Source organism: Hyperolius riggenbachi, chromosome 10, assembly GCF_040937935.1.
Source record: "Hyperolius riggenbachi isolate aHypRig1 chromosome 10, aHypRig1.pri, whole genome shotgun sequence".
Lineage (NCBI taxonomy): Eukaryota > Metazoa > Chordata > Amphibia > Anura > Hyperoliidae > Hyperolius > Hyperolius riggenbachi.
Genome location: NC_090655.1, coordinates 217,828,625 through 217,972,803, shown reverse-complemented (window position 1 = coordinate 217,972,803; position 144,179 = coordinate 217,828,625). Strand labels below are relative to the sequence as shown.

The 144,179-nt window shown below is 45.8% G+C and overlaps 2 protein-coding genes across 3 annotated transcripts in view; both read left to right on the top strand.

The window, feature by feature from the left end:
* Positions 1–13,965, top strand: part of LOC137534473 (zinc finger protein ZFP2-like) — a 16,876-nt gene extending 2,911 nt beyond the window's left edge. Inside the window, exons 2-3 of one of the 2 annotated variants that reach the window (XM_068255981.1) lie at positions 5,853–6,786; positions 11,351–13,965. In XM_068255981.1, coding sequence (XP_068112082.1) covers positions 5,901–6,786; positions 11,351–12,381 — 1,917 coding nt within the window. In that variant the 5' untranslated portion in view covers positions 5,853–5,900 and the 3' untranslated portion in view covers positions 12,382–13,965. Of the gene's footprint in view, positions 1–5,852; positions 6,787–11,323 lie in introns of both variants that reach the window. The other variant, XM_068255980.1, reaches the window with a different exon arrangement.
* Positions 13,966–32,837: 18,872 nt separating this feature from the next.
* Positions 32,838–122,213, top strand: LOC137536814 (uncharacterized). The gene is made up of 6 exons (XM_068259011.1): positions 32,838–32,873; positions 41,085–41,858; positions 46,195–48,538; positions 76,402–76,869; positions 93,541–95,081; positions 119,738–122,213. Exons 2-6 carry the CDS (start codon positions 41,132–41,134, stop codon positions 121,516–121,518), a joined length of 6,861 nt encoding a protein of 2,286 aa, XP_068115112.1. The 5' UTR covers positions 32,838–32,873; positions 41,085–41,131; the 3' UTR covers positions 121,519–122,213.
* The last annotated feature ends 21,966 nt before the right edge of the window (positions 122,214–144,179 follow it).

Below are 144,179 nucleotides of genomic sequence, written 5' to 3'. Positions count from 1 at the left end.
TCCTAGAGAAAGGGTACATAAGATAAACATTCAATAAGATATGTATATAGCTAGTAACAATAAAGAAACATGCCAAAGATCGAAAGCTAGATTAAATATAAGTCAGGCAACACCATCAAAGAAAAGGTTGCATATCATAATCTCTATTTAACCCCCTTGGTTCTAATGTGTCTAATCTGCGAATCCAGACAGCCTCTCTATATAGAAGTTTTGTTAACCTGTTGCCCCCCCCTTCTAGAGACCGGTATCTGTTCCAATATTTGGAACCTTAACTGACTCACCGTATGTCCTGCTTGTGTAAAATGTAAGTGGCTGGATAGTGTAATGGTTAAGGGCTCTGCCTCTGATGTAGGAGTCCTGGGTTCAAATCCTGGCTCTTCCGACTCGGTAAGCCAGCACCTATTCAGTAAGGAGTTCATTGGGCAAGTCTCCCTAATACTGCTACTGCCTACTGAGTGCGCTCTAGTGGCTGCCTCGCAAGCGCTTTGAGTCCGACAGGAGAAAGGCGCTATACAAAAAAAAGGAATTAAAAGGAATTATTAAAATGTGCTGATACTGCTAGCTCACTATTTTTATTCCTAATAGAACTTCTATGGGATGCTAATCTAGCTTTTAAAGGTTGTGTAGTTTGACCAATATATAGAAGTCCGCAAGGACATTTTAGTGCATACACCACAAATCTTGAGTTACAGTCGTAGTGGCCAAAAATTTTATAGGTGGTACCTGAACGGGGGTGTCTAATGACTGAACCTCTGATAACACTATTACAGTTCACACAATTTAAGCAAGGGTAAGTGCCAAAGGGGCGACTAGAGGTATTGTATAGTGATCGACTTGGGCCAGAATCAGCCCTAACAAGCTTATCTCTGAGTGTAGGGGCACGTTTATATGACATTAATTGAAAACTTTGAAACTCAGCTACATTGGGTAGACCCTCTTTTAAAATGTTCCAGTTGCGGCGAATAATTTCCGCAATCCTGGAACTGTGAATGTTAAATTGTGAAACAAATGGAATCCTTTTATTGTGTCCCTTCCTTCGATTGGTGTTGTCCGATCTACCTTCCTCCAATCTGTGTCTAGCTCTGCTCAGCAAGTGCTGGGGATATTTTCTCTGGATAAATCTATTCTCAATCTCATCCTGTATGGTAGCAAGATTATTAATTGCCTAAGTGTAAAAAGCAGTCACTTGTGTGGTGATGCTCAATCGCAGCATCTGTGTCATAAATACAAGGACTTTAAACATATCTTGAGGATCCAATGTCATCAGAGAACCAGATGTCCGATCGCAACATAGAAATCACCAGAGTAGATATACAGATAATGTCCAAACTGACTTAAATCCAAAGTGATGGCAAATGATGAGAAATAATGAATAGAAAAACCAGTGTATAGCTACCAAGTCTTCAGTACAGGCCTGTACTTGAAAGTCTCCCAGCTTGAGCCAAATTTGTGTTGGTACTCCAGTGTCCAGGAAGAGAACAAAGCGGACTGGGATCAATGGGGCCGTGTGATCGATAGGCTGACCGGTTTTGCCGGGTTACCCGGCTCTTCAGGGCACAGGACCGTGTGAGATCTGCCGTAGGGGATAGTGGTGATCCCTGACGCCATAAATGGCGTCCACGCGGAAGTGCGTCAGCCCCGCCCATAGCGAGGCGCGGTCTGTGCACTCCACGCAGCCTGGACCGAAGCGGAGGTGATGCAGGCCGTGCATGCCCAATGCCAGGCCCCAGTCTTCCACATTCAGTAAGCGCCGACAGCAAACATAGGGGGGCGGATCCCGGAGCGCTAAGTGCGCCTAACCAAGCCGCCCCCTTCGTCGGCGCTCATACATGGCTGCTCCCTGCCAGCACACACTATGCATGGCAAGGAAAGAAGGGGGAAGGGAAATGAGTGGGATATAGGAGGGGAATGGAAAGGGGAAATCTGCATAGCTGAGCCGGACGGAGAGCTGCCATATAACCAGGCTTAAAGGAGAACACCACTAATATTATCTAAATCTACAAAATGAATTTATTTTAACATATTATTACAATATTAGTAATCACGAATATCTAAAACTGCCAATTTGATACATTAGTCACAACAATAAATACAATATATAAATAGACACCGAATGGGTGGGTGCAGCAGACACTAACATGAAAAAAGGTTGTGTCTTACTGTATTGGCATCTCTAGAAAGAAAGTCGGGGCAGAACAGAAAAGTCCACCCAAGGGGCGGGGGAGGGAGGAAAAAAAAAAACCACCACGAATACAAAGTTTCTAATCAACATCCTACCTATAAAAAAGGGTGAACATTTTAATTCATCATTTAGACCAGGGGGAGTAGTAGCTTTGAGCTCGTAAATCCAACGACTCTCGCGTTGTAATAGTAATCTATCCAGGTTCCCACCCCTTGGGTTAGGGTGTATGCAGTCTACTGCACTGAAAAAAAACCTATTATGTGGATTTAATTTGCATGCAACTACATGTCTGGCTATTGGGGAACGTAGGTTATGACCAGCAATATTTTGTGTGTGTTCAGAGATCCGCCTCCGGAAATTTCACACCCTAAGCCTTCCAGGTTTTGAAATTGGCAAATTGGACCATGTCTGATGGGAATTTTATACTGAAGTAATAGATGAATGTTTATTGATGTGAAGGTTGTGAGCAGGAATCCTGGTGTGTACATCTTTGTACATCTTTGAGAAAAGAACTTACAGGGAGTAGTGGAATGTTGCTTTTAGGGTAATTGATGTTTAGTCCAGAGAACAATTGAAAGTATATGAATTAAAAACTGCTTAAAGTTCAAATATCAAAGCAAGTAGTTTTCTGGGAACACTATTAATAAAGTACAATTTTTTTAAAATAAAATTCAGTGATGGTAACAGTTATTCTTTTGTATCGTTACCTCCAAAGTATACCTTATCCATTTATTTCCGCTACTTCTTATGCTATAAAGGTCACAGAATCATTATGCTGTCCAGCAGGTGCTTCCATGGTTTTGCCCTGCAATATGGACTGTTCAGTGATCCTGTCCAGTGAAGCTGTGGTCGCAGAGTCTTATGCTTCACCCAGTACTTTGGATACTTCAAACCCTCTAGCAGAGGAGTCTGAGGCACTGCTTACCTCAGTTGGGGTTGCAGTAATATTCACTTGTCTAGCAGCTGTTTTGGAATTACAGTCTGCTCTAATAAAACTTGATGAATTTCTGCCCAGCAAAGCAGAAGCCATTGAAATATTGTCCTCGTCAGCAAGTGTGTTAGATACCTTGCCCTGTACACAGTCTGATTTAACCAATGTTGTTGAGTCCCTCTCCAGTGTTGTAACAGCCGAGGAACTCCAGCCCTGTCCTCTGAATGTTTCAGAAGTCTTGCCCTGTAACATGGATAATTCTGATTCTCTGGTCAAAATAATAGAAATCTCAGAATTTCAGTCCGGTCTGATGAGTGTTCCTGAAACCCAGCCCTGTATCCTGAAAGATTCTGGTTCTCTGGCCGCTGTGGCAGAGGTTCCAGAGTCCCCTTCCTGTCCAGGGAATTCCTCAGTTTTGCCTAGTCCAGTGGGGGCTGCTGCAATACTGACTTGTTCTGCAGCACCTCATGAGCTCCAATCCAGTGTATTAGATGAGTCTCTGTCCAGTCCAGAGGTAGTTGTGGAGTCCCTATCTGGTTCAGTGCATACATCAGAAGATTTGTCCTGTCTTGTTAGTGCCCCTGAATCTGATTTGTTACTGACTTTGCTGGAATCAGCGACATCTAAGTCTGATCCTGCATTCTCGTGTAAAAGTCCAGTAGTTGCGAAGTCTAGTCATGATGATTTTTTTTTGGCCAGTCCTGGTTTTGGTCCTGTCTTGGCTGACCCTGAGGCTCACAGTTCCTTGACATGCCCAGAGGTTTCTCTTGTGCCAGTGTGCCCAGATGTTCTTTGTGTGCCAGAATGCCCAAGTGTGTCTAAGGTGTTAGCGTGCTCTGATGCTTCCTTAGTGGGAACATGTTCTGATGTTGCCAGTCTGCCTGCATGCCCAGAGATGGTTCTGGTCCCTGAAAGCTCTGATCTTGATGTTTGTCCTTGTGGCCCTGACTCGGGAATTGCCCTAGGTTCCATAGGGGTTCTTGATAGTTCTCCATGTGAGCCTAAGGGGCGTTCTGACCTATGGGGATCTCTTTGGAGCTTCAAGGTGTTCTGGGAGGTCTCTGAGAAAACTTGTCCTGGTGCCTTGGACTGGTTCAACAGTGGGTTTTGTGTTGGTAAAGACAGTCCCGGTGGGCATTGCAAAGGCTTTGGCGTTTTTGAACGGTTCCTGGAAGGCGGTGGGTATCGCTCAGGGAGTTTCGGAGGGCTTTCTTCTGGAAATCATGGTTCTGATGGGTGTCACACTGGGGCTTGTAGTACTGATGGGCATGGTTCTGTAGGTTCTGGTTCTGATGGGTCCAGTCTTGTGGGGACTGATTCTGGAATTCGGTCTTGCCGGGCTGTCCCGGTCATCATGAATTATCAGTCAGACTGTTTTGTTGGGAATTTCAGTTTTGAAAAGCGTCTGGAATCCGCTTTTAAGGGCGGGGGTACTGTCATGATCGCTGCTGCAGCAGGTATTGCTGGAAGTAGTAGTGCTGCAGCTCAGGCAGTTCTGATCTCTTTCCATGCAAGCTGCATAGCTTTGTCTGCCTTTCCCTGCTGTCAGCTTGTGACTGATTATCATTCACCTGTGTGGGAATCTGCATGTCTGCTCCCATTGGATGACCTCAGTATAAAGATCTGCTTCCTGCAGGACTCCTCGGGTTTTCATAGCTTCAGTTTAAGCCTGTCTTGCTGTCGCTTCAGCCCCCGATCGTGTTTCTTGTTCTAAAGATACTTTGCTGGTTTTGCATCATATATTGGTTCATTGCCCATATATATGCATACCAGCACGTTTATTATTTTCCTTGTATTCGTGTTACGTTGATACATCAGTGACGCTGATATATACGTACACGAACTGTTTATATCCTGTGTTCAGTTAGTCAGTTCTCGCACGTTGATCACCCGTGCTGAACTAGTTATCCTGTTCCTGGTCCTGTTTGTGGATTGCGTTCATCTCTGCGAGGAGATAACGAATCCTTCTGAATCCTGTCCTGTTACCGTTTGTGGATTGCGTTCATCTCTGCGAAGAGATAGCGAATCCTTCTGAGTCCTGTTCCCTGTATTACTCCAGTCCTAGTCAGCGTTCCTGCTTATGTCATATATCGGTTCATTGCCGATATATACATATGTTAGTCAGACGTTACAAATAGTTTCATTGATAGCTGTAATTGTAATACGCTAGGAAAACATACTTATTGTATATTTGTCTGTGTTATGTTCATCTATCTTGATCCTGCTATTTCCTGACTATCCTGTCCTGTCTTTGTGAGGCACGCCATCGCTGCAACGCATTGGCTGCCTCATTCCAGTCTGTCTTGTTTTGGACGCTTGCTGTCACTAAGTAGCGGCTAGCTAGCAAGCGTTCATTCTGTCTACCTGTCCTGATCTCCTCAGTTCTGGTTTGTGCGCTCAGCGCTACTTTGCGCTGAGACGTTATAACGAAAGTATTGTTTGTGGCTGTCAGATCTGCACCGGCTCTGTGCGCCACAATCTCCTTTTGGAGTCAGTCCTCCCCTCCACTATACTAGGGATAGCCTGTTTCCTTGTGCTAGTGTGTGTACCTCCTCCACGTCAGCTCATGCGTTGCATGCTGACTGTGGAGAATACACCACCAAGCCTTACACTGTGGTACTGAATGTGCATCAGACCACAGCTTATGGGATATTATCAATCCCTAGCAAATTATGTTTTTTACTGTGCTCTGTTTAATAATAGTAATATTTTACAGATATAATTTGTTATCCTTTTCAGAGCTAAAGACCTGAGCTCAAAGACCAGCAGTCTATGTAAAAGGGTGACATGATGAGGACAAATAAAGAAGAAGAAAGAGAGACCGAAGAAAGAGAGACCTATGTGAGGAGTGATCAGCGGTCTGTGGGGGAAGGTGACATGATGCGGACAAATAAAGAGGAAAAAGAGACATATGTAAGGAATAATCAGCTGTCTATGGAGAACGGTGACATAATGAGGCCAATTAAAGAGGAAGAAGAAGAGACACGTGTAAAGAATTATCAACTGTCTATGGAGAAGGGTTACATAATGAGGACAATTAAAGAGGAGAAAGAAGGGATCTATGTGAGGAATGTTCAGCAATCTATGGAGCAGGATGACATCATGGGGACAAATAAAGAGGAAGAAGCAGAGACGTATGTGTATGGGAGGAGTGATCAGGAGTCTATGAAGCAGGGTGACATGATGAGGAAAAATAAAGAAGAAGAAAGAGAGACCTATGTGACTGGTGATCAGCATTCTGCGGGGAAAGGCGAAATGATGGGGACAAATAAAGAGGAAGAAGAGACGTATATAAGGAATAATCAGCTGTCTATGGAGAAGGGTGACACAATGAGGACAATTAAAGAGGAAGAAGAAGAGATGTATGTGAGTGGTGATCAGCATTTTACAGAGTTGGGCAACATGATAGGGACAATTAAAGAGGAAGAAGAAGAAAAGACATGTGTTAGGGCTGATCAGCATTCTACGGAGGAGGGTGACATGATGAGGACAATTAAAGAGGAAGAAGAAGAGATGAATATGAGGAGTGATCAGCAGTCTGCAGATGAGGGGGACATGATGAGGACAATTAAAGAAGAAAAGACGCATGTGATGAATGCTCAGCTGTCTGCGGAGGAGGGTGACATGATGGCTACAGCTGTAGAGGAGGACTCTCTTACGAAGGCCAGAACAGGTGAGCACCATATTTTTCAGACTTTTTCAGAAGATGCTCCGGACCATAAGGCACACCTAGGTTTAGCAAATTCAAAATAAACTTCTGCACACTCATGCAAATCCTCATGCGAATCCATTCATAAAAATCATGCAGCAATCAATGCTGTCCCCACAGGTAAGTTAAAAGCTGGGATCTTCGTTACAAGAATAAAGTCTCTTGCGAAGCCACATACACCGCGTAGAGGTAGCCCAGTGTTGTATGTGTCCTAACTCTGGCCCTGTAACATGCATAGCACAAACATGCACGCATTCAGTGCATCAAAACCTATCTAAGGAATAGGAGCACATATCCTTTCCGTTTTCCCTGGGACAGATAGTGCATCTAACTAATCCTGCAAGGGAGCTGCCAGTACCTACATATGTACCATGCGAACACACCAGCTGTGTGTGTTAAGATCACTTATAGAGGAAGAGGCAGGGCACTAGATAAAATCCTAGCCACAAAGGATCAAATACTATTTATAAAAACACAAAATCCAGGCTCCTCACCTCGAGCTTGGACATTTAAACACTTGCGGATTTAATGGGGAGGTGCTGGAAGGGGTGTGGCAAGCATAACAACACACAGGTTTAGAGGACAAAAATCAGGCTGAGAAATCACTAAACCTAGGTGCTGCCATGGTGTAAGGGCATCTTGTGGACCTTCTGTATCTAAGCTACACTGCCCAGCTACACTAACCCCTGCACCCCCACTAGCTACACTATCCCCTGCTGTCTCAACAGCTACACTAACCCCTGCTGCCTCATTAGCTACACTGCACCACACTAACCTTTCACTAACACACTAACGCCTCACTAACCACATGCAACACAGTGGCAGTTATGGGACAAAAACAGGCTGAGTCAGTTATGAATTATTTAGGTCCAGTACCTCCAGATAAATCAGCAGCAGAATTGAGTACCATAGGAGGCTCTGTAGGTGTTTCTGGGATGAGTTTTCAGGGTTGCATGGACGTCCGGACCAATCCAGCAAAGTGCGGCCTAGTCGGGCTGCTGAAGCTGCAGCCTCGTGTGACTTCATTGGCTGGGGAAGAGGTGAGGCTGGCACAGTAATCCTCTCAATGTGCTGCGATCAGCATCAAAGTATGGGGAGATAAAGCAGCTGTGTGGGAAGCTGGTAATGTCCCCTCACAGTCCATTAGCACGTCCCCAACTTTTTATGTGCAATATGCTACTGCTGATCACATTAATTACGATAGTGATCCTTTTTAACTAGTGCCGATGTTCCGGGGTAGGACCACAGCATTATTATTGGAGTCAATCACGCCCACTGTAACATGGGCCCTGCTGCCTCCATTTATCATGATGATCAAATAGTGCCTGGTGGCTATCTTTCACTCACACAGATGGGCAAGCATGTGCATGGTGGCATTCCATCTAGTGCATAGTCTATGTGGCAGTAGCCTCGGTTGGCACTGGAGTGCAGCACTGGCATTGGAAAGTGTTGGAAATAGCTGCAGATGGGGCGAATCTGCCTTAGTAAGTCCTATCACCCTTGGTACATTAGAAGGAACTTCTGCACCACCAGGTTCAGTACATGCGCAAAGCAGGGTATGTGTTCTCATCCAGATTCAGTGGGGCCTGAAGTTTGGCCCCATTGTCCCAAACCACATTTCCTGTTGTGAGTCGGGAGGGCATCAGCGAAGCGTCAACCTCTTTCTGTAGAGCAGACAAGTTCTCTGGCCATGTGCCTCTTCTCCCCCAGGACACCAGTTTCAGCACTGCCTGGCAATGCATGTGCTTGAGGGGGTGGTAATGACATGCCCGCTTCACCACATTCTCTCCCGTGGCTGGCCTTTCAGGAGGAGTGTTAGAAAGTGAGGTGGTGCCAGTAGATGGAATATAGGAGTAGTAAGAGAGAGAGGAATGGGGTGGCCCATGCTTTCCCACCACACCTTTCAGTGGGGGTATCAGGTGCATCAATGCCTCTTGCAAATGCAAACTACTGCCCACTGAGTGATGCTAGGTCACCCATTGTGCAGTGAAGGACATGTAGTATGCCACTCCACGCCTGGTTGTCCAACTGTCCATGGTGATGTGGACCTAGGTGGACATCAAGAATGATAATGCCTGGGACAGAAGCTCTATAACATGTTCAAGGAGGAAGAGCATAGCAGTGCGGACAAAATAATGCCTGCTGGGTACTTTTCACTTCACCTCGGCAAAGGCTATCAGGTCATGAAAGAGATCTGAGTCGACTATGCTGTAGGGCAGTAGCTACAAGGCGAGTAATTTGGCAACATGAGGAGCCATCAGGTTAATTACTCTCTTGTTGGTTGGTGTCATGGTTGGAAACATTTTCCAGACCTCCAGTAATATTGGGCTGATAGGAGTTGGAGCTATGGGAGCTGAAGAGGTCAATAGAGTACCCCACTTGCTTGGACAAACATTGTCTGATGCCACTATACCTGCAGCCACTGCCTGGGACTTCCTCACCACTGGAAGTGTGGCTTGCACTGATCTTCTGAGATGCAGTACAATTGGATTTGGTGGTGAATGAGTCAGTGGAGGTGTAGGAAGAGACAATGATGTGGTGGTTGCACCACCTCTTACAGATTGCAAACACTGTTCCCACTTTAATTTGTTGTTTAAACAAATGTGGAAAAGCAGGAATGTGGTATCCAAATGTGAGTGTGCATAGCCTCTACATATCTGCCTTCAGAAAAGAAGGCAAATTGTTAGAAAAGGCCCACACGTGTGTGCAACCACTCTGCTGCTCTTTTTACGAGCCTGCACCTGCTGGGTGATCCATTACAACCCTCTGCTGCTTCAACACCACCCAACAGGTCCTGTCCACACACTTCAAGGCTCTCCAAGTCTGCTTCCTGCTCCATGCATTTCATTGACTGACCTTCAGGCTCTTCCTTATACAGACTGGGAGAATCTTCGAGAATCTTTCAGATGCTCTGCTGTTGCCTCCAACCCTTTGCAGATTATCCTGCCATACTGTGGTGTAGTCCTGGGAAATATGCCCTCTGCAATATGCAAAGGGGTAGGGATAGATGAACTAGGTCACCAACGAACAGTTCCTGGTGAATAATGACCATTGGCCGTACATTTTTACTGTGAATTTTCACTTTGAGGAAATGGGGAAGGGGTACAAAAGTACCCATATACACAATTCACCTGGGGAGGTTGCTGGTATCTTGGGGTCCAGGGCCGGTTCAAGGGGCCCTGTGAATCTGGGGCAAGCTTCAGCGTTGCTCCCCCCCCCCACCCCCACATTACCCCTCTGCTCCCTGGGGCACTGCTGCAAGTATATTAGCAGCCATAATCACCTTATTCCTGTCAGTTTAGCGGGCGGGCAGCGGCTGCACTCTGAGACACACTGTCTCCCTCCAACTCTATGACCCGTCGCATCATGTCCGACTGCAGTCGCTGCCTGCCCGCTCACCCCCCGGGAATAAGGTAATTATGGCTGCTAATATACTTGCAGCAGGGCCCCGGGGAGCAGTGCGAGGGGGGGGGGGCAGAAAATATAGCAGGGTCGGCACGGCTGGGGCCTCAGCAGAGGTCGGGGCCCCGGGGCAAATGCCCTCTTTGCCTCTATGATCCATTCTAAAAGCATCCATACACCGGCATCCATCTTAAAGGCCAGCATCCATTTTTGTCTAATCATATCTGTGTCTCATTAATCTGTATTAAGTGCTTGAAGGTCATATATCCACTTCTGTTATTTGGGGAATTCTGTTCCCCACAGCTGTAACCCCAAGGCTTGCCGATACTGAGAATAGGCAAATAGCTAATCTGGGCATATGGGATAACATCTGTTCCATCGCAATAACATGTTTTTAACATGTGTGGGAATGGCACAGGAATGAGGAAGTCCCTCTCTCCGCCCCTCTATTTATTTGCCTGGGTTGGGATCTCTTGGCTCTTGCAGTGCATCCTGGAAGCCAATTATTTGCTTCTGCAAATGTCATACGCTTTCTGCTAAAACATGGCCTCATTACTACCCCTAGGTGAAAAAGAGGGCCTTTCTCTCAAATCCGAACAAGAAAATCCCAATTCACTGCAAGATCAAACATACAATTCTCGCTCTGTTATCCCTTGTCACTATATCTTTGTTTGCACAATTAGAAACAATTTAGAGACAACGGTACATTTACAAGGAGGATATGGGTGACCAGAGTATACAATAATAATAAGAATGTGTAAATGAAACTAAATGAATCTACACACATAACACGGATGTCGTGCTATAAGTACATACAGGTCTGTTGTCACAAGAGTAAAACATTGTTTTCATTGTCTCATCAGGCCATACAATTTACTGCTATTGTATGTGTGGCCAATGTTTTAGGCATAGGGATAGTCAGTGGCATGCAAATAACTCTGAGATGGTGCAAAATGCATGATAACTATATGCCAAGCCATGTAGCTGCTGCATCTGGTCCATTTCTAAGCTATATAAAGTTTGCATTAACTTGGAAGTAGCAGCAGCTCACTGACCATCCCTAAAGATTGTTCTTTCTCCCCTCTGAATTCTCTAACAGGAAGTGATGATGTTTCTCTATTTCCAGCACCTAGTCATGGCATCAGGAACCTCTCAGAGACTCGTCTTGTATCCACAGACTGTACAACCAATGTTGTCATTGGGCAAGTGTTTCCTGCACCTATCCTGGTTATCCTGAATATTCCCCAAGGCTCCTCTCACCTGTCTAACCCTGGGGGGCTTAATATCCAGCTCAACTCTCCCCCTGCTGGAAGATCTTACTCATGCTCCACGTGTGGGAAATGTTTTAGAAAGAAGTCAAATCTTGTTGTACATGAGAGAATTCACACTGGTGAGAAACCATATTCATGTGTTGAGTGTGGGAAACGTTTTGTACAGAAATCACAACTTGTCTTACATAAGAGATCTCACACTGGCGAGAAACCATATTCATGTTCTAAGTGTAGGAAATGCTTTATACAGAAATCAGGTCTTGTTGCACATGAGAGAGCTCACACTCGTAAGAAACCCCATTCATGTGCTGAGTGTGGGAAATGTTTTATGCTGAAATCAGAACTTAGCTTACATAAGAGTTCTCACACTGTTCAGAAACCCTATTCATGTTCTAAGTGTGTGAAATGCTTTATACAGAGATCACAGCTTGAGGCACATGAGCTATCTCACACTCGTAAGAAACCCCATGCATGTGCTGAGTGTGGGAAATCTTTTGCACAGATATCGTACCTTGTCTTGCATGAGAGATCTCACACTGGTGAGAAACCTCATTCATGTGCTGAGTGTGGGAAATCTTTTGATTGGAAATCACAACTTGTCAGCCATGAGAGATCTCACACTGGTGAGAAGCCATATTCATGTGTTGAGTGTGGGAAATGTTTTAGAGAAAAAAGAACTCTTGCCGTACATGAGAGATATCACACTGGTGAAAAGCCCTATACATGTACTGTGTGTGGGAAATGTTTTGTACAAAAATCAGACTTAGTCATGCATGAGACATCTCACACTGGCGAGAAGCCCTATTCATGTAGTAAATGTGAGAAATGTTTTAGACATAAAAGAAGCCTTGTTATACATGAAAGATCTCACGCTGGTGATAAGTAATAAGTAAAGCATAGCTTCACCTTCAGAAAACCTGCACTGGCCACAGCATACTGCTCTCCAGCTACCTGACATAGCCAGAAGTAGGGAAGAAAAAGAGAGCAGTGGTGAGAAGCTCTTATTGCACTGGGTGAAGGAAATGTTTTGGTCATATTATTTCCCTTTTTTTTTGTTAGATACACATGGTAGTAAATTTACACAGATTCCTGAGGACTCTTTCATGCTACTCAGTGCATTGGTTTGTAAAGCATTAAAGTCCCGGAACTGAGGTGGCATGATGAGATTAATATTGGCACATATAGTACTAAGTCTAATTAAAACTTGCCTGTGATCCCTTTTTATATTTTTCATTGCAAGCGTTAATAAACAAGTAGCTGTATCTACACAAGTGGGGCAGGATCTGCAGCTGCATGCAGCCATGGTTACCTCTGTGCCTCTCTATCTCTTCCTTTCCCCCTGTACCTCTCTATCTCCCCCTTTCCCTCTGTTCCTCTCTATCTCCACCTTTCCCTCTGTACCTCTCTATCTCCACCTTTCCCTCTGTACCTCTCTATCTCCACCTTTCCCTCTGTACCTTTCTATCTTACCCTTTCCCTCTGTACCTCTCTATCTCCCCTTTCCCTCTGTACCTCTCTATCTCCACCTTTCCGTCTGTACCTTTCTATCTTACCCTTTCCCTCTGTACCTCTCTATCTCCACATTTCCCTCTGTACCTCTCTATCTCCCCCTTTCCCTCTGTACCTTTCTATCTCCCCCTTTCCCTCTGTTCCTCTCTATCTCCCCCTTTCCCTCTGTTCCTCTCTATCTCCACCTTTCCCTCTGTACCTCTTTATCCCCCTTTGTACCTCTTTATATCCCTCTTTCCCTTTGTCACACATGTTTTCCCATTCAATTTCTCACTGCAAATATTATTAATTTACTGATGGTACACAATGATATCACCAACTGTACCTCAGAGGAGCTTAAAGTGCCCATTATTGGTACAATTCCAGAGCCAATCATTTCCAATTGCCACAATAATTGATCAGGCATGTTTAAAAGTGCCCATTAACGTCCGATTTCCTGTTTGCCATTGTGATTAGTTCAATGTAATCGAACCGTTTTTTAGGCTTATTTCCATCAATCTGATTGAATTTCCTAGTGGGAATTAGGCCGTTCATGGACATGGCTGATCGGAAATGATTGATCAGCCACTAAATTGTACTGTTAATGGGCACCTTTAAAGTCTAATCCCTACTGTAGTCATTGTCTTATATCCTACCATATTATATTTTTATATAGCACTGACATATTCTGCAGCACTTTACAGAGTGGGGGTGTCCTAGGCCAGTAAACAGTACAAATCCAGCCCTTGATACAGGTATTTTGGTATAAGAGGTACAATACAGGAATTCTGGGGAGAAGAGGGGAGCAGCTTGCTGTATTTTTACTTGTCACAATCAAATGCTATAGATAAATGTGGGAAGCTGTTGCTGGAAACGATTCTGTGTTATGTAACAAAATAAATCCTATTACAAGGGAAATCTGATGCGTCTCCAAGTATCTCTCCTGTGATGAAATCTGCTAATAAAGTTATAATGTGCCCAATATCAGCTGTATGTTTTTTCCACAGTGTGAAGTGTTTTGTTCCTCTGCATGTAATGTAAGACGTACTGTACTATTAAAGTAGACCTGAACTCTTGCACAGCACAGAAGGGAAACAGAGAGAAACGCATCCTATATGTACTTGTGGAGAGTTTAGCCTGTCTATTCTCCCCCCCATCAATGACTAATCACAGCTGTAACTTGATCTCTCAGCTGTGTCAGCCGGCTGCCTCGGCAGAGCAGCTTATTTGTGAACAAAGGATGTTAACCCTTTGTCTGCTTTCATGTCCAAATACCAAAAGCCATTACCAACCTTAACATGACAAACACTGGTTCACATGACAGCTGGGGCCCCGAACCCTCTCACTGGCTGGGGACCCCAAACCACCATGCGATACCTAGAAGGAAGTGCGGGTGGGTCTATCACATGGTGGTATCACATGGGAGAGTCTGGGCCCCCCAGCTTTCGTGTGAACCAGTGTTTGTGGTTTTAAATTAATTTTTTGCAGCTTCCAGGATGCGGGTGACAGGTGAGTGGTTAGGGAGGGACCCCTGTGGAAGGGATGCCTGCACGGGGGCGGCCCTGCTAGTGACATAATCTATGATTACGTCCAACCGAAGCCTCCCACCTGAATGCTGCCTAATTTATGCAATTCCTGCTAGATTTAGTATGGCAGACAAAGGGTGTATAACTGCACCTGATTGGCTAACAGGCTCCTGCTGACCAGGTAAAGGTAGGAAATTGCTAGAGCTGGGAGTAAGCAATTGTGTGTGTTGCAACCTAAACACAACCCAGACTGCAAAGCTGAATCACAAGAACCAGAAGCAGCAGGGAGCAGTGATAGCCTTCAGTATGGCCACCCTGTGATGGACGACACCGCAGGGGGATGAGATGCTGCCCTGGTGTAGGTATAGAGCACAAACACACTTCTCAAAGTCCCTTGTGTGATCTGATATGACCCAGGCTGCACCTCCAGTTTCTGATGCTGAAATCACGCAGCCACTAATCCACACATTTGTGTGCAGCCTTCCCCATCATCTGATAACTATATAAGTATAAACTGGCTGCTGGTGGGGAGCAAGGGTCACACTGGGTGCTGGAGAGGAAGGGGAAAAGGTGGGTCACACTTTCTGGTAGTGAGGGGGTTTTACACTGGGAGGAAGGATCACACTGGGTGTTACTTTGTGCTAGTGGGGAGGGAAGGAAGGCCACATTGGGTGCCGGTAGGGAGGGTGGGTCACATTAAACGCTGGTAGGGAGGGTGGGTCACACTGGGTGCCGGTAGGGAGGGTGGGTCACACTGGGTGCCGGTAGGGAGGGTGGGTCACACTGGGTGCCGGTAGGGAGGGTGAGTAACACTGGGTGCCGGTAGGGAGGGTGGGTCACACTGGGTGCTGGTATGGAGGGTGAGTCACACTGGGTGCCAGTATGGAGGGTGGGTCACTGGGTGCCGGTAGGGAGGGTGGGTCACACTGGGTGCCGGTAGGGAGGGTGAGTCACACTGGGTGCCGGTAGGGAGGGTGAGTCACACTGGGTGCCGGTAGGGAGGGTGGGTCACCCTGGGTGCCGTTAGCGAGGGTGGGTCACACTGGGTGCCGGTAAGGAGGGTGGGTCACACTGGGTGCCGGTATGGAGGGTGAGTCACACTGGGTGCCGGTATGGAGGGTGGGTCACTGGGTGCCGGTAGGGAGGGTGAGTCACACTGGGTGCTGGTAGGGAGGGTGGGTCACACTGGGTGCCGGTAGGGAGGGTGGGTCACACTGGGTGCCGGTAGGGAGGGTGGGTCACACTGGGTGCCGGTAGGGAGGGTGAGTCACACTGGGTGTCGTAGGGAAGGTGGGTCACACCGGGTGCCGGTAGGGAGGGTGAGTCACACCGGGTGCCGGTAGGGAGGGTGAGTCACACCGGGTGCCGGTAGGGAGGGTGAGTCACACCGGGTGCCGGTAGGGAGGGTGAGTCACACTGGGTGCCGGTAGGGAGGGTGGGTCACACTGGGTGCCGGTAGGGAGTGTGAGTTACACGGTGCCGGTAGGGAGGGTGGGTCACACTGGGTGCCGGTAGGGAGGGTGACTCACAATGGGTGCCGGTATGGAGGGTGGGTCACACTGGGTGCCGGTAGGGAGGGTGAGTCACACTGGGTGCCGGTAGGGAGGGTGGGTCACACTGGACGCCGGTAGGGAGGGTGGGTCACACTGGGTGCTGGTAGGGAGGGTGAGTCACACTGGGTGCCGGTAGGGAGGGTGGGCTGGTAGGGAGGGTGGGTCACACTGGGTGCCGGTAGGGAGGGTGAGTCACACTGGGTGCCGGTATGGAGGGTGGGTCACACTGGACACCGGTAGGGAGGGTGGGTCACACTGGGTGCTGGTAGGGAGGGTGAGTCACACTGGGTGCTGGTAGGGAGGGTGAGTCACACTGGGTGCCGGTAGGGAGGGTGCGTCACACTGGGTGCCGGTAGGGAGGGTGGGTCACAATGGGTGCCGGTAGGGAGGGTGGGTCACACTGGGTGCCGGTAGGGAGGGTGAGTCACACTGGGGGCCGGTAGGGAGGGTGGGTCACACTGGGTGTCGGTAAGGAGGGTGAGTCACACTGGGGGCCGGTAGGGAGGGTGAGTCACACTGGGGGCCGGTAGGGAGGGTGGGTCACACTGGGTGCCGGTAGGGAGGGTGGGTCACACTGGGTGCCGGTAGGGAGGGTGGGTCACACTGGGTGCCGGTAGGGAGGGTGGGTCACACTGGGTGCCGGAAGGGAGGGTGAGTCACACTGGGGGCTGGTAGGGAGGGTGGGTCACACTGGGTGTCGGTAAGGAGGGTGAGTCACACTGGGGGCCGGTAGGGAGGGTGAGTCACACTGGATGCCGGTAGGGAGGGTGGGTCACACTGGACGCCGGTAGGGAGGGTGGGTCACACTGGGTGCTGGTAGGGAGGGTGAGTCACACTGGGTGCCGGTAGGGAGGGTGGGCTGGTAGGGAGGGTGGGTCACACTGGGTGCCGGTAGGGAGGGTGAGTCACACTGGGTGCCGGTATGGAGGGTGGGTCACACTGGACACCGGTAGGGAGGGTGGGTCACACTGGGTGCCGGTAGGGAGGGTGAGTCACACTGGGTGCCGGTAGGGAGGGTGAGTCTCACTGGGTGCCGGTAGGGAGGGTGAGTCACACTGGGTGCCGGTAGGGAGGGTGCGTCACACTGGGTGCCGGTAGGGAGGGTGGGTCACACTGGGTGCCGGTAGGGAGGGTGGGTCACAATGGGTGCCGGTAGGGAGGGTGGGTCACAATGGGTGCCGGTAGGGAGGGTGGGTCACACTGGGTGCCGGTAGGGAGGGTGAGTCACACTGGGGGCCGGTAGGGAGGGTGGGTCACACTGGGTGTCGGTAAGGAGGGTGAGTCACACTGGGGGCCGGTAGGGAGGGTGAGTCACACTGGGGGCCGGTAGGGAGGGTGGGTCACACTGGGTGCCGGTAGGGAGGGTGGGTCACACTGGGTGCCGGTAGGGAGGGTGGGTCACACTGGGTGCCGGTAGGGAGGGTGGGTCACACTGGGTGCCGGTAGGGAGGGTGAGTCACACTGGGTGCCGGTAGGGAGGGTGGGTCACACTAGGTGCCGGTAGGGAGGGTGAGTCACACCTGGTGCCGGTAGGGAGGGTGAGTCACACCTGGTGCCGGTAGGGAGGGTGAGTCACACCGGGTGCCGGTAGGGAGGGTGGGTCACACTGGGTGCCGGTAGGGAGGGTGGGTCACACTGGGTGCCGGTAGAGAGGGTGGGTCACACTGGGTGCCGGTAGGGAGGGTGGGTCACACTGGACGCCGGTAGGGAGGGTGGGTCACACTGGACGCCGGTAGGGAGGGTGGGTCACACTGGGTGCTGGTAGGGAGGGTGAGTCACACTGGGTGCCGGTAGGGAGGGTGGGCTTGCAGGGAAGGTGAGTCACACTGGGTGCCGGTAGGGAGGGTGGGTCACACTGGGTGCCAGTAGGGAGGGTGGGTCACACTGGGTGCCGGTAGGGAGGGTAGGTCACACTGGGTGCCGGTAGGGAGGGTGGGTCACACTGGGTGCCGGTAGGGAGGGTGAGTCACACTGGGGGCCAGTAGGGAGGGTGGGTCACACTGGGGGTCGGTAAGGAGGGTGAGTCACACTGGGGGCCGGTAGGGAGGGTGAGTCACACTGGGTGCCGGTAGGGAGGGTGAGTCACACTGGGTGCCGGTAGGGAGGGTGAGTCACACTGGGTGCCGGTAGGGAGGGTGAGTCACACTGGGTGCCGGTAGGGAGGGTGGGTCACACTAGGTGCCGGTAGGGAGGGTGAGTCACACCTGGTGCCGGTAGGGAGGGTGAGTCACACTGGGTGCCGGTAGGGAGGGTGGGTCACACTGGGTGCCGGTAGGGAGGGTGGGTCACACTGGGTGCCGGTAGAGAGGGTGAGTCACACTGGGTGCCGGTAGGGAGGGTGGGTCACACTGGACGCCGGTAGGGAGGGTGGACTGGCAGGGAAGGTGAGTCACACTGGGTGCCGGTAGGGAGGGTGGGTCACACTGGGTGCCGGTAGGGAGGGTGGGTCACACTGGGTGCCGGTAGGGAGGGTGAGTCACACTGGGGGCTAGTAGGGAGGGTGGGTCACACTGGGTGTCGGTAAGGAGGGTGAGTCACACTGGGGGCCGGTAGGGAGGGTGAGTCACACTGGGTGCCGGTAGGGAGGGTGAGTCACACTGGAGGCCGGTAGGGAGGGTGAGTCACACTGGGTGCCGGTAGGGAGGGTGAGTCACACTGGGTGCCGGTAGGGAGGGTGGGTCACACTGGGTGCCGGTAGGGAGGGTGGGTCACACTGGGTGCCTGTAAGGAGGGTGAGTCACACTGGGTGCCGGTAGGGAGGGTGGGTCACACCTGGTGCCGGTAGGGAGGGTGGGTCACACTGGGTGCCGGTAGGGAGGGTGGGTCACACTGGGTGCCGGTAGGGAGGGTGGGTCACACTGGGTGCCGGTAGGGAGGGTGGGTCACACTGGGTGCCGGTAGGGAGGGTGGGTCACACTGGGTGCCTGTAAGGAGGGTGAGTCACACTGGGTGCCGGTAGGGAGGGTGGGTCACACCTGGTGCCGGTAGGGAGGGTGGGTCACACTGGGTGCCGGTAGGGAGGGTGGGTCACACTGGGTGCCGGTAGGGAGGGTGGGTCACACTGGGTGCCGGTAGGGAGGGTGGGTCACACTGGGTGCCGGTAGGGAGGGTGGGTCACACTGAGTGCCGGTAGGGAGGGTGGGTCACACTGGGTGCCGGTAGGGAGGGTGGGTCACACTGGGTGCCGGTAATGAGGGTGAGTCACACTGGGTGCCGGTAGGGAGGGTGGGTCACACTAGGTGCCGGTAGGGAGGGTGAGTCACACCGGGTGCCGGTAGGGAGTGTGAGTCACACCTGGTGCCGGTAGGGAGGGTGAGTCACACTGGGTGGCGGTGGGGAGGGTGGGTCACACTGGGTGCCGGTAGGGAGGGTGAGTCACACCGGGTGCCGGTAGGGAGTGTGAGTCACACCTGGTGCCGGTAGGGAGGGTGAGTCACACTGGGTGGCGGTGGGGAGGGTGGGTCACACTGGGTGCCGGTAGGGAGGGTGGGTCACACTGGGTGCCGGTAGGGAGGGTGGGTCGCACTGGGTGCCGGTAGGGAGGGTGGGTCTCACTGGGTGCCGGTAGGGAGGGTGGGTCACACTGGGTGCCGGTAAGGAGTGTGAGTCACACTGGGTGACGGTAGGGAGGGTGGGTCACACTGGGTGCCGGTAGGGAGGGTGGGTCACACTGGGTGCCGGTAGGGAGGGTGGGTCACACTGGGTGCCGGTAGGGAGGGTGGGTCACACTGGGTGCCGGTAGGGAGGGTGGGTCACACTGAGTGCCGGTAGGGAGGGTGGGTCACACTGGGTGCCGGTAGGGAGGGTGGGTCACACTGGGTGCCGGTAATGAGGGTGAGTCACACTGGGTGCCGGTAGGGAGGGTGGGTCACACTAGGTGCCGGTAGGGAGGGTGAGTCACACCGGGTGCCGGTAAGGAGTGTGAGTCACACTGGGTGCCGGTAGGGAGTGTGAGTCACACTGGGTGCCGGTAGGGAGTGTGAGTCACACTGGGTGCCGGTATGGAGGGTGGGTCACACTGGGTGCCGGTAGGGAGGGTGGGTCACACTGGGTGACGGTAGGGAGGGTGGGTCACACTGGGTGCCGGTAGGGAGTGTGAGTCACACTGGGCGCCGGTATGGCGGGTGGGTCACACTGGGCGCTGGTATGGAGGGTGGGTCACACTGGGCGCCGGTATGGAGGGTGGGTCACACTGGGCGCCGGTAGGGAGGGTGGGTCACACTGGGCGCCGGAAGGGAGGGTTGGTCACACTGGGTGCCGGTAGGGAGGGTGGGTCACACAATGGGTGCCGGTAGGGAGGGTGGGTCACAATGGGTGCCGGTAGGGAGGGTGAGCCACACTGGCTGCCGGTAGGAAGGGTGAGTCACACTGGGTGCCAGTAGGAAGGGTGGGTCACACTGGGTGCCGGTAGGGAGTGTGGGTCACACTGGGTGCCGGTAGGGAGGGTGAGTCACACTGAGTGCCGGTAGGGAGGGTGAGTCACACCGAGTGCCGGTAGGGAGGGTGAGTCACACCGAGTGCCGGTAGGGAGGGTGAGTCACACCGGGTGCCGGTAGGGAGGGTGGGTCCCACTGGGTGCCGGTAGGGAGGGTGGGTCACACTGGGTGCCGGTAGGGAGGGTGGGTCTCACTGGGTGCCGGTAATGAGGGTGGGTCCCACTGGGTGCCGGTAGGGAGGGTGAGTCACACTGGGTGCCGGTAGGGAGGGTGGGTCTCACTGGGTGCCGGTAGGGAGGGTGAGTCACACTGAGTACCGGTAGGGAGGGTGAGTCACACTGGGTGCCGGGAGGGAGGGTGGGTCACACTGGGTGCCGGTAGGGAGGGTGGGTCACACTGGGTGCCGGTAGGGAGGGTGAGTCACAATGGGTGCCGGTAGGGAGGGTGGGTCACACTGGGTGGCGGTAGGAAGGGTGGGTCACACTGGGTGCCGGTAGGGAGGGTGAGTCACACTGGGTGCCGGTAGGGAGGGTGAGTCACACTGAGTGCCGGTAGGGAGGGTGAGTCACACTGGGTGCCGGTAGGGAGGGTGGGTCACACTGGGTGTCGGTAGGGAGGGTGAGTCACACTGGGTGCCGGTAGGGAGGGTGGGTCACACTGGGTGCTGGTACAGAGAACGGGTCACAATGAGTGCTGATGAGGAAGAATGTAAGTTGGGTTATTCAGGGTGCTGGTGGGAATGGAGGGTGGGTCACACTGGGTGCTGTTGGGTAGGTAAGGTGGGTCACATTGGATGCTGGTGGGGATGAACAGAAGGGAGGGTCAAATTGGCTACTCGTTGGGCATCCCCTGAGGTGGGCTTTCCCCTCCCTTCCCAGCAGTTGGTGGGTTGGCTTCCCCCTCCCCATTTCAGCTTTCCTGGGAGAAGGCTTTTACCCCCTTCCTCCCCAATTCAGCTTTCCTCATGGTGGGCCCACCACCTCAACAGCTTCCCTGGTAGGGGACTTCCCTCTCTCCCTCCCCACCAGCTTACCCGGTGGTGGTGGTTGGCTCCTCCCTCCCCAATAGCTTCCCTAGTGGTGGAGTTTGCCCCTGTCCTGTGCTCCCCCACCCAGCGGTATAAATGCAGAGTATTGTGTAGTAGAATCCTTGCATCTCTCACATCTCCAGCACTGTGAATCCTCCGGTCACCACTCCCCCTAGTGTCTGGCATCTCCATCTACTTACGTCATCAAGCAATGCAGGAGGAGACGCCGGGCACTAATGGTGACATGAAGATTTACAGCAATGGAGAGGTGAGAGATGCATAGCTCCATACTCTGCATATACTGCTGGGTGAGGGGAGCATAGGACGGGGCAGGTTCTGGGAAACGGGACCATACCTCCCAACCCGGGGCAGACCAAACAAAATTGGGATGGTTGGTTGGTATGCAAATAGCCTGGCACTATGGACACTTCAAGTTCAGTAGGGAACTTGTTCCTGTAGTGGTCTGGGCTTAGCCTGCGGTGGGGGTACATACCTTGTATGTTCTACCTCCTCATCACGCCTACCAGAACCATCATAACAAAGAAAGTGTAAAAGAGATAAACAGATACTGTACATTGTAGCAAAAAGTTAGTATTAGTGTCGTAGGTCCAAAAAATTGATGTAAATCCAACTTATGGGCTACGACACACCGGTAAAATTGTCTGTAGATGGAGCGTTTTTAGCATTCCACCTAAACATGTAAATAGTGGCCTATTGGGGAACGAAATAGCCACATGCCCATTTCAGCATTAAACACAATAAAATGAAATGGCTGTTGAATGCTGGGAAACATGCTGAGAGGGACCATTCTTAAGGGTATCCCCTGGGATATAAAAAAAAAGTCAGTAAGTGATCTGCCAAATCACTTGGTACTGCATATAATGGGAGGGAAAAACAAGGTGGGAGGAAGATAAACTGAGACTAGAGACAGGATGTAGCATGGAGGCTGTAGGTGCATGGAGGCTGGGGGATTGATGTTATAACTCCACCCCTCATGTCCATGTGATCTAATCTAGGCAGGCAAACAGACATCTGAAATAAGAATTAGAGGAAACAGACTTGATAAGACAGGCTGCAGCAGCTTACCTGTGTCTTCTCTCTCTTGTCTGGTGGTTTTGCCGATATAAAATAAATTAAAGGCACACATGACTGTATATATAAAAAAATAGTCCTGCATGCAATTAGGGATCTCACTCGCCACATTACACCACAGGTCTAATATTGCAACATTTTAGCATCTGCCTTTATGTTGAACAATGGCTTCAATTTATCCATCCATGTGGGGAAAGAAGACTCTTGAACTTACCATGGACTAGCATATCTGCTAAGGTCAGTGCCCTCCTGAAAGTAATTTGGAGAGGGGTAGGTAGTTCCCAGAGATGGGTCTCCTCTCCTGTAGTAAAGGGCCATTTTTCTGAAGCAATAGTTGTTTAATTTTAGAAGACATTGATGTAAAGTGAAAGGAGAAAGTTAGAGCCTGAGGTCCTTCTCCCTCCTCATCTTAACCACCATGTGCCGATCTCTGCTGAAGGTTGTGGTGATCCCTACTTCTGGAATTTTTTTTGGCTATCCTCAAAAGCCTAGCACCATAACCTCTCTTGAATAGTCTATTAGACAAAGCATTGGCTTGACCCTCATAGGTATCCGATTGGCTAGTATTGCATCTGAAATGCAAAGATTGTCTGTATGGCATAGCATTCTTCATGTGTTCTGGGTGGAAGCTGGACTTACACAGAATGGAGTCCCCGGCATTCAGTTTTCTGTAGACCTTGCAAATCATGAATACATTCTTATCCTTACATATATTAAAATATTAAAAGCCCATGATGATCTCCAGTGGGCCACTTCCTGGTCTCTGGAAAGAGGGGGGAGATGATGTCATAAGGGTGTGGTAGGAGAGAGGGGAGTTTTAAGTTCAAACTATCCTGGGTGTGGCTGAAACAGAAAGAGCCGTGACATGGAAGTCATCTCCACCCACTCCATCCACACAAGGGCTTCAAATCATCCCCACACCAAGCACCCCCAAACATGAACTCACTTTCAGACCTGTTCAACAGCCACCGGCTATGTGTGAGAAAAAAAATAAAACCTCCCCCACTTTTAGTCGGACCCAACACACCTACATGCATTACATCACAAAGCCACCATAGTGACACAGACAGTAATAAAAACCGCTAACAGTTCCAGCTACATGCGCACTTCATCTGATAAGACACCCACATGCATTCCGGGTTTGAAGGAGGAAGTATCAGAGTAAAGGAACGTGATGTGGAACACAACGGCCAGAGGTGGCACCAAGGATGAGTCTGTGGAAAACGGTCATGCTTTTCTGCGGACAATTCTTTGTGTTTTCTGCACACAACAGCAAGGTGGCAGCATTTGAGGGTTGGCAATAGGAATTGAACATGAAATGTGGAAAAACATTAACAAAGCTGGTATTTTTTTTCCTCTGCTTGTGGGAAAACGCACATTTTAAAGCTTGATCGCAAATGGTCATAGGAAAGCATTACTTTCACAAGAAACAAAAACATGGGATTCCCCCAAGTGTGATCCCAGCCTGAACATTTCATGTGCAATACACACAATTTATACATTTATTACACAATAATAAGGGTCTGAGCAAATATGTGCCTTGGTCTGCTACACAATTAGCCAGGGGCATTGCTAGCCCCAAAGATCAGTGGCACGTGCCCCAGATCTATTCTGGGGTGCCCCGGATGTTCCCCAGGCAGAGTCAGCTTTGGTGCCTCAATGGTGGGCATGCTGTGATCTGTGGTGCATCGGGGGTATACTGGGGGGCTGTGGTGCCTCTATGTGGACATACTGGGTGCTGTGATGCCTTTATAGGGGCATGCAGGGAACTGTGGTTCTTCTATGGGGGCAGCATGCTGGGAGTTGTGGTGCCTCTATGGGAGGCCCATGGGAGAGAGTCCACTAGAAGGTTAGGGAATGCTATGGGGGAACTGCCAGATAACCTGGTGGCAGGCCAGCCCACCCTGCAGAAAGCCAGAGTGGCCAGCATCACAGAAGCCAGGTAACTCTGCCTAGTTATGTTTTAGTGGCACTGCCTATTTATGTGATATGTTACATTTTTTTTTTGTATTAATGGAGAGGGGGCTTCATCCAACATTTTTCTGGGCAGGCCTACTTAGACTGTTGTTAAATTCATGTAAATTTGGCTCCACCCACGAGCACATCCACATGCTGGTGCGTTGCAACACCCATTTTCCGACTGCAGTGCCCACAAGTGTCCCGGAACTCTGAGGATCCTAGCAACGCCCCTGCAATTAGCCATGTGGTTTACAAAACACCACCCCAGTGTACACCCTTCTTGGAGACTCAGGCAGGCAGCAAACTTGTCCTCATGATTTTGCAGGGTTTATGGCACTCTGTGATCGAATTTACCTCATTTGTTTGGATGCAGTGAAATACTGTACACTGGAATCGGGAATGTGCATATTGTGCAGAAAAAAAGCAGAAAGCTGTCTGATTTAAATGCATGGAAATGGCATGCAATTTCTGAGTGGGCCATTGACTACAATGGCCAGTACGGCAGTGCCTGTTTTTTGTGTGGCAAAATGCGCACAATGAAAGTAAGTGTGCTTCCTGCCTCAAGGTGGCCATATACACGTGTGCAGCATGGTGGTGTAGTGGTTATTACTCTTGCCTTGCAGTGCTGGGTCCATGGTTCGAATCTCAGAAAGGACACTTCTCTTCCAGTATCTATGTGAGTTTTCTCCAACACAGGATTCCTCCAACATTCCGAAAACATACAGATAAGTTAATTGGCTTCCCCCTAAAGCTGGCCCTAGACTATGATACATACACTACATGGTATAGACATAGGACTATGGTAGGGATTATATTGTGAGCCCTTCTGAGGGACAGTTAAGTGACAAAACAATATACTCTGTACAACAGCACTGTGGAAGATGATGGCTCTATGTAAATAATAATAATTCTGATATTTTAAATTCTATTAATTTTCTTTTTTCACTTTAAAGCTTTATTGATAACCAGGAAAAAAAGGAACCACATATAGTAGACAGATGATGAAAAATACAAAATAAGCAAGAGAATACATCTATGAATGAGACCAGAACATTCAGGCTGTGTGCACACATAACAGTGTGAAAGGTCGCGTTTTCTGTCTTGAGCAGGGTTTCTTTGTGCGTTTTTAGTGCGTTTTTTGCGCGTTCGTGTTTTTTCCGCATATGCATTTTTCTAGAGTTTTGCATGAGTTTTTAAGCATTTGCGGTTTGCATATACAAAACGCATATGCGTTTTGCATGTGTTTTCCATGCGTTTTTCAATTGTGTTTTATGTAAATCACTAGTAGGAACACAACAGGAAGTGGAAATACGTCAGAAAACAATTTAAAAAAAGCATATAAAAACGCATGAAAAACGCAATACATTGCATTCCCTTTGACTTTCATTATGTGCGTTTTTGATGCATTTTTGAATACTATGCAACAAACCAGCGTTTTTAAAAACGCATGTTTCAAAACACATACAAAATAATTGTTTTTTCATGCAGCCCATAGACTTCCATTAGCAGCAAAAATGCAGCGTTTTCCACAACGCTAGTGTTTTGTTTTTGTTTTTTGCTAAGTGTGCAACTAGCCTAAAGGAAACCAGAGACCTTAGAATAGAAAGAATCGATACTTACCCGAGGTTGGAGAAAAACGCAGCATTTTCCACAACACTAGTGTTTCTGTTAAGTGTGCACCTAGCCTAAAGTATACCAGATTAGAAAGAATCAATACTTGCCCGGGGCTTCTTCTTCCAGCCCCATAAGCATGTCTGAGTTCCTTGTCGCCCTCCTGTGGTCTGTTGTTCAGCTAATTAGCCCCGGTAACTGGCTCAGTTGCTTCATTCGGGGTCTTCTGCGCATGTGCGGACCTCCCGGGCATACGCAGAAGACCACGACTGACACAACTGAACCAGTTACCGGGGCTAATCAGCTGAACTGCAGACCGCAGTAGGATGTTGAGAGACTCAGACATGCTTATGGGGCTGGGAGAAGCCTCGGGTAAGTATTGATTCTTTCTATTCTGGTATACTTTAGGCTAGGTGCACACTTAGCAGAAACACTAGTGTTGCGGAAAATGCTGCGTTTCTTTCCAGCCTCGGGTAAGTATCGATTCTTTCTATTCTAAGGTTTCTGGTACACTTTAATACTTCTTTTAACAGTCAAAGTGCATTCTAAAGGAAATATTAACAACTAAGATTCCAAATCTAGATCTTTCAACATTTTATAATAAAGAGAAAGGAGTATCGGTAGTTGAAGATCTATAGGTTCCATACGCATATAAATTTCTAGTATTAAATATAACAACCCATTCAGATATGCAGTCAGTCTTTCTATTATATGCAGTTCTGTATGTCTTGACTCTTGAGAAGAAACGTTACATTTTGAATGCTTGCAATAAACCATGTACAGTTAGTCATTAAGGTATTACCTGAATCAATGTTTGAAGGTTTGATGTCTGCATTTCTGCTCCATGGCCCATATGTAATTCACTTTTTCACCTGACTTTTCTCCTAGGAGATACATTTTTAATAACTTTTCAGCACTCTGCAATGGAAAAAGTAGCAAAAAGTAGGTGGAAAAGTACTATCAAAATTATTTTGAGTATTTGTTTCCTTGCTGGTGGTTGAAAATGCATTTTATTTAGCAGTTGTGAAAATATCACCTGTGAGAAAATTCAGGTGAAAAAGTGAATTGCATATGGCCCCATGACTAACGCCGGACCATACTTCCCTTTCTTTCTATCTTTGTTTCCTTCGCCCTGTCTCCACTTCCGAACCAAAGAAAACAGGTCAGCTTGAGAAAAATTAGAGGAAAGCGAGAGGCAAACTAAAAAACAAACAAAAAAGGGTGGAAGGGGCAAAGCAGAAACTAGCAGAGAAAGGGATACACGTGCCAAAATAATCCTCAGATTCTTGCCTACACAGACTGGTACGTGGTAGTGGTCACACAGTGAGGCACAGACTGGTACGTGGTAGTGGACACACAGTGAGGCACAGTCTGGTAAGTGGTAGTGGACACACAGTGAGGCACAGTCTAATATGTGGTAGTGGACACACAGTGAGGCACAGACTGGTATGTGGTAGTGGACACACAGTGAGGCACAGACTGATATGTGGCAGTGGTCACACAGTGAGGCACAGTCTGGTACGTGGTAGTGGACACATAGTGAGGCACAGTCTGGTACGTGGTAGTGGACACATAGTGAGGCACAGACTGGTAAGTGGTAGCGGACACGCAGTCAGGGAGACAGGGTCAAGTACAAGATATTTGATGTGGCTCCAAAGTGATTAATGCTGCAACCATTTCCCACATTCAGTTCTCACAGAGCCGGGACAAGGTCCTCCAGCACCCAAGACTGACACACCAAAATGCACCCCACCCATTCCTCCCACCCCAGCAGTCACACTGGTTGCTATCAGACTTGGAGGCACCCCAGGGCCCCCAACACTTTAATCCCTAGTTATCTGGCTTGCAGTCACTGCCATGTATCCCATTTTCTTATTCTCTGTTTCAAATACAAAAGGGGAATGATAGCTGAGTGAGTTGTGTGCCCCCCTCCTACACTGCGCCCTAAGGCTGGAGCCTCTCTTGCCTCTGCCTCGAGCCGGCCCTTCTCATATGTACTGCTCTTTCTCCCAACCCAAGTGTCTCTCACCAAAGCTCTGCATGGGCTGCCCCAAAGACAAAATGTCATAAATATAACTTTAATAGAATAATAGAAACCCTGCTCAATCATATTACAGTGTAGTTAATTTCAAAATATAAGGTTAGTTACAAAGAAAAAAAAAAGATCACAACAATACATCACCAGATTTTGCATTATCTGCTTCTCTTCTTTATCTCAGGGAAACCCGAGTCTTCAATCCCCAGCTAGCAGAGAATCTGAAAAGTCACTGGTGATCACGGGTCTGATTGTGGTTGAATTCCCCAGAATCAGTTTCCCAGTTTGCTCATATATGACCCTTAAAGTGTACCTGAGACAAAGGATAATAAAAGTTTTACACATACCTGGGGCTTCCTCTAGCGTCCTTCATGCTGATCTGTCTCTCCCCTCCTCATTCCTCCGCAATCTGGCCTGGTAATTCAGCCAGTCGTCGCAGACACAGTGCGGCCACGTACGCTTCCCCGTCGCACTCCTGCGGGTGCAGACAAATAAATCTTCCGGTAATGAGAGCATGAAGGGGCACATGCACGTGCCCTCGCTGCACATGCACAGTAAGCCCCGACTCCCAAAGTTACTGGGGCAGATTGCAGAGGAACGAGGCAGTGGAGGACTGCGGTGAGGGACAGATCAGCGTGAAGGGGGCTAGAGGAAGTCCCAGGTATGTATAAAACTTTTATTAACCTTCCTCTCAGATTTGCTTTAAAGGAATCTCAAGGTGGGGAAAAAAGTTTACTTTTACTTATGTAGGTTTTTGCAGCCCCCGTAGTCTTTGAAGTCCCTCAGGGTCCTCCAGGTCCCCTCTGCTGTGTCTGTAGCCCCCTCAAGATCTCTGACTAGTCTAGTTACTGGCTAGATAATGAATTGTATGTCTTGTGACCACTGTATATAGGACTTTTCTCAATTTCTACATTCTTATTTTCACTTTAATGTGCCAGACCTAGTTCACAGTGGTCAGTTGTCAGTTTTGCATGAGAACAAACTGCCCATACAATTCTATGGGCCTGTTCACAGTACTGTGTTGTTAAGGCTTGCGCTACTCTAACTCACTGCATGCAGGCTTTGCATTAAAGTCTATGTCCAGTCTCCATTGCGGTTCACACACATTTTAATGCATGCATTTTGCAACTGTCCACTGTGAACCTAGCCTTAAATTTTGACTTTTAATTGTGCACAGCAGTCATATCAGTGTGAAATAAAATGTGTTTTGTTTAACTCACAGCAAACACAAATAATTAGCTTTTCAACCCACTCATTATCAGGAGTGTGTTGTTCAGCCAGATAAAAGTGTTTGTGTTGAAGAAAAGGAAAGAGCTCGCAATAAGTGAGTACCATTAGTGACATATTTCAATATAAATGTAATACTTTATTTTGATTACGGTATGTTCACAAAGCACATAAAACAGTTTAATAATTGCTCAAAATACTAACACAAATGGAGAGTCAGGACAGCATAATTAATAGTACAAGCTGCAATACATTGTATTGAAATATAGAAAGGGGAAATCAATTACATATGCAGCAAAGTGTCCTGTGATTAAACCCTGAGGACCTTTTCACACTAGGGTGTTTTCATTGTGTTATGTTACCCTGCGGTAACGATAAGGCAATGAAAGTCTATGGGGCCTTTCACACTCGTACAGTGCTATGCGATGTGTCATAAGTCACATTTTTCGCCACACTGCCGACGCAAGGGAAACAGCGCGTTGGAAGCCCGATGTGAGTCGGACCTGAAGTCATGTAAGTCTATGGGGACGCAGACTTTTAAAAAATGTTTACGCGTACAGCGCGCATGAGCAGAAGTGTATTTTTTCAGTACACTTATGTGCTTTTCTTATCTTTGCCACAGGAAGTGAGCACTACAGAGCCTCACTTCCTGCTTGGCTAACAGCCAGAAAGGGGATTACCGAGTATTCGGAAATCCCCAAAAAGCCTTTTTATAGCATTGCGGTGTGATGCATATGATGCACTCAGATGCAATCACCAGCAACACAGGTTGGCAGTGTGAAACCGGTCTTAAGGATAATTCATAAGGGTCCTTTCAAGCAATATTTTCACTACACACACACACACACACACACACACACACACACACACACACACACACACACACACACACACACACACACTATACATATATATATATATATATATATATATATATATATATATATATATATATATATATATATATATATATATATATATATATATACAATAAAACTGTGCCAACCAATAGCTCAATGTCCAATTAATTACTGTAAATTATGAAAGTCAATGTCCGTTGTGTAATCGCTATCAAATGTTCCAGGAAAAATCACAAGTATAGTAGTATGATAGCACTCCTCCACTTGTATATTCAGATGCCTATAAGAAAATGCTCCTCATAGTGCATTACTATTATAGCAGTTACAATTACAGCACACCACCAGTGAGACATGATCCACAAGTGTCAGGAGGAGGGTCTAGAATATGCCCAGAGGTGTCTGCTCTGCTATTACGGTCAGGTGTTCCCTCACCATACAGATTACACCATGCGGGTTCCCTCAAATGATCCAACACCGGCTGGCTCCGTGAAGCCAGGTGCACCTGATGTCATCCAGAGGCAGCAGATACCAGCCAGTTGGATCCTTTGAGGGAACCCGAGTAGCATATTCTGTATGGTGAGGTGACGCCTGACCCATAAAAGCAGAGCGGACGCCACTGGGCATATTCTGATAGGCACTTTGAGTCTTCTATCCATGTGAGTGTGCTGATGAATGCAGGGAGCTTGTTGGTACTTTGCTTCCCCGCTCATTGCCAGCTCTACATTTAGCGATCATAGCTGGAGGGGGGGAGCGGATGGAGGGGCCCCGCTCTGCATGCTTCTCCCCCTTTCTGGCTGCTACCCCCCCCCCATGCTACCTATGGGGGGGGGGGAGAGGAAGGGGAGGCGACATCCTCACAAGTTTGCATCAGGCGGCAAAAAGTCTAGAACCGGCCCTGATGCCACTGTCGCGATTGGGGTGAAATAGGAGAGTCCTGTTAGACCATTTCCCCACACAGTGTCCACACCGCCTTGCTGAGCCAGCCAACATATTGGGCAGTGAGCAGTAATGGATGACTCCCTGACACTTGAGGTGAGAAGGGACAGTGAATGATGTGTGCCATTGCCAATATATTGAAAGTGACAGCACCAACGGTTTTATGATTGTTCACTAGTTTTCCCATCTGTTAGGGGCGGAGCCTGCTGCTAATTGAGCTTAATGATTTAATTGCTGTGGCTATATATTGTACAGTTTGCACAGTTTTGGTGTACAGTACATGTTTGTCTGCCCCATGCCTTGACAAACGGGACCTTATTGGTCTTAAACCGATCGTCGGTTATACCGTCAGTTGAATTACGTGTGTGTGATGGGACCAAAAAAGTTACTTGAAGTTCCAGCAAGTCTGTTTGTGGATCCCTCCTTTAGATTGTGGATTTACTATTGCCTAGGAATCCAGCACTATCAACCACCCTCTACAGGTGTGCAGTTCTTTCGAATGAACATTACCATAGTAACGGTCACACTACTATAGTACTGCGCCAGTTACTTTCCACCAATTAAATATAGTTGGGTGTCATCAGCATAGCAATGACGTCACAAATTATTCGATCGGTTGGATATTTGGGGGAATAGATTATTGGCAGATTTAATTAGAGTAATCAAATCTTCTGGAAATGGCAGGGGAAAAGTGATGCATGTATTGCAATCAATTCTTTCTTCGGTTGAGAAAAATGATTGAATTTCCCTGAATTGATTTATTACTTCATCTATTGATGTGGTGAGCGTTTCAATTTGTTTTTGTTAATGAATAGTGTAGGATTGTAAAGGCCTTCTTTGGGGCTTCTTTATAGCATAAGGATTTGGGTAATATAATGTTACAGTGGGTTTCCCTGCTGTATTCAAACTTATCTGCTAAAGTTAAGGCGAATGGCTTGCTTTCACAGCCTTTTGATTTGGCTATTGGTACTCGGCTGGGATCCCCACTTTCCCATTTAATTTGTATTGCGGTTCTGGAACTGTTTTTGGATTGGTACGCTCAGAACAGGACATACAGGGTGTCAGAATGGGAGGTGTAGAGCATAAGGTCTCAGTATTTGCTGACAACCTTTTATTTATTTTTGTACAAATCCCACTGTTGCACTCTCCATTTTAATGGAAACGATGGCCTACTATAGCTTTCTTTCTATTTACAAGATCAATTTCTCTGAATCCTGTGCTTTGAATGTGTTTTTGGTGTCTCATCTAATATTACATCTACAAGCCTCCTTCTCACTTCAGTGGCACGCAGGTCCATACATTATCTGGGAATTCAGCTGCCAGTTACTTTCTCACTGGGTAATTAGAGAAATATCTTGGCATATTTGGATACGATGCCCCTCATACTCTAAATCTCTTCTTTTATCAGGTAGTCTTTAAGACACAATATCACATCTCTAAAGGTGAGGATTATGTGCAGTGGTAAAAATAATAATAGTATTTGATGGCTGAGTGCAGGTGATTCCACAAAAAAAAAAGCTGCAGTTAGCCTGCTCACCACGAGATGGCGAGCTTACCTCTACAGGAAGTGATGTAATACTGTAGGAAAACAAGTTGCAGGAAGCGGAGAAAACACGTTTTTGGAAGAGGTAATTGAGTGTTTATTGTTCTATATTGTTGTTCTATATTGAGCAGAATAGGAGGTCGGGTGGATATACTTTGGTACAGAGGAGATCATAGTACTCTTGTCACTATCCTGATCATTCCACCCTCAGTTATTGTCATACCCTGCAGTCAGGGGCATAGCTAGAAATCTAGGAGTCCCATAGCAACATTTTGTTTAACACGGCGCCCCCCCCCTCCCCCCCCCGGGAAAAAAAAACATTAATAAGGTGCTTTTATGCCCAAGGTGCCACCTCTTCCTCCACCCCCGTATAGGGAGCTAGAGATACCCCCGCCCCAGCATTAGTAGTACAAGTAAAGGTAGCTTGATGTAGGTATGTATGGGTAACCAGATGTGCTTCCCCAGTGTAGGTAGTCTGAAGTCCAGAGCTGGGACAAGGTCCTCCAGCACCCAAGGCTGAGACACCAAAATGCACCCCTCCATCCCTCCCAACCCAGCCATCACACACTGATTGCTATTAGACTAAGAGGGTCACAGGGTCCACAACCTCCCCAACACCTTATTCTCTAGTTATCTGGCTTGCAGTCACTGCTATGTATCCCCTTTTCTTATTTCTTTCTGCTTCAAACACAATTAGGAATGACAGCTGAATGAATTGTGCGCCCCCTCCTACACTGCGCCCTGAGGCTGGAGCCTCTCCAGCCTATGCCTCGGCCCGGCCCTGCTGAAGTCCCCCCTCCCCCCATCCCATCCCCTGTATAGGTTTCAAATAAGTCCAAATAGGTAGCCATAAGTTTAAATAGGTAGCCATATTACCCCCCTGTATAGTTAGCAAGAAGGGCCCCTAATATAATGCGGCTGCATTAGCCTCCCAGTATAGTTATACCCCAGTATGGATAAACAGATTACACCTCCTAAGTATAGGTAGTCCAATTGCCCCTCTCCCCCCCCAATATAGGTAGCCAGACTAGCCCCCAAAATATAGGTAGCCAGGTTATTTCCCCCCTCCCCCAAGTATACATAGCAAAATTTGCCCCAAAAGTATAGATAGCCAGATAACACCCCCCCCCCCCCCCCCCTTGTGTATAGGTTGCCAGAGCGGCCCCCAAATATAGGTAGTCAGTCAGATTAGCCCCCCAAATATATGTATCTCCTCTCCCCATTTGCAAAGTAAGTGAGTGAAGGAAAAGACCTTTCTGGGAGTCCACTCATGATCTTCTTTCTTCCTAGCATTGGAGTCTCTTAACATTAAAGCTTCCTCTCTCGTCATATAATCCACATGATGAGAGTGAGTGCTGTAATCATAGACTCTCTGATCTGCGTCCGAGTTCACCAGGCCCCTCCATGGCTACAGGTCCCATAGCATTACATCATATGCCTGCAGTGTAGCCAGATGCCCTCCACAATAGTTACCTCACCCCTGGTAATGCAGCACCCTTCTGAAGTCTTGGGTTGTTGTCATCTTTTCCCCCTCCAGAATAGCTTAAAGTGTCCACTAATGGTCCAATTTCTGGCACAAAAATCGTTCGAGGGATTAGAAATTCTGATCGGAAGAAAAATCGTTCACTACACCATCAACGAACCAATCTTTGCTTCCTATCTATCACAACCATCATCAAGAAAATCCAAATTTTGGTTTGATAAAAATCCAGTTGGATGATTTTTTTTTATAATCGTTCATAATCGACTGTGCCCATCAACTGAGATTATTTTTAACCAATCCGATCAGAATTTCGGATCGCTCAAACGATTTTTTGCTAGAAATTGGACCGTTAGAGGCCACCTTAAGGGGTTTGAGATGTGATTGATTTCTTTGTGTTTAATAATACTGCAAGGGACTGAAGTGGGTAAAGGGGAAGGGTTAAAGATAACACTATATACATCAGGAGGGTGAGTACACACATCCAATTTTGATTTGTCAGTATTAGCACTTCCATGTAGTATGAGAGCTTGCCTACACATTCTATTTATAGTATTCAGCATTTATTGGCCCTCATACTACTTGGAAGTCAGCAGTGTACTCTCCAGAGCCATTTAGTTGGGCGCTCCGCCCACCTGATCCATGTGGCCGTCCGGCTGATATTCATAGCCTCCTTCCAAGGCTGAAACTCCTCTGCACATCACATCGGCTGTATCAATGCATTCAGCCACTTTGGCTGTATCAATGCAGTCGGCTGCTGTAACTCAGTCATTATCTCCGCCCTCCTCCTCGGCTCTTTTCTATTAGTGACGTGGGGGGGCGTGGAAAGCAAGTAAGAGATGAGCCTAGCTGCGTGATCTATGAAGGGAAGGAGCTGGAGGCTGTGCACAGAAGCAGAGAGGAGGCACAGCTCTATACCTTCTGGTGATTCGCTGATCTCCTGGGCGCTCTACTTCTTCTCCCCTCTCCGTTAGTAAAGCAGAACAAAGCCCCCTTCCCCCGGTCTTTCCTCTCACAACACAGAAAGAGATAACTGTCCTCAGAGATGCAGGTTTATAGCCGGCTGTAACATGAACCTGTGTGGAGCAGGGGAGGACTGGGATCTTTAGGCCTGAGGGGAAAACACAACCTAGAGGCCCTTTCACTGCAGCCTGAGCCCAAATCAATATCTTTTTTGTGAGCAAATGTATATAGTGTAACATAGCATTACATGCAATTACATAGATTACCCCCCTAGTGACCAAAGCTTGGGGTAAAAAAAGATGCTATTAGCAGTAATGGGTTATGGCAGAAAGCGCAGCAGGGCTGGATTTATAACTTAGTCTTCTGAAGCTGCGTACTCACTGCCCGACGGCTCCTGCAACGTCCCCTTGACGATGGTCGTCAGCAATGCCTCTTCCTATTGGCGGGTTAAAGGGAAGGTCCAGGATCATTAAAAATTAAAAATCTACTTACCTGGGGTTTCCTCCAGCCCCTGGCAGCCGTCCTGTGCCCTCGCCACAGCTCCGTTGGCTCCCGGTCCCCTCCGGTGCAGATGCCAATCTTAACAGCACTGTATAAATTCATAATAATAATATGGTAGGACATTAGACTGTGATTATGGTAGGATTCGATTGTGAGCTCCTCTATGGAAAGTCAGCGACATAGCTATGTACTCTGTAAAGTGCTGCAGACGATGTCAGTGCTATATACAGTGGCTTGCAAAAGTGTTCGGCCCCCTTGAAGTTTTCCACATTTTGTCACATTACTGCCACAAACATAAATCAATTTCATTGGAATTCCACGTGGAAGACCAATACAAAGTGGTGTACACGTGAGAAGTGGAACGAAAATCATACATGATACCAAACATTTTTTACAAATAAATAACTGCAAAGTGGCATGTGCGTAATTATTCAGCCCCCTGAGTCAATACTTTGTAGAACCACCTTTTGCTGCAATTACAGCTGCCAATCTTTTAGGGTATGTCTCTACCAGCTTTGCCTTCTAGAAACTGAAATCCTTGCCCATTCTTCTTTGCAAAACAGCTCCAGCTCAGTCAGATTAAATGGAAAGCGTTTGTGAACAGCAGTTTTCAGATCTTGCCACAGATTCTCGATTGGATTTAGATGTGGACTTTGACTGGGTCATTCTAAAGGCTCATACACACATCAGACCATAGTCTTTTGAAAATGAAAGATCACAGACCAATTTTACCCCCTTCTATGTAGTATGAGAGCCATACCTTCACAGTCTATTTTATGGAGCTGAACTCCCCATCAGACAGAAATCTTTGCAAGATGCTGTAGACATTCAAAAGATCAGTATCTGCAAAAGATATGTTCCTGCAAAATGCATTCATAGTCTATGATGTCTGCAGATCATCATACACACCTTGTTTAACTGACATTCATCTGCAGATCAGATCTACCAGGATGGATTTTCAGATATGCAGATAATTGTCTGATCTGCAGATGAATGTCAGTTAAACAAGGTGTGTATGATGATCTGCAGATCTCATAGACTATGAATGCAATTTGCAGGAACGGATCTTTGGCAGGAACAGATCTTTTGCAAATACTGATCTTTTGTGTCTGTACAGCATCTGTGTGTGCAGCATCTTGCAAAGATTTCTGTCTGATGGGGAGTTCAGCTCCATAGAAAAGACTGTGAAGGTATGGCTCTCATACTACATGAAGGGTGGTAAGATTGGTGTGTGATCTTTCATTTTCCAAAGACTATGGTCTGATGTGTGTATGTGGCCTATCACAGGGATTTTGTTCTAAACCATTCCATTGTTGCCCTTGCTTTATGTTTAGGGTTGTTGTCCTGCTGGAAGGTGAACCTCCGCCCCAGTCTCAAGTGTATTGTAGACTCCAAGAGGTTTTCTTCCAAGATTGCCCGGTATTTGGCTCCATCCATCTTTCCATCAACTCTGACCAGCTTCCCTGTCCCTGCTGAAGAGAAGCACCCCCAGAGCATGATGCTGCCACCACCATATTTGACAGTGGGGATGGTGTGTTCAGAGTGATGTGCAGTGTTAGTTTTCCGCCACACATAGTGTTTTGCATTTTGGCCAAAAAGTTCCATTTTGGTCTCATCTGACTAGAGCACCTTCTTCTACATGGTTGCTGTTTTCCCCACACGGCTTGTGGAAAACTGCAAACTGGACTTCTTATGCTTTCTGTTAACAATGCCTTTCTTCTTGCCATTCTTCCATAAAGGCCAACTTTGTACAGTGCACGACTAATAGTTGTCCTATGGACAGATTCTCCCACCTGACCTGTAGATCTCTGCAGCTCGTCCAGAGTCACCATCGGCCTCTTGACTGCATTTCTGATCAGCGGTCTCCTTGTTCGGCCTGTGAGTTTAGGTGGACGGCATTGTCTTGTTAGGTTTACAGTTGTGCCATACTCCTTTCATTTCTGAATGATCGCTTGAACAGTGCTCCGTGAGATGTTCAAGGCTTTGGAAATCTTTTTGTAGCCTAAGCCTGCTTTAAATTTCTCAATAACTTTATCCCTGACCTGTCTGGTGTGTTCTTTGGACTTCATGGTGTTGTTGCTCCCAATATTCTCTTAGACAACCTCCGAGGCCCTCACAGAGCGCTCTATTTAGTCATTAGCACTCATCAGGCAATGTCTATGGGCAACTGACTGCACTCAGACCAAAGGGGGCTGAATAATTACGCACACCCCACTTTGCAGTTATTTATTTGTAGAAAAATGTTTGGAATCATGTATGATTTTCGTTCCACTTCTCACATGTACACCACTTTGTACTGGTCTTTCATGTGGAATTCCAATAAAATTGATTCATGTTTGTGGCAGTAATATGACAAAATGTGGAGAACTTCAAGGGGGCCGAACACTTTTGCAAGCCACTGTAAATACATAATAATAATATGGTAGGACATTAGACTATGACTATGGTAGAATTAGATTGTGAGCTCCTCTGAGGACAGCCAGTGGCATGACTATGTACTCTGTAAAGTGCTGCAGAAGATGCCAGAGGTCAGAGAGAAAATTAATAAACAGTAGGAACTTTGTGGGAGAGGGACAGATGCATGAAAGTGAGACAAGAGTGAGTGTAATGTGCGTAGGAGAAATGGGGGATATAAGAAAGATGGGGAAACAGGGAAGGGAGTGGAGATTAAGAGTAGAAGCACAAGACATGGGGAGCGGAGAAACAGCAGAGAGATCACACCAGGACTGCTGGCTTCTTCTATCCAGTTTGGCAGGGACATGCTAATCAGGAAGCCACTACATTTGGGAGAGAGGCGATAGTGGGGGAGGAGGACCTGGGAAGAGATGCACATGCTGGAAGAACAAGAGATAAGAAAGCACCGCTGGCAATAAAGCTAATCTTTATCTCTTACAGAGTGAAAGCAGTAGTCCGTGTCCCATTAAAAGTTCCCAGGCTGTGCAGCACTTTTTTCTCTGCTCACCCTTCGCAAATTCACTCACGCTGTCACACAGCATGCTGCCTGCAGTGCAAGCAGCCACGCGCCAGTGCACACCACGGCCGCCTCAGCCCCTGATTGGATAATTGATTTAGAAGGAGAAGATGGAGGCAGACCAGCCAGCAGGGCGCGTGCATCTTCATTCATCAGCCTCCGTCCGGCCCGTAAAGTAAGTCTGACTCTGTTACAGGGGGCGGACCAGGCACGAGGCCGGTTTAGTGGCTTTTGAAGTAAGCGGCCACGGCAAACATCGTGCGAGGCTGTGCGCGCACAGCTCTCTGTTTTACTCACTGCGGACCTGCGGTCTGCACAACTGTCCTGCCTGGACACCGGACCTAATTACTTAGGATTCGCGCAAGCCCCCCCCCCCCCCCCATCCCCCTGGGTCAGTCCACGCCTGGTGTGGAGCATTCCCTCTGCCTCCTGATTACTACACACACACTTGCTTACTGGCTTATCTCCCTGCACTCAATCAATAGCTGCCAAATGTCTCACTAGCTGAAATTAACCCCTGATTCTTCAGTGAAATCTGTGCAAGCTTTTAGTCCTCACTCTTCTCCTGCTCCTAGTGTACATCCAGCAGCAGGAGTCACGTACATTGCATGCAGGGAGCAATGAACAGTGTCTGGTCATATATGGGATGATGGGGTTATGGCATTAAGGCCCCATTCACATTGAGCTGCATCTTAGGGGTTTTCCAGACCTTTTCTGATTGCGCTACGACAATGTTATGCTGTGGAAATATTCATACTACAGTTGCAATTTGTATAAAATCGCAAACATGCTGCATGAATTTTGGGAGCGTTCGCAATGCGATTCCATACCAAGTATCACCCAGTGTTGCCCTCCCTCTTTCCCCAATGTGACCTACTTCCCCACCCGGCTACTTTTTCATGCCACCCGACTGAAAAATATTTCTGGGGAGAACACTGAAGTGTTATATTGGTCAGTGATTATCCAATCAAAACTAGATTTGTGTATGCACCCTAAGCCTTACAGGTGTTGAAATTGGCAAATTGGACCATCCCTTGAGCTCCATCACTGACTGACACTTATCACTGACTGGAGTGAAACAGTTTATGTGGTTGGGAGATGTCTGATGGGAATTTTATACCGAGGTAATGGTTGAATTTGAGTAAAGTAAAGGTTGCGAGCAGGAATCCTGGTGTGTACATCTTCAAGGAAAGAACTTTTAGGGTAGTTAGTGTTTAGTCCTGAGAACAATTGAAAGCATGTGAGTTCAAACTGCTTAAAGTACAACTATAGAGGAAGTCATTTTCTGGGAACACTATTAATAAAGTTCAATTTTTAATAAAAGCCAGATATGCTAACTTTTTTGTGTGTTGTTACCTCCAAAGTATACCTTATTTCTTTGTTTCCCTCACTTCTTATGCTATATAAATCATGCATGTAAATAAGCCTGTTCTCATTTGTGTTTTGTGCTGCAACAAGAGATTTTTTTTTTAGGTTTATCCCAGCTGTATCTCTTCCCCGTGAAGGAGGACATTTTCCCTGATCGCTTTTGCCAACAGCAGGTCATAGCAACAGTCATTAATGTGAGCAGCCAATAATACATTGTACAATGAAGTTGTTGCGGATCAGTGGAGTCTTCTGGGAGCGAGGCTATGAAGGAGCAGGATCTGCCCATTGTGTCCATTTTCATCAGATCAGATAATGCTGCCAATTTACCGTATCCATTCTATCTCTGATAGGAAGAAGCCAATGCAGGGTCAGGAGCCACTGGTGTTAGGTAGTCCCACAGTGGGAGAGGTTGGAGTCTGCACAAAGATGATGGCTGGTGGGTCACAGCTCGGGGGTGGAACCAGGTAACAAGGGGCATGACTGGTGGGACAGGCAGAGAGGATGAAGGCTGCAGCTTGAGAGTGGTTGGGTGGCCTCTGCTGCTTTGGGCCTGGTATTGGCACAGTCCCAGCTGGGAAGGTTGTTGCTGTGTTAATTGGAGGGTTTGGGGTTCGTAGATGATGGACAAGTGGGCTCATGTATGGTCAGGATATGGAGCTGCAGTCCCATCTGCCCAGTTCATCAGGTTCTAGAACTATAAGTAATTATAATTTATCACTAATTAGCTGCAGGCCTCTGCTCCTATCTTCCTCTGTCTCCATCTGTTCTCTCTTCACATCCTCATCATTCTACTGCTGCCTGCACTGCTGTAGCCTTCCAGGAATGTGTGCATGGAGAGGAGGAGAGACGCACCAGATGATGAGCAAGGCACACTGGAAGAGAGGACTGTGGTACTGAATGTGCAGGATACCACAACTTATGGGATATTATCAGCCCCTAGCAAATTATGTACTTTTCTGTGCTCTGTTTAATAATGGTAATATTTTACAGATATAATTTTTTATCATTTTCAGAGCTAAGATCTGAGCTCAAAGACCAGCTGTCTGTAGAGAAGGGTGACATGATGAGGACAAATAAAGAAGAAGAAAGAGAGACCTATGTGAGCGATGAACAGCGGTCTGCGGGGGAAGGTGACATGATGAGGACACATAAAGAGGAAGAGCAAGAGACATATGTAAGGAATGATCAGCTGTCTCTGAAGAAGGGTGACGTAATGAGGACAATTAAAGAAGAAGAAGAAGAGACACATGTGAAGAGTGATCAGCAATCTATGGAGAATAGTATCATGATGAGGACAGTTAAAGAGGAAGAAGAGGAGACAGATGTGAGGAGTGATCAGCAGTCTATGGAGGAGGGTGAAATGATGGGGACAATTAAAGAGGAAGAAGAAGAGACCTGTGTGAGTGATGATCAGCAGTCTATTGGTGAGAGTAACTTGATAAAGACAATTAAGTATAAAGAAGAAAAGACATATGTGAGTGCTGATCAACATTCTATGGCGGAAGGTGACATGATGGTGACAGTTAAAGAGGAGGAAGAAGAAGAGACTTATGTGAGGAGTGATCAGCGGTCTATGGAGGAGGGTTTAATAATAAGAGTAATTAAAGAGGAAGAAGAGATGTATGTGAGGAGTAATCAGAATTCTGCGGAGGAGGGGAACATGATGAATGCAATTAAAGAGGAAGAAGAAAAAGAGAGGCATATGATGAGTGCTCAGCTGTCTGCGGAGGAGGGTGACATGTTGGGGACAAACATAGAGGAGGATCCTCTTACAGATGCCAGAACAGGTGGGTACCATATTTTTCAGACTTGAAGATGCTCCGGACCACAAGACACACCTATGTTTAGAGGACACAAATGAGGCTGAAAAATTACTAAACCTGGGTGCGTCATAGTGCAGGGGCATCTTGTGGACCTTCTCCCCCGAACTGTCTCCGTGTAAGCTACACTGCCCAGCTACACTATCCCCTGCTGCCCCACTAGCTACACTATCCCCTGCTGCCCCACTAGCTACACTAACCCCTGCTCCCTCAACAGCTACACCAACTACGCTACATTAACCCCTGCTGCCCCACTAGCTACACTAACTACCCTACACTAACCCCTGCTGCCTCAACAGCTACACTAAGTACTCTACACTAACCCTTGCTGCCTCAACAGCTACACTAACTATCCTACACTAACCCTTCTTGCTTCAACAGCTCCACTAACTACTCTACACTAACCCCTGCTCCCTCAAAAGCAACACTAACTACCCTACACTAACCCCTGGTGCCCCATCAGCTACACTGCACTACACTAACCTTTTACTAACACACTAGCCACTCACTAACCCCTAACCGTATGCAACACAGTGGCAGTAATGGGACAACAACAGGATGAGGCAGTTATGTATTATTTAGGTCCAGTCCCACTATATAGGTCAGCAGCATAATTGAGTACCATAGGAGGCTCTGCAGATGTCCCTGGGATGACTTTGCAGGGGGTTGCATGGACGTCCGTACCAATCCAGTAAAGTGCGGCCTAGTCAGGCTGCTGAAGCTGCAGCCTCGCGTGATTTCATGGGCCGGGGAATAGGTGAGGCTGGCACAGTTACCCTCTAAAAGTGCTGCAATCAGCATGAAAGGGTATGGGGAAATAAAGCAGTTGTGTGGGAAGCTGCTAATGTCCCCTCATAGTCCATTAGCATGTCCCCAACTTCTTATGTGCCAGCAAAATACTACTGCTGGTCACATTAATTACGATAGTAATCCTTTTTAACTGATGCTGATGGTTTTGTGCAGAACCACTGCACTGTCATTGGGGCCAATCATGCTCACTGACATCTGATAGGTTACTGCTATTGACAAGTGCAGGGCTTGGCTCCAATGACAGTGCCATGGACCCGCCCACAAAACCATAGGCACCAGTTACAAAGGGGAGCTATAGGTGGCCTTGATTGGAAGTTCAGATACAAGCAGACTGCTGCAGCAGGTACTTGTGGGGGACACCTGGTGTCTGTCCAAATTGTATTATTGGGACTATAAGATGCACTGACCTTTTCCCTACACTTTTGTGGGAGAAAAATTGCATCTTATAGTTGGAAAAATATGGTAATTAACAATAAATATTGAATATGTTTTAGTTATGTGTCACTGCTCACAGACTGGCCTGATTCATCATCTAAAATTATCATTCTTGATTGTGTTTGGTGACAGCTTACTGACAGTACAGACACCCTGATGGCTCTGGGGTATGTTCTGTTTTGTGGAGAGCGGGAGGTGATGGATTATTGAGAAGTAGATAGAGGCGCTCTGGCTATATACTGACCTGAATGTGTGTTCTCCTTGTTATATTGCCTGATGAAGCGGGATGTTTGCCCATGAAACGCATTGCATCACTATTGGAGAATTGTTTTAATAAACATATTTATAGATCTTACGGCTATATCAGCCTGGTCATTTGTGTATCTGGGGGAGGTGAATCCACCCATTTCCCTCCTTTTGGACGGGTTTTAACTCTATTATCCTTGTTATCCGATTATTGAGAAGTATCCAGCTAAACACCAGTAGAAAAACACTGCTGATCAGGCAAGGACTTTCCAATTCTGAGAGTCACTCACTAAATTCTATTTATAGCTTATTACAGGCAAACTGTGCAGTCACATTATACATCACACCCCTATTACTTCTCACATCCCCTGTGTACATAGTGTTTTCATAACTCATTACAGGCATACAGTGCAGTCACATTACACACATCACACCCCTATTACTTCTCACATTCCCTGTGTACATAGTATGTTTATACCTCATTATAGGCACACTGTACAGTCATATTACACACATCACACCCCTATTACTTCTCACATTCCCTGTGTACATAGTGTGTTTATGCCTCATTACAGGCACACTGTGCAGTCACATTACACGCATCACATCCCCATTACTTCTCACATTCCCTGTGTACATAGTGTGTTTATACCTCATTACAGGCACACTGTGCAGTCATATTACACACATCACACCCCTATTACTTCTCACATTACCTGTGTACATAGTGTGTTTACTCCTCATTGCAGGCATACTGTGCAGGCACATTACACACATCACAACCCCTATTACTTCTCACATTCCCTCTGTACATAGTGTGTTTATACCTCATTACAGGCATACTGTACAGTCACATTACACATCACACCCTTATTACTTCTCACATTTCCTGTGTAGATAGTGTGTTTATACCTCATTACAGGCATATTGTGCAGTCAGATTACACACATCACACCCATATTACTTCTCACATTCCCTGTGTACATAGTGTGTTTATACCTCATTACAGGCATACTGTGCAGTCACATTACACACATCACTCCCCTTTTACTCCTCATATTCCCTGTGTACATAGTGTGTTTATACCTCATTACAGGCAAACTGTGCAGTCACAGTACACACAATGTTACAGTGCAAGTCCGCTGGATGGATAGTATAGCTTGTGTCACAGTACACACAATGTTACAGTGCAAGTCCGCTGGATGGATAGTATAGCCTGTGTCACAGTACACACAGTGTTACAGTGCAAGTCTGCTGGATGGATAGTATAGCCTGTGTCACAGTGCACACAATGTTACAGTGCAAGGCTGCTGGATGGATAGTATAGCCTGTGTCACAGTACACACAATGTTACAGTGCAAGTCTGCTGGATGGATAGTATAGCCTGTGTCACAGTACACACAATGTTACAGTGCAAGTCTGCTGGATGGATAGTATAGCCTGTGTCGCAGTACACACAATGTTACAGTGCAAGTCTGCTGGATGGATAGTATAGCCTGTGTCACAGTATACACAATGTTACAGTGCAAGTCTGCTGGATGGATAGTATAGCCTGTGCCACAGTACACACAATGTTACAGTGCAAGTCTGCTGGATGGATAGTATAGCCTGTGCCACAGTGCACACAATGTCATAGTGCAAGTCTGCTGGATGGATAGTATAGCCTGTGTCACAGTGCACACAATGTTGCAGTGCAAGTCTGCTGGATGGATAGTATAGCCTGTGTCACAGTACACACAATGTTACAGCGCAAGTCTGCTGGATGGGTAGTATAGCCAGTGTCACAGTACACATAGTGTCACAGTGCAAGTCTGCTGGATGGATAGTATAGCCTGTGTCACAGTACAGTGCACACAGTGTACGTGACTGTGTAAGTGTGCTGAATGAATAGGCACACTCTGTCACAGACAGTATGTAACATAAGAGCAAATGTGCTGGAGGCTGTAATAAACCCTCTCACACACAGTCACAGACTAGTACACAGGCCTACAGCATTCCTACACTGTCCCTGAATCTATACCTGAATCATACTCCGCTATCTCCCTAAGCTCTCACTAGCTCTGACTATCATGGGAATGGCACAGGAATGAGGAAGTCCCCCTCTCTGCCCCTCTGTTTATTTGCCTGGGGTGAGATCTCCTGGCTCTTGCAGTGCATCCTGGAAGCCAATGATTTGCTCTGCTTTCTGCCAAAATATGGCCTCATTACTACCCCATATGTTTGTCTGTGAACGTTCAACCGCAAGGCGAAAAAGGGGGCCTTTCTCACGAAAATTTGTGCCGAGCAAGAAAATCCCAATTCACTGTAAGATCAAACGTATGATTCTCGCTCTTTCAACCCTTGTCACTATATCTTTATTTGCACAATTAGAAACAAGAGGGAGACAATGGTACATTTACAAGGGGTATAATATGAGTGACACTAATATACAATGGTAATAAGAATGTATGAAACCACATGAATCTACACACATAACACAGATGTCTTGCTATAAGTACATATAGGTCTGTTGTCACAAGAGTAAAACATTGCTTCCATTGTCTCATCAAGCTGTACAATTTACTGTTATTCTATGTATGGCCAATGCTTTAGGCATAAGGATAGTCAGTGGCATGCAAATAACTCTGAGATGGTGCAGAATGCATGATAACTATATGCCAAGCCATGAAGCTGCTGCATCTGGTCCATTTCTAATCTACATAACGTTTGCATCAACTTGTAATTATCAGCAGTTCACTGACCATCTCTACATTTAATTGTTCCTCTCCTTGGAATTCTCTAACAGGAAGTGTTGATGTTTCTTTATTTGCAGCGTGGAGTCTTGGCATCAGGAACCTCTCAGAGACTCGTCTCTCTGTATCCACAGACTGTACAGCGAATGGTGTTGTCATTGGACAAGTGTTTCCTGCACCTATCCTGGTTATACAGAAATCACAGCTTGTCGCACATGAGATCTTTCACACTGGTGAGAAACCCCATTCATGTGCTGAATGTGGGAAATTTTTTAGGCAGAAATCAGAGCTTGTCAGACATGAGCTATCTCACCCTGGTAAGAAGGCTTATTCATGTGCTGAATGTGGGAAATGTTTTACACATAGATCAAGGCTTGTCAGTCATGAGAGATCTCACTATGGTGAGAAACCATATTCATGTGCTGAGTGTGGGAAATGTTTTAGAGATAAAGGAACGCTTGCAAAACATGATAAATCTCACACAGGCGAGAAGCCATATTCATGCAGTGAGTGTGGGAAATGTTTTGGAGCTAAAGGAAGCCTTGTTACACATGAAAGGCTTCACACAGGTGAGAAACCATTTGTATGTTCTGAGTGTGGGAAAAGCTTTATACAGAAAATACAGCTGGTCACTCATGAATTGTCTCACACTGGTGAGAGGCCTTATTCATGTGCTGAGTGTGGGAAATGTTTTACTCGTAAATATCATCTTGTTGAACATGAGAGATCTCACACTGGCGAGAAGCCCTATTCATGTGCTGAGTGTGGGAAATGTTTTGGAAAGAAATCAAGTCTTGTCGTACATGAAACAGTACACACTGGTGAGAAACCTTATTCATGTGCTGAGTGTGGGAAATGTTTTGCACATAAATCATACCTTGTCAAGCATGAGATATCGCACACTGGTAAGATGCCTTATTCATGTGCTGAGTGTGGGAATTGTTTTGCATATAAATCACAGCTTTCCAGTCATAAGACATCTCATACTGCGAAGAAGCCCTATTCATGTGCTGAGTGTGGGAAGTGCTTTGCACAGAGATCAAGGCTTATTAGTCATGAGAGATCTCACAATGGTGAGAAATCGTATTCATGTGCCGAGTGTGGGAAATGTTTTGTACTGAAATCACAGCTTGCCACACATGAGAGATATCACACTGGTGAGAAGCCCTATTCATGTGCTAAATGTGGGAAATGTTTTAAACAGAAATCAAATCTTGTCATACATGAGAGAGTACACACGGGTGAGAAGCCATATTCATGTGCTCAGTGTGGCAAATGTTTTAGAGATAAAGCAACACTTGGCAAACATGATAAATCTCACACAGGTGAAAAGCCATATTCATGCAGTGAGTGTGGGAAATGTTTTGTGCATAAGGGAAGCCTTATTACACATGAAAGGCTTCACACTGGTGAGAAGCCATTTGTATGTTCCAGGTGTGGGAAAAGCTTTATACAGAAAACACAGCTTGTCGCACATGAATTGTCTCACACTGGCGAGAGGCCTTATTCATGTGCTGAGTGTGGGAAATGTTTTACACGTAAATATAATCTTGTTGAACATGAGAGATATCACACTGGTGAGAAGCCCTATTCATGTGCTGAGTGTGGGAAATGTTTTAGAAAGAAAATAAGTCTTGTCGAACATGAGACAGTACACACTGGTGAGAAACTATATTCATGTGCTGAGTGTGGGAAATGTTTTACACATAAATCTTACCTTGTCAAGCATGAGATATCTCACACTGGTAAGATGCCGTATTCATGTGCCGAGTGTGGGAATTGTTTTACTCATAAATCACAGCTTTCCATTCATAAGATGTCTCATACTGTGCAGGAGCCATATTCATGTGCTGAGTGTGGGAAATGTTTTGCACATAGATCAAAGCTTACCAGTCATGAGAGATCTCACTGCAGTGAGAAACCATATTCATGTGCTGAGTGTGGGAAATGTTTTCGACTGAAATCAGGTCTTATCGTACATGAGAGAGTTCACACTGGTGAAAAGCCATATTCATGTACTGAGTGTGGGAAATGTTTTAGAGATAAAGGAACACTTGGCAAACATGATAAATCTCACTCAGGGGAGAAGCCATATTCATGCAGTGAGTGTGGGAAATGTTTTGGACATAAAGGAAGCCTTGTTACACATGAAAGGCTTCACACTGGTGAGAAGCCATTTGTATGTTCTAAGTGTGGGAAAAGCTTTATACAGAAAACACAGCTTGACACTCATGAATTGTCTCACACTGGTGAGAGGCCTTATTCATGTGCTGAGTGTGGGAAATGTTATACACGTAAATCACATCTTGACGATCATAAGAAAACTCACACTGGTGAGAAGCCCTATTCATGTGCAGAGTGTGGGAAATGTTTTAGTCTTAAAAGAAGCCTGGTTAGACATGAGACATCTCACACTGATGATAAGTAACGATAAGCAAAATATATCTTCACCTTTTAGAGAACCTGAACTGGCCATGGCATACTGCTCTCCAGTTACCTGACATAGCCAGAAGAAGGGAGGATGGGGAGCAGTGCGGAGTACAGCAGCCAATAACATCCCGGATCAGTTTCCCTTATCCCTCTCTCATCACTGGTGAGAAGCTCTATTATTGCACTGGGTATGGGGAATGTTCTGGTCAGAAGTGTTATTTACCATTTTTTGTTAGTTGCACATGGTAGCATATTTACACAAATCAGCATTGGTTTGTAAAGCATTGAAGTCTCTGAGCTGAGTTGACATGATCAGATTAATATTGGTACATATAGTACTAAGCCTAATTCTGCGCTGCATGTGTCTCCATAATGCTGCGGGATGCAGCCAAACATGTCGATCTCTACACTGCGACTGACCCGCTATATCTTCGGCTGACTCTGAGCCCGACCTTGCCCCTTGCTACATGGGCTCCCATCTATTTCATTGATCCAGCCTGCTGCAGTCTATAACTACTGGATTACAAGCTCATGAACACTATTGGTGAGACCTAATACTTGTTATACTGTCTATATTGGACTTTCTTCTGCAATACTTATTGGATGGTTTACTACGCATATTGTGCTCTAGCACTGCGACTGAGTGTAGTATTGCTCCGGACTGAGTTCCCATGATTCTCTGCGATTGTGTGACTGATATGGAAAACAAGACATGGCCTCTACACTTATGGAAACTGCACTAAGCAAGTGTTAACCATTTCCAAGGATTTGCAATGTCAGTTGACAAGTACTCCTTTCTTTGAAATTGTCTCATTCAGTTGTTGAGCATTTGCACCTTTTGGGATATCCTGAAAGGACAACTAAGGTGAGAGGAATATGGAGGCAGCCCTATTTATTTCCTTTTAAACAATGCCAGTTGCCTGGCATCCTTCCTGATCTATTTGGCTGCAGTAGTGTCTGAAGAACACCAGAAACAAGCATGCTGCTAATCTTGTCAGCTCTGACAATAATGTCAGAAACACCTGATCTGCTGCATGCTTGTTCAGGGGCTATGGCTACAAGTATTAGAGGCAGAGGATCAGCAGGACAGCCAGGCAACTGATATAACTTAAAAGGAAATAAAAATGGCAGCCTTCATATCCCTCACATTACAGTTGTCCTTTAAGCCTTACAATATTCCTGTTGCATATGATCCATTTCAATGATAGACTGTAATTTATGATGGGGCCCTTGGGAGAGCTCTGTCCTACTTCACAAGTTGAGTCAGCCTTATAGCAGTTATAGTGTATATATTTATGTACTTCTCTTTCACACATAATGTGCATTTTTTCATGACTCTTTACTTATTCTTACTAATAAATGCATATTTAGTATTTATGCAAATGTTGGTATATGTCCATTTTTAGATATAGTCCCATTTATACTTTGTTGTTTCTGCTAATTACAACTTGCCTGTAATCCTTTTCCTATTTTTCATTGTAAGGTTTAAAGGATACCTGAGGTGACATGTGACATGATGAGATAGACATGTGTATGTACAGTGCCTAGCACACAGATAACTAGGCTGTGTTCCTTTTTTTTCTTTCTCTACCTGAAAACGTTAAACATCAGGAATGCAAGCGTCAGTTTCTGTTGTCCAGGTCGGACTGGATTAGACTATAGCATAGCCCTCACTGATAAGTAATTATAGCCATAAAACACTTTCCTGTCAGTAAATGGCTAGTGAGAGCAGGAAAGAGATTAAAAGGGTCAATAATTCATAGATTTGAGCTCCAGCATACTTCAATTAAGGTGTCATTGAGCAGAGACAATGAAACAGTAAAAAATTTTAAAACTAGATTTAAATCTAAAAATTAAAACTGTGGGATATCTAAAAAAAAAAAAGTAATTTTTATGAGAATGCGGAATGATACAATTGTTTTTCTCATCAGTTTATTTTCACCTTGGATGTCCTTTAATAAACCAGTAGCTTTATCTACACAAAGGTTGCAGGACCTGCAGCTGTATGCAGCCACGGTGCTCCTGAAGGGAAAAAGCCACAACACTTATATCTGGCTCAACAACATACATGTAAAAAGGATGCCTGGATAAAGGGTGCCAGATGTAGCTGATAAATGTGATTTTGGTTATAAAAGGATGCCGGATATAGCTGATGAACTTGATTTCTTTACAATAAGATGCTGGATGTAGCCAAGAAACTTGATTTTATTTATAAAGGGTTACAGATGTAGCCGATAAATGTGATTTCATGTATAAAAGGCGCCAGATGTAACTGATAAACTCTTTGTATAAACTAAATAAAATCATGTTTATTGCGTAATAAACATAACATGGGATAACTATGAGAAGCAGTAAAGACGGTGATTTTAAACACAGTGTAAGAGATAGCTATAAAAGTCATCAATTATACAATAGAAAATAATTCCTTACCATATCACATAAAATATACAATAACTGATAAACCGATAGTCTGCCAATGTCACATCAGGAGAACAATAACCAAGTTATCATGCCATTGAAAACAATAAAGCCAGAACAACAAACAACACAAAGCATCAATGATATTTATAAGCTCCCTGAACTACCCATACATCGGAGCAAACCTGATATTAAACCCCTGAGGGGGAGTGTCTATAGTCCAACCATTCTTGCCAATCAAATTGAAATGTAGAAACTGTCCCTGAGATACTATGATCCAACCTATCTGCTCCCATGATGGTGTCTACTCTATTCTCAAATTATGGTATAGATAAGGAGGGAGATTTCCAATTTATAGCAGTGGACCGCATAGTGGCTAATTCAAATGCAACGTAAATCCTTCTGAAAGCCTGAGGCACCTCTCGATTTGGGGACAGAAGTAAAGACTGTAACGCTGATGTGGTAGTAACTTGTTTAGTGTCTGTCTTAAAAATACCCCAAATCGCTTTCCAGAACCCCTGGACTGTAGTACAGCGCCAAATCTTGTGGACTATTATTTATTATTATTATTTAGTATTTATATAGCGCCGACATATTACGCAGCGCTGTACAATGTATATATATATATCTTGTCACTAACTGTCCCTCAAAGGAGCTCACAATCTAATCCCTACCATTGCCATATGTCTATATTATGTAGTGTACGTACTGTAGTCTAGGGCCAATTTTTAGGGGGAGCCAATTAACGTATCCGTATGTTTTTGGAATGTGGGAGGAAACCGGAGTGCCCGGAGGAAACCCACGCAGACACGGAGAGAACATACAAACTCCTTGCAGATAGTGCCCTGGCTGGGATTCGAACCAGGGACCCAGCGCTGCAAGGCGAGAGAGCTAACCACTACGCCACCGTGCTGCCCAACTAGACTAGACTAGATCACCATTGGACTCACAGTTACGAAAACAGCCAGGCGACTGGGAGGGATACATTGTATGGAGCTTACCAGCGCTAAAATAACTTCACTGGGGTTTCTAAACGTGATTTTATTTATAAAAAGCGGTGGATGAAGCGATTAAACGTGATTTCTTTTATAAAATTGGTGGCATATACAGCCAATAAACGCAATTTTGTTTATAAAACGGTGGCTGTTTTTAGCCAATGAGTGTGATTCTGTTTACAAAAGGCATCGGATGTAGCCACTATTCAAATATAACCCTTATTTTAACCATTACCTTAACCCCCCTGATGCCTAACCTTAACCGCGGTATTTGGTAAGTTCCTTAAAGCTGCAGTTTTTGAAGGATATAAGCGGTATTTGTCGTGATCATTGTAGCCACAGTTTATGTCAAAGATTTAAACAGTATTCACAGTGATCTTTGTAGGTGCAACATTAGGAATTTATAACCGGTAAAGATATAACCGGTATTTGGCTTGATTAAAGTAACTGATATTTTGTGTGGATTGTAGTAGCCACAAATAAAATGATACAAATAGTGAAGACAAAATGTAGTTGTAAAAATATAGCCGTTATTAAATTAAGGATATAGTGTAAGCGTAATTAAAATCAGGTCCGTTATTGTAACAGCAAACCTTTCCATGGTATAAAATAACGGGTGCACATTTCACCGCTTATAGGCACTAATCGCTGCAAAAATCATTGCAGTCGATGGCGGCGCTCTTTTTACACAGGCAGCTCTGGCGCCCTTTCCAACTGATTCCGGCTAAGCAAACGCCCCGATAATAAGAGAGCGGTGAAAAGATAAGCTGAATCCTGATGAGCTGAATGTCCCAGATTTTGTCAAACTGACATGGCTGCTGTATACAATTCACAGTGACAATTTAACCCCACAAGTGAAAATAAGAATGTGAGACTCCAAGAATGGTCTATGTAGCACTGTTACTACACATACAATTCATTAGCTGTTTAGCTTTTTTCTTAACTTCAAATTAGCTGTAAAATTGGAAGCTGTTCCTGCAAAATGTGTGCATCAGAGTAATATATGTGAAAGAAGTGTTTCCCAGGGTCTAAATCAGAAGGCTCAACCTATTGCAATGCATTATGATCTAAAGCAGATGGCTCGACCTATTGCAATGCATTATGTTCTGAATCAGAAGGCTCGGCCTATTGCAATGCATTATGGTCTGGATCAGAAGGCTTGATCTATTGCAATGCATTATGGTCTGAATCCGAAGGCTCGACCTATTGCAATGCATTATGGTCTGAATCATAAGGCTTGGCCTATTGCAGTGCATTATGGTCTAAATAAGAATGCTCGGCCTACCACAAGGTGTAAAAATACTGTAAAGATTCAGCTTATGAAGGTGGATGATGCATCTGTGATGGTATTTCTGTATAACTGCATGGCTGAGAATCACAGGCTTGGTAAGATTAGATGAGGGCTGGCTTGCTGTCTGATGACCAATTCTATGTTATATTTTACTTTGAAATGTTGCTAGAGGTATTGCAATCATATCAGTGACTGCTTATTATGTGTATATATTCTGTATATAATGAGGAGAATACATTATTGTTATATGTACAGACTGGCATCAGTATCTTTACTTTATAGAGTAATATCATCAGTTGAATTCTTGTCTGTTGATGAGGCCAGTGTCACGGTAGCCAAGATCCAGACGCCTGGAGGGAGGTAGACTTTCACATAACATAAATGTGATAGCAGCAAATGATAAGGTATTAGATATCAGATGTATTCCCAGGTCATATAATACTCCAGCACAAATAATGCAGATATACCCAATGCCTCAGTGCTGTACCCTGAATGTAAATTAGAAGGATATGATTGGATACAGGCATGGCAGCATTACTGCACAGGCCACAAAGGCCAATGCCTAGGGTGCTAGAAGTGCTGAGGCGACTGGCTCCTAATACTGTAATCCCTGAGTAACATTAGCGGGTGATCTGCAGCTGCCACCCGCACAAGACTTATCTGCTGCAGGATAGCCGTATGTAGGATCACAGCAGGGCTGCTCGGCTTTCAGTTTCCAGTGCCCAGCAGGTGGCCACGTGGTTTTTAGCCCTGCCGCCATCACTCCTTTCCGTCCCTCAGCAGGCAGACAGTGAAGGAAATAGATGCAGCCATGCAGGAGAGGAACAGTGACAGGTAAGCTTATGCTCACAGACACAGAGCTGCACTCTCCCGGGATACAGATCTCAGCTATCATTATTATGTATCTGCACTGCCTGCTGGGACACCCGGCTGCCTTGCATTATTAATTGATTATTCTGGCCAGTGTGAATGCTGATCAGAATAATTAATAGTGCATGCAGTCCAGTGTTGCAGCAGAGGTCAGTGACAGATAATAATGCTGATAGCTGATGTCTGTAGTTATGGAGAAGGGAGAAGCCGCTCCGTGAAAGTTAGATAAGTTTATTACTTGCAGGCTGTGTACCTCCTGGTCTCCCCCTCCCAGCATGTGCTCTCCTCTTTCTGCCCTCTATCTCCTCCACACTGCAGTATATTAGTGGTGTGTTTACCATGTAACTGGCAAATGGGACTGGCAAAGACTAAACTCCCAGTGAGATATTGCCTCTTGCCACATTTACCCCCAGTATGTCTCTCCTGTTTCTTTACCTCTTTATCTCCCCCTTTCCCTCTGCTCCTCTCTATCCCCCTCTTTCCCTCTCTAGCTCCCCTTTCCCTCTATACTTCTTTATCTCCACTCTACCTCTGCACCTCTCTATCTCCCCGTTTCCCTCTGTACTTTCTTTACCTCCCCCCTTTCCCTCTGTACCTCTCTATCTCCCCCTTTCCCCTTGTACCTCTCTATCTCCCCCTTTCCCTCTATACCTCTCTATCTCCCCGTTTCCCTCTATACCTCTCTATCTCCCCGTTTCCCTCTGTACCTCTCTATCTCCCCATTTCCCCTCTGTACCTCTCTATCTCCCCGTTTCCCTCTGTACCTCTCTATCTCCTCGTTTCCCCTCTGTACCTCTCTTTCTCCCCGTTTCCCCTCTGTACCTCTCTATCTCCCCGTTTCCCCTCTGTACCTCTCTATCTCCCCGTTTCCCTCTGTACCTCTCTATCTCCCCGTTTCCCCTCTGTACCTCTCTATCTCCCCGTTTCCCCTCTGTACCTCTCTATCTCCCCGTTTCCCCTCTGTACCTCTCTATCTCCCCATTTCCCCTCTGTACCTCTCTATCTCCCCGTTTCCCCTCTGTAACTCTCTATCTCCCCGTTTCCCCTCTGTAACTCTCTATCTCCCCTTTCCCTCTGTACCTCTCTATCTTCCCCTTTCCCTCTGTACCTCTCTATCTCCCCCTTTCCCTCTGTACCTCTCTATCTCCCCCTTTCCCTCTGTACCTCTCTATCTCCCCCTTTCCCTCTGTACCTCTCTATCTCCCCATTTCCCCCTGTACCTCTCTATCTCCCCTTTCCCTCTGTACCTCTCTATCTCCCCGTTTCCCTCTGTACCTCTCTATCTCCCCGTTTCCCTCTGTACCTCTCTATCTCCCCGTTTCCCTCTGTACCTCTCTATCTCCCCGTTTCCCTCTGTACCTCTCTATCTCCCCGTTTCGCTCTGGTCCTCTCTATCTCCCCTTTCCCTCTGTACCTCTCTTATCTCCCCGTTTCCCTCAGTACCTCTCTTATCTCCCCTTTCCCTCTGTACCTCTCTATCTCCCCCTTTCCCTCTGTACCTCTCTATCTTCCCCTTTCCCTCTGTACCTCTCTATCTCCCCCTTTCCCTCTGTACCTCTCTATCTCCCCCTTTCCCTCTGTACCTCTCTATCTCCCCTTTTCCCTCTATACCTCTCTATCTCCCCCTTTTCCTCTGTCTCTAATGTTTTCCCCTTCTTTTTCTCATGGCACATATTAATTTACTGATAGCTCCCCCAGTGCTTTACATGGTATACAATTATATCACCAACTGTACCTAATAGGATCTTAAGGTGTCCATTAATGGTACAATTCCATAGCCAATCATTTCCACCACGAGAATTGATGAGAAACGATCAATCACGCCTATTAATGGCCGATCTGTTAGGCAATTTGATCAGATCAATGGAATCAAATTTGTTTTGGGGGGGATTGATTACTTTAATCTGATAGAATTGGTTACTGGGAATTTGGCCATTCCTACTGCAGTGATCGTAACTGATTAATCGGTTGGGGAATTCTACTGTTAATGGGCGCCTTTACAGTCTAATCGCTACCATAGTCATTGCCTGATATACTATCATATGATGTTTTTATATAGCACTGACAGCTGGCCTAGGGCAGTAAACAGTACAAATCCAGCCCTGGGTACAGGTTATTGTTATGTGTATTACAATCATATGCTACAGACAAATGTGTGAAACTGTTGCTGGAAACAATTCTGTGTTATGTGACAAAATAAATCCTATTACAATGGAAATTTAATGCGTTTATCGAGTTTATCAGCTATAGTGAGTGCAGGGCTTGTGGTATGGGGGTGTATCCGCTATAGTGAGCGCAGGGCTTGTGGTATGGGAGTGTATCAGCTATAGTGAGTGCAGGGCTTGTGGTATGTGAGTGTATCAGCTATAGTGAGCGCAAGGCTTGTGGTATAGGGGTGTATCCGCTATAGTGAATGCAGGGCTTGTGGTATGGGGGTGTATCAGCTATAGTGAGTGCAGGGCTTGTGGTATGGGGGTGTATCCACTATAGTGAGCGCAGGGCTTGTGGTATGGGGGTGTATCCGCTATAGTGAGCGCAGAGCTTGAGGTATGGGAGTGTATCAGCTATAGTGAGTGCAGGGCTTGTGGTATGTGAGTGTATCAGCTATAGTGAGCGCAAGGCTTGTGGTATAGGGGTGTATCCGCTATAGTGAGTGCAGAGCTTGTGGTATGGGGGTGTATCAGCTATAGTGAGTGCAGGGCTTGTGGTATGGGGGTGTATCAGCTATAGTGAGTGCAGGGCTTGTGGTATGGGGGTGTATCAGCTATAGTGAGTGCAGGGCTTGTGGTATGGGAGTGTATTAGCTATAGTGAGTGCGGGGCTTGTGGTATGGGAGTGTATCAGCTATAGTGAGTGCAGGACTTGTGGTATGGGGGTTGCTCAGCTATAGCGAGTGCAGGGCTTGTGGTATGGGTGTGTATCAGCTATAGTGTGTGCAGGGCTTGTGGTATGGGTTTTCTCAGCTATAGTGAGTGCGGGGCTTGTGGTATGGGAGTGTATCAGCTATAGTAAGTGCGGGGCTTGTGGTATGGGGGTTTATCAGCTATAGTTAGTACAGGGCTTGTGGTATGGGGGTGTATCAGCTATAGTGAGTGCGGGGCTTGTGGTATGGGAGTGTATCAGCTATAGTTAGTACAGGGCTTGTGGTATGGGGGTTTATCAGCTATAGTTAGTACATGGCTTGTGGTATGGGGGTGTATCAGCTATAGTGAGTGCGGGGCTTGTGGTATGGGAGTGTATCAGCTATAGTGAATGCAGGGCTTGTGGTATGGGTGTGTATCAGCTATAGTGAGTGCGGGGCTTGTGGTATGGGGGTTTATCAGCTATAGTTAGTGCATGGCTTGTGGTATGGGGGTGTATCAGCTATAGTGAGTGCGGGGTTTGTGGTATGGGGGTTTATCAGCTATAGTGAGTGCAGGGTGGTGGTATGGGGGTGTATCAGCTATAGTGTGTGCAGGGCTTGTGATATGGGTTTTTTTCAGCTATAGTGAGTGCGGGGCTTGTGGTATGGGAGTGTATCAGCTATAGTGAGTGCGGGGCTTGTGGTATGGGGGTTTATCAGCTATAGTTAGTGCAGGGCTTGTGGTATGGGGGTGTATCAGCTATAGTTAGTGCAGGGCTTGTGGTATGGGGGTGTATCAGCTATAGTGAGTGCAGGGCTTGTGGTATGGGAGTGTATCAGCTATAGTGAGTGCAGGGCTTGTGGTAAGGGAGTGTATCAGCTATAGTGAGTGCAGGGCTTGTGGTATGGGAGTTTATCCGCTATAGTGAGTGCAGGGCTTGTGGTATGGTAGTTTATCCGCTATAGTGAGTGCAGGGCTTGTGGTATGGGAGTGTATCCGCTATAGTGAGTGCAGGGCTTGTGGTATGGGGGTTTATCAGCTATAGTGAGCGCAGGGCTTATGCTATGGGGGTGTATCAGCTATGGGATGAGAAACAATAGAAACAATATGCAATATAAGAAACAATATGCAAAAAAGCCCCAATAACAGTGAAAGAGTGTAAAGCTGTGTAACAATTAAAGGACTGTGAGTGCTCCAGTGAGCGGATAAGTGTCGCCGTGGCAAAAGAGAGGAGCGTGATACAAAGTGCAACGGGGAATGAAGGTCCTACCACACACCAGAGAGGAGAGGAGAGCGTGTGCAGCCCCTGCCAGGAGCCATCGGGTTTCCCCACCAAGCGTCTTCCTCCGGGCGCCCATGCTGCTGGCCACAACTACGGTTTTCAGTGGGAGGAGTCGAGAGAGGGTTTCCTGACAATCCACGAGTTGGTTACCACTTATATCTTGTAAGTGCATTTTATTTTTCTTAAAGTGATCTAATAAACGTTAACGCACCATAGAGTGCTCCCGTTTTAACTTTCCAGGCACACACACACCTGCTAAATCCAGCCTCCTGGTTGTGGAGAGAGCAAAATCATTATTTGGTCTGTGTTTCTGGTGTGTTATCTCAGTTGCCAGCCTATCCATAGATAAGCTTTCTGTAAAACCAACCCTTTCTTAAGGGGCCCATACACTGGTCGATTTCAGCCATCGATATCTATCGATTGATCGATTTGTGCACGATTTTCTATCTGGCAGGATGGAAAATCTAGGTCGATCTGCTGCTGGCAGCAGATCAATGGCCCCTAGAGTTGTATTGGTTCTAATGGTCCAATAATGCATTTAGATCGATTTGCAATAGATTTCATTCTAAAATCTATTGAAAATCTGTTCCTAGTGTGTGGCACACATCAAATAGATTCCTGTCAGATTCAACTTGACAAGCATCTGACAGAAATCTATCTGATGGTCGAATCTGCTGCAAATCTATAAGTGTATGGCAACCTTTAGGCTCATACTCACGTCCAACTTAATGCACAACATGACCAACCACACAAGAAGTTATCGGTAGGATGGAGGCACCCAATGTGTGTTCTATTTTAGTGTTAAATAAAAATAATAAAAAAGAGAGGTAATCGCTTACATCTCCAGAAGATATAGACACCAGTTCAACTGGAAAAACCTTTCAGCGCATTTATAGGGCAAAATATTCACTCAAAGTCAGTTGTTCCTGATTAACTTCATTTCAATATTACTTTTCTTACTTTAATTCTATTATATTTTTGTTCTTTGGGAGCCTAAAAATGTAACATAGATAAGATGAAAACAGGGGCAAAAGCATTGTGAATCATGCCCAATGTATGTTCTATTTTAGTGTTTTAAAATATAAATAATAATAAAAAAAGAGAGGTAATCGCTTACCTCTCCAGAAGATATAGACACCAGTTCAAGTGGAAAAAAAAGGTTTTATTCAAAAAACAATCTGACAATGTGTTTCACGGGTCATGGCCCACTTCCTCAGGTCAATACAAAATGCCTTGATAGCATAGGGGATAGAGTGTAGGCGCCTCTAATCTACACTCTATCCCCTATGCCAGGGGTCCCCAACCACCGGGCCGCGGCCCACTGCCGCGGCGGGTCTGTCATCTTGCCCCTCCCCCCCCGTGGCCGCTGGCTGCTTCTGCTACTTTATGAGCGGGCGGCCGCTTCCGGATTCCACAGTCGCCGCTCTCCTTCATGCAGTACTATCTCCTCCTATAACAGCAGCGCGTCTTGCGTCTGCTGTAAGGAGGGAAGGAGGCGGGGCAGCGGTTCCCATGGTAGCGGCGATGCATATCGCCGCTACAGGAAGCCGCTGCCCCACTGTAACGATTGTGGAATCGTATTCACGGTCAGCGCACCAGACGTGCGCTGACGCGGCGGATTTCCTCCACAAGCGTATATTTGAGGACACCCAGGCTAGGTGCTATGCACCCGCAGAGGGCAATTCCCTTTGGCAGATGGCGCTGTGGAGTGCAGGCGAACACAGTCGCTGCACAGCCACAGATGCCAGACGGGAATTGTACAGATCCAGGACAAGGTACGATCATGCAGGGCTGGATAGCCCACAAGAAACAGAGCAAAGGGACAGAACCAATGTGTGTCCACCAAACTAGTCGCCACCCAGCGACGGTGAACACACAACGGCGGAAACGAAGTGGGAATGCAATCGCAAGAATGGCGATTGCTGACAGAGACACAAGACTGAGCAAAACAGGGCACGAGGGTAGCAAAGGCACAGCAAATAATACAATAAGGAGATACGGAAAACAACAAACGCTAGCTAACCGCGAACACCGCACTCATTCGCAACAGTGCACGCGGTTATGCGCGGTCTCCACGTGATAAGCACAATAGAGACAAGCACGCCTAACTAACCATTAACAGACAAACATGAAACAGAGGACGCGAGCGCTTGCTTAACGGTTACCTCACCGAGCCTCCAGCAAGCGTAGCAGACAAGACAGACACACGAAAACAGGGACAAGCGAGAGATAGGATCCACAGCACTAGCGAAAAGCGAGTTTGATCCAGGTACAGAGTAGCAGAACAGAAGGATCCCCAGCGCTAGCGAAAAGTGGCTAGCGCGATCCCAGGAGACAGAACAGAAGGATCCCCAGCGCTAGCGAAAAGTAGCTAGCGCGATCCCAGGAGACAGAACAGATGAGGTAGGCAGAAACAACCGCTGTTTCAACCTACACTCCAGACTCAATCAGAAGGATCCACAGCCGCTAACGCTAGGGCTTGTGCGATCCAAACACAAGACAGACGGAACAGGCAAAACAGATAATGCAATCCTAACTGCAGGTTTAATGCAATCCTAACTGCACTAGGGAACCTGCCTAGTGCATTCCCATGAATTACACTAAGATAACTTTAACAAACGGGAATGGCTGACACTCCAGGAGTGTCCATCAGGAACAGACCATGGAAGGGAAATGACCAGCAAAGCCTTCTGGGAAACATAAAGCTCTTATAGTGCCAGTCATCAAAGAAGGCAGGTAGGGGATTTGCATAACGAATGTATGCAAATTCCCCAGCAAGAGAACAGACCAGAACTTGCAATGGAAAGACAGGTCTCTGTTCCAGAGTCCTGCAGCATGCAAACCTAAACAATGGTCAAAAGGCTGCCTGCCTGCGCAGGAAGCTGAGCAGATTCTCACAGTACCCCCCCCCCCCCCCTCTAGGGATGGATTCCAGACATCCCTCAAAACTGGTATCATCACAAAACTCTAACTGAAGACTCATGAAGGTCGGGGCAGCCCGACAAGGCCCAATTCCAGAGTCAGTCCATCCGAAACCGATCTCATCGGAAGCAGAAGCCACCGAAACATGCCCATCAGCACTACAAGTCTCAGCGTAACACCCATCAGGACTGTGGACACCAGAGAAGAAGCCATCGACACCCTCCAGACAATACCCACCACCTTCCAAGGAGCGTCCAAGAATACCAAACCTGCCGCAATACCTGTTCGAAGTGTCCCTTACAACACAAAAGCCACCGTTGATCTTATCCAGTGTACCAAGCAAAATTTCTCCCGGAATCTCCCAGAACCTTTTGAAGCTTCACAGACATCCCAAGAGGGCAGAACAATCACCAGACTCACATGGAGAATTACCAAGAACCCCCATGGAACCAATGACAATTCCGGATTCAGAATTACGAGGACACCCATCAAGATCAGGACTTTCAGGGACCACTTCTGGGCATGCAAGCAGGCAGGCTATATCGGAACATGTCTCCACTGAGGAAGCTTCTGAGTACGCTGGTAACCGAGGCACACTTGGGCTTTCTGGGTCACAGAGCACATCGGGGTACACTAGTACGGGAGCAACCTCAGGATATGTCGGGGAACTGCCAACCTCAGAGTCCGACACGACAAGACCAAAACCAGTATCGGGCAGAAAATCATCACGAGTAAAGGTCACAGGTACTGGTCTTTCAAAAGAAGACTCGGACTCAAATTCAGAATTTTCTGTAACTGTAATATCATCATTGACTACACATGAATGAAGCTCCACAAGAGCTGCAAAAGTAGTCAGCAGGGCAGCAATGCCTACTGAAGTGGGCAACACCTCAGAAGGACCTGGGGGGCAGGAGACATCTCCTACAAGTTCTGCACCCTTTGGGAGGAACTCGGAGATCTCCAGGACATCAGACAAGACCTCAGGAACACCATTTCCCAAGTTTTCTAAGAAGGATTCTGAACTATCCATGTTACAGGGCAAAACTTGAACTTTATTTTGTGTGCAGGGCAGATGTCCCAGGGAAGGTTGCACCATAAACTGAGACTGAATTTTATCATCAGGACAGGGATACACAGGAATATCTAGTAAAACTAGCTCTGACTTTCTGAGTTTTGCCTCACTACAGGCAGATTCCTCCATAGCAGTCAAACCAGACTGCAATTCCAAAATAGCAGAGAAACAGGTAACAATGGTTGCAATACCTAGACAAGCCTCTAGGGTCACTGCAGGAGATTTTAAACAAGGTAATATTGACTCATCCAGAGTACTGGGTGGAGAGTCAATACTTTCTTCAGAATCAGACTCGCAAATGTCAATGCAAGTGGACATCATGCCTTCATTCATGGTACAGGGCAGGTTCAGAGAAAGCTTCTCTGGACAAGGCAAAGAAGCTTCAGCATCAAATTCGCAAAACCGAAGCGCTGTCTCACTCTTAGATTCGGCTAACAATGTCGAATCCGAGGAGTCAGAACGCAAAATTTGCGGATCCAAGATCGGTTTAGGTTGCGAAACTGACGCTTCCATATCGCAAACCTCCGCTATCTGCGGAGCAGACTGCAAGGCATCTAGGACAGAAACACTGGAGCAACTGCCATCAGGCAACAGGCCTGCACTGGTGCGAACAGAATAAGACATAGATTAATTTGCAAAAGAAGCGGCGACAACAACAGGAGAAACTTTCTTAAACACATCAATAATTTTCTTAAAGTTGCATAACTTAGGAATTTTCCCCATGGCAGGCTCACAAACGGACGATCTTAGAGAACCTGAGGGAAAAAATCTGTCTTCCTTAGACACAGGACCACACAGACCTTTTGCAGCCATACGTGCAGTGGCGACATCAGACCGCACTGGTTCAACTTCCACACAAGCAACTGCTCTGAACGACTTGCACTCAGACTTCAAACACTCAGTTGCTTTGGGAAAGGGAATGCATTCAAAACTCACTTTCTTTAAATCCAGAGGATTGGAACAATCGTCCGCTGACAATGTGTTTTTAGAAGATTGAAGCGCATGTAGTTCATCCAAAATCATTCTCCACACGTCAAACAGCGGAGTCACAAAGTCAGAGATACATTCACCAGTCTTGATTAAAGTGCACGCAGACTCAATGCACGCATACAAAACTGCTTCGTTTTTAGAAAGGTAATGATTGCAAAACGATCTCCAATCACATTCCAATTCATAGTCCAGGAGCTCAAACTCCCATTTCTCAAACGGGGGCTCCCATGCACACTTAAAGAGACTCCGTAACAAAAATTGCATCCTGTTTTTTATCATCCTACATGTTCCAAAAGCTATTCTAATGTGTTCTGGCTAACTGCAGCACTTTCTACTATGACAGTCTCTGTAATAAATCAATGTATCTTTCCCCTGTCAGACTTGTCGGCCTGTGTCTGGAAGGCTGCCAAGTTCTTCAGTGTTGTGGTTCTGCTATGAACTCACCCTTTCTGGCCCCTCTATGCACACTGCCTGTGTGTTATTTAGATAAGAGAGAAGAAAGAAGCTGCTCTAATCAGCTGGATAAATCGTCCTCTGAGCTGGCTGGGCTTTCACATACTGAGGAATTACAAACAAGGGCAAAGCTGTTTGCAAGAAGAAAAGAGCAGCCTGAAACTTCAGTGCATGGGGGAAAGAAACACACAAATGATCTCTTGAGATTCAAAAGGAATGCTGTATACAGCCTGCTTATGTATGGATGTATTTTCTATGTGTGGACATACTGTACATCAACCTACTTCCTGTTTTGGTGGCCATTTTGTTTGTTTACAAACAAACTTTTTAAAACTGTTTTTAACCACTTTTAATGCGGCGAGGAGCGGCGAAATTGTGACAGAGGGTAATAGGAGATGTCCCCTAACGCACTGATATGTTTACTTTTGAGCGATTTTAACAATACAGATTCTCTTTAACAAAGGATGAACAATCATAGTGCGCACAGTCTACAGATGGAACTGGAGCAGGAACAGAATGGGAATCTTTTACCTCTTTATTGGGATCAATTAATTGGTGTGTGTGTAGTAATTCATCCAAAATGATCTGCCACACATACATCACCAGATCCACAACACACTCGTCACATTCATCAGAATCAATCAAAAGGCACACAGAGTCAAGACAATCGTTCAGGACATCCGCGCTTTTTGCGATGTAAAAATCGCAAAAGGCCTTCCAATCCAAATCAAATTCCTCCACCAAGGCCCCAATTTCCCATGAGGCAAATGGCGGTTCAAATAGCCCGGTATCGAGATAATCCCCATATGGGTGGGGATCAGGGACGAGCACCGATTTTTTTAACTGCTTTTATATAGTGTGCGATCCTACCTATAATAGGATCCACATACGCTTTTGTCTCAGGCAATGACATCTGAATCAAATCAAAGGTTCCCTCTGCCCTGGGAATTTTGGTTTGGCTGGTCATTCTGTAATGATTGTGGAATCGTATTCACGGTCAGCGCACCAGACGTGCGCTGACGCGGCGGATTTCCTCCACAAGCGTATATTTGAGGACACCCAGGCTAGGTGCTATGCACCCGCAGAGGGCAATTCCCTCTGGCAGATGGCGCTGTGGAGTGCAGGCGAACACAGTCGCTGCACAGCCACAGATGCCAGACGGGAATTGTACAGATCCAGGACAAGGTACGATCAGGCAGGGCTGGATAGCCCACAAGAAACAGAGCAAAGGGACAGAACCAATGTGTGTCCACCAAACTAGTCGTCACCCAGCGACGGTGAACACACAACGGCGGAAACGAAGTGGGAATGCAATCGCAAGAATGGCGATTGCTGACAGAGACACAAGACTGAGCAAAACAGGGCACGAGGGTAGCAAAGGCACAGCAAATAATACAATAAGGAGATACGGAAAACAACAAACGCTAGCTAACCGCGAACACCGCACTCATTCGCAACAGTGCACGCGGTTATGCGCGGTCCCCACGTGATAAGCACAATAGAGACAAGCACGCCTAACTAACCATTAACAGACAAACATGAAACAGAGGACGCAAGCGCTTGCTTAACGGTTATCTCACCGAGCCTCCAGCAAGCGTAGCAGACAAGACAGACACACGAAAACAGGGACAAGCGAGAGATAGGATCCACAGCACTAGCGAGAAGCGAGTTTGATCCAGGTACAGAGTAGCAGAACAGAAGGATCCCCAGCGCTAGCGAAAAGTGGCTAGCGCGATCCCAGGAGACAGAACAGAAGGGTCCACAGCGCTAGCAAAAAGTAGCTAGCGCGATCCCAGGAGACAAAACAGAAGGATCCCCAGCGCTAGCGAAAAGTAGCTAGCGCGATCCCAGGAGACAGAACAGATGAGGTAGGCAGAAACAACCGCTGTTTCAACCTACACTCCAGACTCAATCAGAAGGATCCACAGCCGCTAACGCTAGGGCTTGTGCGATCCAAACACAAGACAGACGGAACAGGCAAAACAGATAATGCAATGCTAACTGCAGGTTTAATGCAATCCTAACTGCACTAGGGAACCTGCCTAGTGCATTCCCACAAATTACACTAAGATAACTTTAACAAACGGGAATGGCTGACACTCCAGGAGTGTCCATCAGGAACAGACCATGGAAGGGAAATGACCAGCAAAGCCTTCTGGGAAACATAAAGCTCTTATAGTGCCAGTCATCAAAGAAGGCAGGTAGGGGATTTGCATAACGAATGTATGCAAATTCCCCAGCAAGAGAACAGACCAGAACTTGCAATGGAAAGACAGGTCTCTGTTCCAGAGTCCTGCAGCATGCAAACCTAAACAATGGTCAAAAGGCTGCCTGCCTGCGCAGGCAGCTGAGCGGATTCTCACACCCACCTCCTTCCTTCCTTACAGCAGACGCAGACGCAAGATGCGCTACTGTTATAGGTGGAGATCGTACTGCATGAAGGAGAGCGGCGCCTGGGGAATCCGGAAGCGGCCGCCCGCTCATAAGGTAACAGAAGCGGCGGCCGCGGGGGCACCACCTACGCATACTGGGCACTATACTAGCTATAGCTGGGCACTATACTAGCCATGCAGAGCACTATACTAGCCATGCTGGGCACTATACTAGCCATGCTGAGGCACTATGCTAGCCATGCTGAGGCACTATACTAGCCATGCTGGGCACTATACTAGCCATGCTGGGCACTATACTAGCCATGCTGGGGCCCTATACTAGCCATGCTGGGGCCCTATACTAGCCATGCTGGGGCACTATACTAGCCATGCTGGGGCACTATACTAGCCATGCTGGGCACTATACTAGCCATGCTGGGCACTTTACTAGCCATACTGGGGCACTATACTAGCTTTACTGGGGTAACTATACTAGCCATGCTGGGCACTATACTAGCCATGCTGGGGCACTATACTAGCCATGCTGGGGCACTATACTAGCCATGCTGCGGCACTATACTAGCCATGCTGGGCACTATACTAGCCATGCTGGGCACTTTACTAGCCATACTGGGGCACTATACTAGCTTTACTGGGGTAACTATACTAGCCTAGCCATGCTGGGCACTTTACTAGCCATACTGGGGCACTATACTGGCACTTTACTAGCCATACTGGGGCACTATACTGGGCACTTTACTAGCTATACTGGGGCACTACCTACCCATACTGGACACTATATTAGCTATAATGGGTGCTATACTAGGGCACTACCTTCCCATACTGGGACTATACTAGCTATACTGGTCACAATACTAGCTATACTGGGGCACTATACTAGCTACACTGGGGTAACTATACTAGCCATACTGGGGCAACTAAACTCCCTATACTGGGGCAACTATGCTAGCTATGCCGCCGCACCCCAGCCCCTCCCCCCGTAGCCCGCTGTGCACGGCACTGTCCACTAGGCTGCCGCCCCCCCGGGCCCCAGAGAAAAATTTGGTCAGTAAGTGGTCCCCGGGACGGAAAAGGTTGGGGACCCCTGCCCTATGCTATCAAGGCACTTTGTACTATGGTAACACAAGCACTACTAGAGTACCATGGGTCACTGTGCATACATGGTAATATTACTGCTGATTGATGAATCAACCCCTAAGATTGATCTACAGATATCCGGTATTATTTAGGTATTGGTTGATGTACAGATGCAGTGGGATGCAAAACGTTGGGCAACCTTCTTAATCGTCATGATTTTCCTCTATAAATCGTTGGTTGTTACGATAAAAAATTTCAGTTCAATATATCTTATAAGAGACACACACAGTGATATTTGATAAGTGAAATGAACTTAACCTTCTTGGCGGTAACCCCGAACGTAGTTCGGGGTAAGCCGCCGGAGGGTGCCGCTCAGGCCCTGCTGGGCCGATTTGTTTAATTTTTTTTTTGCTGGACGCAGCTAGCACTTTGCTAGCTGCGCCAGCACCCTGATCGCCGCGCGCCCGATCGCCGCTATACGGTGCGGCGCGCGGCCCCCCCCCCCAGACCCCGTGCGCTGCCTGGCCAATCAGTGCCAGGCAGCGCCGAGGGGTGGCCCGGGACTCCCAATGACGACCCGACGTCAGTGACGTCGGTGACGTCATTCCGCCCCGTCGCCATGGCGATGGGGGAAGCCCTCCAGGAAATCCCGTTTTTTGAATGGGATTTCCTGATCGGAGATCGCCGAAGGCGATCGAAGAGGGCGGGGGGATGCCTCTGGGCTCGCTACATGATATAGAAAAAAAAAAATTAAAAAAAAACTGCCGCGCTGCCTCCTGGCGTATTTTTTTATACCGCCAGGAGGGTTAATTGGATTTACAGAAAGTGTGTAATAATTGTTTAAATAAAATTAGGTAGGTGCGTAAATTTGGGCACTGTTATCATTTTATTGATTCCAAAACCTTTAGAACTCATTATTGGAACTCAAATTAGCTTGGTAAGCTCAGTGACCCCTGACCTACATACACATGTGAATCCAATTATGAGAAAGAGTATTTAAGGGGGTCAATTGTAAGTTTCCCTCCTCTTTTAATTTTCTCTGAAGAGTAGCAACATGGGGTCTCAAAACAACTCTCAAATGACCTGAAGACAAAGATTGTTTGCCATCATGGTTTAGGAGAAGAATACAGAAAGCTGTCTCAGAGATTTAAGCTGTCTGTTTCCTCAGTTAGGAACATATTGAGGAAATGGAAGACCACAGACTCAGTTCAAGTTAAGGCTCGAGGTGGCAGACCAAGAAAAATCTTGGATAGACAGAAGCAACGAATGGTGACAACAGTCAGAGTCAACCCACAGATCAGCACCAAACACCTATAACATCATCTTGCTGCAGATGGAGTCACTGTGCATTGTTCAACCATATGGGTTAACTGTACATGCGCACTTTGATGTGTGTATGTATGTTATAAATTGATAATTGTCCCTTTGGGTCCTAGTTCGAACCCATGAGTCCTTATTAGGGGTTTCTGATGGCTCTGTATTGTCACGTTATATTTTGGAGAATGTGGGAGTTCAAACTGCAGTGGGAACTTTTATGTTTTACTTCTGGTCCTTGCTAGATTTCCTCCACTATGCACTGGGTTACTGATTACCTGCCTTACTATCTTAGTGCATGCATAGTAACTAACAGACTTCCCTTTCCTTTCTACTAAGGGTACTAAGGTAGTTTCGGATCTATTAGGATCATTAGGATCCCTTGAGGTCATTTCCCAGGCTAAGCTGATTGGCTATCATGTAGGATGTATGCTGTATAAAGGATTGTGCTTGTCAATTGTAAATGTAAGACTTGAGAAAGCGGAGGATGTTCCTCCGGGAAACGCGTTGTCATTTTAATAAACCTTTATTTTATAGTCCCATATGTATTTTGTGCCATATTGTAACACTGTGGCCAGTCTATTTCCCTGCCTCTATTTTCACCATTCACGGATAATTGGACGCTGCTCACCACGCCTTCCAGCGTGTGTTTGAACAGACGTCCTCGCTACCATCGCAAGGAGGTCTGGAGCTGGTGACGTCGCCTCCGCCCTGTCTCTGCCTTGCTGTCACGGAGAGCCCGGTCCCCGGCTGCCTAAGAGGGACGCATGCGAATCGCGGCTGAGTACGCTGTACCGGCCACACTAATACTAGGTGAGACCTTTCCTAGTGTTAATTGACCTATCATTGCTGGAAATCTCAGAGCGCTCCTCTCTTTTTTACATATTACTTGTTCAACCATTCGGCGCACTTTACACAAGGAGATGCTGTATGTGAGAGTGATGCAGAGGAAGCCCTTTCTCCGCCCACAGCACAAACAGAGCCGCTTGAGGTATGCTAAAGCACATTTGGACAAGCCAGCTTCATTTTGGAATAAGGTGCTGTGGACTGATGAAACTAAAATTGAGTTATTTGGGCATAACAAGGGGCGTTATGCATGAAGGAAAAACAACACAGTATTTCAAGAAAAACACCTGCTACCTACAGTAAAATGTGGTGGTTCCTTCGTGCTGTATGGCTAGTGTAGGGACCAGGGCTGTGGAGTCGGAGCAATTTTGGGTGCCTGGAGTCGGAGTCAGGAAAAAATGCACTGACTCCGACTCCTAATGAATTTGTAACTGTAATTAAAATAGAAAATATGATAAAATGTTCTATTACTCAGATAATAGTCATTAAAAATAATGTATATATACAGTAATAGCTGTGTTCAGTCCACAAAAATGAAATAAACCAATCAAAATTAGTTACTTGTGCTGCTTCAATAAAGCAGCCCCCGTATTTTTAAAGTCAGATATACACATCTGATTGTGACTGTATATATGATGTGTACACAGGAATCTCTTATATGTACGAAATAACATCTATGCTGTAAGTATAAAGCCTGATGTGTAGCTGTGTCACTAATAGAGATGGTCAATGAGATGGAAATAATTCTGCATTGATGCTGGTTTATGCAAATGTTCTTTGCTCATGAAATCAAATAATTTGATAAGTTGTTAAAATTTGGTTTGGTGACTACAAATTAAAGGGTGCCTGAGAAGGATGAAAAGAAAAGTGTTATACATACCTGGGGCTTCTTCCAACCCCCTTCAGGCTAATCAGTCCCTCGCTGTCCTCCTCCACCACCTGGATCTTCTGCTATGAGTCCTGGTAATTCAGCCAGTCAGAGCAGTCTGGCTACGTGCCGCTTCCACAGCCAGGAGCAATAGTGCTGCGCAGGTGTAGTACGCTCCCGGCGGCGGAGTGTGTGCATGCGCACTACACCAGACTGGCTCAAGTACCTGGACTCATAGCAGAAGATCCAGGTGGCGGAGGAGGACAGCGAGGGACTGATTAGCCTAAAGGGGGCTGGAGGAAGCCCCAGGTATGTATGAAACTTTAATTTCATCTGTCTCAGGTTTACTTTGTAACACAGTAGTACTATACTCTACATATGCACTCCCCACAGAGCTACAGGGAATCCACTGAGAATGTTGTGCACATTGAACACAGAAGTGTTGTCTATCACCCATAAACCTTGTTCAGATTGTGAGTGAAGAATGTGTAATAGAGGAAGAATCTCCTCATTCCCCTGCAGAGTACCTGCACATCATTCTTACATGTACCCACAGTTACATTGCCTAGGGCCTGATAGATGTTCTTTGTTCTGTACCTTTTACAAGTACTCTTACCAAGGACTAGTTTTAGTCTAAAGGGAATAAATATAGTAGTCTACATATCCTTCTCACTTCAGTTGTCTTTTAAAATTCCTAAGCGTTGGCAGTTAAGAGATGAATTTCACGTTACATACTGTTAATCAACAAAATTGTAATATGCAAATTAGAGGATTTGGAGTCGGTGGAATCCTAAACTGAGGAGTCGGAGTCGGTGGATTTTTGGTCCGACTCCACAGCCCTGGTAGGGACGCGGAATCTTGTCAAACTTGAGGGACACATTGATTCCACTCAGTATCAGCAGATTCTGGAGACTAATATTCAGGAATCAGTGACAGAGCTGAAGCTGAACCAGGGCTGGATCTTTCAACAAAACAACGACCCTACTGTAAACACTGCTCAAAATCCACTAAGGCATTCATGCAGAGGAACAAGTACAACGTTCTGGAATGGCAATCTCCGTCCCCAGACCTGAACATAATTGAAAATCTGGGGTGTGAGTTAAAGAGAGCTGTCCATGCTCGGAAGCTATCAAACCTGAATGAACTAGAGATGTTTTGTAAAGAGGAATGGTCCAAAATACCTTCAACCAGAATCCAGACTCTCATTGGAAACTACAAGTAGTGTTTAGAGGCTGTAATTTATGCAAAAGGAGGATCTACTAAATATTGATTTCATTTATTTTTTGTGGTACCCAAATTTATGCACCTGCCTAATTTTGTTTAAACAATTATTGCACACTTTCTTTAAATCCAATAAAGTTCATTTCACTTCTCAAATATCACTGTGTGTGTCTCCTATATGATATATTTAACTGACATTTTTCATCGTAACAACCAACGATTTATACAGGAAATATGATGATTAACCAGGTTGCCCAAACTTTTGCATCCCACTGTATCAGGTATCAATTGACATACAGATATCAACCAGGTGTCAATTGGCATACAAATATGAGGTATGAATCAAGTATCATTAACCTCCTTGCCGGTTATCCCGAGCTCAGCTCGGGGTAACCTGCGCAGGAGGATATCTCAGGCCCCGCTGGGCCGATTTGCATAATTTTTTTTTTGTTACAAGCAGCTAGCACTTTGCTAGCTGCTTGTAACTTCCGATCGCCGCCGCTCGCCGCCGATCCGCCGCAATCCGCCGCGCCGAGTCGCTCCCCCCCGCCCCAGAGCCCTGCGCTGCCTGGCCAATCAGTGCCAGGCAGCGTTGAGGGGCGGATCGGGATTCCCTATGACGTCCCGACGTCCATGACGTCGGTGACGTCATCCCGCCCCGTCGCCATGGCGACCGGGGAAGCCCTGCAGGAAATCCCGTTCTCAACGGGATTCCCTGCATACTCTGATCGCCGAAGGCGATCGGAGTGGGTGGGGGGATGCCGCCGCTTAGCGGCTATCATGTAGCGAGCCCTTGGCTCGCTACATGATTTAAAAAAAAAAAAATTAAAAAAAATGTGCGGCGCTGCCTCCTTGCCGGATTTTTTAGACCGGCAAGGAGGTTAAGGGTAACAATATCACTCAGGTATCAATTGATGTATAGATATCAGGTATAAGTTGGTATACAGGTTATAGGTATTAAAGGACATCCAAGGTGAAAATAAAGTAATGAGATAAACAATTTTATCTATCCTCCTTCCCCTAAAAATTACCAATTTTTTTAGATATCTCACAGTTTTATTTTATATTTAAATCTAGTTTTTACGGTTTCATTGTTTATGCTCAATGACACCTTCATTGAAGTATGCTATGAACTGTTAACCCTTTTTATCTCTTTCCTGCTCTCAGAAGCCGTTTACTGATAGGAAAGTGTTTTTTGACCCTAATTCCTTATCACTGAGAATTATGCTATAGTCCGACCCAGTCCCAACCCGGACAGAAACTGTCACTTGCATACCTGATGTTTAACTCTTTGAGGCAGAGAAAGAAAAAAAGGAGCACAGCATAGTAATTTGTGTGCTTGGCACTGTACATACAAATGTCTATCTCATCATGTCACGTCACCCCGGTTGTCCTCTAATACAATTGGCATACAGATATTAGGCATCAAACAAGTATAAAAGCTGCTTACCGGCTTCTGATCCTTCAGGCGACATTGCTCGTACGTGGAAGTGGACACAGTGAGGTAGAGACTGGTACTTGGTAGTGGGCACACAGTGAGGTACAGACTGGTACTTGGTAGTGGGCACACAGTGAGGTACAGACTGGTACTTGGTAGTGGGCACACAGTGAGGTACAGACTGGTACTTGGTAGTGGGCACACAGTGAGGTACAGACTGGTACATGGTAGTGGACAAACAGTGAGGTACAGACTGGTACGTAGTAGTGGACACACAGTGAGGTACAGACTGGTACTTGGTAGTGGACACACAGTGAGGCACAGACTGGTATGTGGAAGTGGACAAAAGTGAGGTACAGACTGGTATGTGGTAGTGGACGCGCAGTAAGGTACAGACTGGTATGTGGTAGTGGACGCGCAGTAAGGTACAGACTGGTATGTGGTAGTGGACACACAGTGAGGCACAGACTGGTACGTGATAGTAGACACACAGTGAGGCACAGACTGGTACGTGGTAGTGGACACACAGTAAGGCACAGACTGGTACGTAGTAGTGGACGCACAGTGAGACAGAGACTGGTACGTGGTAGTGGACGCGCAGTAAAGCACAGACTGGTACGTCAAAGTGGACACACAGTAAGGTACAGCAATCAAGAAGAGATGGAGCGCGCCATAGTGCATTAATCGTAAAAGGTAATTTATTAGGATATAACAGTTATACTCACAAACACAAATGGTGTAAACGCTTATCAGCGGGCAGCCAACCGCTTCTCTCAACAGAGTCCCGATCGTCTGGGCTCCGTCCGGCTGTGAGGTGGGTGTGGCTGATTCAGCGGGCGTGTGACGTCATGACGCGTTTCGGCGCTCTGCGCCTTCGTCAGATGGCGTCACACGCGTACAGGCATCCACTTATAGTGTTGCGCTGTATGGTTACCATGGTGGCAGGGAAAAACTTTCACATAACTTTATTGAACACGCACATGCGTGCCACCCAGACGGACACAGAAGTTGCATGCGTCCCAGGCGGCATTTAAATGGAAATTATTACGGAGGCGTAATGGGAGAGCTGTGCTATACAGCCTACCAGCTTCCGTATCTGAAAACTAGAAATATGAATTAAAATTGTTTGATACTCTGTTTATGAGCAGATCAATGGCCTTTCGGCTTTTTTGAGGCAATAAAATATGAATATGTGGATGGAAAATTACGGCAAGGAATGCTAAGGCAGTTTACAAACATAATTTAAAAAAACACTAATATGGACATTTTCATGGGAAGGTATATGCAAAACCAATCAGCGCGTCATCCTCCGCATTTAAGACTGCAAACACATACAGGACGAACTTATACCTGTATCTTAAAAAATTATTACTAATGAATCCATAAAAACCATCAATATACATATATCACTATACAAACTGGACAACAAGGTAATTGGGGCACAAAACAACACTCCAACAGCTTTGATGTACACCTTAGATCTTTAGGGAAGTCACTCGTAGCCTATATAGTAAGGGATTTTCCATTACATTCATATCATCATGCAGTTGTGGATAAACTGTTAGAGGCCCCTGATATATTCCTCATAACCTAAAAACTTCTTTCCTTATATATGTGTATCTTTTCTAAAAAGAGGCATTTTTCATTGTTAAAAACCAGCAGACATGTGGGATAAATAATAAAAAATAATTAATAAAAATTATAATGAAAAATAATAAAAAATAAATAAAAAAATTCAATAATACTAAAAAAACATCAAACTAGTGGTTACCCGTATGGGAAGCTGAAAAGTGTAGATCACTGGGCACTGGGACAGGGAGGGAAGGGAGGGAAATGGAGGGGGGGGGGGGAGAGGTTGGGGGGGGGGGGGAAGGGGGATAAGGACGGGGGAACCAGGGATATGCAGGGAAAGGGATGGGGAGGGAAAGGAGGAAGGGAAGAGGGAACTCATCCATGAGTTCCCTCTTCCCTTCCTCCTTTCCCTCCCCATCCCTTTCCCTGCATATCCCTGGTTCCCCCGTCCTTATCCCCCTTCCCCCCCCCCCCACCTCTTCCCCCCCCCCCTCCATTTCCCTCCCTTCCCTCCCTGTCCCAGTGCCCAGTGATCTACACTTTTCAGCTTCCCATACGGGTAACCACTAGTTTGATGTTTTTTTAGTATTATTGAATTTTTATTTATTTTTTATTATTTTTCATTATAATTTTTATTTTTTATTATTTTTTATTATTTATCCCACATGTCTGCTGGTTTTTAACAATGAAAAATGCCTCTTTTTAGAAAAGATACACATATATAAGGAAGGAAGTTTTTAGGTTATGAGGAATATATCAGGGGCCTCTAACAGTTTATCCACAACTGCATGATGATATGAATGTAATGGAAAATCCCTTACTATATAGGCTACGAGTGACTTCCCTAAAGATCTAAGGTGTACATCAAAGCTGTTGGAGTGTTGTTTTGTGCCCCAATTACCTTGTTGTCCAGTTTGTATAGTGATATATGTATATTGATGGTTTTTATGGATTCATTAGTAATAATTTTTTTAAGATACAGGTATAAGTTCGTCCTGTATGTGTTTGCAGTCTTAAATGCGGAGGATGACGCGCTGATTGGTTTTGCATATACCTTCCCACGAAAATGTCCATATTAGTGTTTTTTTAAATTATGTTTGTAAACTGCCTTAGCATTCCTTGCCGTAATTTTCCATCCACATATTCATATTTTATTGCCTCAAAAAAGCCGAAAGGCCATTGATCTGCTCATAAACAGAGTATCAAACAATTTTAATTCATATTTCTAGTTTTCAGATACGGAAGCTGGTAGGCTGTATAGCACAGCTCTCCCATTACTCCTCCGTAATAATTTCCATTTAAATGCCGCCTGGGACGCATGCAACTTCTGTGTCCGTCTGGGTGGCACGCATGTGCGTGTTCAATAAAGTTATGTGAAAGTTTTTCCCTGCCACCATGGTAACCATACAGCGCAACACTATAAGTGGATGCCTGTACGCGTGTGACGCCATCTGACGAAGGCGCAGAGCGCCGAAACGCGTCATGACGTCACACGCCCGCTGAATCAGCCACACCCACCTCACAGCCGGACGGAGCCCAGACGATCGGGACTCGCGCTGCTGGCCACAGCGCGACATCCTCCCCTGTTGAGAGAAGCGGTTGGCTGCCCGCTGATAAGCGTTTACACCATTTGTGTTTGTGAGTATAACTTTTATATCCTAATAAATTACCTCTTACGATTAATGCACTATGGCGCGCTCCATCTCTTCTTGATTGTTTTGCCAAAGTTACCCTGCTACGGAGCGTCGCAGTGCATGACATCCTAAGAGGAGTGCATCTCTAATTGGTCACCTGGGAACAGGAGTGCAAGATTCTTCTCTTTGTGTTTGTGAAAATACACAGTAAGGTACAGACTGGCACGTGGTAGTGGACACAGATAGGGAACCAATGCAGTGTGAAAGTGGACGGGAAGAGAAGCGCGCTCTTCAAGCAGGGTTGAGAAGTTAGGCAGGGCTGCAGTCTGAGCCCAACACTCTTTAACATATACATTAGCCAACTGGCTGTAGCCTTGGAATCCTCCCCAGCACCAGGCCTCCTCCTGCATGACCGTGAGCTGAAGTTCCTGCTGTATGCAGATTACCTTGTGCTGCTCTTCCCAACAGAGAAAGGGCTACAGGATAGCCTGGCCGTATTGGAGAGTTTCTGCACCACATGGGCACTGCCCATCAACCCAAAGAAGACAAAAGTAATGGTGTTCCAAAGGAAGAATCTAAATAAAAACCCCACCTCATTTATTTTAAATGGCTCCCCACTGGTGTCCACCAACAGTTACACCTACCTGGGGCTGGAGATCAACCAATCAGGGAGCTTTAAAACAGCAGCAGAGGCCCTGAAAGAAAAAGCCTGCAGAACATTTTATGCCCTCAAAAGGCAGCTTTACCACCTAAAACCACCAGTGAGAGTGTTGGTAAAGATATTCGACAGCATCATCACCATCCAATCCTGCTCTATAACAGTGAGGTATGGGACCCGGTCACCTACCCTGATCAATCAAGTTGGGATTCCAGCCCAACAGAAATCTTCCATCTAGAGTTCTGCAAGTATCTTCTCCAAGTCCATTGCAGCACTTCGAAGTCAGCCTGCGGGGCAGTGCTAGGCAGATTCCCACTATGGCTGATTATTCAGCAGAGGGAACTCTCACACTGGGCGCATATACAGAGTAGCAACCCCAGCACTTACCACCATAAAGCCTCACTGAGCCAGGGGAGTGAGGCCATACCACACACTCTCAAGCAAAGCATCAGCAGCCAGCCCAGCCAAGACCACCAACACAGGCTGACAAAAACCCAAATAAAAGGGACTAAAGAAAGCTGCAAGGAACGATACATCGAGGAATGCAGAAGTGACATAGAGAACTCCCAGAAACTTGCTGTCTACCAATAACTACAGAGGGAGTACACAATGGCTCCATATCTGGAGAGGCTACACCACCACAAAGACTGACAGACCATGAGCCTGTACCATCTGAGTGCCCACAGCCTGGAGATAGAGACAGGGCGCCACAGACAGACATGCAAGCCCCGGGAGGAGAGACTGTGCAGGCAATGTAACCAGGGGGTCTTGGAGGATGAGCCCCCCTTCCTGCTACACTGCAGCAAATACGCATCTGCGAAGACAGCCCACTTCCAGGGACTCTCTCACCACATCCAGAATTTTACCTCCACAGATGAGGAGAGGAAACTCTACATCCTACTGGGGGAGAAGGAAACAACCGTGCAAATAGCTGCCTGATATGTCACAGCCCCCCACCAACTGAGAGGAACAAGATACCATATGGACTGTACACCACCAATACCACCTTATGGACTGTATATCCCAGCCCCCCTCCCCCCCATATTGTCCCTTGCATCCTCCACACCCTAAGGTCTACATACCCTAACCCTTCCCTTATTCCCACAACCTCCTCCTCCTCATGTTAATGCTTTGTTTTGCTTTGGCAATGCTAAATGTATTTGGTCCTGCCAATAAAGCTTTTTTTGGATTTAGACTGCTACGTGGTAGTGGACACACACAGTGAGGCACAGACTGGTACGTGGTAGTGGACACACAGTGGGGTACAGACTGGTACGTGGTAGTGGACACACAGTGAGGCACAGACTGGTACGTGGTAGTGGACACACAGTGAGGCACAGACTGGTACATGGTAGTGGACATACAGTGAGGCACAGACTAGTACATGGTAGTGGACACACCGTGAGGCACAGACTGGTACATGGTAGTGGACACACAGTGAGGCACAGACTGGTAATTGGTAGCAGACACACAGTGAGAGACAGACTGCTATGTGGTAGCGGACACACAGTGAGGCACAGACTGGTACGTGGTAGCGGACACACAGTGAGGCACAGACTGGTACATGGTAGCGGACACACAGTGAGGCACAGACTGGTACGTGGTAGCGGACACACAGTGAGGCACAGACTGGTACATGGTAGCGGACACACAGTGAGGCACAGACTGGTACGTGGTAGTGGAGACACAGTGAGGTACAGACTGGTACGTGGTAGTGGACACACAGTAAGGCACAGACTGATACGTGGTAGTGGACACACAGTGAGGCACAGACTGGTACGTGGTAGTGGACACACAGTAAGGCACAGATTGAAACGTGGTAGTGGACACACATTGAGGCACAGACTGGTACATGGTAGTGGGCACACAGTAAGGAACAGACTGGTACATGGTAGCGGACACACAGTGAGACACAGACTGGTACGTGGTAGTGGACACACAGTGAGGCACAGACTGGTACATGGTAGTGGACACACAATGAGGCACAGACTGGTATGTGGTAGGAGGCACAGACTGGTATGTGGTAGTGGACACACAGTGAGGCACAGATTGGTACGTGGTAGTGGACACACAGTGAGGCACAAACTGGTACGTGGTAGTGGACACACAGTGAGGCAGGCAGGCTCAAGTTCAAGATATCTGATGTGGCTCCAAATGTTATTAATGCTGCACCCATTTCCCACATTCAGCTCTTCAGTTCTCTCATATGTACAGCTGTTTTTCCCGACTCAAGTGTCACCATGGCTCCGCATGGGCTGCCCCAAGGACAAAATGTAAATAGAACAATTATATTTGTAACTATCGTACAGTGTAGTTACCATAATTTCAAAAAATAAAGTTAGTCACAAAGAAAATAAAAAAGATTGCAATAGAACAATACATCACCAGATTTTGCATTATCTGCTTCTCCTCTTTGTCTCTGGGAAACCAGAGTCTTTAAGCCCAAGCTAGCAGAGAATCTGGAAAGTCACTGGTTATCATGCATCTGATTGTGGTCTAAGTCCCCAGAATCAGTTTCCCAGTTTGCTTTTATGGCCCTTAAAGTGTACCTGATACAAAGGATAATAAAAGTTTTATACATACCTAGGGCTTCCTCTGTCTAGCCCCCTTCATGCTGATCTGTCCCTCCCTGCCTCATTCCTCTGCAATCTGGCCCGGTAATTCAGCGAGTTGGCGCAGGCGCAGTACGGCTGTGCACGCTCCCCTGTTGCAATCCCGCGGGCGCAGGCACAGAACTCTACCGGTGATGGGAGCATGAAGGGGTACATGTGCATGCCCAGGCTGCACATGCGCAGTTATCCCCGACTCCTAAAATTACTGGGGCAGATTGCGGCGGTGCGAGGTGGCAGAGGACGGCGGCGAGGGACAAATCTGAGTGAAGGGGGCTAGAGGAAGCCACAGGTATGAATAAAACTTTAATTAACCTTCCTCTCAGATTTGCTTTAAAGGAAACTCAAGGTGGGAAAAAAGTTAACTTTTACTTATGTGCGGTTTCTTGCAACCCCTGTAGTCATTGAGGTCCCCTCTGTTTTGTCTGTAGCCCCCTCAAGATCTTTGACTAGTCTAGTCACTGGCTAGATAATTGCCTCAATTCACTAAGCAGTTTTGACTGGTCTACTGATGGTTTGGTCAGTTGCATCGAAAGGGAATTCACTATTACAAAATGATTTAGACCTGGTCTAAACCATTTGGTAATTAGGTGGGTAAAGCAGGGGAAATGATCAAAAGATGCAATTCACAAACTAGTAGCTATGACTGACATCCTTCTCCTCTGATGACCTCTCCTCTGGATACAATTAAACTCCTGCATATATAATTCAAAAGGTTCCATCCTCACATCTAAAATACTCCACAGAATTACTTTACCTACAGAAATCAGCTGGTCTAATCTCTGTCAGAAAAAGTGGACGTGGTTACTCCTTGTTTGCCTTTGTGAATTGCATCTGTTGATCATTTCTCCTGCTTTACTGAATGTTTTAGACCAGGTCTAAAAACAGGTCTAAAACATTACACCAAACCATCAGTAGACTAAAAACCATCAGTAGATTAGTCCTAAACTGCTTAGTGAATTGAGGCCAATTAATTTTATGTCTAGTAACCATTCTGTATAGAACTTTCCTGGAGCCCCACATTCTAATTTTCACTTTAATGTGTCAGGCCTAGTTCACTGTGGTCAGTTGTATTGCAGAATACTTTTGCATGAGAACTCTTTACCCATACAATTCTTTGGGCCTGTTCACAGTACTGTGTTGTAAAGGATCGCACTTTTCTAACTCACTGCATGCAGGCTTTGCATTAAAAGTCTATGTCCAGTTTCCATTGTGGTTCACACACATTTTAATGCGCGCATTATGCAACTGTCCATTGTGAACCTAGCCTTAAATTCTGATTCTTAGTTGTGCACAGCAGTCATATCAGTGTGACATAAAATATGGTTCGTTCAACTCACAGCAAAAACAAAAAGCTTTTCAACCCCCTCGTTATCAGGACTGTGTTGCTCAGCCACATAAATGTGTTTGTGAAAAAAGTAAAGCGTTAAATATACATATAAATGTAATGCTTTGTTTTGATTACGGTATGTTCACAGAGCACATAAAACAGTTTAATAATTGCTCAAAATACTAACACAAATGGAGAGTCAGGACAGCATAATTAATAGTACAAGCTGCAATACATTGTATATAAATATAGAAAGGGGAGATCAATTACATATGCAGCAAAGTGTCCTGTGATTAATCCCTGAGGTCCCTTTCACACTGGGGTGTCTTCATTCCGTTACGTTACCCTGCGGTAAGGCTAAGGCAATGAAAGTCTATGGGGCCTTTCACACTCGTACAGTGCTATGTGATGTGCCATAAGTGACATTTTTCGCCGCACTGCACACGCGAGGGAAACAGCGCGTCAAAAGCCGGCTTGCCCGGTGATGTGTGTCGGACCTGAAGTCATGTAAAGTTTATGGTGAAGCATAGTTTTTTAAAAAGTTTTTGCATTACAGAGCGCATGCGCAGAAGTGTATTTTTTTCAATACACTTCTGCGCTATTCTTATTTCTGCCACAGGTAGTGAGCGCTACAGAGCCTCACTTCCTGCTTGGCTAACAGCCAGAAAGGGGATTACAGCATATTCGTAAATCCCCAAAAAGCCTTTTTTTTTAGCATTGCGGTGTGATGCAATCACCAGCAACACAGGTTGACAGTGGGAAACCAGCCTCAAGGATAATTCATAAGGGTCCTTTCATGCAATATGTTAAATAAATATATATATATATATATACAGTGGAGGAAATAATTATTTGACCCCTCACTGATTTTGTAAGTTTGTACAATGACAAAGAAATGAAAAGTCTCAGAAAAGTATCATTTCAATGGTAGGTTTATTTTAACAGTGGCAGATAGCACATCAAAAGGAAAATCGAAAAAATAACCTTAAATAAAAGATAGCAACTGATTTGCATTTCATTGAGTGAAATAAGTTTTTGAACCCTCTAACAATAAAAGACTTAATACTTAGTGGAAAAACCCTTGTTTGCAAGCACAGAGGTCAAACGTTTCTTGTAATTGATGACCAAGTTTGCACACATTTTAGGAGGAATATTGGTCCACTCCTCTTTGCAGATCATCTCTAAATCCCTAAGGTTTTCGAGGCTGTCTCTGTGCAACTCTGAGCTTGAGCTCCCTCCATAGGTTTTCTATTGGATTAAGGTCCGGAGACTGACTAGGCCACTCCATGACCTTAATGTGCTTCTTCTTGAGCCACTCCTTTGTTGCCTTTGCTGTATGTTTTGGGTCATTGTCGTGCTGGAACACCCATCCACGACCCATTTTCAGTTTCCTGGCAGAGGGAAGGAGGTTGTCGTTCAGGATTTCACGATACATGGCTCCGTCCATTTTCCTGTTAATGCGATTAAGTTGTCCTGTGCCCTTAGCAGAAAAACACCCCCAAAGCAAAATGTTTCCACCCCCATGCTTGACGGTGGGGACGGTGTTTTGGGGGTCATAGGCAGCATTTTTCTTCCTCTAAACACAGCGAGTTGAGTTAATGCCAAAGAGCTCTATTTTGGTCTCATCAGACCACAGCACCTTCTCCCAGTCACTCACAGAATCATTCAGGTGTTCATTGGCAAACTTCAGACGGGCCTGCACATGTGCCTTCTTGAGCAGGGGGACCTTGCGAGCCCTGCAGGATTTTAATCCATTGCGGTGTAATGTGTTTCCAATGGTTTTCTTGGTGACTGTGGTCCCTGCTAATTTGAGGTCATTCACTAACTCCTCCCGTGTAGTTCTAGGATGCTTTTTCACCTTTCTCAGAACCATTGACACCCCACGAGGTGAGATCTTGCGTGGAGCCCCAGAGCGAGGTCGATTGATGGTCATTTTGTGCTCCTTCCATTTTCGAACAATCGCACCAACAGTTGTCACCTTGTTTCCCAGCTTCTTGCTAATGGTTTTGTAGCCCATTCCAGCCTTGTGCAGGTCTACAATTTTGTCTCTGACATCCTTGGACAGCTCTTTGGTCTTTCCCATGTTGGAGAGTTTGGAGTCTGCTTGATTAATTGATTCTGTGGACAGGTGTCTTTTATACAGGTGACTAGTTAAGACAGGTGTCCTTAATGAGGGTGACTAATTGAGTAGAAGTGTCTAACCACTCTGTGGGATCCAGAACTCTTAATGGTTGGTAGGGGTTCAAAAACTTATTTCACTCAATGAAATGCAAATCAGTTGCTATCTTTTATTTAAGGTTATTTTTTCGATTTTCCTTTTGATGTGCTATCTGCCACTGTTAAAATATACCTACCATTGAAATGATACTGTTCTGAGACTTTTCATTTCTTTGTCATTGGACAAACTTACAAAATCAGTGAGGGGTCAAATAATTATTTCCTCCACTGTATATATATATATATATATATATATATATATATATATATATATATATATATATATACATACATACAGTGCAGACGAAAAGTTTGGACACACCTTCTCATTCAAAGAGTTTTCTTTATTTTCATGACTATGGACATTGTAGATTCACACTGAAGGCATCCAATGTATGAATTAACACGTGGAAGTATAGTACATAACCAAAAAGTGTGAAACAACTGAATATATGTCATATTCTAAGTTCTTCAAAGTAGCCACCTTTTGCTTTGATTACTGCTTTGCACACTCTTGGCATTCTTTTGATGAGCTTCAAGAGGTAGTCACCTGAAATGGTTTTCACTTCACAGGTGTGCCCTGTCAGGTTTAATAAGTGGGATTTCTTGCCTTATAAATGGGGTTGGGACCATCAGTTGCGTTGTGGAAAAGTCAGGTGGATACACAGCTAGTATTACTACTGAATAGACTGTTAGAATTTGTATTATGGCAAGAAAAAAGCAGCTTAGTAAAGAAAAACGAGTGGCCATCATTACTTTAAGAAATGAAGGTCAGTCAGTTCGAAAAATTGGGAAAACTTTGAAAGTGTCCCCAAGTGCATTCTCAAAAACCATCAAACGCTACAAAGAAACTGGCTCACATGCGGACCTCCCCAGGAAAGGAAGACCAAGAGTCACCTCTGCTATGGAGGATAAGTTCATCCGAGTCATCAGCCTCAGAAATCGCAGGTTAACAGCAGCTCGGATTAGAGACCAGGTCAATGCCACACAGAGTTCTAGCAGCAGACACATCTCTAGAACAACTGTTGAGAGGAGACTGTGTAAATCAGGCCTTCATGGAAGAATATCTGGAAACCACTGCTAAGGACAGGCAACAAGCAGAAGAGACTTGTTTGGGCAAAAGAACACAAGGAATAGACGTTAGACCAGTGGAAATCTGTGCTTTGGTCTGATGAGTCCAAATTTGAGATGTTTGGTTCCAACCATCATGTCTTTGTGTGACGCAGAAAAGGTGAATGGATGGTCTCTACATGCCTGGTTCCCACCGTGAAGCATGGAGGAGGAGGAGGTGTGATGCTGTGGTGGTGCTTTGCTGGTGACACTGTTGGGGATTTATTCAAAACTGAAGGCATACTGAACCAGCATGGCTACCACAGCATCTTGCAGCGGCATGCTATTCCATCCAGTTTGCGTTTAGTTGGACCATCATTTATTTTTCAACAGGACAATGACCCCAAACACCTCCAGGCTGTGTAAGGGCTATTTAACCAGGAAGGAGAGTGATGGGGTGCTGCGCCAGATGACCTGGCCTCCACAGTCACCAGACCTGAACCCAATCGAGATGGTTTGGGGTTAGCTGGACTGCAGAGTGAAGGCAAAAGGGCCAACAAGTGCTAAGCATCTCTGGGAACTCCTTCAAGACTGTTGGAACACCATTTCAGGTGACTACCTCTTGAAGCTCATCTAGAGAATGCCAAGAGTGTGCAAAGCAGTAATCAAAGCAAAAGGTGGCTACTTTGAAGAACCTAGAATATGACATATTTCCAGTTGTTTCACACTTTTTGGTTATGTACTATACTTCCACATGTGTTAATTCATAGTTTTGGATGCCTTCAGTGTGAATCTACAATGTTCATAGTCATGAAAATAAAGAAAACTCTTTGAATGGGAAGGTGTGTCCAAACTTTTGGTCTGTACTGTGTGAAAAATAAATACAACTGCACCAACCAATAGCTCAATGTCCAGTTACTTACAGTAAATTATGAAAGTCAATGTCCGTTGTTTAATTGTTATCAAATGTTCCAGGGGAAAAAAAGCACAAGTATAAAAGTATGACAGCGCTCCTCCACTGGTATATTCAGATACCTATAAGAAAATGCTCTACATAATGCATTACTGTTATAACAGTTGCAATCACAGCACACCACCAGTGAGACAAGATCCACAAGTGTCAGGTGGGTCTAGTGTTTTTTTGACTCATACAAGGAAGTCCCTTCACAATGCATAATGTTTCTTTAATCCAGCTCTCTCATGTAGAAAAATAAAATAGACATAAAATGATAAAAGTACTAAGAAGCTTCCTGCACTCATCATCAGCGCACTCATGTGGATAGAAGATTCAAAGCGCCTGGGCTTAGCAGAATATGCCCATAGGTGTCTGCTCTGCTATTATGGGTCAGGCATCCACTCACCATACAGATTACACCATGCGGGTTCCCTCAAACGATCCGACACTGGCAGGCTTCATAGAGCCAGGTGCGTCTGACATCATACAGGGGCTGTAGAGGCCAGCCCATTGGATCATTTGAGGGAACCCGAGTGGTGCAATCTGTATGGTTAGGGGGCGCCTGACCCATAATGGCAGTCCAAGTCTAAAAAACAAAATGGGAGCCATTATACATGTAACGGTGCATGCAATACAAGCTGGGAGGTAAGGGCCTATCTGGCGCAGGGAGGTTTAACCTCCGTTATGACTGAGAACTTTGGTCAGTAATGCGTTTAAGCAGTTATCAGTCCTGTGGGGGTCAATTTATATGTGAAGAGTCATATACAGCTCAATTGTGAGCCAATGGGGTTGATTCAAGAAATAGCAGCAATATTACTGTTAATTATGTACATAAGTACCACAAGATACGCTAGTAGCTTGACCCATGGTATTTGCATGTTACCATAGTAACAGTCGCACTATTAGTACCGCACCAGTTACATTTCTGTTGATGCAAGCGGTGGATTATTTTAATCCACCTCTCATTTATAGCTCCTAATTAATATCAATACCTAGCCAGTGACTAGACTAGTAAAAGATCTTGAGGGTGTTACAGACAAAACAGAGGGGACCTGGAGGTAAGTAAACGTTTTTCCCACCTCAGCCCACAACCCCTGCTACACAGGTGATCTTCCCAGTGAGTGACGGCCTACTCCATTGTGCACACTGCTCCCCTTCCTGCCACGTGACGTCACATATGCTCCGTCGTTCCCCCCCTCGCAAAGCATCAGAGCGCAAAGTCAACTACACAGCTGACTGTGTCTGTCAGTGTTGGCTCAGCAATGTCGCCTGAGGGATTGGGTGCCGGTCAGCAATGTTTACAGGCCTTTATACTTGATTGATACCTCATATCTCTATGCCAGTTGTTACCTGATCAATACCTATAATCTGTAGACCAATTAATAGGTGACTGATACCTGATATTGGTACGCCATGTGATACCTGAGTGATATTGTTAGCCTTAATGATAGCTGATTCATACCTCATAGCAGTAGGCCAATTGATACCTGATTGATATCTGTACACCAATTAATACCGGATATCTGTACCTCGACCAATACCTACTGTAAATGATACCAGATTTCTGTTCATCAGTGTTAGGGTTGATTCATCAATCAGCAGTAATATTTCCATTATGTAGGTGCAGAAGTACCACGAGAAAAGCTAGTAGCATGACCCGCAGTTTTGCAATCAATTTTTCCTTCGATTGAGGAAAACGATTGACTTTCCCAAATTGATGTGGTGACTGAGCATTTTAAATCTTTTTTTTTAATTTTTTTTTAAAAATTTTAAATAAATAGTGTCAGATTGTGAAGGCCTTCCTTGGGGCTTCTTTATAGCATAAGGATTTGGGTAATACAATGTTATAGTGGGTTTCCCTGCTGTATTAGAACCCATCTGCTAAAGTTAAGGCGAATGGCTTTCTTTCACAGCCTTTTGACTTGGCTATTGGTACGCGGCAGGGATGCCCAACTTCCCATTTAATTTGTATTCCAGTTCTGGAACTGTTTTTGGATTGGTACGTTCAGAACAGGCCATACAGGGTGTCAGAATGGGAGGTGCAGAGCATAAAGTGTCAGTATTTGCTGATAACCTTTTATTTATTTTTTACAAATCCCACTGTTGCACTCTCCATTTTAATGGAAAAGATGGCCTATTATAGCTTCCTTTCTAATTACAAGATCAGTTTCTCCATATCCTGTACTTTGAATGTGTTGTTGGCATCTCATCGTGTATTACAGCTACAAGCTTCCTTCCCATTTCAGTGGCCATGCCGGTCCATACATTATCTGGGAATTCAGCTGCCAGTTACTTTCTCACTGGGTAATTGGAGAAATATCTTTGCATATTTGGATACGATGCCCCTCATACTCTAAATCTTTTCTTTTATCAGGTAGTCTTTAAGACATAATACCACATCTCTAAGGCTTTGTTCACATTAGAGGCGTTTTTTGAAAAATGTAAGCGTTGGCGTTTTTTCAGAAACGCAGAGAAAGCGGTTACACCATGTTGTGCTATAGTGTAGTTCAGACTAAAGTGTTCCGTGCGCTGTCAGTTTTCAAAAGCAGCGCTTGAGCCATTAGGGCATTTTTGCTATAATGGGAAGTATAGGAAAAACGCAAAAAAACGCTCACAAAACCGCTTTGTGGAGCGATTGCGTCGCATTTTTAAGAATAAATACATTGTATTTATACTTTTCCGGATCAAAGAGTTAACTTCCTGACTTGCGTCAGGGAGTGAATTATCAAAACGCTCGTGAAAAATGCGTCGGAAACTGCTAACCCCCCAAAAAACGCCCACCCAAGCGCCAGGAATTGGAAAGAAAAAACACCTCAAAATAAGGCCATCGCGGATGGACACGCGGGCTGAACGCAATGTGAACAAGGCCTAAAGGCCCATTCGCAGAGGCAGTTGATCTACGCATCAGTGAGCAGTTACCAAGCAGCAGGGATCATTTACCAGGCCATTTACCAGGCAGCAGCAAGCAGTTGTGAGAGTTAGACAGCATACCTCCCAACTTTTTGAGATGAGAAAAAGGGACACTTAAGCCACGCCCCTTCCACAACCCTGGCCATGCTCTCACCACGCTTTTAGTCACGCATACCATAAAGATTTCATAAGAAACATATGTTGTTTTATAATTCAAACCACACTGGTCCTTTCTATCCTGGTTCCAGGGGCGTAGGAATAGACCCTGCAGCCCCTGCAGTTGCAGGGGGGCCCCTAGCAAGTCAGGGGCCCGGAGGAGGAAAGGCTGTCACCACCGGCGTACCTACCGGGGATGCGACTCTCTCAGCCGCAGGGGGGCCCTGCCGCCCGGGGCTGCTCTGGGGCCCGCTCACTGTGCGTGGGGGGAGCGCTGCTCTGGACCCCCCAGCAAGGTGCTCAACTGGCCGCAGCGTCTAATAGACGCTGCGCCAGTTCATTCCCCGCAGCTCCGCTCCAGCAGCCTGCATAGTCTCCGGCAGGCAGAGCAGGGCTACGGCAAGATGGCCGCCGAAGAAGCCCTACACTGGAGACTATTTGTGTCTCTAGTACAGGGCTTCGGCAGCCATCTTGCCGTAGCCCTGCACTCTGCCTGTCAGCGCGGGAGATGTGCTGCAAGAGGACTCGGGGAGCTGCGAGCCAGATGCCGGGAGAGGAGAAGACTTCTGTCAGGTAAGTGAATTGTTTTTTTTTTTCACAGGTGCATTTTTTTTTTCTAGTGTCTGCTGCCCACATTGTGATTTTCTGGTCACTGCTGGCTGCCCACATTGTGATTTTCAGGTGTCTGCTGCCCACATTATGATTTTCTGGTGACTGCTGCCCACATTATGATTTTCTGGTGTCTGCTGCCCACATTATGATTTTCTGGTGACTGCTGCCCACATTACGATTTTCTGTTGTCTGCTGCCCACATTGCGATTTTCTGGTCACTGCTGCCCACATTGCGATTTTCTGGTGTCTGCTGCCCACATTATGATTTTCTGGTGTCTGCTGCCCACATTATGATTTTCTGGTGTCTGCTGCCCACATTATGATTTTCTGGTATCTGCTGCCCACATTACGATTTTCAGGTGTCTGCTGCCCACATTATGATTTTCTGGTCACTGCTGCCCACATTACGATTTTCAGGTGTCTGCTGCCCACATTACGATTTTCAGGTGTCTGCTGCCCACATTACGATTTTCAGGTGTCTGCTGCCCACATTACGATTTTCAGGTGTCTGCTGCCCACATTATGATTTTCTGGTGTCTGCTGCCCACATTGCGATTTTCTGGTGTCTGCTGCCCACATTACGATTTTCAGGTGTCTGCTGCCCACATTACGATTTTCAGGTGTCTGCTGCCCACATTGCGATTTTCAGGTGTCTGCTGCCCACATTACGATTTTCTGGTCACTGCTGCCCACATTGCGATTTTCTGGTCACTGCTGCCCACATTGCAATTTTCAGGTGTCTGCTGCCCTCATTACGATTTTCAGGTGTCTGCTGCCCACATTGCGATTTTCAGGTGTCTGCTGCCCACATTGCGATTTTCAGGTGTCTGCTGCCCACATTGCGATTTTCAGGTGTCTGCTGCCCACATTGCGATTTTCAGGTGTCTGCTGCCCACATTGCGATTTTCTGGTGTCTGCTGCCCACATTGCGATTTTCTGGTGTCTGCTGCCCACATTACGATTTTCTGGTGTATGCTGCCCACATTAGGATTTTCTGGTGACTGCTGCCCACATTGCGATTTTCTGGTGACTGCTGCCCACATTGCGATTTTCTGGTGACTGCTGCCCACATAAGGATTTTCTGGTGACTGCTGCCCACATTAGGATTTTCTGGTGTCTGCTGCCCACATTACGACATTCTGGTGACTGACTGCTGCCCACATTAGGATTTTCTGGTGACTGCTGCCCACATTACGATATTCTGGTGACTGCTGCCCACATTAGGATTTTCTGGTGACTGATGCCCACATTGCAATTTTCTGGTGACTGCTGCCCACATGGCGATTTTCTGGTGACTGCTGCCCACATTGCGATTTTCTGGCCCACATTACGATTTTCTGGTGAACACTGCCCACGTTACGATTGTCTGGTGAATGCTGTCCACGTTACGATTTTCTGGTGAACGCTGCCCACATTACGATTTTCTGGCCCACATTACGATTTTCTGGTGAACACTGCCCAAGTTACGATTGTCTGGTGAATGCTGTCCATGTTACAATTTTCTGGTGAACTCTGCCCACATTACGATTTTCTGTCCCACATTACGATATTCTGGTGAACGCTGCTCACATTACGATTGTCTGGTGAATGCTGCCCACGTTACAATTTTCTGGTGACTGCTGCTCATGTCACTATTTTCTGGTGACTGGTGCTGCCCACTTTACAATTAATTTACAGTGAAACGCTGCCCCATTACGATTATTTGGCACCTATGGGGGGGGGGCCCCATCCAAATATTCGCAGGGGGGCCCAGTGATTTCTAGTTACGCCCCTGCCTGGTTCATTTTCCTTCATAGTAACATTTTAAAATTAGTAATATATCAATTTTAAGGTTGGGAATAAAGTTTAGATTCAATCAAACACATTTTTAGTAGAGAAATATATATTTACATAGAAAGAGGGACAAAGTCCTGAAAGAGAGACAAATGAGGGTGAAAGAGGGACAGGGCTCCCAAAAATGGACAGTCCCTCCGAAAAAGGGACAGTTGGGAGCTATGAGAGTCTTTTCACTGCCTGCCAACTGCTCCTGTGAAAGGGCCCTAAAGGTGAGGATTTTGTGTAGCAGTAACAATAATAGCAATAGTATTTGCTAGCAGAATTGCAGGTGATTCCACAAACAATGGCTGCATTTAGCCTATTCACCACAAGATGGCGAGCGCACTTCGTCCGGAAGTGATGTAATACTGTAGGAAAACAAGTTGCAGGAAGCGGTGAGAACACATTTTTGGAAGAGGTAATAGTGTGTCTACTGTTCTATATTGTTGTTCTATATTGAGCAGAATAGGAGGTTAGGTGGATATACTTTGGTACAAAGGAGATCCTAGTACTCTTGTCACTATCCTGATCATTCCACCCTAAGTAATTGTCATACCCTGCAGTCAGTCAGGGGCATAACTAGAAATCATCATTTTGTTTATCCCCACGCCCCAAAACGTTTATAAGGTGTTTTTATTGCCAAAGATACCACTTCTCCTTCCACCCCCGTACAGGGATCCAGGGATGCCCCCCTCACCAGCATTAGGTAGTTCAAGCATAGGTAGCTAGATGTAGGTATGTATGGGTAACCAGATGTGCTCCCCCAGTGTAGGTAGTCTGAAGAAACCCCCCCATCCCCCAGTATAGGTTGCAAATAAGTCCCTCAATATAGGTAGCCAGGTTACCCCCCCCCCCCCCCCCCCGTATAGTTAGCAAGAAGGGCCCCTAATATAATGTGGCTGCATTAGCCTCCCAGTATAGTTATACCCTAGTATGGATAAACAGATTACCCCCTCCAAGTGTAGGTAATCCAACTGCCCCCCCCCACACACACAAATATATAGGTGGCCAGACTAGCCCCCCCAAGTATAGGTAGCCAGATTACCCACCTCCCCCCATCCTTTATGTATATGGTTCCAGATCAACCTCCAAATATAGGTAGTCCGATTAGCCCCCCAAGTATAGGTAGCCAGGTTATTTCCCCCCCCCCCCCTTCCCAGTATACATAGCAAGATTTGCCCCCAAAGTATAGGTAGCCAGATAACCCCCCCCTCCACCTCTTGTGTATAGGTTGCCAGATCAGCCCCCAAATATAGGAAGATTAGCCCCCCAAATATATGTATCCCCTTTCCCCATATGCAGAGTAAGTGAGTGAAGGAAGAGACCTTTCTGAGACTCCATGATCTTCTTTCTTTCTAGCATTGGAGTATCTTAAGATTAAAATGTCCTCTCTCATCATATAACCCACATGATGAGAGAGAGCTCTGTAGTCATAGAGACTTGCTGACTGGCGTCCAAGACCAACAACCCAACCTCCATGGCTACAGATCCTATAGCAGTTGCTATAGTAATACTTACATCATATGCCTGCAGTGTAGCCATATGCCCTCCCTTAGCACTTCCAGGTAGTATGAGAGCTTGCCAACACATTCTCTTTATAGTATCCAACATTTGTTGGCCCTCATACTACATGGAAGTGTTACATTGGTCAGTGATTGTTCCATCAAAACTGGATTTGTGTATGCACCCTAAGCCTTCCAGGGATTGAAATTGCCAAATTGGACCTTGAGCTCCATCACTGACTGACACTTATCAATGACTGGAGTGAAACAGTTTATATGGTTGGAAGATGTCTGCTGGAACATTAACGCATACATTTTTACGCGTTTGGGGTTCAACGCGTACAATTTCACGTAATGCGTAAATATGTATGCGTTAATGTTCCTGTACCAGCGGGAATGCGTATAAATGTGCGCAATGCGATCCGCCGACCTCAAGGTCGGCAAAAACTAAATGAGCTGATGGAGGGGGACCAGAGCAGCAGTGAGTGACTACGAGGGCACAGGATGGCTGCATGGGGCTGGTAGAAGCCCCAGGTAAGTGAAACTCATTTTTTTTTTTTTGCCTGATGACTCCTTTAAGTAAAACTATAGAGGATGTAGTTTTCTGGGAACACTATTAATAGTACAATTTTTAAATAAAAGCCAGAGATGGTAACTTTTTTTGTGTGTCATTACCTCCAAAATATACCTTATCTCTTTATTTCCCTTACTTCTTATGCTATAAATCATGCATGTTAATAAGCCTGTTATCATTTGTGTTTTGTACTGCAATCAGCCATGTTTTTAGGTTTATCACAGCTGTTATGGGAGGCTCTTCCCTGTGAAGGAGGACATATTCCCTGATAGCTTTTGCCAGCAGCTGTTCATAGATAGCAACAGTCATTAATGTCGGCAGCCAATAATACATTGTACAATGAAGTTGTTGTGGATGAATGGAGGTCTCTGGGATTGAGGCTATGAAGGAGCAGGATCTGCCCATTGTGTCCATTTTCAGCAGATCAGATAATGCTGCCAGATTACTGTATCCATTGTATCTCTGATAGGAAGAAGCCAATGTGGAGCCAGGAGCCACTGGTGTTAGTTAGTCCCTCAGTGGGAGAGGTTGGAGTCTGCACAAAGATGATGGTTGGTGGGTCACAGCTCGGGGGTGGAACCAAGTAACAAGGGGCATGACTGGTAGGACAGACAGAGAAGATCGAGGCTGCACCTGGAGAGTGTTTGGGTGGCCTCTGCTGCTTTGGTCCTGGTATTGGCACAGTCCCAGCTGGGAGGTTTGTAGCTATGGCTATTGGAAGGTTTGGGGTTCATAGATGATGGGCAAGTGGGCTCATGTAAGGTCAGGATATGGAGATGTTATCCCATCTGCCCAGGTTATCAGGTTCTAAAACCATAAGTAATAATAATTTATAGCTAATTAGCTGCACACCTCTGCTCCTGTCTTCCTCTGTCTCCAGCTGTTCTCATTTCACATCCTTATCCATCCATTAATGCAGGCACTGCTGTAAAATCACAGTAATGTGTGCATGGAGAGGAGGAGAGAAGCACCAGATAATGAGCAGGGCACACTGGAAGAGAGGACTGTGGTACTGAATATGCAGCATACCACAACTTATGGGATATTATCAGTCCCTAACAAATTATGTTCTTTTCTGTGCTCTGTTTAATAATACTAATATTTTACAGATATAATTTATCCTTTTCAGAGCTAAGATCTGAGCTCAAAGACCATCAGTGTGTGGAGAAGGGTGACATGATGAGGACAAATAAAGAAGAAGAAAGAGAGACCTATGTGAGGAGTGATCAGCAGTCTGCGGGGGAAGGTGACATGATGGGGACAAATAAAGAGGAAGAGCAAGAGACGTATGTAAGGAATGATCAGCGGTCTATGAAGAAGGGTGACGTAATAAGGACAATTACAGAGGAAGAAGAAAAGACATATGTGAGGAGTGACCAGCAGTCTATGGAGGAGGGTGACATAATGAGGACCCATAAAGAGGAAGAAGAAAATATTTATGTGAGGAGTGATCAGCAGTCTATGGATCATGGTGCAATGATGGAAACCATTAAAGAGGAAGAAGAAGAGACACATGTGAGGAGTGATCAGCAATCTAGGGAGGAGGGTATCATGATGAGGACAATTAAAGAGGATGAAGAAGAGATGTATGTGAGGAGTGATCAGCAGTCTATGGAGGAAGGTTACATAATGAGGACCAATAAAGAGGAAGAAGAAGAGATGTATGTGAGGAGTGATCAGCAGTCTATGGAGGAAGGTTACCTAATGAGGACCAATAAAGAGGAAGAAGAAGAAATTTATGTGAGGAGTGATCAGCAGTCTATGGAGGAAGGTTACATAATGAGGACCAATAAAGAGGAAGAAGAAGAGATGTATGTGAGGAGTGATCAGCAGTCTATGGAGGAAGGTTACCTAATGAGGACCAATAAAGAGGAAGAAGAAGAAATTTATGTGAGGAGTGATCAGCAGTCTATGGAGGAAGGTTACATATTGGGGGCCAATGAAGAGGAAGAAGAAGAGATGTATGTGAGGAGTGATCAGCAGTCTATGGATCATGGTGAAAGGATGAGGACAATTAAAGAGGAAGAAGAAGAGACATGTGTGAGGGGTGATCAACAGTCTATGGGTGAGAGTAACCCGATAAGGACAATTAAAGATGAAGAAGAAGAGGAGACATATGTGAGTGGCGATCGACATTCTACGGCGGAAGGTGACATGATGGGGACAATTAAAGAGGAAGAAGAAGAGACATGTGTGAGGGATGATCAACAGTCTATGGGTGAGAGTAACCCGATAAGGACAATTAAAGATGAAGAAGAAGAGACATATGTGAGTGGCGATCGCCATTCTACGGCGGAAGGTGACATGATGGGGACAATTGAAGAGGAAGAAGAAGAGACATATGTCAGGAGTGATCAGCAGTCCAAGGAGGAGGGTTTAATAATAAGGGTAATTAAAGAGGAAGAAGAGATGTGTGTGAGGGGTGATCAGCAGTCTATGAAGGAGGGGGACATGATGAGGACAATTAAAGAGGAAGAAGAAGAGATGTGTGTGAGAAGTGATCAGCTATCTGCAGAGGAGGGTGACATGATGAGAACAATTAAAGAGGAAGAAGAAGAGATGTATGTGAAGAGAGATCAGATGTCTGCAGAAGTGGGTGACATGATGGGGACAACTAAAGAGGAGGACCCTCTTACAGAGACCAGAACAGGTGGGTACCATTTTTTCAGACGTGAAGATGCTCCAGACCACAAGACACACCTAGGTTTAGAGGACAAAAATCAACATGAAAAATTACTAAACCTGGGTGCTGCCATGGTGCAGGGGTTTCTTGTGGACCTTCTCCACCAAACTCTCTCTGTCTAAGCTACACTATCCCTGCTGCCCCACAAGCTACACTAACCCCTGCTGCCTCAACAGCTACACTAACTAAGCTAAACTAACCCCTGCTGCCTCACTAGCTACACTAACCCCTGCTGCCCCACTAGCTACACTAACCCTTGCTGCCCCACTAGTTACACTAACTCCTGCTGCCTCAACAGCTACACTAACCCCTGCTTCCCCACTAGCTACACTAACGCCTGCTCCCTCAACAGCTACACTAACTACCCTACACTAACTTCTGCTGCCTCAACAACAACACTGACCCCTGCTGCCCCACTAGCTACACTAACCCTTGCTGCCCCACTAGTTACACTAACTCCTGCTGCCTCAACAGCTACACTAACCCCTGCTTCCCCACTAGCTACACTAACGCCTGCTCCCTCAACAGCTACACTAACTACCCTACACTAACTTCTGCTGCCTCAACAACAACACTGACCCCTGCTGCCCCACTAGCTACACTAACCCCTTCTGCCTCAACAGCTACACTAGCTACCTTACACTAACCCCTGGTGCCCCATCAGCTACACTGCACTACACTAACCACTTACTAACCCCTAACCACATGCAGCACAGTGGCAGTGATGGGACAACAACAGGATGATGCAGTTATGAATTATTTAGGTCCAGTATCTCCAGATAGATCAGCAGCAGATATGAGTACCACAGGAAGCTTTATGTCCCTGGGATGAGTTTGCAGGGTTTCATGGATGTCCGGACCAATCCAGCCCTAGTTGGGCTGCTGAAGCTGCGGCCTCGCGTGATTTCATGGGCCAGGGAAGAGGTGAAGCTGGCACAGTAATCCTCTCAATGTGCCATGATCAGCATCAAAGAGTATGGGGAGATAAAGCAGCTGTGTGGGAAGCTGCTAATGTCCCCTCACAGCCTATTAGCATGTCACCAACTTTTTATGCACCGGCAATATGCTACTGCTGGTCACATGAATTCTGATAGTGAGCCTTTTTAACTTGTGCTAGTGGTTTGGCGCAGGACCACAGCGCTGTCATTGAGGCCAATCATGCCCACTGACATCTGATAGGTTACTGCTATTGACAAGTGCAGGGATTGGCTCCAATGACGGCCCCGGGATTGTGCCCACGAGAACATCAGCACAACTTAAAGAGCGGAGCTATAGCAGGCCTTGATTGGAAGTTCAGATAGAAGCAGACTGCTGCAGCAGGTACTTGTGGGGGACATCTGGTGTCTGTCCAAATTGTATTATTGGGACTATAAGATGCACTGACTTTTTCTCTCCACTTTTAGGGGAAAAAAATTCATCTTATAGTCTGAAAAATACGGTAATTAACATTAAATATTGAATATTTTTAAGTTATTATGTGTCACTGCTCACACACTGGCCTGATTCATTATCTAAAATTATCATTCTTGATTGTGTTTGGTGACAGCTTACTGACAGTACAGACACCCTGATATCTATGGAGTTTTGTGAAGAGGGGGAGGTGATGGATTATTGAGAAGTATCCAGCTAGATCCCACAGTAGAAAAACAATGCTGATAAAGCGAGCACTTTCCAATTCTGAGAGTCGTTCACTAAATTGTATTTATAGCTTATTACAGTCATACTGTGCAGTCACATTATACATCACAGCCCTATTACCTCTCACATTTCCTGTGCACATATTGTGTTTATACCTCATTACAGACACACATTGCAGTCTTATTACACACATCACAGCCCTATTACTTCTCACATTCGCTGTATACATATTGTGTGCATACCTCATTACAGGCATACAGTGCAGTCATACTACACATCACACCCCTATTACTTCTCACATTCCCTGTGTACATAGTGTGTTTATACCTCATTACAGGCACACTGTGCAGTCACATTACACACATCACACCCCTATTACTTCTCACATTTCCTGTGTACGTAGCCTGTTTATACCTCATTTAATCCATGCTGTGCAGTCACATTGCACACATCACACCCCTAATTCTTTTCGCATTCCCTGTGTACATAATGTGTTTATACCGCATTACAGGCACACTGTGCAGTCACATTACACAGCACTCCCCTATTGCTTCTCACATTCCCTCTGCACATAGTGTGTTTATACCTCATTACAGACATACTGTGCAGTCAAATTACACACATCACACCCCTATTACTTCTTACATTCCATCTGTACATAGTGTGTTTATACCTTATTACAGGCACACTGTGCAATCCCATTACACACATCACACCCCTATTACTTCTCACATTCCATCTGTACATAGTGTGTTTATATCTCATTACAGGCACACTGTGCAGTCACATTACACACATCACACTCCTATTACTTCTCAAATTCCCTGTGTACATATACCTCATTACAGGCATACCCTGCAGTCACATTACACATCACACGTGTGTGTGTGTGTGTGTGTGTGTGTGTGTGTGTGTGTGTGTGTGTGTGTGTGTGTGTCTCAGCTGGCTGGCATATAGATTGTGGCATCGGATGTTGGGATGTCTATGTGCAATCGGAGTGAGAAGTGACACAAATTGACTGGGGGCAGTGTGACAGAAGTGACTTGTTACTGGCCTGTAATAAGCTTATAATGATCGCTGAACATTATTGTACACAGATTGGTCACTGTAGGGGGCAACTTAGTGTTTCCGATCTGTAATAAATTGATATATTATCAGCTTATTACGGGTTGGTAACACTAAATCAGTCACCACTACAGTGACTAATCTGTGTGCTGTAATGTACAGTGACCATAATGGTTACTGGCCTGTAGTAAGCTTATAATGGTGACTGTACATTACTGTACACAGATTGGTCACAGTAGGAGTGAGTTACTTCTATAGGCCTGCAATAAGCAAATAATGATCACTTTACTCTACTGAACATGGATTGGTCACAGTAAGGGGTGAGTTAGTGTTACTGGCCTGTAATAAGCTGATAATGGTGACTGTACATTACTGTACACAGATTGGTCAAAGTAGGAGTGAGTTACTTTTATAGGCCTGTAATAAGCAAATAATGATCACTTTACTCTACTAAACATAGCTTGGTCACAGTAGGGGTGAGTTAGTGTTACTGGTCTGTAATAAGCTGATAATGGTTCTTTTACATTACTGTACATAGATTGGTAACAGTAGGGGTGAGTTAGTGTTACCAGCCAGTAATAAGCTGATAATAGTGACTGTACATTACTGTACATGGATTGGTCACAGTAGTGGGGACTTATGTATAAGAGTATACATGTATTTATTTATATCTATCTACAAATGTATGAGTAGTTTTGGATCTCCGTGACATCAGTGGATAATTTCTCTACCTCACAGCTCCCAGTATTTATTGCTGTCTAACTTCACAATTAGGGATGAGTCAAAATGCCTCTGACATTTGTTAAAATGTAATTGTTGGTTGCTAAGGGTTACAAACCAGTTGGCACCATATCGCAGGATCTGCGATAACTTAACATTCTTCACAGTAGCATCCCAAGAAAAGAGTAATATAGATTGGCACAAGATGCTAGGACTGTAGACAGGTAGGGGGTAACAGGTCACTCCAGCTGTGCCTCCAGACAATTTAGAGTCGTAATCCATAAACTTTAGAACAGAAAGTATCCGGGCACCAGCAGCAGCAGTATGCTTAGTAAACCTTTAATGCATCCCCAAACCGCATGACATACAAAGTGAAATGCCTAACGTCGTTTCACAGGACAAAACCTGCTTCTTCAGAGGCAACCAGTAACACAGTGGCATAAAACACAGCAAACTTAAATACAATACAATGCAAAATGTGGGCTTACCACGCCTCTTACCACCGCCCCACCGCCGAGCGTGCGTTTGTTTCGCCGCACCGCCCTGAGCTGCTGGCTCTGTGAACAGTCCGCTCGTCGCTTCCGGGTAGATCGATCAGGCACTTCCCTGATTGGTTACTGGGACGTCACATGACTATCCCATCACTTCCGCCCGGAGCGTAGCCAGTAGTATCGGTGTAGGTGATGTATGCCGGCGTCCAGTTTCCTAGGCAACCGGACCAGAAGCGTGGCGAGCCTGCAGATAAAATACAATACAACAGAGGGCATATTGTTAGAACATTTCAGCATAAAAACATTTAATATAATACTTTTAATACTATTAATACAACGATCTCCCATATTAAGCCCAGCACCATAAAAAGGAGTAGTACTAGTGCTTATTATCAAGAGCCAATTAAAAATAGAAATAGAAAGGTCATTCCTTGAAGCAAAATACAGGGATATGTAGACTTTAGATTTTGATTTTAATCCCCCGAAAGCCGCTACACCGTATTGGTGCTCAGCAATATCACTGGATGGGGACCATTCCCTCCACAGTGACACCTCAGATACCCGAGGTCAGCAATTTCAGGGGAATTTCGTACAAGTGGAACATATCCCTATGCTTCACTATTTACTGAACTTAAGGAACAAACAAAGCAAAGGTTATATACATAGGGGAGGAGCATCAGGGGAGCATAGGGAAATATAAATCTCTGTTATAATTACAGCATTTTTTATAATATCAATATTTATCTAAAAAGCACCACAATTCATTTCTCTCATTAAGACCCAGGTTGCCACATGCATTTGTGAGGGAGATCAGTTTAGCTTCCTCTCTACGGAGGCATTGATCTCGGTTGCCCCCTCTATGTGGGATCTCCACTATTTTAAGACCACAAAACCGGAGACAGTCCGGATTTCCATCATGGTTTTCCCTAACATGGGCAATCAATCTTCCAGCCCCTTTACCTGTCTCTATTGACTTATAATGTTCTTGAAACCGTTGTTTCATGGGTCTTGTAGTTTTGCCAATGTAGAATCTCCCACACGGGCAGATAATTGCATACACCGCAAACTTGGACCTGGGGGGTTACAGGATTGTATTTAAGGACTGCATCCATTGTGGGTCCAAGTTTGCGGTGTATGCAATTATCTGCCCGTGTGGGAGATTCTACATTGGCAAAACTACAAGACCCATGAAACAACGGTTTCAAGAACATTTTAAGTCAATAGAGACAGGTAAAGGGGCTGGAAGATTGATTGCCCATGTTAGGGAAAACCATGATGGAAATCCGGACTGTCTCCGGTTTTGTGGTCTTAAAATAGTGGAGATCCCACAAAGAGGGGGCAACCGAGATCAATGCCTCCGTAGAGAGGAAGCTAAACTGATCTCCCTCACAAATGCATGTGGCAACCTGGGTCTTAATGAGAGAAATGAATTGTGGTGCTTTTTAGATAAATATTGATATTATAAAAAATGCTGTAATTATAACAGAGATTTATATTTCCCTATGCTCCCCTGATGCTCCTCCCCTATGTATATAACCTTTGCTTTGTTTGTTCCTTAAGTTCAGTAAATAGTGAAGCATAGGGATATGTTCCACTTGTACGAAATTCCCCTGAAATTGCTGACCTCGGGTATCTGAGGTGTCACTGTGGAGGGAATGGTCCCCATCCAGTGATATTGCTGAGCACCAATACGGTGTAGCGGCTTTCGGGGGATTAAAATCAAAATCTAAAGTCTACATATCCCTGTATTTTGCTTCAAGGAATGACCTTTCTATTTCTATTTTTAATTGGCTCTTGATAATAAGCACTAGTACTACTCCTTTTTATGGTGCTGGGCTTAATATGGGAGATCGTTGTATTAATAGTATTAAAAGTATTATATTAAATGTTTTTATGCTGAAATGTTCTAACAATATGCCCTCTGTTGTATTGTATTTTATCTGCAGGCTCGCCACGCTTCTGGTCCGGTTGCCTAGGAAACTGGACGCCGGCATACATCACCTACACCGATACTACTGGCTACGCTCCGGGCGGAAGTGATGGGATAGTCATGTGACGTCCCAGTAACCAATCAGGGAAATGCCTGATCGATCTACCCGGAAGCGACGAGCGGACTGTTCACAGAGCCAGCAGCTCAGGGCGGTGCGGCGAAACAAACGCACGCTCGGCGGTGGGGCGGTGGTAAGAGGCGTGGTAAGCCCACATTTTGCATTGTATTGTATTTAAGTTTGCTGTGTTTTATGCCACTGTGTTACTGGTTGCCTCTGAAGAAGCAGGTTTTGTCCTGTGAAACGACGTTAGGCATTTCACTTTGTATGTCATGCGGTTTGGGGATGCATTAAAGGTTTACTAAGCATACTGCTGCTGCTGGTGCCCGGATACTTTCTGTTCTAAAGTTTATATATCTTCACAGTAGCAGCAGACCATGGAGATAGAACAAGACATCTTCGAAATTATCTAAGTAGATTTATTTGGCAATACAGGTATACAGCAGAGATAGAAGGCAGGCATATGTCTTTAGGGTGCCTCAGCAAAGCAGGAATCTGAAGTAATATCTTGCGTTTCATGGCCTCTTAAACCAGGTCTAGAACCCAGTTTAGGTTTATCTTAAGAACTGTCTATCTTACGTTACCCTAAGACCAATGCAGCCTATGTACAAAGATACAGGTTTAAGAAAGTTAGAAAAATCTAGAAGTAGTTAGAAGTGAAGTCCTTCTGGCTACTCACCTAGCACTCAAAACAGGCAAAGGAGAGTGTTACCTTCAGTAAATAATGTGTGCACAGATTATTACCTAATAGACTTTCCCACGGCGATGACGGACCCTCTCGGGGAAGGCCTAACACTAGTCTAGCAATAAAAACATAATATTCCTTGTGCTGCTAATCATAAATGGTATGCACAGTCACCCCAAATCAAATATTCGTATTGGTCAAATGCTGTCGAAAGACATTCATTTACAAAGGGGCACTAGGCAGGGGTGCCCTCTCTCTCCAGCCCTCTTCGCGATGGCCATCGAACCGATAGCAATGGCAATTTGCCAACATAACTCTTTGAAGGGCTTTCGTGGGGGGGGGGGGGGGGGGCTGGAGGAGAGGGTATCCCTGTATGCAGACGATATGGTACTATTTCTTGAAGACCCGGACAAATCTATAACTGGGGCACTTGATATCTTCAATTCTTTTTCTCCACTGTCGGGTTTATGTGTTAACTGGAGTAAATCAAAGATACTTCCTCTTACTAAAAACTCCCAACTACAAACACCCTTAGATTCCGTAGATAAGGTCAAATACTTGGGGGTTTCGATATCTGATAACCCTGCAGATTTCTACCAGTACAACATCCTCCCCCTTCTGCAAGAAACTAAACTTAAATTGACTAGTTGGAAGTGTCTCCCTTTGTCCCTTGTTGGAAGAATCAACTTAATTAAAATGAAGTTACTACCAAAATATACCTGTATATTTAGAAATTCCACCATACGACTGAACAAAAATGTTTTTGCACAACTCAATTCAATAATGTGCAGTTTTATCTGGGATAACAAAACTCCCCGAATCAGCCTAAGGAAACTACAGAGACCATGGATGGAGGGAGGGCTAGCATTCCCTAATTTATATAAATACTTCCTAGCCAGTCAATTGGTAACTGCTCACTGGTGGCTCGTACAAGACCATTCTAATGCATCTACAGTTTTAGATGCGGCTTGTTTGGGGTCTTTTGAAGCTCTCGCACAGATCCTATATAGAGGAATGAAAGCTCCCTACCCTCTAACCCTAAACATGAAAGTTGTAATCGAGGCCTGGAACACAGTACACTCCTGGTACAAACCCCCTGCCAATAGGGTATCCCCAAACACCCCCATCTGGAATAACCACACGCTCGAACAATTCTATTCGATCCCGGACCCTGTTGTGTGGATAAGGGGAGGCGTCTCTCAGCTGAAACATATTATTTCCAATAGCACTCTAACTACAGTACCTTCGACAGTCTTAAAGAAAACTTCTCATTGCCATAACTATTTTTTTCGCTTTCTCCAGCTGAGACAAGCCTTTCAGTCGCAATATGGCGGGGCCCGGGTTAGTCTACAAAGTTCTGAACTGTAAGATACTCTATGCAATGAAAATCTCAAAAAGGCACTCTACTTTGTACCAACATATAATATTACTTAATGAACCCCACTCCACTGTCTACATGCAGCCCTGGACTGGGTTAATTTCTGATCTAGATGATGAAGATTGGGAAAATGTTCTCATAAAATCATTTGAATACTTAATAGCCTCAAGGGACAAATTGATCCAATTTAAAATAATTCACAGAGCATATATGACACCCTCTAGATTGGGTAAATTCTGTTCCTCAGAGGGCTCCAGTTGCTGGAGATGCGGGATGGATGCGGCAAATTTTGATCACATTTTTTGGCTCTGTCCTGCAATAGCAGCAAAATGGAAGGAAATATGTGCATTTATCTCACAAGTAACTAAACTACGGGTTCCCCCTAAACCACTTCATTGCCTTCTAGGTGAAGTATCATCCTTAGCTCCAACTAGAGCCCAAAGAGCATTGGTGGGTCTCCTCCTGTTTTATTACAGGTAATCTATATTACTGTCATGGAAACAGCAGGATCCTCCATCAATCCAATTCTGGAAAAATCTTATCAACTCATCTTTACATTTATACAAAGCAGCCTACATTGCTAGGGGTTGTGCCAATACATTTCAAAAGGTCTGGGATGTATGGACCAAGAACCGAGACACTCTATCTTCAGAATAAAGTATCCTTAAAGTCTGGCTAGGAGGAGTGAGATCTATCATTTTATATATACCTTAAAAGTATTCTATTACACAAACCATGTACATCTTTAATGTGACATTAGATGAAACCCCAGAAATAAGCTGTTAGGGTGAGGGAGCGAGGGGAGTCAGCACTGATCTGATATCTAGGTGAGGTTGATAGTTGCACGGTATTATACTTTCTTAAATGAGATGATGGTATAATTACTGCTAAATGTTTTGCATCTCTGATGAATATCGACATGCACTTATGACATTCCGTATGTAAGCTTCTTCTTGATGTTTTATATGTTGTTATCCCCTTCTGTTTGGGGGAATGTTTTGTTTAATATATGTTTCTAAAATCAAATAAAAAGTAACTTTAAAAAAAATAAATGGTATGCACATTTCATCAAGCAGACAGAAAGACAAATGACAAATAGATCATTCAGGTATAACTTCTGTTTGAAAGCGCTGCCATGTCTCCCACTGTACAAATTGAATGGTCCATCATCGCCGTGGGGAAGTCTATTAGGTAATAATCTGTGTACACATTATTTACTGAAGCTAACACCCTCTTTTGCCTGTTTTGAGTGCTAGGTGTGTAATGTTGTCCAGTTACTGGAGCTCTGCACATCCATGCAGATAGCTCATTGAGGTAAAACTTCTGTTTGAAAGCGCTGCCATGTCTCCCGCTGTACAAATTGAACGTAAGTATACTAGCAGCTAGCTGAATTCATTGCTTCAAATCTACATTCAACATTTTTAGATTTGAATTAGTACATAATTTGCACCTGTATTGCATTCAAGGCATGTATTTAGCCCTAGTGGGGCTGTGCATTGCCTCTGTTGGTTTAAATTTCAGGTGCAGCCTTGAGCGCTGTAATTTGTCTGTCTGTCTTCTGTGTATGTGCGTCACATGTCTCATGACGTGCATGAATCTACAGGCCAATCGCGGAATGGCCTCACCGTAACTAAGCAACAGAGATGCTCCAAGCACCGGAAGTTGCGGATTTACACGTACACAGTCAACCTGGCACCTGGCTGGATGTTGAAAGAAAGGATGTCTTCTCATAAGACAGCCATTAGAGCCCAACATATGAAACAACTGAAACTTGTCCCCTATAGCCCCCATTGAGATATACCTTTTGGGGTCAACATTTATATTTTATTGGTTGGGGCATTTTTGGAATCCGCTCTTTATATATTTTTGTTGTTTTATTTTCTGATTTGCTTTTTCTTTCTTTAAAAAAAAAAAAAAAAAAGGTAGTTAATTATTGCCAGCGTACAGGGTTGGGACTAGTGCTGCCAGGTACCTGATGGACGGTGGGAGCTTTTATGAGGGGACTGAGTTGCCATACACTATTATTTATATGCTAGTTTATTATACGCTATATGGCATTTCTGCCGTTGGGTAGTATGTTTTTCATGCACCCATTATGTGTGTTATGAAATCTTAATGTTCCCCTGTCAATCTGATTGCCGCCGCCCGCTGCAGCCCCTGCTCTGGCTCCCTTTCCGTGCACTGGCATGTGTGTTGTATTTGTTGATGGGCGGTGTTCGAGTGTGCTGATTGGTTGTTGTGAGGCTAAAGGTTAGGGAGTGATACGTCGCGGCAGCCACGCCCTTTGAGAAAACCGGAAGCCGGCGAAACGTCGGGTTAGCTGCCTGCCTTGTGCATGAGACGACTCGCCGCCCCAACCCTCGCATCTACCTAAGTCGGGACTTACTCCAATGGCCCGCACCCACCATCCTTGCATCCACACTGATCATCTACAATGACTGATCTGGGCAACTGTGGACATCAAACCTTTGCCAAATGGACTTGACTTGCCCATAGTGTCCTCAGAAGGAACTCAGTGTTGTTATCCTCTATTGACGAGGGAGCTCTACATGACTTGGTGAGACAAGCTATGCATTTTTCATATCTTTGGCCTTATGCCATTGCGCAGTGCTAAACTACGGTGAAGGTGATCTGCCTCTTGCTTTTGCTGACAAATGATGGTCACTAGCTTATAGGCTGCTCTGCTGTTTTGCATGCTGGATGGACTATGCGCCATTTGCTCTGTGCCTGAATAGTGCAACACTAACACTGCTTGGCTAACAAGAAGATTTTTGTGCAATTTGCTGTCTGACTTGGCTGGATGAACTTGGTGCATGCCTTTCACATGTAGTTCTTTGCTCTCCCTTTTTGTCTATGCTAGATGCCAGTACTATCATACAAATGAAATTTGCAAGTTGCTGCTGTGATCTTATATCAAACATTTTGAGATATCAACATTTATAGATGCCAGCGTGTGACTGTGGAGTATGTGTGGTGATGGATGTGGTTGTGTTGTGACGGGGTGGCCATCCCATGTATTTATTAAGAGTACATTTTTTAAATAGTGTTTTGTCCTTCATGAATTAATACATTTTGATATGATTCTTTATGAATTTAAAGTTATTTCTTGTTTGATTATTGGGAGTACATGCCCCACCATTTAGTGTCTACACTGCCGCAATTGTGATTATTAAGATATGAAACCAGCTGTGTCTTAGCACTTTACACAGCTCAGACACAATGTGACACATTATCCCAGTATCACAGTACACACAATGTTACAGTGCAAGTCTGCTGGATGGGATAGTATAGCCTGTGTCAGAGTACACACAATGTTACAGTGCAAGTCTGCAGGATGGATAGTCTAGCCCAGCGGTGGCGAACCTATGGCACGTGTGCCGGGCCTGGCACACGTAGCCTAATTTGCTGGCACGCCACCGCTGCTTATGAACTGGCCGCAGCGTCTCTAGACGCTGCCGCGCCAGTTCATAGCCTGCAGCCCGCAGTCTCACGGGAGGCAGACCAGGGCTACGGCAAGATGACTGCCGAAGCCCTGTACTGGAGACTATTTGTGTCTCCAGTACAGGGCTTCGGGCGCCATCTTCCCGTAGCCCTGCACGCTGCCTGTCAGCGGCAGCGTGGGAGACTGCAGAAGAAACGTCCAGGGGAGATGCGCACCAGAGCCCAGCCGAGAGAGAAGACTTCTGTCAGGTGAGTACATTACTTTTTTTGCAGGAGAAATTCGGCCCACTGTGTTATTTTCTGCTAAAATGTTTCCCACATTGTGTTTATTTCCTGTGAAATGCTGCCCACTGCGTTTGTTTTCTGGTGAAATGTGGCCCACTGCGTTTATTTTCTGGTGTAATGTGGCCCACTGCGTTTATTTTCTGGTGAAATGTGGCCCACTGCGCTTTTCTGGTGAAATGCTGCCCGCCCATTTTTCGGCGCGCCGCAACACCCCCCCCCCCCTCCCATTGGCACTTGGAGATAAATAAGTCGATGTTAGGTCGCAGTTTGGGCACTCGGCCTCTGAAAGGTTAGCCATCACTGGTATAGCCTGTGTCACAGTACACACAATGTTACAGTGCAAGTCTGCTGGATGGATGGTGTAGCCTGTGTCACAGGTCACACAATGTCACAGTGCAAGTCTGCTGGATGGATAGTATAGCCTGTGCTACAGTACACACAATGTTACAGTGCAAGTCTGCTGGATGGACAGTATAGCCTGTGGCACAGTACACACAATGTTACAGTGCAAGTCTACTGGATGGGATAGTATGGCCAGTGTCACAGTGCACACAATGTCACAGTGCAAGTCTGCTGGATGGATAATATAGCCTGTGTCACAGTACACACAATGTTACAGTGCAAGTCTGCTGGATGGACAGTATAGCCTGTGTCACAGTACACACAATGTTACAGTGCAAGTCTGCTGGATGGACAGTATAGCCTGTGTCACAGTACACACAATGTTACAGTGCAAGTCTGCTGGATGGATAGTATAACCTCTGTCACAGTGCACGCAATGTTACAGTGCAAGTCTGCTGGATGGATAGTATAGCCTGTGTCACATTACACACAATGCTACAGTGCAAGTCTGCTGGATGGATAGTATAGCCTGTGTCACAGTGCACACAATGTTACAGTGCAAGTCTGCTGGATGGATAGTATAGCCTGTGCCACAGTGCACACAATGTCACAGTGCAAGTCTGCTGGATGGATAGTATAGCCTGTGTCACAGTACACACAATGTTACAGTGCAAGTCTGCTGGATGGACAGTATAGCCTGTGTCACAGTACACACAATGTTACAGTGCAAGTCTGCTGGATGGACAGTATAGCCTGTGTCACAGTGCACACAATGTTACAGTGCAAGTCTGCTGGATGGGATAGTATAGCCTGTATCACAGTTCACACAATGTTATAGTGCAAGTCTGCTGGATGAATAGTATAGCCTGTGTCACAGTACACACAATGTTACAGTGCAAGTCTGCTGGATGGATAGTATAGCCTGTGTCACAGTACACACAATGTTACAGTGCAAGTCTGCTGGATGGATAGTATAGCCTGTGTCACAGTACACACAATGTTACAGTGCAAGTCTGCTGGATGGATAGTATAGCCTGTGCCACAGTGCACACAATGTCACAGTGCAAGTCTGCTGGATGGATAGTATAGCCTGTGTCACATTACACACAATGCTACAGTGCAAGTCTGCTGGGTGGGATAGTATGGCCAGTGTCACAGTGCACACAATGTTACAGTGCAAGTCTGCTGGATGGATAGTATAGCCTGTGCCACAGTGCACACAATGTCACAGTGCAAGTCTGCTGGATGGATAGTATAGCCTGTGTCACAGTACACACAATGTTACAGTGCAAGTCTGCTGGATGGATAGTATAGCCTCTGTCACAGTGCACGCAATGTTACAGTGCAAATCTGCTGGATGGATAGTATAGCCTGTGCCACAGTACACACAATGTTACAGTGCAAGTCTGCTGGATGGATAGTATAGCCAGTGTCACAGTACACACAATGTTACAGTGCAAGTCTGCTGGATGGGATAGTATAGCCTGTGCCACAGTGCACACAATGTCACAGTGCAAGTCTGCTGGATGGATAGTATAGCCTGTGTCACAGTACACACAATGTTACAGTGCAAGTCTGCTGGATGGATAGTATAGCCTGTGTCACAGTACACGCAATGCTACAGTGCAAGTCTGCTGGATGGATATTATATAGCCTGTGTCACAGTACACACAATGTTACAGTGCAAGTCTGCTGGATGGATAGTATAGCCTGTGTCACAGTACACACAATGTTACAGTGCAAGTCTGCAGGATGGATAGTATAGCCTGTGTCACAGTACACATAGGCCTCGATTCACAAAGCGGTGATAACCCAGTTATCACGCCTAAAAGACTTTAGGCGTGATAACCTTTTCACCACTGAGTTATCACCGATTTTTCCTGCTCTTAGCGCGAAGTTACCGCGCGTTCGCGCGTGAGAGCGCGCGCAAAGTCCCATAGGGCTTAATGGGAGCTTCGCGCGAAGCGGGGGCCGCTGCGCGCGCACGTGCAAAACTTTGCGCGCGGTAACTTCGCGCGAGTTTCTTCTTATCATGCCTAAAGTGAGTTTAGGCGTGATAAGGGCCTTTTCACCACGGTGCTAACACTTTGCACCGCTTGGTGAATCGAGCCCATAATGTTACAGTGCAAGTCTGCAAGGTGGATAGTATAGCCTGTGTCACAGTACACACAATGCTACAGTGCAAGTCTGCTGGATGGATAGTATAGCCTGTGTCACAGTACACACAATGTTACAGTGCAAGTCTGCAGGATGGATAGTATAGCCTGTGTCACAGTGCACACAATGTTACAGTGCAAGTCTGCAAGGTGGATAGTATAGCCTGTGTCACAGTACACACAATGTTACAGTGCAAATCTGTAGGATGGATAGTATAGCCTGTGTCACGGTGCACACAATGTTACAGTGCAAGTCTGCTGGATGGATAGTATAGCTTGTGTCACAGTACACACAATGTTACAGTGCAAGTCTGCTGGATGGATAGTATAGCCTCTGTTACAGTGCACGCAATGTTACAGTGCAAGGCTACTGGATGGATAGTATAGCCTGTGCCACAGTACACACAATGTTACAGCGCAAGTCTGCAGGTTGGATAGTATAGCCTGTGTTACAGTGCACAAAATTTTATAGTGCAAGTCTGCTGGATGGATAGTATAGCCTGTGTCACAGTGCAAGTCTGCTGGATGGGATAGTATAGCCTGTGTCACAGTTCACACAATGTCACAGTGCAAGTCTGCTGGATGGATAGTATAGCCTGTGTCACAGTACACATAATGCTACAGTGCAAGTCTGCTGGATGGATAGTATAGCCTGTGTCACAGTGCACACAATGTTACAGTGCAAGTCTGCAGGATAGATAGTATAGCCTGTGTCACAGTGCACACAATGTTACAGTGCAAGTCTGCAGGATGGATAGTATAGCCTGTGTCACAGTACACACAATGCTACAGTGCAAGTCTGCTGGATGGATAGTATAGCCTGTGTCACAGTTCACACAATGTTATAGTGCAAGTCTGCTGGATGGATAGTATAGCCTCTGTCACAGTGCACGCAACGTTACAGTGCAAGTCTGCTGGATGGGATAGTATAGCCTGTGTCACAGTTCACACAATGTTATAGTACAAGTCTGCTGGATGGATATTATAGCCGGTGTCACAGTACACAATGTTACAGTGCAAGTCTGCTGGATGGATAGTATAGCCTGTGTCACAGTGCACACAATGGTACAGTGCAAGGCTACTGGATGGATAGTATAGCCTGTGCCACAGTACACACAATGTTACAGGGCAAGTCTGCTGGATGGATAGTATAGCCTGTGTCACAGTACACACAATGTTACAGTGCAAGTCTGCTGGATGGGATAGTATAGCCTGTGCCACAGTATACACGATGTTACAGTGCAAGTCTGCAGGTTGGATAGTATAGCCTGTGTCACAGTACACACAATGTTACAGTGCAAGTCTGCTGGATGGATAGTATAGCCTGTGTCACAGTACACACAATGTTACAGTGCAAGTCTGCTGGATGGGATAGTATAGCCTGTGCCACAGTATACACAATGTTACAGTGCAAGTCTGCTGGATGGATAGTATAGCCTGTGTCACAGTACACACAATGCTACAGTGCAAGTCTGCTGGATGGATAGTATAGCCTGTGTCACAGTACACACAATGTTACAGTGCAAGTCTGCTGGATGGATAGTATAGCCTGTGCCACAGTACACACAATGTTACAGTGCAAGGCTACTGGATGGATAGTATAGCCGGTGTCACAGTACACACAATGTTACAGTGCAAGTCTGCTGGATGGATAGTATAGCCTGTGTCACAGTACACACAATGTTACAGTGCAAGTCTGCTGGATGGATAGTATAGCCTCTGTCACAGTGCACGTAATGTTACAGTGCAAGTCTGCTGGATGGATAGTATAGCCTCTGTCACAGTGCACGCAATGTTACAGTGCAAGTCTGCTGGATGGGATAGTATAGCCTGTGTCACAGTACACACAATGTTACAGTGCAAGTCTGCTGGATGGATAGTATAGCCTCTGTCACAGTGCACGTAATGTTACAGTGCAAGTCTGCTGGATGGATGGTATAGCCTGTGTCACAGTACACACAATGTTACAGGGCAAGTCTGCTGGATGGATAGTATAGCCTGTGTCACAGTACACACAATGTTACAGTGCAAGTCTGCAGGATGGATAGTATAGCCTGTGTCACAGTGCACACAATGTTACAGTCCAAGTCTGCAGGATGGATAGTATAGCCTGTGTCACAGTACACACAATGCTACAGTGCAAGTCTGCTGGATGGATAGTATAGCCTGTGTCACAGTGCACACAATGTTACAGTGCAAGTCTGCTGGATGGATAGTATAGCCTCTGTTACAGTGCACGCAATGTTACAGTGCAAGTCTGCTGGATGGATAGTATAGCCTGTGTCACAGTGCACACAATGGTACAGTGCAAGGCTACTGGATGGATAGTATAGCCTGTGCCACAGTACACACAATGTTACAGCGCAAGTCTGCAGGTTGGATAGTATAGCCTGTGTCACAGTACACACAATGTTACAGTGCAAGTCTGCTGGATGGATAGTATAGCCTGTGTCACAGTACACACAATGCTACAGTGCAAGTCTGCTGGATGGATAGTATAGCCTGTGTCACAGTACACACAATGTTACAGTGCAAGGCTACTGGATGGATAGTATAGCCTGTGTCACAGTGCACACAATGTTACAGTGCAAGTCTGCAGGATAGATAGTATAGCCTGTGTTACAGTGCACACAATTTTATAGTGCAAGTCTGCTGGATGGATAGTATAGCCTGTGTCACAGTGCAAGTCTGCTGGATGGGATAGTATAGCCTGTGTCACAGTTCACACAATGTCACAGTGCAAGTCTGCTGGATGGATAGTATAGCCTGTGTCACAGTACACATAATGCTACAGTGCAAGTCTGCTGGATGGATAGTATAGCCTGTGTCACAGTGCACACAATGTTACAGTGCAAGTCTGCAGGATGGATAGTATAGCCTGTGTCACAGTGCACACAATGCTACAGTGCAAGTCTGCTGGATGGGTAGTATAGCCTGTGTTACAGTGCACACAATGTTACAGTGCAAGTCTGCTGGATGGATAGTATAGCCTGTGTCACAGTTCACACAATGTTATAGTGCAAGTCTGCTGGATGGATAGTATAGCCTGTGTCACAGTACACGCAATGTTACAGTGCAAGTCTGCTGGATGGATAGTATAGCCTCTGTCACAGTGCACGCAATGTTACAGTGCAAGTCTGCTGGATGGGATAGTATAGCCTGTGTCACAGTTCACACAATGTTATAGTGCAAGTCTGCTGGATGGATAGTATAGCCTGTGTCACAGTACACGCAATGTTACAGTGCAAGTCTGCTGGATGGATAGTATAGCCTCTGTCACAGTGCACGTAATGTTACAGTGCAAGTCTGCTGGATGGGATAGTATAGCCTGTGTCACAGTGTACACAATGTTACAGTGCAAGTCTGCTGGATGGATAGTATAGCCTGTGTCACAGTGCACACAATGTTACAGTGCAAGTCTGCTGGATGGATAGTATAGCCTGTGTCACAGTGCACACAATGTTACAGTGCAAGTCTGCTGGATGGATAGTATAGCCTGTGTCACAGTGCACACAATGTTACAGTGCAAGTCTGCTGGATGGATAGTATAGCCTGTGTCACAGTACACACAATGTTACAGTGCAAGTCTGCAGGATGGATAGTATAGCCTGTGTCACAGTGCACACAATGTTACAGTGCAAGTCTGCAGGATGGATAGTATAGCCTGTGTCACAGTACACACAATGTTACAGGGCAAGTCTGCTGGATGGATAGTATAGCCTGTGTCACAGTACACACAATGTTACAGTGCAAGTCTGCAGGATGGATAGTATAGCCTGTGTCACAGTGCACACAATGTTACAGTGCAAGTCTGCAGGATGGATAGTATAGCCTGTGTCACAGTACACACAATGCTACAGTGCAAGTCTGCTGGATGGATAGTATAGCCTGTGTCACAGTGCACACAATGTTACAGTGCAAGTCTGCTGGATGGATAGTATAGCCTCTGTTACAGTGTACGCAATGTTACAGTGCAAGTCTGCTGGATGGATAGTATAGCCTGTGTCACAGTGCACACAATGGTACAGTGCAAGGCTACTGGATGGATAGTATAGCCTGTGCCACAGTACACACAATGTTACAGCGCAAGTCTGCAGGTTGGATAGTATAGCCTGTGTCACAGTACACACAATGTTACAGTGCAAGTCTGCTGGATGGATAGTATAGCCTGTGTCACAGTACACACAATGTTACAGTGCAAGTCTGCTGGATGGGATAGTATAGCCTGTGCCACAGTATACACAATGTTACAGTGCAAGTCCGCTGGATGGATAGTATAGCCTGTGTCACAGTACACACAATGCTACAGTGCAAGTCTGCTGGATGGATAGTATAGCCTGTGTCAGAGTACACACAATGTTACAGTGCAAGTCTGCTGGATGGATAGTATAGCCTGTGCCACAGTACACACAATGTTACAGTGCAAGGCTACTGGATGGATAGTATAGCCGGTGTCACAGTACACACAATGTTACAGTGCAAGTCTGCTGGATGGATAGTATAGCCTGTGTCACAGTACACACAATGTTACAGTGCAAGTCTGCTGGATGGATAGTATAGCCTCTGTCACAGTGCACGTAATGTTACAGTGCAAGTCTGCTGGATGGATAGTATAGCCTCTGTCACAGTGCACGCAATGTTACAGTGCAAGTCTGCTGGATGGGATAGTATAGCCTGTGTCACAGTACACACAATGTTACAGTGCAAGTCTGCTGGATGGATAGTATAGCCTCTGTCACAGTGCACGCAATGTTACAGTGCAAGTCTGCAGGTTGGATAGTATAGCCTGTGTCACAGTACACACAATGTTACAGTGCAAGTCTGCTGGATGGATAGTATAGCCTGTGTCACAGTACACACAATGTTACAGTGCAAGTCTGCTGGATGGGATAGTATAGCCTGTGCCACAGTATAAACAATGTTACAGTGCAAGTCTGCTGGATGGATAGTATAGCCTGTGTCACAGTACACACGATGCTACAGTGCAAGTCTGCTGGATGGATAGTATAGCCTGTGTCACAGTACACACAATGTTACAGTGCAAGGCTACTGGATGGATAGTATAGCCTGTGTCACAGTGCACACAATGTTACAGTGCAAGTCTGCTGGATGGATAGTATAGCCTGTGCCACAGTGCACACAATGTTACAGCGCAAGTCTGCAGATTGGATAGTATAGCCTGTGTCACAGTACACACAATTTTACAGTGCAAGTCTGCTGGATGGATAGTATAGCCTGTGTCACAGTACACACAATGTTACAGTGCAAATCTGCTGGCTGGATAGTATAGCCTGTGTCACAGTGCACACAATGTTACAGTGCAAGTCTGCAGGATGGATAGTATAGCCTCTGTTACAGTGCACGCAATGTTACAGTGCAACTCTGCTGGATGGATAGTATAGCCTGTGTCACAGTGCACACAATGGTACAGTGCAAGGCTACTGGATGGATAGTATAGCCTGTGCCACAGTACACACAATGTTACAGCGCAAGTCTGCAGGTTGGATAGTATAGCCTGTGTCACAGTACACACAATGTTACAGTGCAAGTCTGCTGGATGGGATAGTATAGCCTGTGTCACAGTGCACACAATGGTACAGTGCAAGTCTGCAGGATGGATAGTATAGCCTGTGTCACAGTGCACACAATGTTACAGTGCAAGTCTGCTGGATGGATAGTATAGCCTGTGTCACAGTGCACACAATGTTACAGTGCAAGTCTGCTGGATGGATAGTATAGCCTGTGTCACATTACACACAATGCTACAGTGCAAGTCTGCTGGATGGATAGTATAGCCTGTGTCACAGTACACACAATGTTACAGTGCAAGTCTGCTGGATGGATAGTATAGCCTGTGTCACAGTGCACACAATGTTACAGTGCAAGTCTGCTGGATGGATAGTATAGCCTGTGCCACAGTGCACACAATGTTACAGTGCAAGTCTGCTGGATAGATAGTGTAGCCTGTGTCACAGTACACACAATGTTACAGCGCAAGTCTGCTGGATGGGATAGTATAGCCTGTGTCACAGTACACACAATGTTACAGCGCAAGTCTGCTGGATGGGATAGTATAGCCTGTGCCACAGTACACACAATGTTATAGTGCAAGTCTGCTGGATGGATAGTATAGCCTGTGTCACAGTACACACAATGTTATAGTGCAAGTCTGCTGGATGGATAGTATAGCCTGTGTCACAGTACACACAATGTTACAGTGCAGGTCTGCTGGATAGATAGTATAGCCTGTGTCACAGTACACACAATGTTATAGTGCAAGTCTGCTGGATGGATAGTATAGCCTGTGTCACAGTACACGCAATGTTACAGTGCAAGTCTGCTGGATGGATAGTATAGCCTCTGTCACAGTGCACGCAATGTTACAGTGCAAGTCTGCTGGATGGGATAGTATAGCCTGTGTCACAGTTCACACAATGTTATAGTGCAAGTCTGCTGGATGGATAGTATAGCCTGTGTCACAGTACACGCAATGTTACAGTGCAAGTCTGCTGGATGGATAGTATAGCCTCTGTCACAGTGCACGTAATGTTACAGTGCAAGTCTGCTGGATGGGATAGTATAGCCTGTGTCACAGTGTACACAATGTTACAGTGCAAGTCTGCTGGATGGATAGTATAGCCTGTGTCACAGTGCACACAATGTTACAGTGCAAGTCTGCTGGATGGATAGTATAGCCTGTGTCACAGTGCACACAATGTTACAGTGCAAGTCTGCTGGATGGATAGTATAGCCTGTGTCACAGTGCACACAATGTTACAGTGCAAGTCTGCTGGATGGATAGTATAGCCTGTGTCACAGTACACACAATGTTACAGTGCAAGTCTGCAGGATGGATAGTATAGCCTGTGTCACAGTGCACACAATGTTACAGTGCAAGTCTGCAGGATGGATAGTATAGCCTGTGTCACAGTACACACAATGTTACAGGGCAAGTCTGCTGGATGGATAGTATAGCCTGTGTCACAGTACACACAATGTTACAGTGCAAGTCTGCAGGATGGATAGTATAGCCTGTGTCACAGTGCACACAATGTTACAGTGCAAGTCTGCAGGATGGATAGTATAGCCTGTGTCACAGTACACACAATGCTACAGTGCAAGTCTGCTGGATGGATAGTATAGCCTGTGTCACAGTGCACACAATGTTACAGTGCAAGTCTGCTGGATGGATAGTATAGCCTCTGTTACAGTGTACGCAATGTTACAGTGCAAGTCTGCTGGATGGATAGTATAGCCTGTGTCACAGTGCACACAATGGTACAGTGCAAGGCTACTGGATGGATAGTATAGCCTGTGCCACAGTACACACAATGTTACAGCGCAAGTCTGCAGGTTGGATAGTATAGCCTGTGTCACAGTACACACAATGTTACAGTGCAAGTCTGCTGGATGGATAGTATAGCCTGTGTCACAGTACACACAATGTTACAGTGCAAGTCTGCTGGATGGGATAGTATAGCCTGTGCCACAGTATACACAATGTTACAGTGCAAGTCCGCTGGATGGATAGTATAGCCTGTGTCACAGTACACACAATGCTACAGTGCAAGTCTGCTGGATGGATAGTATAGCCTGTGTCAGAGTACACACAATGTTACAGTGCAAGTCTGCTGGATGGATAGTATAGCCTGTGCCACAGTACACACAATGTTACAGTGCAAGGCTACTGGATGGATAGTATAGCCGGTGTCACAGTACACACAATGTTACAGTGCAAGTCTGCTGGATGGATAGTATAGCCTGTGTCACAGTACACACAATGTTACAGTGCAAGTCTGCTGGATGGATAGTATAGCCTCTGTCACAGTGCACGTAATGTTACAGTGCAAGTCTGCTGGATGGATAGTATAGCCTCTGTCACAGTGCACGCAATGTTACAGTGCAAGTCTGCTGGATGGGATAGTATAGCCTGTGTCACAGTACACACAATGTTACAGTGCAAGTCTGCTGGATGGATAGTATAGCCTCTGTCACAGTGCACGCAATGTTACAGTGCAAGTCTGCAGGTTGGATAGTATAGCCTGTGTCACAGTACACACAATGTTACAGTGCAAGTCTGCTGGATGGATAGTATAGCCTGTGTCACAGTACACACAATGTTACAGTGCAAGTCTGCTGGATGGGATAGTATAGCCTGTGCCACAGTATAAACAATGTTACAGTGCAAGTCTGCTGGATGGATAGTATAGCCTGTGTCACAGTACACACGATGCTACAGTGCAAGTCTGCTGGATGGATAGTATAGCCTGTGTCACAGTACACACAATGTTACAGTGCAAGGCTACTGGATGGATAGTATAGCCTGTGTCACAGTGCACACAATGTTACAGTGCAAGTCTGCTGGATGGATAGTATAGCCTGTGCCACAGTGCACACAATGTTACAGCGCAAGTCTGCAGATTGGATAGTATAGCCTGTGTCACAGTACACACAATTTTACAGTGCAAGTCTGCTGGATGGATAGTATAGCCTGTGTCACAGTACACACAATGTTACAGTGCAAATCTGCTGGCTGGATAGTATAGCCTGTGTCACAGTGCACACAATGTTACAGTGCAAGTCTGCAGGATGGATAGTATAGCCTCTGTTACAGTGCACGCAATGTTACAGTGCAACTCTGCTGGATGGATAGTATAGCCTGTGTCACAGTGCACACAATGGTACAGTGCAAGGCTACTGGATGGATAGTATAGCCTGTGCCACAGTACACACAATGTTACAGCGCAAGTCTGCAGGTTGGATAGTATAGCCTGTGTCACAGTACACACAATGTTACAGTGCAAGTCTGCTGGATGGGATAGTATAGCCTGTGTCACAGTGCACACAATGGTACAGTGCAAGTCTGCAGGATGGATAGTATAGCCTGTGTCACAGTGCACACAATGTTACAGTGCAAGTCTGCTGGATGGATAGTATAGCCTGTGTCACAGTGCACACAATGTTACAGTGCAAGTCTGCTGGATGGATAGTATAGCCTGTGTCACATTACACACAATGCTACAGTGCAAGTCTGCTGGATGGATAGTATAGCCTGTGTCACAGTACACACAATGTTACAGTGCAAGTCTGCTGGATGGATAGTATAGCCTGTGTCACAGTGCACACAATGTTACAGTGCAAGTCTGCTGGATGGATAGTATAGCCTGTGCCACAGTGCACACAATGTTACAGTGCAAGTCTGCTGGATAGATAGTGTAGCCTGTGTCACAGTACACACAATGTTACAGCGCAAGTCTGCTGGATGGGATAGTATAGCCTGTGTCACAGTACACACAATGTTACAGCGCAAGTCTGCTGGATGGGATAGTATAGCCTGTGCCACAGTACACACAATGTTATAGTGCAAGTCTGCTGGATGGATAGTATAGCCTGTGTCACAGTACACACAATGTTATAGTGCAAGTCTGCTGGATGGATAGTATAGCCTGTGTCACAGTACACACAATGTTACAGTGCAGGTCTGCTGGATAGATAGTATAGCCTGTGTCACAGTACACACAATGTTATAGTGCAAGTCTGCTGGATGGATAGTATAGCCTGTGTCACAGTACACACAATGTTACAGTGCAGGTCTGTTGGATGGATAGTATAGTTGGTGTCACAGTACAGTGCACACAGTGTAAGTGACTGTGTAAGTGTGCTGGATCAATAGACAAACTCTGTCACAGACAGTACTGAACATAAGAGCAAATGTGCTGGAGGCTGTAAAAAACCCTCTCACACACAGACACAGACTAGTACACTGGCCTACAGCATTCCTACACTGTCCCTGAATCCATCCCTGAATCATTCTCAGCTATCTCCCTAAGCTCTCACTAGCTCTGACTATCATGAGAACGGCACAGGGAAATCCCAATTCTCTGCAAGGTCAAACAAGATTCTCGCTCTTTCATCCCTTGTCACTATATCTTTATTTGCACAATTGGAAACAAGAGTGAGACAATGGTACATTTACAAAGGACATATGAGAAACAAGAGTATACAATGGCAATAAGAATGTATGAAACCAAATGAATACACATAACACAGATGTCTTGCTATACAGGTCTGTTGTCACAAGAGTAAAACATTGCTTCCATTGTCTCATCAAACTGTACAATTTACTGTAATTCTATGTATGGCCAATGCTTTAGGCATAGGGATAGTCAGTGGCATGCAAATAACTCTGAGATGGTGCAGAATGCATGATAACTATATGCCAAGCCATGTAGCTGCTGCATCTGGTCCATTTCTAAGCTACATAAAGTTTGCATCAACTTGGAATTATCAGCAGCTCACTGACCATCTCTAATGATAATTGTTCCTCCCCTCGCAATTCTCTAACAGGAAGTGATGATGTTTCTCTATTTGCAGCATGGAGTCCCGGCATCAGGAACCTCTCAGAGACTCGTCCCTCCGTATCCACAGACTGTTCGGCGACTGGTGTTGTCATTGGACAAGTGTTTCCTGCACCTACCCTGGTTATCCCGAATATTCCCCAAGGCTCTCCCCACCTGTCTAACCCTGGGGGGCTTCATACCCAGCACAGCTATCCCCCTGCTGGAGGATCTTATTCATGCTCCACGTGTGGGAAATGTTTTGGTAGGAAATCAGTTCTTGTCAAACATGAAAGATATCACACTGGTGAGAAACCACATTTATGTTCTGATTGTGGTAACTGTTTTATGAAGAAATCAGCGCTTGTCAGACATGAGAGGACCCACACTGGTGAGAAGCCATATTCATGCAGTGAGTGTGGGAAATGTTTTGCAGCTAAAGGAAGCCTTGTTACACATGAAAGGCTTCACACTGGTGAGAAGCCATTTGTATGTCCTAAGTGTGGGAAAAGCTTTATACAAAGATCACAGCTTGTAAGACATGAATTGTCTCACACTGGTGAGAGGCCTTTTTCATGTGCTGAGTGTGGGAAATGTTTTACAAGTAAATCAAATCTTGCCGATCACAAGACAACTCACACTGGTAAGAAGCCCTATTTATGTGCTGAGTGTGGGAAATGTTTTGGAAGGAAATCAAGTCTTGTCGAACATGAGACAGTACACACTCGTGAGAAACCATACTCATGTGCTGAGTGTGAGGAATGTTTTGCACATAAATCATACCTTATCAGGCATGAGAGGTCTCACACTGGTAAGATGCCTTATTCATGTGCTGAATGTGGGAAATGTTTTGCATATAAATCACAGCTTTCCATTCATAAGATATCTCATACTGTGAAGAAGCCATATTCATGTGCTGAGTGTGGGAAATGTTTTCGACAGAACTTAAGTCTTGTGATACATAAGAGTGTACACACTGGTGAGAAGACATATTCATGTGCTGTGTGTGGGAAATGTTTTAGACTGAAATCAAGTCTTGTCCTACATGAGAGAGTACACACTGGTGAGAAACCATATTCATGTGCTGAGTGTGGGAAATGTTTTAGAGGTAAATGCACACTTAGAAGACATGAGAAATCTCACACAGGCGAGAAGCCATATCCATGTAGTGAGTGTGGGAAATGTTTTGTAGCTAAAGAAAGCCTTGTTACACATAAAAGGCTTCACACTGGTGAAAAGCCATATACATGCATTGAGTGTGGGAAACGTTTTGCACAGAAATCACACCTTGACGCACATGAGACATATCACACTGGTGAGAAGCCCTATTCATGTGCTAAGTGTGGCAAATGTTTTGCTCATCAATCAAAACTTGCCAATCATAAGACAACTCACACCAAGCCCTATTCATGTGCGGAGTGTGGGAAATGTTTTGCACAGAAATCATACCTTGCCAACCATGAGAGATATCACACTGGTGAGAAGCCCTATTCATGTGCTAAGTGTGGCAAATGTTTTGCTCGTCAATCACAACTTGCCAATCATAAGAAAACTCACACGCATCCCTATTCATGTGCGGAGTGTGGGAAATGTTTTTTACAGAAATTATACCTTGCCAGACATGAGAGATATCACACTGGTGAGAAGCCCTATTCATGTGCTGAGTGTGGGAAATGTTTTACACAAAAATCACATCTTGCCGATCATAAGAAAACTCACACTAGCGAGAAGCCCTATTCATGTGCTGAGTGTGGGAAATGTTTTAGTCGTAACACAAGCCTGGCTAGACATGAGACATCTCACACTGATAAGAAGTAACGGAAAGCAAAATATAGCTTCACCTTTAGAGAACCTGCACTGGCCACAGCATACTGCTCTCCAGTTACCTGACATAGCCAGAAGTAGGGAGGATGGGGAGCAGTGCAGATACAGCAGCCAATAACATCCCGGTTCAGTTTCCCTTATCGCTCTCTCATCACTGGTGAGAAGCTCTATTATTGCACTGGGTATGGGGAATGTTCTGGTCAGAAGTGTTGTTTACCATTTTTTGTTAGTTGCATATGGTAGCATATTTACACAGATCAGTGCATTGGTTTGTAAAGCATTGAAGTCCCTGAGCTGAGCTGACATGATGAGATTAATATTGGTACATATAGTACTAAGCCTAATTCTGTGCTGCATGTGTCTCCATAATGCTGCGGGATGCAGCAAAACATGTCGATCTCTGCACTGCGGCTTATCCGCTATATCTTCGGCTGACTCTGAGCCCAACCTTGCCCCTTGCTACATGGGCTCCCATCTATTTCATTGGTCCAGCCTGCTGCAGTCTATAACTACTGGATTACAAGTATTCTACGCTATGAACAGAGGCGCCAAAAGAATAAAACAGGCTAAAATAGTTAAAAATGCTTGGAAGGCAGCGGTGGACTCATCTCCTAAAAGCTGACACAAAAACCATCAATTTCAAAAGACATGCATTTATTGATATACTCCACAAAGTTAAATATATTCAGGGGTGCGCTGGACATAAGTTAATACACGATTGTTGTTCTAATTACAAACTTTTTACTGTGAATAATATCACCAAGTACCATAAATCTCAACCATATATATTCTCATGCATTCATCCTTTCATACACAGAGCAAGCTGGTTCTCTTTTTAGGGATAAAAAACCTCAACAGTTGTGAGCTACAAAAATGCCACAACGTCTGTCGCATAAAATTTCAAGATGTTAAAATATAAAAAATACAATGTGGGTATATTTTCCTAAGGGTTAGCTGATATGCCAGAATTATCTATACACTCCTAGGAATACTACACAGTTCTCATATAGAATTGCAGATCCTGGAACGGTGATTATATGTCCTAAGTGGTATAGACTCTAACTATATAGATGGCAGTCAATAGCCGTTATACATAGGATGCCTTGGCAGTTCTCACCACTCCTGCGATTATTCCTCCAACATGTCCCAGAGGGTTCCCAGATAGGATGGTCCCAGTACCCACCAGGGGTCCTCCTCAGTAATGTGGGGAGCCGCTTCAGTCACTCAGCGGGCAGCGCCGCTAGAGCGGCAAGCTGCTAGCAGAAAGCGTGACGCCGGATCGGCGACTTCCGGTCCTCCGGATCACCAACTTCAGGGGAGAGACGTCACTTCCTAGTGTGTCTCAACCAAAGCTGTGGCCACTTCCTTGCGTTCCAATCCTCTGTGGTTCCGTAATTCCTCCGTATAACCAGTTGTAGCAATGTTGGTGGAAGGAACGTGGGCCAATCTGTAATATAGCGGGGCGCCCCTATATCAATACAGTTCACAGCTACTCGATTAACATGTTTCGACGGCGCGGCCGTCTTCCTCAGAATCTATGAGTTGGTGTAGAAGTCGCCATCTTTTATATAGGTATGATCTTAACTCAGCCACTCCTCCCTTCAATCTGTTAAAGTGGCAGCTGCTTGTATAGTTCCATAGTGTATAAATAGCATAATGTTGCAATCATTCAACTTTTGAAGTTCTTCTTTTGTCAAGACTTCCTATCTGGCCCCATTGAGATTCACCCATACAGATATATGATTACAAATTAGATATAGAGAAACCAGCAGCTCAATAGAGAACCAGATTGCTCGCATAAAAATAATAATAAATTAAAATCAAATAAGGATCATGAATCCTAACTAGTATATATATATATATATATATATGTACTACATCATAAAACCGAAGAGGCCCATTTCATCATTTAACCCCTTTGGCATTAAAGTATCTAAGTTAAAGATCCACCTACTCTCCTGCCTGGACATTTTGGCTAGATAGTCCCCTCCCCTTATGTCCCTATATACCACCTCCAAACCAAAATATACCACATCCCATATACGACATTCATGAACGTCCCTAAAATGTTTGGACAGGGGATGCCCCTCCCAACCCTTCCCGATATTGTTTAGGTGTTCACCTATCCTACTTGCCAGTGTTCTCTTGGTGCGTCCGATGTATTTCTTACCACATGGGCATATTAGGCAATAAATTACACTAAGGGTGTAATTTATTGCACCCTTACCACATGGGCATATTAGGCAATAAATTACACTAAGGGTGTAATTTATTGCCTAATATGCCCATGTGGTAAGAAATACATCGGACGCACCAAGAGAACACTGGCAAGTAGGATATGTGAACACCTAAACAATATCGGGAAGGGTTGGGAGGGGCATCCCCTGTCCAAACATTTTAGGGACGTTCATGAATGTCGTATATGGGATGTGGTATATTTTGGTTTGGAGGTGGTATATAGGGATATAAGGGGAGGGGACTATCTAGCCAAAATGTCCAGGCAGGAGAGTAGGTGGATCTTTAACTTAGATACTTTAATGCCAAAGGGGTTAAATGATGAAATGGAACTCTTCGGTTTTATGATGTAGTACATATATATACTAGTTAGGATTCATGATCCTTATTTGATTTTAATTTATTATTATTTTTATGCGAGCAATCTGGTTCTCTATTGAGCTGCTGGTTTCTCTATATCTAATTTGTAATCATATATCTGTATGGGTGAATCTCAATGGGGCCAGATAGGAAGTCTTGACAAAAGAAGAACTTCAAAAGTTGAATGATTGCAACATTATGCTATTTATACACTATGGAACTATACAAGCAGCTGCCACTTTAACAGATTGAAGGGAGGAGTGGCTGAGTTAAAATCATCCCTATATAAAAGATGGCGACTTCTACACCAACTCATAGATTCTGAGGAAGCCGGCCGCGCCGTCGAAACATGTTAATCGAGTAGCTGTGAACTGTATTGATATAGGGGCGCCCCGCTATATTACAGATTGGCCCACGTTCCTTCCACCAACATTGCTACAACTGGTTATACGGAGGAATTACGGAACCACAGAGGATTGGAACGCAAGGAAGTGGCCACAGCTTGGGTTGAGACGCACTAGGAAGTGACGTCTCTCCCCTGAAGTTGGTGATCCGGAGGACCGGAAGTCGCCGATCCGGCGTCACGCTTTCTGCTAGCAGCTTGCCGCTCTAGCGGCGCTGCCCGCTGAGTGACTGAAGCGGCTCCCCATATTACTGAGGAGGACCCCTGGTGGGTACTGGGACCATCCTATCTGGGAAACCTCTGGGACATGTTGGAGATATAATCGCAGGAGTGGTGGGAACTGCCAAGGCATCCTATGTATAACGGCTATTGACTGCCATCTATATAGTTAGAGTCTATACCACTTAGGACATATAATCACCGTTCCAGGATCTGCAATTCTATATGAGAACTGTGTAGTATTCCTAGGAGTGTATAGATAATTCTGGCATATCAGCTAACCCTTAGGAAAATATACCCACATTGTATTTTTTATATTTTAACATCTTGAAATTTTATGCGACAGACGTTGTGGCATTTTTGTAGCTCACAACTGTTGAGGTTTTTTATCCCTAAAAAGAGAACCAGCTTGCTCTTTGTATGAAAGGATGAATGCATGAGAATATATATGGTTGAGATTTATGGTACTTGGTGATATTATTCACAGTAAAAAGTTTGTAATTAGAACAACAATCGTGTATTAACTTATGTCCAGCGCACCCCTGAATATATTTAAATTTGCTTCTCTTTAGGTGGGGATAGGGGAGAACCCCACCCCATGTGGCTGCAGCAGGAGGTAGTTCATACTGTAGATGGTCATTAACAACAGTTATTTACCTAACCGTTTTCTTTGGGCAGCGCCCTCCAGTGTGTTTTCTTTATACTCCACAAAGTGTTGCAATGCGTTTCACAGGTATAGTCCTGCATCTTCAGGCAATAAAAAAGAAACATATAACTGAAAACCAGAGACAAAAGGGTTGCATCAGATCCATCCACTATCAATAATAATAATATTTTTCATATATTGCGCGATTGTACATCAGGTTTATATGCTGTATATATACCATTACTGTAATATAGAGTGGTAAGCCTTTATATAGACCTCAGTGTTAGTGCTGTGCTGTAGTATGGCTGTAGAAAGCTAACATGCTGTGCAGAGTGTATGTGGGGATATTTAGTGACCCTAGGTTAGGGTATTGACACGGTACTGAGGATTAAGTGAAAGAAAAAACAAATTGATCAAGTGATAGTACACTCTCTGATTGTGACAGGGGAAGAGGGAATAGAACCCAGAGTATGAATACCTTCTAATTGGCAATAGGTTTAAAATGAACAGAGTTTAAGAGACAAATTAAAAGATAAACAGAGCCAGAAAGTATTAAGGTAAGAAACGATTGAACTTACCAGTGAATGGTCAGGGATGCACCAGGCGCCTCTGTATCTTGGTGCTGTTTATCAGTGCTTCAATTAGCAGATAGCGATGTCTATTAACCAATGAGAGAGCAGAGATTCATTTTTCCATCCCGCCGAACATTGCGACCCTTAGGTCCCATTTAGTGATGTCATGTGCACACGCATTTGCATGCTTATGGCCGCGTTGTTTATGCGTGGTCGTGTCTAAGCGGCCGCCGTATCCATATTTGTTAAGGGCGTGGTTTGCTGTGTATAAGGGCAGCGCTTGCACACTGTAGTATATTCAGTAAATTAAGTGGCAGGCCTAAAACAGGCTAAGGAATATAACAAAATTATTACGAGAGGATTTATTGGATGTCATAACTCATATATTTGACATTTGGCGTTTTTTGTATAAGGCTGGTTTCACAGTGGGACGTTACATGCGCACGTTAGAGCAGCCTGTAACGCACCCCAACGCACCTCAACGCACAGCAATGCAAAATCAAGGGCTGTTCACAGTGCCCACGTTGCATTACGTTGTAACGCAGCACGTCTACATAACGTACTGCATGCAGTACTTTACACACGGCTAAGCCGCGTTAGACGGTTTGCACATGCTCAGTAGGGGTTGTTTTTTTCATTTTATGGGCGGAGAGGAGGCGGGGAGAGGCCGCTACATAGCCAGGCACATGGCTACTTATTATTCACTGCACTTGCAGTGTTTACATCCTGGAGCGGCCGCAGATTGGCTGGCGGGACCATGTGATGCGGAGAGCTCCGCTCACGTGGTCTCCGCAGTGCCTCCGACAGAGCAGGCGCACCAAGCGCTGCTTGTAATGCGGCTCTTGGCAGCGTCCTGCTCCAACACCAACAGGTGTTGCGTTAGGGGCACGTTATGCGACCATAACGTCCCCTAAAACGCAACGTCCCACTGTGAAACCAGCCTTAGCTAGAATTTTTACACCTACTGTAGAACTGCTCTTAAAACAGTACTTTGGTGGCATCTAGTGGACAACATGAGGAAATGTCCCTAATGAAATATTTCAATGGTTATGAATTTCAATAATAATAATAATTCCTGTTTTTATATATCGCTTTTCTCCTGTCGGACTCAAAGCGCTTGCGGGGCAGCCACTAGAGCGCACTCAGTAGGCAGTAACAGTGTTAGGGACTCTCCCCCAAAGAGCTCCTTACTGAATAGGTGCTGGCTGACTGAATAGGAAGAGCTTGATTTGAGCCCTTAACCATTACACTATCCAGCCACCACCTGGATAGAAATTGGTGTGTAATAAAATCATGTAGATGATGGGTCTGGTTTAGGACATTGCAAATTTGAGAGTAAAAACATAAACATAAAATAAATACATATGTAAATATATAAATATACATTAAAAAATACAAAATATGATCCAGATTATTATACAAATAAAAATTAGGATAAAAATGAAAATGGTCATGCGTAGATTATTCTATATACTAATAGTGCATCAGTTTGGAAAATTAGATACAGTATGTCCCCAAGGGCAAGCCTCATTCAGTATCATGATAAAATGTATCAATAATACAGATAAGGATCAAGTACAGTATCATAAAAAGCTAATAAAATTTTGGGATGCATTAAAAGGGAAATAAAAACTCGAGCTGCTAGCATAATAATTCCCCTGTTTAACTCTCTAGTAAGGCAACATCGGGAATATAGAATTCAGCTCTGGGCACCACATTACAGGAAAGATATTGCAGTTTTAGAGCAGGTGCAGAGACGAACAACACAATTGATATGAGGGATGGAAGGTCTCACTTATCCTCAGAGGGGATCTAATTAACATGTATAAATACATCAGAGGGCAATATAAAAGCTTGGCGGATCAGCTTTTTGTCCCTAGGTCTTCACAAAGGACTAGAGGACATGATCTTCGCATGGAGGAAAAACGTTTTAGCTATTTATTTAGGAAGGGTTCTTTACAGTAAGAGTGATTAAGAAGTGGAATGCATTGCCACAGGAAGTAGTTATGGCAAACTCTATACCTACATTTGTATTTGTATACCTACATTAAAGGGGGCTTAGAGGCTTTCCTTGCGTTGAAAGACATCCATGGCTATAATTAGTAGGTAATGCCCAGTAGTGTGTTGATCCAGGGATTTTATCTGATTGCCATCTGGAGTCGGGAAGGAATTTTTTCCCTTTTGGGGCTAATTGCCTTGCCTTGTAAGGGTTTTTCGCCTTCCTCTGGATCAACAGGGATATGAGACGGAGCAGGCTGGTGTTGTACTTTGTTTTCTGGATAGACGTATGTCTTTTTTCAACCCAAATAACTATGTCACTATGTAACAATACAATTGTATGAAGTACAGCATCATGAAAACAATAAAAATAAAATATACAAATAAAACCTATAAAAAAAAGCATGATAGAAGAGGCGACTTGTAAATTAAATAGTGGATGGTTTTGTTTAGTACATTTTCTCCAACTGCTCATTTAGGCAATCTGGAGTGAGGGGGGTTTTAGTATTTGTATCCAGTACATTTTCCGTTTTTTAGACGATCAAAAGCATCCGATTGGTTGGGGTGGATGGTTTCAATTAGAACGATGTGAAAGAGATTACAAGCTCATTACTGGATTACAAGCTCATTACTGGATTACAAGCTCATGAACACTGTTGGTGAGACCTAATACTTGCTATACTGTCCATATTGGATTTTCTTCTGCAATCCATATTGGATGGTTTACTATGCATATTGAGCTCTAGCACTGCGACTGAGTGTAGTATTGCTCCGGACTGAGTTCCCATGATTCTCTGCGATTGGGTGACCGGTATGGAAAACAAGACATGGCCTCTACACTTATGGAAACTGCACTAGCCAAGTGTTAAAAATTTCCAAGGATTTGCAATGTCAGTTGACAAGTACTTCTTTCTTTGAAACTGTCTCATTCAGTTGTTGAGCATTTGCACCTTTATGGACTTCCTGAAAGGACAACTGAAGTGAGAGGAGTATGGAGGCAGCCATATTTATTTTCTTTTAAACAGTACCAGTTGCCTGGCATCCCTCCTGATCTATTTGGCTACAGTAGTGTCTTAATAACACCAGAAACAAGCATGCAGCTAATTCTGTCAGCTCTGACAGTAATGTTAGAAACACCTGATCGGGTGCATTCTTGTTCAGGGTTTTAGACTACAAGTATTAGAGGCAGGGGATCAGCAGGACAGCCAGGCAACTGGTATTGCTTAAAAAGAAATAAAAATGGCAGCCTCCAGATCCCTCACATTACCTTTAAGCCTTACAATATTCCTGTTGCATATGATCCATTTCAATGATAGACTGTAATTTATGATGGGGCCCTTGGGAGAGCTCTGTCCTACTTCACAAGTTGAGTCAGCCTTATAGCAGTTATAGTGTATATATTTATGTACGTCTATTTCACACATAATGTGCATTTTTTCATGACTGTTTACTTATTCTTACTAATAAATGCATATTTGGTATTTTTGCAAATGCTGGTATATGGATTTTTTTTATATAGTCCCATTTATAGTTTGTTGTTTCTGCTAATTATACCTTGCCTGTGATCCTTTTTATTTTTTTCATTGCAAGTGTTAATAAGCCAGTCTTAGCCTTATCTACATAAATAGGGCAGGACCTGCAGCTGCATGCAGCCACGGTGCTCCTGAAGGGAAAAAAAGGCTCAAACTTATTTCTGGCTCAACAATATACATGTAAAAAGGATGCCTGGATAAAGGGTGCCAAATGTAGTCGGTAAACTTAATTTCAGTTATAAAAGGATGCTGGATATAGCTGATAAACTTTATTTTTTCATAATAAGGCACTGCATGTAGCCAATTAACGTGATTTCATGTGTAAACGGCTCCAGATGTAGCCGATAAACTCTTTTTGTAAAGTAAAGGAAATCACGTTTATTGCATAATAAACATAACATGGGATAACTACAAGAAGCAGTAAAGACAATGGTTTTCAACACAGTGTAAGAGATAGCTATAAAAGTCATCAATTATACAATAGCAAATACTTCCTTAACATAACACAAAATATTCAATCCAAATGAACTTCCGCACACTCATGCAAATCCATTCACAAAAATCATGCAGCAATTAATGCTGTCCCTACAGTTATGTTAAAAGCTGGGATCTTCGTTACAAGAATAAAGTCTCCTGCGTAGCCACATACACCACGTAGAGGTAGCCCAGTGTCGTATGTGTCCTAACTCTGGCCCTGTAACATGCATAGCACAAACATGTAAGCATTCAGCACATCAAAACCTATCTTAGGAATAGGTGCACATACCCTTGCCATCCTCCCTGGGACAGATAGTGCATCTAACTAATCCTGCAAGGGAGTTGCTAGTACCTGCATATGTACCATGCAAACACACCAGCTAAGCTGTGTGTGTTAAGGCCCATACACACGTCGGATTTTTCTGAACGGCGGGTCGTTTGAACGTTCCGTCGTTCAGTCGTTCGCACGCGGAATCCGACGTGTGTACAGACTATCGTTCGCGTGATAAGACTGGTTTCCAGGGCGGATCGCTGGAAACCAGTCTTATCACGCGAACGATAGTCTGTACACACGTCGGATTCCGCGTGCGAACGACGGAACGTTCAAACGACGGGTCGTTCGCAAAAATCCGACGTGTGTATGGGCCTTAAAGATAGCTAATATGGGAAAAGCAAGAGCACTAGATAAAATCCTGGCCACAAAGGATCAAATACAATTTAAAAAACACAAAATCCAGGCTCCTCACTTCGAGCTAGGACGTTTAAACACTTGCAGATTTAATGGGGTGGTGCTGGAAGGGGTGTGGCAAGGAAAGCAGCAAAAATTCAAACGAACTTCCGCACACTCATGCAAAACCTCATGCAGAACCATTCATAAAAATCATGCAGCAATCAATGCTGTCCCTACAGCTAAGTTAAAAGCTGGGATCTTCGTTACAAGAATAAAGTCTCTTGCGTAGTCACATACACCGCGTAGAGGTAGCCCGGTGTCGTATGTGTCCTAACTCTGGCCCTGTAACATGCATAGCACAAACATGCACGCATTCAGTGCATCAAAACCTATCTAAGGAAAAGGAGCACTTATCCTTACCGTCTTCCCTGGGACAGATAGTGCATCTAAATAATCCTGCAAGGGAGCTGCCAGTACCTACATATGTGCCATGCGAACACACCAGCTAAGCTGTCCCAGGGAGGACGGTAGATAAGCTTTTTATAAAACCAAACCTTTCTAAAATGTATAGAGTAAACAGAGGCGCTAGAAGAATAAATAGATTAAATTGTTAAAATATGCTAGGAAGGCAGTGGTGGACTTACCTCCTAAAAGCAGACACAAACATTGTCAATTTCAAAATGAAATAAATGTATTGACATACTCCACAAAGTGTTGTGCAACGCGTTTCACAGGTATGACCCTGCTTCATCAGGCAGTAAAAAGGAGTATATCATTGCAAACCAGAGTGAAAAAGCTGCACCAGACACATACAAGGCTCATACACACATCCAACTTAATGCTCAACCAACCGCACAACATGACCAACCACACAAGAAGTTATCGGTAGGATGGAGGCACCCAATGTGTGATCTATTAGTGTTTTAAAATATAAATAAAAAAGAGAGGTTATCGCTTACATCTCCAGAAGATATAGAAACCAGTTCAACTTAAAAAACCTTTTAGCACATTTACAAGCAAAATATTCACTCACAGTCAGTTGTTCCTGATTAACTTCATTTCTATATTACTTTTCTTACCTTAATTCTATTATATTTTTGCTCTTTGAGAGCTTAAAAATGTAACATAGATAAGGTGAAAACAGATGAAAACAGGTGCAAAAGCATTGTGAATCATGCCCAATGTGTGTTCTATTTTAGTGTTTTAAAATATGAATAAAAAATAATAATAAAAAATAGAGGTAAATGCTTACCTCTCCAGAAGATATAGTCACCAGTTCAACAGGAAAAAAAGTTTTTATCCAAAAAGCAATCTGACAACGTGTTTCATGGGTCATGGCTGGCTTCCTCAGGTCAATACAAAATGCCTTGATAACATAGGGTGGATAGAGTGTAGATTTGAGGTGCCTAAACTCTATCCGCTATGCTATCAAGGCATTTTGTATTGACCTGAGGAAGCGGGCCATGACCCGTGAAATTTAATAAACTTTTTTCCAGTTGAACTGGTGTTCAGTCAGTCACTGTATTTTCTTTTTCCTGCAGAGGGCAGGTCAATAGTTCACTTTCCTGCTCTTTAAAATAATTTGGAATGATGAGTAGTGTGAAAACTGCAAATATTAGAGAATGATACAATGATATAAAAAACACTATATAACTGAAAATAAAAATATGAGAGTATTTCCTTTGCTTCTAATGTTCTAGTAATTATCCTACTACACAACCAATTCATTATATCATTTTTTTCGCTTCAGTGTCTACACACCATGCAATTCTGTCAGATTGATGGATCGATCTGCTTCCGATCAAGAAAGAGACTGATTTTGAGATCAGTACTGCACGAGATTGGTCCCTTTCTCAGTCAGAAGCAGATCAGACATGCTCCGACACAAAACGTGCATGGTGTGTACCAGACATACGCCTTTAACTGTTAGGGAATGTTTGCTCCTGGGCTTTGTGGAGATTTCCATAAAATACCCTTGCACCAAGAATTAGAGAATGTACGATATGTGGGTATATATGAGCTGCTCCACTATTATTTATCAGGTATCGGTTTATTAACAGATCAGTTTCATCAGGTAGCCTGCCAAACCATCAACCCAATATAAATTAAATATGAGTAGAGATTTGTGTAGAAGTATGCAGGCTTTGTCAAGTGGACATACAGCATCGATTGCCCAGATATCAATCTGGTATCAATCAGTCTTTTGGCTTGGAAGCTACTGTATGTTGCTGGTATCAGTCAGGTATTGATTCAGGAATCAGATATCGTTATGAGTGATCATAACTATGAAATACCCCGCATATAGGGATATGCCAAGTATATTCAAGCTTCCTTACTGTTATCAATCAGGTACCAATCAGTAAATTAATGAATAATATTAACCAAACAGTCAGCCAATCATATTAAGCATGGAAAAAGATATATATGCAGACTGCTTCATTATTTTCAGTCAGGCCTCAGTAGTCATGTCTTCAGCATCAAATCAGCCAGGTCTCAGGCATTACACATTATTCACTGATTGATAAATGCGATCAGTCAGTCAAGCCAGCAAGCAAAAGATTAGCGTAAGGGGCTATGTGGCTATATGAGCAGCATGGCAGCATAGTGGTTAGCGCTCTTGCTCGCCGTTTCGAATCCCAGCCAGGGCATTATCTGCATGGAGTTTGTATGTTCTCCCTGTGTCTGCATGTGTTTCCTCCGGGCACTCGGTTTTCCTCTCACATCACAAAAACATACAGAAAAGCTGGCTTCTCCCTTAAAAATTTGGCCTAAATTATGATACATGACATAGACATATGACAATGGTAGGGGAATAGAGTGTGAGCCCCTTTGAGGGATAATTAAGAGACAATATACTCTGTACAACAATGTGGAAGATGGTGCTATATAAATCTATATATATTAAAGTGTGTGTGTGTGTGTGTGTGTGTGTGTGTGTGTGTGTGTGTGTGTGTGTGTGTGTGTGTGTGTGTGTGTGTGTGTGTGTGTGTGTGTGTGTGTGTGTGTGTGTGTGTGTGTGTGTGTGTGTGTGTGTGTGTGTGTGTGTGTGTGTGTGTGTGTGTGTGTATGTGCCGCAATCACTCGAAAACCCCTTGACCTATTTCAACTAAACTTGGAATACAGATCCCTTACTACCTGGGATAATATATTCTGGAGGTATCATTAAGGTATTGATTTAAATCAGGTATCAATTGGCCTATCGATATCAGTTATTGGGGTTGATTTGTCAATCAGCGGTAATATGTATGCACAGCGCATGGCAATATTACCATTAGTTACGTGCGGAAGTACCGCGAGATACAATAGTAGCACGACCGTTACTATGGTAACACGAGCGCCACTAGAGTACTGCGGGTCACGCTACTAGCGTACCTCGTGGTACTGCTGCACCTACATAATGGTAATATTGCTGTGCATCCATGAATCAACCCCTAACATTAATGAACAGAAATCCGGTATCATTTACAGTAGGTATTGGTTGATGTACAGATATCCGGTATTGGCATACAAATATCAATCCAGTATCAGTTGGCATACAAATATAAACCAGGTATCAATTGGCATACTGATATGAGGTATGAATCAGGTATCATTAAGGGTAACAATATCGCTAAGGTTTTACATGGCGTACCGATATCAGGTATCCATCACCTATCAATTGGTCTACAGATTATAGGTATTGATCAGGTAACAACTGGCATACAGATATTGGGTATTAATCAAATATAAAGGCCTGTACACACTGCTGACCGGCACCCGATCCCTCGGGAAAGATTGCTGGGCCAACACTTACAGACACAAAGTCAGCTGTGTAGTTGACTTTTCACTCTGACGCTATGCAAGGGGGCGGGAGGGGCGGAGGGACGAAGGAGCATATGGGACGTCACGAGGCAGAAAGGGGAGCAGTGTGCACAATGGAGTAGGCTGTCACTAACTGGGTGGATCGCTTGCGGAGCGGGGGGCAGGAGCCCCTGTACACACATGACTATCAGCTGAGGTGGGCATTGCCTCATATGACTTTGATCATGTGCATGTACGAGCCTTTAGTGCAAAATAGTGTATTTGAAAGAACAAAGGGTTAAGATCAACTGTATGCTAGAATCAAGTTGAGCAGCGACAAGTCAAATATGGAGCAACACAAAGCAGCAAAAAGTAGCAATACTTTAACATGTATATACATTTTCCTTTGGCAGTATAGCTATCCTCCTTGTGACCTTGAGGCTGAAGCTGGCTGAAGACCACAGAGGCACAGCCTGGTACATGGTAATGGACACACAATGAGGCACAGACTGGTACATGGTAGTGGACACACAATGAGGGACAGACTGGTACATGGTAGTGGACACACAGTGAGGCACAGACTGGTACATGGTAGTGGACACAGTGAGGCACAGACTGGTACGTGGTAGTAGACACACAGTGAGGCACAGATTGGTATGTGGTAGTGGACACACAGTGAGGCACAGACTGGTACGTGGTAGTGGACACACAGTGAGGCTCAGACTGGTACATGGTAGTGGACACACAGTGAGGCACAGACTGGTACGTGGTAGTAGACATACAGTGAGGCACATACTGGTACGTGGTAGTGGACACACAGTGAGGCCCAGACTGGTACATGGTAGTGGAAACACAGTGAGGCACAGACTGGTATGTGGTAGTGGACACACAGTGAGGCCCAGACTGGTACATGGTAGTGGACACACAGTGAGGCACAGACTGGTACGTGGTAGCAAACATACAGGGAGGCACAGACTGGTATGTGGTAGTGGACACACAGTGAGGCACAGACTGGTGCATGGTAGTGGACACACTATGAGGTACAGACTGGTAGGTGGTAGTGGACACACAATGTGGCACAGACTGGTATGTGGTAGTGGACACACAGCGAGACACAGACTAGTAGGTGGTATCGGACATGCAGTCAGACACAGACTGGTATGTGGTAGCGGACACACAGTGAGGCACATACTGGTATGTGGTAGTGGGCACACAGTGAAGCACAGACTGGTACGTGGTAGTAGACACACAGTGAGGCACAGACTGGTACGTGGTAGTGGACACACAGTGAGGCCCAGACTGGTACATGGTAGTGGGCACAGTGAGGCACAGACTGGTACGTGGTAGTGGACACACAGTGAGGCCCAGACTGGTACATGGTAGTGGACACACAGTGAGGCACAGACTGGTGCGTGGTAGCAAACATACAGGGAGGCACAGACTGGTATGTGGTAGTGGACACACAGTGAGGCACAGACTCTTTCACTCTGACGCTATGCAAGGGGGCGGGAGGGGCGGAGGGACGAAGGAGCATATGGGACGTCACGAGGCAGAAAGGGGAGCAGTGTGCACAATGGAGTAGGCTGTTACTCACTGGGTGGATCGCTTGCGGAGTGGGGGGCAGGAGCCCCTGTACACACATGACTATCAGCCGAGGTGGGCATTGCCTCATATGACTTTGATCATGTGCATGTACGAGCCTTTAGTGCAAAATAGTGTATTTGAAAGAACAAAGGGTTAAGATCAACTGTATGCTAGAATCAAGTTGAGCAGCGACAAGTCAAATATGGAGCAACACAAAGCAGCAAAAAGTAGCAATACTTTAACATGTATATACATTTTCCTTTGGCAGTATAGCTATCCTCCTTGTGACCTTGAGGCTGAAGCTGGCTGAAGACCGCAGAGGCATAGCCTGGTACATGGTAGTGGACACACAATGAGGCACAGACTGGTACATGGTAGTGGACACAGTGAGGCACAGACTGGTACGTGGTAGTAGACACACAGTGAGGCACAGATTGGTACGTGGTAGTGGACACACAGTGAGGCACAGACTGGTACGTGGTAGTGGACACACAGTGAGGCTCAGACTGGTACATGGTAGTGGACACACAGTGAGGCACAGACTGGTACGTGGTAGTAGACACACAGTGAGGCCCAGACTGGTACGTGGTAGTGGACACACAGTGAGGCCCAGACTGGTACATGGTAGTGGACACACAGTGAGGCACAGACTGGTACGTGGTAGTGGACACACACAGTGAGGCCCAGATTGGTACATGGTAGTGGACACACAGTGAGGCACAGACTGGTATGTGGTAGTAGACAAACAGTCTGGCACAGACTAGTACGTGGTAGTGGACACACAGTGAGGCACAGACTCTTTCACTCTGACGCTATGCAAGGGGGCGGGAGGGGCGGAGGGACGATGAAGCATATGGGACGTCACGAGGCAGAAAGGGGAGCAGTGTGCACAATGGAGTAGGCTGTCACTCACTGGGAGGATCGCTTGCGGAGCGGGGGGCAGGAGCCCCTGTACACACATGACTATCAGCTGAGGTGGGTATTGCCTCATATGACTTTGATCATGTGCATGTACGAGCCTTTAGTGCAAAATAGTGTATTTGAAAGAACAAAGGGTTAAGATCAACTGTATGCTAGAATCAAGTTGAGCAGCGACAAGTCAAATATGGAGCAACACAAAGCAGCAAAAAGTAGCAATACTTTAACATGTATATACATTTTCCTTTGGCAGTATAGCTATCCTCCTTGTGACCTTGAGGCTGAAGCTGGCTGAAGACCGCAGAGGCATAGCCTGGTACATGGTAGTGGACACACAATGAGGCACAGACTGGTACATGGTAGTGGACACACAATGAGGCACAGACTGGTACATGGTAGTGGACACACAGTGAGGCACAGACTGGTACATGGTAGTGGACACAGTGAGGCACAGACTGGTACGTGGTAGTAGACACACAGTGAGGCACAGATTGGTATGTGGTAGTGGACACACAGTGAGGCACAGACTGGTACGTGGTAGTGGACACACAGTGAGGCTCAGACTGGTACATGGTGGTGGACACACAGTGAGGCCCAGACTGGTACATGGTAGTGGACACACAGTGAGGCACAGACTGGTATGTGGTAGTGGACACACAGTGAGGCCCAGACTGGTACATGGTAGTGGACACACAGTGAGGCACAGACTGGTACGTGGTAGTAGACACACAGTCTGACACAGACTAGTACGTGGTAGTGGACACACAGTGAGGCACAGACTGGTACGTGGTAGCAAACATACAGGGAGGCACAGACTGGTATGTGGTAGTGGACACACAGCGAGGCACAGACTAGTAGGTGGTATCGGACATGCAGTCAGACACAGACTGGTATGTGGTAGCGGACACACAGTGAGGCACATACTGGTATGTGGTAGTGGGCACACAGTGAAGCACAGACTGGTACGTGGTAGTAGACACACAGTGAGGCACAGACTGGTACGTGGTAGTGGACACACAGTGAGGCCCAGACTGGTACATGGTAGTGGACACACAGTGAGGCACAGACTGGTACGTGGTAGTGGACACACAGTGAGGCCCAGACTGGTACGTGGTAGTGGACACACAGTGACGCACAGACTGGTACGTGGTAGCAAACATACAGGGAGGCACAGACTGGTATGTGGTAGTAGACAGACACACAGTGAGGCACAGAATGGTACATGGTAGTGGACACACTATGAGGTACAGACTGGTATGTGGAAGTGGACACACAATGAGGTACAGACTGGTACGTGGTAGCGGACACACAATGTGGCACAGACTAGTATGTGGTAGTGGACACACAGTGAGGCACAGACTGGTACGTGGTAGCAAACATACAGGGAGGCACGGACTGGTATGTGGTAGTGGACACACAGTGAGGCACAGACTGGTACATGGTAGTGGACACACTATGAGGTACAGACTGGTATGTGGTAGTGGACACACAGCAAGGCACAGCCTAGTAGGTGGTATCGGACATGCAGTCAGACACAGACTGGTATGTGGTAGCGGACACACAGTGAGGCACATACTGGTATGTGGTAGTGGGCACACAGTGAAGCACAGACTGGTACGTGGTAGTGGACACACAGTGAGGCCAAGACTGGTACATGGTAGTGGACACACAGTGAGGCACAGACTGGTACGTGGTAGTGGACACACAGTGAGGCCCAGACTGGTACATGGTAGTGGATAGACACACAGTGAGGCACAGACTGGTACATGGTAGTGGACACACTATGAGGCACAGACTGGTATGTGGTAGCGGACACACAATGTAGCACAGACTGGTATGTGGAAGTGGACACACAATGAGGTACAGACTGGTACGTGGTAGTGGACACACAGTGAGGCCCAGACTGGTACATGGTAGTGGATAGACACACAGTGAGGCACAGACTGGTACGTGGTAGTGGACACACAGTGAGGCCCAGACTGGTACATGGTAGTGGATAGACACACAGTGAGGCACAGACTGGTACGTGGTAGTGGACACACAGTGAGGCACAGACTGGTATGTGGTAGCGGACACACAATGTAGCACAGACTGGTATGTGGAAGTGGACACACAATGAGGTACAGACTGGTACGTGGTAGCGGACACACAATGAGGCACAGACTAGTATGTGGTAGTGGACACACAGTGAGGCACAGACTGGTACGTGGTAGCAAACATACAGGGAGGCACGGACTGGTGAGGCACAGACTGGTACATGGTAGTGGACACACTATGAGGTACAGACTGGTAGGTGGTAGCGGACACACAATGTGGTATCGGACATGCAGTCAGACACAGACTGGTATGTGGCAGCGGACACACAGTGAGGCACATACTGATATGTGGTAGTGGGCACACAGTGAAGCACAGACTGGTACGTGGTAGTAGACACACAGTGAGGCACAGACTGGTACGTGGTAGTAGACACACAGTGAGGCCCAGACTGGTACATGGTAATGGACACACAGTGAGGCACAGACTGGTACTTGGTAGTGGACACACAGTGAGGCCCAGATTGGTACATGGTAGTGGAAACACAGTGAGGCACAGACTGGTACGTGGTAGTAGACACACAGTCTGGCACAGACTAGTACGTGGTAGTGGACACACAGACTGGTACGTGGTAGCAAACATACAGGGAGGCCCACACTGGTATGTGGCAGCGGACACACAGTGAGGCACATACTGGTATGTGGTAGTGGGCACACAGTGAAGCACAGACTGGTACGTGGTAGTAGACACACAGTGAGGCACAGACTGGTACGTGGTAGTGGACACACAGTGAGGCCCAGACTGGTACATGGTAGTGAACACACAGTGAGGCACAGACTGGTACGTGGTAGTGGACACACAGTGAGGCCCAGATTGGTACATGGTAGTGGACACACAGTGAGGCACAGACTGGTACATGGTATCAAACATACAGGGAGGCACAGACTGGTATGTGGTAGTGGACACACAGTTAGGCACAGACTGGTACATGGTAGTGGACACACTATGAGGTACAGACTGCTACGTGGTAGTGGACACACAGTGAGACACAGACTGGTATGTGGTAGTGGACACACAGTGAAGCACAGACTGGTACATGGTAGTGGACACACTATGAGGTACAGACTTGTATGTGGTAGTGGACACACAGTGAGGCACAGACTGGTACATGGTAGTGGACACACTATGAGGTACAGACTGGTAGGTGGTAGCGGACACACAATGTGGCACAGACTGGTATGTGGTAGTGGACACACAGTGAAGCACAGACTGGTACGTGGAAGTAGACACAAAGTGAGGCACAGACTGGTACGTGGTAGTGGACACACAGTGAGGCCCAGACTGGTGCATGGTAGTGGACACACAGTGAGGCACAGACTGGTACGTGGTAGTGGACACACAGTGAGGCCCAGACTGGTACATGGTAGTGGACACACAGTGAGGCACAGACTGGTACGTGGTAGTAGACACACAGTCTGGCACAGACTAGTACATGGTAGTGGACACACAGTGAGGCACAGACTGGTACGTGGTAGCAAACATACAGGGAGGCACAGATTGGTATGTGGTAGTGGACACACAGTGAGGCACAGACTGGTATGTGGTAGCGGACACACAATGTAGCACAGACTGGTATGTGGAAGTGGACACACAATGAGGTACAGACTGGTACGTGGTAGCGGACACACAATGTGGCACAGACTGGTACGTGGTAGTGGACACACAGTGAGACACAGACTGGTATGTGGTAGCGGACACACAATGTAGCACAGACTGGTATGTGGAAGTGGACACACAATGAGGCCCAGACTGGTACATGGTAGTGGACACACAGTGAGGCACAGACTGGTACGTGGTAGTAGACACACAGTCTGACACAGACTAGTACGTGGTAGTGGACACACAGTGAGGCACAGACTGGTACGTGGTAGCAAACATACAGGGAGGCACAGACTGGTATGTGGTAGTGGACACACAGCGAGGCACAGACTAGTAGGTGGTATCGGACATGCAGTCAGACACAGACTGGTATGTGGTAGCGGACACACAGTGAGGCACATACTGGTATGTGGTAGTGGGCACACAGTGAAGCACAGACTGGTACGTGGTAGTAGACACACAGTGAGGCACAGACTGGTACGTGGTAGTGGACACACAGTGAGGCCCAGACTGGTACATGGTAGTGGACACACAGTGAGGCACAGACTGGTACGTGGTAGTGGACACACAGTGAGGCCCAGACTGGTACGTGGTAGTGGACACACAGTGACGCACAGACTGGTACGTGGTAGCAAACATACAGGGAGGCACAGACTGGTATGTGGTAGTAGACAGACACACAGTGAGGCACAGAATGGTACATGGTAGTGGACACACTATGAGGTACAGACTGGTATGTGGAAGTGGACACACAATGAGGTACAGACTGGTACGTGGTAGCGGACACACAATGTGGCACAGACTAGTATGTGGTAGTGGACACACAGTGAGGCACAGACTGGTACGTGGTAGCAAACATACAGGGAGGCACGGACTGGTATGTGGTAGTGGACACACAGTGAGGCACAGACTGGTACATGGTAGTGGACACACTATGAGGTACAGACTGGTATGTGGTAGTGGACACACAGCAAGGCACAGCCTAGTAGGTGGTATCGGACATGCAGTCAGACACAGACTGGTATGTGGTAGCGGACACACAGTGAGGCACATACTGGTATGTGGTAGTGGGCACACAGTGAAGCACAGACTGGTACGTGGTAGTGGACACACAGTGAGGCCAAGACTGGTACATGGTAGTGGACACACAGTGAGGCACAGACTGGTACGTGGTAGTGGACACACAGTGAGGCCCAGACTGGTACATGGTAGTGGATAGACACACAGTGAGGCACAGACTGGTACATGGTAGTGGACACACTATGAGGTATAGACTGGTACGTGGTAGTGGACACACAGTGAGGCACAGACTGGTATGTGGTAGCGGACACACAATGTAGCACAGACTGGTATGTGGAAGTGGACACACAATGAGGTACAGACTGGTACGTGGTAGCGGACACACAATGAGGCACAGACTAGTATGTGGTAGTGGACACACAGTGAGGCACAGACTGGTACGTGGTAGCAAACATACAGGGAGGCACGGACTGGTGAGGCACAGACTGGTACATGGTAGTGGACACACTATGAGGTACAGACTGGTAGGTGGTAGCGGACACACAATGTGGTATCGGACATGCAGTCAGACACAGACTGGTATGTGGCAGCGGACACACAGTGAGGCACATACTGATATGTGGTAGTGGGCACACAGTGAAGCACAGACTGGTACGTGGTAGTAGACACACAGTGAGGCACAGACTGGTACGTGGTAGTAGACACACAGTGAGGCCCAGACTGGTACATGGTAATGGACACACAGTGAGGCACAGACTGGTACTTGGTAGTGGACACACAGTGAGGCCCAGATTGGTACATGGTAGTGGACACACAGTGAGGCACAGACTGGTACGTGGTAGTAGACACACAGTCTGGCACAGACTAGTACGTGGTAGTGGACACACAGACTGGTACGTGGTAGCAAACATACAGGGAGGCCCACACTGGTATGTGGCAGCGGACACACAGTGAGGCACATACTGGTATGTGGTAGTGGGCACACAGTGAAGCACAGACTGGTACGTGGTAGTAGACACACAGTGAGGCACAGACTGGTACGTGGTAGTGGACACACAGTGAGGCCCAGACTGGTACATGGTAGTGAACACACAGTGAGGCACAGACTGGTACGTGGTAGTGGACACACAGTGAGGCCCAGATTGGTACATGGTAGTGGACACACAGTGAGGCACAGACTGGTACATGGTATCAAACATACAGGGAGGCACAGACTGGTATGTGGTAGTGGACACACAGTTAGGCACAGACTGGTACATGGTAGTGGACACACTATGAGGTACAGACTGCTACGTGGTAGTGGACACATAGTGAGACACAGACTGGTATGTGGTAGTGGACACACAGTGAAGCACAGACTGGTACATGGTAGTGGACACACTATGAGGTACAGACTTGTATGTGGTAGTGGACACACAGTGAGGCACAGACTGGTACATGGTAGTGGACACACTATGAGGTACAGACTGGTAGGTGGTAGCGGACACACAATGTGGCACAGACTGGTATGTGGTAGTGGACACACAGTGAAGCACAGACTGGTACGTGGAAGTAGACACAAAGTGAGGCACAGACTGGTACGTGGTAGTGGACACACAGTGAGGCCCAGACTGGTGCATGGTAGTGGACACACAGTGAGGCACAGACTGGTACGTGGTAGTGGACACACAGTGAGGCCCAGACTGGTACATGGTAGTGGACACACAGTGAGGCACAGACTGGTACGTGGTAGTAGACACACAGTCTGGCACAGACTAGTACATGGTACGTGGTAGCAAACATACAGGGAGGCACAGATTGGTATGTGGTAGTGGACACACAGTGAGGCACAGACTGGTATGTGGTAGCGGACACACAATGTAGCACAGACTGGTATGTGGAAGTGGACACACAATGAGGTACAGACTGGTACGTGGTAGCGGACACACAATGTGGCACAGACTGGTACGTGGTAGTGGACACACAGTGAGACACAGACTGGTATGTGGTAGCGGACACACAATGTAGCACAGACTGGTATGTGGAAGTGGACACACAATGAGGTACAGACTGGTGCATGGTAGCAGACACACAATGTGGCACAGACTGGTACGTGGTAGCGGACACACAGTCTGGCACAGACTGGTATGTGGTAGCGGGCGCACAGTGAGGTACAGACTGGTACATGGTAGCGGACACACAATGTGGCACAGACTGGTACGTAGTAGTGGACACACAGTGAGGCACAGACTGGTACGTAGTAGTGGACACACAGTGAGGCACAGACTGGTACGTGGTAGTGGACACACAGTGAGGCACAGACTGGTACATGGTAGTGGACACACTATGAGGTACAGACTGGTACGTGGTAGTGGACACACAGTGAGGCACAGACTGGTATGTGGTAGCGGACACACAATGTAGCACAGACTGGTATGTGGAAGTGGACACACAATGAGGTACAGATTGGTACGTGGTAGCGGACACACAATGTGGCACAGACTGGTACGTGGTAGTGGACACACAGTGAGACACAGACTGGTATGTGGTAGCGGACACACAATGTGGC

Bases quoted from the DNA above. Each gene is read 5' to 3' on its own strand.
- LOC137536814 (XM_068259011.1), top strand. From the start codon at position 41,132: ATGATGAGGACAAATAAAGAAGAAGAAAGAGAGACCTATGTGAGCGAT. The intron at 76,870-93,540 runs GTATGGGACCCG...AATATTTTACAG, and splicing joins TCCTGCTCTATAACAGTGAG to ATATAATTTATCCTTTTCAG. The intron at 95,082-119,737 runs GTGGGTACCATT...CTCTATTTGCAG, and splicing joins TCTTACAGAGACCAGAACAG to CATGGAGTCCCGGCATCAGG.